This window comes from Spermophilus citellus (genome assembly GCF_964194105.1).
Source record: "Spermophilus citellus genome assembly, chromosome: 2".
Classification (NCBI taxonomy): Eukaryota; Metazoa; Chordata; class Mammalia; order Rodentia; family Sciuridae; genus Spermophilus; species Spermophilus citellus.
In genome coordinates this window covers 139,152,632-139,296,810 of record NC_138183.1, presented here as the reverse complement: position 1 = coordinate 139,296,810, position 144,179 = coordinate 139,152,632, and the positions used below count along the sequence as shown (strand labels likewise).

General features: G+C 51.3%; 1 protein-coding gene and 1 long non-coding RNA gene across 2 annotated transcripts; both read right to left on the bottom strand.

The window, feature by feature from the left end:
• Positions 1 to 42,327: 42,327 nt before the first annotated feature.
• Positions 42,328 to 125,283, bottom strand: LOC308641597 (signal-induced proliferation-associated 1-like protein 2; the record flags this gene model as incomplete). Its single annotated transcript, XM_081280265.1, has 7 exons — positions 125,098 to 125,283; positions 62,626 to 63,987; positions 62,296 to 62,506; positions 48,441 to 48,574; positions 47,355 to 47,543; positions 43,218 to 43,392; positions 42,328 to 42,353 (listed from the first exon to the last, which is right to left on the bottom strand). Exons 2-7 carry the CDS (start codon positions 63,739 to 63,741, stop codon positions 42,328 to 42,330), a joined length of 1,851 nt encoding a protein of 616 aa, XP_081136391.1. The 5' UTR covers positions 63,742 to 63,987; positions 125,098 to 125,283.
• A 1,980-nt stretch (positions 125,284 to 127,263) lies between these two features.
• Positions 127,264 to 130,280, bottom strand: LOC308642655. The gene is made up of 3 exons (XR_014020600.1): positions 130,153 to 130,280; positions 128,366 to 128,652; positions 127,264 to 127,371 (listed from the first exon to the last, which is right to left on the bottom strand). It is a non-coding gene; the product is annotated as an uncharacterized lncRNA (long non-coding RNA).
• Between the last annotated feature and the right edge of the window lie 13,899 nt (positions 130,281 to 144,179).

The following is a 144,179-nucleotide window of genomic DNA, read 5'->3' as shown; positions in this document are numbered from 1 at the left end:
ACAGACAAGGTCCAGGGCACTTCCCTTCCAAGGGGGAGACCCCTCCAACCTGGTGCCTGGGTGAGCTCTACACTTCACCTCAGCCAGGGCCAAAGAAACTTTCTCCTCCATGGGGGAGACCCTTTCCAACCTGGGTTCCCAGGGGAGCTCTCCAAGTCACTGCACCCAGGGTCAAGGGCACTAATCCCTCCAGGGTCCAGACTCCTCCCCACACTGGAGAGAAGCTCCTTACTCCACCCAGCCAGGGTTGAGGACACTCCCTCCTCCAGAGGCCAGACCCATCCATCCTGGGTGCCAGGGGGAGCTCCTCACACTGCTGCACCCAGGCTCAAGGGGACTCCCCCCTCCTCCGGGCGCGAGATCACTCCACCCTGAATGCCAGGGGGAACTCCATATGCTGCTGCAGCAAGGGTACAGGGCACACCCTTCTCCAGGGGCAGGATGCCTCCAACTTCCATGCAATCTGGAGTTCTGCACACTGCAGGAGGCAGACTGCAGGGGACTTCCATTACCAGGGGAGAGATCCCTCCACCCTCTGTGCCGGGGGTGGGGGGAGCTCCTCACCCCACTGCAGCCAGGTTTGAGGGGAATCCCCCCTCCAGGGGCGAGACCACTCCACCTCATGCCACTGCAGCCAGGATCAAGGGCACTCCCCACTCCAGGTGCAAGACCCCTCCATCCTGGGTGCCAGGGGATCTCCACACACCACTGCACCCAGACTCCAGAGGACTCCCTCCTCAAGGAGCCAGACCCCACTACCCAGAGTGCTTGGGGTCGCACCTCAGCTGCTGCAGCCAGGGTCGAGGGGACTCCTCCTCCAGTGGCAGGACCCATCCACCCTAGGTGCTAGGGGGAGCTCTGCATGGCACCGCAGCCAGACTAGAGGGGACTCCATTCTCCAGGAATGGGACCCTGCCACCCTGAGTGCCAGGAAATGGGACCCTGCCACCCTGAGTGCCAGGGATTGGGACCCTGCAACCCTGAGTGCCAGGGGGAGCTCCACAGGATGTTTTACCCAGGCTCCAGGACACTCCCCAGTCCGGGGCGAGACCCCTCCACCCTGGGAGCTTGGGAAAGCTCTGCATGCTGCTGCAGCCAGGATCCAGGGCACTCCCACCTCCAGGGGCAAGACCCCTCCATCCTGGATGCCTGGGGGAGCTCCGAATGCCACAGCACCCAGGCTCCAAAGGCCTCCCCCCTCCAAGGGCGAAACCCCTCCACCTTGGTGCTGGGTGTACCTCAGCATGATGTTTTACCCAGGCTCAAGGGGACTCCACCCTCCAGGGCGAAAACCCTCCAACCTGGTATCCAGGGGGAACTCAGCATGCCTGCAGCCAGGGTGGAGACCCCTCCAACCTAGTTACCAGGGGGAGCTCCCCACGACCAGCAGCCAGGGTCGAGGGCACTCCCCCCTCCAGGGGCAAGACCCCTCCACCCTGGGTACTTGGGGGAGCATGGAGCTCAGTGATGTGTGGACATCACTGAAGCCCAGGTCAAAGGGACTGCCCCCTCTAGGGGCGAGACTCCTCCACACTGGGTGCCAGGAGGAGCTCCATACTTTACACCAACCCGGGTTGAGGGCACTCCCTCCTCCAGGGGCGAGACCGCTCCACCCTGGGAGGTGGGAGAAGCTTCTTACTTGGCCCCAGCCAAGGTAGAGGGCACTTTCTCCTTTAGGGATGGGACCCCTCCCCCCTGAGTGCCAGGGAGAGCTCTGCATGCCACCAGACCCAGGCTAGAGGGGACTTCCTTTTCCAGGAACAGGAACCCGCCACCCTGGGTGCCGGGAGAGCCCACAGGATGCTTCACCCAGGCTCCAGGGGACTCCTCACTCCATGGGTGAGATCCCTCCACTCTGGGTGCCATTGGTAGCTCAGCACACCTCAGCAGCCATGGTCCAGGGCACTCCCCCCTCCAGGGGCGAGACCCCTCCACCCTGGGTGCCTGGGGGAGCTCCACACACCACTGAAGCCAGGGTCAAGGGGACTGCCCTTCTAGGGGCCCCTCCACACTGGATGGCAGGAGGAGCTCCATACTCCACCCCAGCCATGGTCCAGGGAGACCTCTCCACCCTGGGTGCCAGGGGTAGCTCCGCACACCACTGCAGACAGGGTTGAGGGGACTTCCCCTTCCAGGGGCAAGACCTCTCCACCCTGGGTGTCAGGAGGAGTTCCTTACTCTGCCCCAGCCAATGTCAAGGGCACTCCCTTCACCAAGTGCAAGACTCCTCCACCCTGGGTGCCTGGGGGAGCTCCAAACACCACTGCAGCCAGGATCAAGGGGATTGCCTCCTCCAAGGGTGAGACCCTTCCACCCTGAAAGCCACCACAGCCAGGGTCGAGGGGAATCCCCCTTTCAGGGGCCGGACCCCTCCACTCTAGGTGCCAGGGGAAGTTCTGCATGACTCTGGAGTCAGGTCCAGGGGACTCCCCCCTCCAGGGGCGATACCCCTCCACATTGGGTGCCTTGAGGAGCTCCTTACTCTGCCCCAGCCAGGGTTGAGGGCACTCTGCCATCCAAGAGCGAGATCCCTCCACCCTGGGTCCTGGAGATTGCTCCTCAAGCTGCTGCAGCCAGGGTCCAGCGGACTCTCCTCTCTAGGGGTGGGACCTCTCCACCCTAGGTGCCAGAAAGCTCTGCAAGCCGCCATACCCAGGCTTGAGGGGACTTGCCCTCCAGGCGCGAGACCCCTCCACTCTGGCAGCCAAAGGAGCTCTGTATGCTGCTGCAGCCAGGGTGGAGGGCACTGCCCCCTCCAGGGGCGAGAACCCTCTCCACCCTGGGTGCTGGGGGTGGCTCCACACACCGCTGCAGCCAGGGTCGAGGGGACGCCCCACTCCATGGGTTGGACCCCTCCAACCTAGGTGCCAGGGCAAGCTCTACAAGCTGCTACAACCAGGCTCCAGGGCACTCCCCCCTCCAGGCTTGAGACCCCTCCACCCTGAGTGTGGGGGGGAGGGGGGGAGCTCTGCAGGCCTCATCATCCAGGCTCTAGGATACTCCCCCCTCAAGGGGCAAAACCCCTCCACCGTGGGTGCCAGGGGGAGCTCTGTTCGCAGCCCCAGCCAGGTTGGAGTGCATTTTCTCCTCCAGGGGCGGTACCCCTCCACTCTAGGGGCCGGGGGAGCTCTGAAAGCTGCTGCAGCAAGATTCCAGGGGACTCCCTTCTCCAGGGGCGGGACCCCTCCACCTTGGGTGCCTGAAGGAGCTCTGCACACCACTGCAGCCAGGGTTGAGGGCACTGTTCCCTCCAGGTAGACCTCTCCACCCTGGGTGTCTGGGAGCTCCTCATGCAGCTGCAGGCTTGGTTGAAGGTACTCCTCCCTCCAGGGGCCAGACACCTCCACCCTAGGTGCAGGGGGGAGCTCTGCATGCTGCTGCAGCCAGACTCAAGAAGATACCCTTTTCTAGGGACAGGACCCCTCCACCTTGGGTGCAGGAAGGAGCTCTGCATGCTGCTGCAGCCAGGGTCCAGGGCACTCCGCCCTCAAAGGGAGAGGCCTCTCCAACGTGGGTGCCAAGGGGAGCTCCGCACACCACAGCAGTCAGGGTCGAGGAGATTCCCCCCTCCAGGGGCAAGACCCCTCCACCCTTGCTGCCAAAGGGAGCTACGCAAGCCCCTGCAGCCAGGGTTGAGGGGACTCGCCCCTCCAGGGGCTATACCCCTTCATACTGAGTGCTTGGAGGAGCTCCTTACTTCACCTCAGCCAGGGTCGAGGGCACTCCCTTCTCCATTGGCGAGACCCCTCCATGTTTGGTGCCAGGGGGTGCTCTGCAAGCCTCCACAGCCAAGGTCCAGTGCACTCCTCCCTCCAGGGGGAAGACCCCTTTACCCTGGGTGACAGGGGGAGCTCCACAGGTAGCCTCAGCTAGAGTTGAGTGGACTCCCCTCTCCAGGGGCAAGACTTTTCCACCCTAGGTGCTGGGGGCTGCTCCACAGGCCACTGCAGCCAGGGTCAAGGGGACTTCCCCCTACAGGGGCTAGATCCCTCCACCCTAGAAGCCATGGGGAGCACCGCAAGCCACTGCAGCCAGGGTCGAGGGCACTCAACCCTCCAGGGGCAAGACCTTTCCACCTTGGGTGCCAGGGTGAGCTCTACACGCCGCTGAAGCCAGGGTTGAGGGGACTCCACCCTCCAGGTACAAGACTCCTCCACCATGGGTGCCAGGGGTAGCTCTGCACACAGCTGCAGCCATGGTAAGTCAAGGGGACTTTCCCTTCCAGGGGCGAGACCCTTCCACCCTGAGTGCCAGGAGGAGCTCCTTACTCCGCTCCAGCCAGGGTCCAGGGCACTCCCTTCTCCAGTTGGGGAGACCCCTCCACCCTTGGTACCCTGGAGCTCTCAGCACATGCCTCCACAGCCAGGGTCTGGTGCACTCCCCCCTCCACAGGGGAGACCCCTCCATCCTGGGTGACAGAGGGAGCTCCACATGTAGCCTCAGCTAGGGTCCTAGGGTCGAGGGGACTCCCCCCTCCAGGGGCGAGACCTTTCCTCCTTGGGTGCAGGGGGTCGCTCCGCACGCCACTGCAGCCAGAGTCAAGAGGACTTCTCCATACGGAGGAGAGACCCCTCCACCCTAGACGCTGTTGGGAGCACCTCACGCCAATGCAGCCAGGGTCCAGGGCACTCCCCGCTCCATGTTCCAGACCTCTGCACCTGGGTTCCAGGAGGATCTCCTCAAGCTGCTGCAGCCAGGGTTGAGGGTACTCTACCCTCCAGGGGCGAGACCCCTCCACCCTGGGTGCCAGGGTGAGCTCTGCACGCCACTGAAGCCAGGGTTGAGGGGACTCCCCAACTCCAGAGACCAGACCCCTCCACCCTGGTTACCTGGGGGAGTTCCCCATGCCACTGCAGCCAGGGTCGAGGGGACTCCTTCCTCCAGGTGCAAGAGCCCTCCACCATGGTGCCAGGGGTAGCTCCACACACCGCTGCAGCCAGGGTCGAGGGGACTCCCCACTCCAGGGGCGAGACCCCTCCACCCGGGTGCTGGTGGTCGCTCTGCATGCCACTTCAGCCAGGGTCGAGGGGACTTCCCCCTCCAGGGCAGGACGCCATCCAACCCAGGTGCCAGCACAAGCTCTGCAAGGGCACTCCCCCCTCCAGGCTTGAGACCCCTCCACCCTGAGTGCCTGGGGTCGCTCAGCAGCCATTTCAGCAGGGTCGAGGGGACTCCCTTCTCCAGGGGCAGACCTCTCCACCCTGGGTGCCAAGGGGGTGCTCCACAGGCCAAGGCACCCAAGCTAGAGGAGACTCCTCCCTCAAGGGGGGAAAGCCCTCCATCCTTGCTGGGGGAGGCTCCCTTCCTCGCCCCAGCCAGGGTGGAAGACACTTTCTCCTCCAGGGGTGGGACCCTTCCTCTCTAGGTGCAGGGGGGAGCTCTGCAGGACCCCTCTACCCTGGTTGCCTGAAGGAGCTCCACATGCTGCTGCAGCCAAGATAGAGGGCACTCCCCGGTGTAGGGGGGAGAACCCTCCAACCTGGGTACCAGGGTGAGCTCCACACCACTGCAGCCAGGATTGAGGGCACTTTACCCTTCAGGGGTTAGAGCCCTGCACCCTGGGTGTTGGGGGGAGCTCTGTATGCAGCCGCACCCAAGCTCCAAGGGACTCTCCCCTTTAGGGAGAAGACCCCTCCAACCTGGGTGTCAGGGGGAGCTCTGCACGCTGCTGCAGCCAGGTTCAAAGGGACTCTCCCATCCAGGGCCTGACACCCCCATGCTGGGTTCCAGGAGGAGCCCCTTACTCTGCCCAAGCCAGATTTCAGGGTACTCCCTGCCCCTGCCCTGAGACTGCTCCACCTTGGGTGCCAGGGGTAGCTCTGCACACTGCACACCGCACACCACTGTAGCCAGGGTGGAGGGGACTCCCCCACCTAGGTGCAAGACCCCTCCACCCTGCATGCTGAGGGGAGCTCCTTACTCTGCCTTAGCCAGGGTCAAGGGCACTCCCCAATCCAGGAGTGAGACCCCTCCCCTGGGTGCCTGGGGTCGCTTGGCACCTGCTCAACCAGGATCCAGTGGACTCCCCCTTCTTGGGGCGGTACCCCTCCACTCTAGGTGCCCTGGGAAGTTCTGCATGTTGCCATAGCCAGACTCCAGGGGACTTCCTTCTAGAGGTGTGGGACCCCACCACCCTGGGTGCCAGGGGGAGTTCCGCAGGCCGCAGCACCCAGGCGCAAGGAGACTCCCGCCTAAAGGGGGGAGATACCTCCACCCTGGGTGCAGGGGAGGAGCCCCTTACTCTGCCCAAGCCATGTTCAAGGGTATTACCCGCTCCAGAGGCGACACTCCTCCACCTTGGGTGCCTTGGGGAGATCCGCATGCCGCCCCAGCCAAGCTTGATGGGACTCCGCCCTCCAGAAGCGAGACCCCTCCAACCTGGGTGCCAGGATGAGATCCACAGGGTGCTGCACCCAGGCTCGAGGAGATTCCCCCCTCAAGGGGCTAGAACCCTCCACCCTGGGTGCCAGGGGAGCTCCTCACGCTGCTGTAGCCAGGGTTGAGGAGACTTTCCCCTCCTGGGGCAAGACCCCTCTAACCTGGGTTGCGGGGGAGCTCAGCATGCCTGCAGCCATGGTGGATAGGACTCCTGCATCCAGGGTGGAGACCTCTCCAACCTCGGTGGTGCTGGAAGGAGCTCTGCAAGCTGTTGCAGCCAGGGTCCAGGGCACTCCCTTCTCCAGGAGCGAGACGCCTCCAACCTGGGTACCTGAGGAGCCTCATAAGCCACTGCAGCAAGGGTCGAGTGGTCTTCCCCCTCCATGGGTGAGAACCCTCCACCCTGGGTGTCGAGGGAGCTCAGCACACAGCTGCAGCCAGGGCTGAGGTAACTCACCCCTCCAGGGGCGAGACCCCTCCATCCTGGGTGCCTGGGGTTGCTCCACATGACACTGCAGCCAGGGTCGAGTGGAATCCCCCCATCAAGGGCGAAATCCCTCCACTAGGTGCCTGGAGGAGCTCCCCACGCCGCTGCACCACCCAGACTCGAGGGAACACCCCCCTCAGGCGTGAGACCCCTCTACCCTGGGTGCCTGAGGTCACTCCGCATGCCACTGCAGCCAGGGTCAAGGGGAATAGCAGCTCCAGCGGCAGGACCTCTCCACCCTAGATACCTGGGGGAGCTCCTCATGCTGTCGCACCCAGGTTCCAAAGAATTCCCCCTTCCAGGCGTGAGACCCCTCCATCTAGGGTGCTGGGTGGGGGTGGAGGGAGCTCCGCATGCCACTGCACCTAGGCTTGACTGGACTCCACCCTCCAGGGGTGAGGCCCCTCCACCCTGGCTGCCTGGGATTGCTTCTCAGCTGCTCAACCACTTTCCAGTGGACTCCCCTGTCTAGGGGGGCGGGGTACCCCTCCACCCTAGGTGCCCTGGGGAGCTTTGCATCCAAACTCGAGGGGACTCTCTTCTAGAGGTGCGGGACCCCACCACCCTGGGTGCTAGGGGGAGCTCTGCAGGCCTTTGCTTCCAGGATCAAAGAGACTCACTACTCCAGGGTCGAGACCCCTCCACTTTGGGTGTTAGGGGGAGCTTCCCACATTGCTGCAGCCAGGATCGAGGGGACTCCCCACTCCAGGGGTGAGACCCCTCTTCCCTGGGTGCCAGGGGTAGCTCTGCATACCTCTGAAACCCGACTCCAGGGGACTCCCATCTTCAGGGGCGGGACCCCTCCACCCTGGGTGCCCAGAGGAGCTTCTTACTCTGCCCCAGCCAGGGTCGAGGGCAATCCCCCCTCCAGAGGCAAGACCCCCGCCATACTGGGTGCCAGGGGGATCTCCGCACGCAGCTGCAGCCAGGGTCCAGGGGACTCCCTCCTCCAGGTGCGGGACCCCTCCACCCTGGGTGCCAGAGGGGAGATCCACAGGCCGCTGCTCCCAGGCTCAAGGAGACTCCCCTCTCAAGGGCCGAGTCCCCTCCATCCTGGGTGTCAGGGTGATCTCTGCATGACACTGCAGCCAGGCTTTAGGAAACTCCTGCCTCCAGAGGCGAGAGCCCTGGATCCTGAGTGCCAGGGGGAGCTCCTTATGCCGCCCCAGCAAGGGTGGAAGGCACTTTCTCCTCCAGGTGTGAGACCCCTCCACCCTGGGTTTTAGGGATAGCACCATCCAGTGCAGGACCCCTTCACCCTAGGTGTGGAGGGGAGCTCTGCACAATGCTGAGGGGGGTGTTCCGCAGGCCGTGGCACCCAGGCTCTATGAGACTCCCCTCTCAAGGTGCGAAATCCCTCCACCCTGGGTGCGGCGGGGAGGGGGGAGAGCTCCACACGCAGACGCAGCCAGGGTCAAGGGGTCTCAATCCTTCAATGGGAGGATCCCTCCAACCTGGGTGCCAGGGGGAAGTCAGCACGCTGCTGTAGTCAGGGTGGAGGGTACTCCCCCTCCAGGGGCGAGACCCTTCCACGCTAGGTGCCCAAGGAAGCTCTGCAAGCTGCTACAGCCAGACTGGAGGAGAATCCTTTCTCCAGGGGCAGGACCCCTCCACCCTGGCTGCAGGGGGGAGCTACTCAAGATGCTGCACCCAGGCTCAAGTGGACTCCACCCTCCAGGGACGTGACCCCTCCACACTAGGTTACTGGGGAAGCTCCGCAGGATGCAATACCCATGCTCCAGGAGACTTCCCCACTCCAGGATGAGGCCCTTATACCTTGGGTGCTAGGGCAAGCTCCGCATGCTGCTGCAGGTAGGCTTGAAGAGACTCCCCCCTCCAGGGACAAGACCCCTCCACCCTAGGTGCGGCGGGGGGGGGGGGAGCTCTTCACGAAGTCTCAGCCAGACTTGAGGGGACTCCCATCTCCAGGGGCGGGACCCCTTCACCCTGGGTTCTGTGAGTAATTCCGCACAACCCTGAAGCCAGGGTCGAGGGGACTCCCGCCTCCAGGGGTAATACCCCTCCACCCTGGGTGCCAGGAGGAGTTCCTTATTCTGCCCTAGCCAGGGGCAAGACTCCTACACCCTGCATGCCAGAGGGAGCTCCTCACACTGCTGCAGCCAGGGTCATGGGGATTCCCCCTCCAATGACAGGGCCCCTCCACCCTAGGTGCAGGGGGAAGCTCTGCAGGCTGCTGCATCCAGACTCCAGGGAACTCCCTTCTCTAGGGGCAGGACCCCTCCACCCTGGGAGACAGCAGGAGCTCAGCACACTGCTGCCGCCAGGGTCAAGGGCACTAACCCCTCCATGGAGGAGACCCCTCCATCCTGGGAGCCAGGAGGAGCTCAACCCCGCTGCTGCAGCCAGGGTTGAGGGCACTCCCCTCCTCCAGAGAAGAGAGAGCTCCAACCTGGTTTCCTGTGGGAGCTCCACAAGCCACTGCAGCCAGGGTTGAGGGCACTTCCCCCTCCGGGCAGGACACCCTTCCAACCTAGGTGCCAGGGGAGCTCCACAAGCTGCTGCAACCAGGGTATACAGGACTCCACCCTCAAGGGGCAAGACCCCTCCACCCTTGGTGTCTGAGGGAGCTCAGCAAGCAGCCACAGGCAGGGTTATGGAGACTTTCACCTCCAGGCTGGAGACCCCTCCACCATGGGTGCTGGGAAAGCTCTACAAGCCACTGCAGCCAGGATCCAGAGCAGTCCCCTTTCCAGAGGGGAGACCTGTTTAACCTGGAAGCCAGGGGTGGGGGGAGATCTCCATGCTGCTGCAGCCAGGCTGGAGGGGACTCCCCCCTCCAGGGGCAAGACTCCTCCCCATTTTGTGCCTGAGGGAGCTTTGCACACAAAGGCAGCCAGGGCCGAGTGCACTCCCTTCTCCATGGGCAAGACCCCTCCAATCTAGGTGACAGAAGCAGCTCTGCAAGCTCCCAAGCCAGGGTCCAGGGCACATCCCCCTCCAGAAGCGAGACCCCTTCAACCTGGGTGCCAGAGGGAGCTTCAAACGCTGCAGCAGCCAGGCTTGAGGGCACTCCCCACTCCAAGTAGGAGATCCCTCCAACCTGGATGGGAGGGGGGTGCTCCGCAGGACAATGCACCCAGGCTTCAGAGGACTACCCCTCCAGAGGTGAGACTTCTCCACCCTGGGTCCCAGGAAAGCCCCTCACGCTGCTGCAGCCAGAGTCCTGCTGACTCCTTTCTCCAGGGGCGAGAACCCTCCACCCTGGGTGCAAGGGGGTGCTTCATATGCCGCCCCAGCAAGGACCCAGGTCACTACCCCCCTAGGGACTAGACACTTCACCCTGGGAGCCTGCTGGAGCTCTGCATGCTGCTGCAGCCAGGGTCAAGGGCACTCCCCACTTTAGGGGCCAAACACCTCCATCCTGGGAGCCAGGAGGAGCTCAACACACTGCTGCAGCCAGGGTCAAGGGCAAGCCCTGCTCCATGGGGGAGACCTTTCCACCCTAGGTGCCTGGGGTAGCTCAGCATGCCACTGCAGCCAGGGTAGAGGGTACTTACCTCTCCAAGGGCGAGACCCCTCTGCCATGGTAGCCAGGGGAGCTCTGCATGCTGCAGCCAGGGTCAAGGGCACTCCACCCCCGCCAGGGGCAGAACCCCTACACCCTAGGGGCAGGGGGGAACTCAGCATGCTGCTGCAGCCAGTCTCCAGAAGACTCCCTTTTCCACAGGCGGGACCCATCCACCCTGGGTTCCAGAAGGAGCTGCACACTCTGCTGCAGTCAGGGTTGAGTGCACTTTTCCCTCCAGGGAAGGGACCCCTCTAACCTGGGCGCCTGGGGGAGCTCCTAAACCGCTGCACCCAGTGTCTAGACCCCTTCATGAGTGCCAGGCGGAGCTCTGAACTCTGCTGCAGACAGAGTCTAGGGTACTCTTCCATCCAAGGGCAGGACCCCTCCACCCTAGGTGCAGGAGGGAGCGCTATATGCTGCTTTATCTAGACTCCACAAGACTCCCTTCTCTAAGGGCAAGATCCCTTCACCCTGGGTGCCAGGGGGAGCTCTGCACTCTGCTGCACCCAGGTTTGAGGGGACTCCCCCGCTCCATGGGCGAAACCTCTCCATCCTGGGTGCTGGGGGGAGCTCTGCATGCTGCTGCAGCCAGACTCCAGGGTATGCCCTTCTTCAGGGGAGGGACTCCTCCACCTGGGTTCCAGGGGGAGCTCAGCAGGCTGCTGAAGCCAGGGTCGAGGGCACTCCCTTCTCCAGGGCGAGACCCCTCCAACCTGGGTCCCAGGGGGAGATCCACAAGCCACAGAAGCCAGGTTCCAGGGTACTCCTCTCTCCAGGGGCGTCCCCTCCAGCCTGGGTGCAGCAAGGAGCTCCACAGGCTACAGCATCCAGGGTCAAGGGACTCCCCACTCCAGGTGAGATACCCCTCCAAACTGGGTGTCTGGGAGAGCTCCTCATGCCACTGCCCCCAGGCTCAAGGGGACTCCCTCTTCCAGGGGCTAGACCTCTCCACCCTGTGTGCCTGAGGGAGCACTCTGCCAAGGTGGAGTGCACTCTCCCCTCCAGGGGGTGAGACCCCTACACCCTGAATACCAGGTGAGGAACTGCAGGCTGCTACACCCAGGGTCGAGGGCACTCCCCATATCCAGGGGCGAGACCCCTGGACCCTGGGTGCCAGGGGTAGCTCAGCACTCTGCTGCAGCCAGGGCCAAAGGGACTTCCCCCTCAAGGGGTGATATCCCTTCATCCTAGGTGCCGGGGGAGCTCTGCATGCTGCTGCAGCCAGAATCCAGGAGATTCCCTTCTACAGGGGCGGGACCTCTCCACCCTGGGTGCCAGGGGGAGCTCATCAGGAAGTGGCACACAGGCTCAAGGAGATACCTCCCTCAAGGGGCGAGATCCCTTCACCCTGGGTGTCAGGGGAAGCTCCAAACTCCTGTGCAGCCAGAGTTGAGTGGACTCCTGCCTCCAGGGGCGAGACCCCTCCAACCTGGGTGCCAGGGGGAGATCCACATGCCCCTGCAGCCAAGGGCGAGGGGACTTCACCCTCCAAGCGTGGTACCCCTTCAACCTAAGTGTCCAGGGAATCTGTGCATGCTGCCCTAGCCAGACTGGAGGAGACTCCCTTCTCCAGGGGTGTAACCCTTCCACCCTGGGTGAGTGGGGGAGCTTCTAGGACACTGCACCCAGCCTCCAGGAGACTTCCCTACTCCAGGGGCAAGGCCCCTATACCCTGGATGCCAGGGCGAGCTCCGCATGCTGCTGCAGACAGGCTCAAGGGGACTTTTTCCTCCAGGGGCAGACCCCTCCACCCTGGGTGCCAGGCAGAGCTCTACAGGCTGCTGCAGTCCTGGTCTAGGGAACTTCTCCAACAAGGGGCAGGACTCCTCCACCCTAGGTGCAGGGAGGAGCTCTGTATGCTGCTGCAGCAGCCAGACTCCAGGGGACTCCCTTCTCAAGGGGCTGGACCCTGCCACCCTGCCAGAAGGAGCTCTGCAACAAGCTGCTGCAGCCAGGATCTAGGGCATTCCCCCATCCAGGGGGGGAGACCCCTTAAGCCTAGGTGCCAGGGGGAGCTCCACATGCCACTGCAGGCATGGTTGAATGCACTTTCCCCTCCAGGGGGAGACACCCCCACCCTGGGTGTAGGGGGTGCTCCGCACTCAGCCAGGATCGATCAAGAGGACTCCCCCCTCCAGGGGCAAGACCCCTCCACCATCCTGGGTGGTGGGGGAGCCCTGCACGCCACAGCAGCCAGGCTGGAGGGCACTTCCTACTCCAGGAGCCAGAACCCTTCACCCTGGTGCCAGGGGGATCTCCGCAAGCCGCTGCACCCAGGTTCGACTGGACTCCCACCTCCATGGGCAAAACCTCTTGATCTTGGGTGCTGTGGAAAGCTCTACATGCTGCTGCAGCCAGACTCCAGGGGACGCCCTTCTCCAGGAATGAGGCTCCTCTACCTGGGTGCCCGGGAGAGCTCAGGAAGCTGCTGAAGCCAGGGTCAGGTCGAGGGCACCCCCTTCTCCAGGGGCGAGACCCCCTCAACCTGGATCCCAGGAGGAGTTCCACAAGCCACAGAAGCCAGGGTCGAGGGTATTCCTCTCTCCAGGGGCGGATCCCCTCTACTCTAGGTGCAGGAAGGAGCTCCACATGCTGCAGCAGCCAGGGTCAAGGGGACTCCCCCGTCCAGGTGAGATAACCCTCCAACCTGGGTGCCAGGGAGAGCTCCACATGCCACTGCATCCAGGCACGAGGGGATTCCCTCTTTTAGGGGCAAGACCCCTCCACCCTGAGTGCCTGAGGGAGCTTCTTATGCCGCCCCAGCCAGGGTGGAGTGCACTCCCCTCTCCAGGAGCTAGACCCCTCCATCCTGAATGCCAGGTGAGGTCTGCAGGCTGATGCAGCCAGTGTCCAGGTCACTCCCCCCTCCAGGGGCAAGGCCCCTCCACCATGGGTGCCAGGGGGAGCTCAGCATGCTGCCTCAGCCAGGGTGGAAGGGACTTCCCCTCCAGGGGCAGACCCCTTCACCCTAGGTGCCCTGGGGAACTCTGCATGCTGCAGCAGCCAGACTCCAGGAGACTACCTTCTACAGGGGTGGGACCTCTCCACCCTGGGTGGCAGGGGGAGTTCCTCAGGTTGTGGCACACAGGCTCGAGGAGACTCCTCCCTCAAGGGGCGAGATCCCTTCACCCTGTGTGTCGGGGGATGCTCCAAATGCCACTGCAGCCAGGGTTGAGGAGACTCCTGCCTCTAGGAGTGAGACCCCTCCAACCTATGTGCCAGAGGGGGCTCTGCACACTGCTGCAGCCAGGTAGAGGGGACATCCTCCTCCAGGTGTGGGACCCCTCCAACATAAGTGCCTAGGGAATCTCTCCATGCTGCCCTAACCAGACTGGAGGAGACTCTGTCCTTCAGGGACAGGACCCCTCCACCCTGGGTGCCAGGGGAGAGTTCTGCATGATTCTGCACCCTGGCTCAGTGGACTCCCCCTTCCACGGATGACAGCCCTCACCCTGGGTGACTGAGGGAGCTCCACAGGCCACTGCACCCAGCCTCCAGGAGACTTTCCCACTCCAGGCGCGAGTCCCCTATACCCTGGGTGCCAGGGCGAGCTCCTCATGCTGCTGCAGCTAGACTCCATGGGACGCCTTTCTCCACGGGCAGGACTCCTCCACCCTGAGTATCAGGGGGAGCTCAGCACACTGCTGAAGCCAGGGTCGAGGGCACTCCCTTCTTCAGGGGCGAGACCCCTCCAACCTGGGTCCCAGGGAGAGTTCCACAGGCCACAGAATCCAGGGTCGAGGGTACTCCTCCCTCCAGGGTCGGGTCCTCTCCACCCTGGGTGCATCAGGGTCGATGGCACTTCCTCCTCCAGTGGCGAGACCCCATTCACCCTGAATGCCAGGTGAGGTCTGCATGCTGCTGCACCCAGGGTCGAGGGCAATCCACCCTCCATGGGTGAAACCCGTACATGCCCAGAAAATCTGTGCATGCTGGGGTAGCCAGACTGGAGGAGACTCCCTTCTCCAGGGGCTAGACCCCTCCATCCTGGGTGCCGGAGGATGGGGGGAGTTATGCATGATTCTGCACCCAGGCTCAGTGGACTCCCCCCTCCAGGGATGAGACCCCTCCATCCTGGGTGATTGGGGGAGCTCCGCAGGCCACTGCACCCAGCCTCCAGGAGACTTCCCCACTCCAGGAGGGAGGCCCCTAAACCCTGGGTGCCAGGGCAAGCTCTGCTTGCTGCTTCAGACAGGCTCCAGGGGCGAGAGGTTGCCAGAGCCAGGTCCGCATGCTGCTTCAGCATGTTTCAAGGGGACTCCCCTCTCCAGGTGGGAGGCCTCTCCACCCTGGGTTTCAGGGGTAGCTCCCTCCAGGGTGGGACCCCTCTACCCTAGGTGCGGGGGTGAGGGAGCTCCACTTGCTGCCACAGCCAAGGTCTAGGGGACTCCCCCTTCAATGGCAGGACGCCCTCCAACCTGGGTGCCAGGGGAAGCTCAGCATGCTGCTGCAGCCAGACTCCAGGGGACTGTCTTTTCCAGAGGTAGGATCCCTCCACGCTGGGTGCCAGGGGTAGCACACCAAGCTGCCACAGCCAGGCTCAAGGGTACTCCCTTCTCAGTGGTGAGACTCTCCCTATCTGGGTGACCAGGGGAGCTCTACACGCAGCTAAAGCCAGGGCCAAGTATACTCCACCCTCTAGGAGAGTGACACCTCATCCTGGGTTCCAGAGGGAGCTCCCCACGCCACTGCAGCCACGCTCAGTGCCCTACTCCCTCCAAAATGGAGACCCCTCCAACCTGGGTGCCAGGGTGTGCTCCATAGGCCACCTCCACCTCACCCAGGCTCGAGGGGACTCCCCCCTCCAGGGGGAGACCCCTCCACCCAGGGTCCCGGTGGGAGCTCCGCAAACCACTGCAGCCAATGTCGAGGTGATTCCTTCCTCCCGGGGCGAGACCCCTCCACCCTGGGTGCCAGGGGGAGCTCCTCATGCTGCTGCAGCCAGGGTTGAGTGGACTCCCCATACAGGGGTGGGACTCCTTTACCCTGTGTACCTGGGGAGCTCTGCACGCCACACCGCAGGCAGGGTTGAGGGGTCTCCTCCCTCCAGGGGTCAGACCCCTCCACCCTGGGTACCTGGGGAGCTCTGCACACCACTGCAGCCAGGGTCAAGGGGACTCCCTCCTCCAGGGCAACCCCTCCACCCTGGGTGCTCACCCTGCTGCAGCCAAGGTCGAGAGGACTCCCCCCTCCAGGGCGGGAAGCCTCCATCCTGGTTGCCAGGAAGAGGTCCATATGCCGCCCCAGGCAGGGTCAAGGATACTCCCTCTCCAGGGGAGAGATCCCTCCAACCTGTGTGTCTGAGGGAGCTCTACACACCTCCTCACAAGGATGGAGGGGATTCCTCCCTACAGTCGCAAGCCCCCCACCCCCGGCACCTTGGGTGCCAGTGGGAACTCCGCACACCCTAACACCGCTGCAACCACCAACCTGGGTGCCAGGGGGAGTTCAACACACCTCTTCAGCCAGGGTTGATCTGAGCTCCCTTCTCCAGGGGCAATACCCCTCTAACCTGGGTGCCTGAGGCAACTCTGCAAGCCGCCTCAGCCAGGGTTCAGGGCACTCCCCCTCCCAGTGGGGAGACTCCTCCAACCTGGGTGCCAGGGGAGCTCCACACATGGCTTCACGCAGACTCCAGGAAACTCCTTCCTCCAGGGAGGAGACCCATCAACACTGGGTGCCAGGGGGAACTCCACACGCCGCTGTAGCCAGTGTGGAGGGCAATTCCCACGCCAGGGGGGAGACCGCTCCAACCTGGGTGCCTGAGGGAGCTCCACAAGCCACCGCAGCCAGGGTGAAGGGCACTCTCCCATCCAGGGGTGACCCCTGCAACCTGGGTGCAGGTGGGAGCTCTGCACACCACCACAGCCAAAGTCGAGGGTACTCCCCCCTGCAGGGGGGAGACTCCCCCAACCTGGGTGCCCATGGGATCTCCGTAAGCCTCCACAGCCAGGGTGTAGGAGACTCCCTGCTCCAGGGTTGGGACCCCTCGAGTTTGGGTGCCAGGAGGAGCTCCTTATGCCACCCCAGCCAGGATTGAGGGCATTCTCCCCTCAAGGGGAGAGACCCCTCCACCCTGGGTGCCAGGGAGAGCTACATACACCTCCGCAGCCCGGTGGAGGACGCTCCCTTCTCCAGGAGGGAGACCCCTAAAACCTGGTGCCAGGGGCAGCTCTGCACACACCCACCCCACGCAACCAGGGTCAAGAGGGCTCCTTTCTCCAGGGGCGGGCCTCTCCACCCTGGGTGCTGTTGGGGGAGCTCCAGAAGAAGATGCATTTAGGCTCCAGGGGACTCCCGCCTCCAGGGGTGAAACCTCTGCACCTTGGGTGACTGGGAGAGCTCCAATGCTGCTGCAGCCAGGGTCCAGAGGACTCCCCCCTCCAGGGGCGGGACTCCTCCACCCTGGGTGCAGGGGGAGAGCTCAGCACACCACTGCAGCCAGGGTGGATTGGCACTCCATTCTCCAGGGGCAAGACCTCTCCAACCTGGGTGCCTGGGACAGCTCTGCAAGCTGCCTCAGCAGGGTCAAGGGCACTCCCCACTCCGTGGTTGAGATCCCTTTAACCTGGGTGCCAGGGGGGTGCTCTGCAAGCCTCTGCAGCCAGGGTCAAGGGGACTCCATCCTCCAGGGGTGAGACCCCTCCAACCTGGGTGCCAGGGGCGGGCGGGGGGAGCTCCACCCACCACCGCAGCCAGGGTGGAAGGCACTCCCCCATTCAGGGTAGAGAACCCTCCAACCTGGATGCCAGGTGGAGCTCCATGCGAAGATGCACCCTTGCTCCAGGGGACTCCCGCCTCCAGGGGTGAAACCTCTAAACCCTGGGTGACTGGGAGAGCTCCAATGCTGCTGCAGCCAGGGTCCAGGGGACTCCCCTCTCCAGGGTCAAGACTTCTCCATCCTGGGTGTGTGTGTGGGGGGTGCTCCGCACACCGCTTCAGCCAGGGTTGAGGGCACTCCCTTCTCCAGGGACTATCCCTTTAACCTGGGCGCCTTGAGCAGCTCCATATTCCACAGCAGCCAGAGTCAAGGGCACACCTCCTCCAGGAGGGAGACCACTCCAAACCAGGTGCCAGGGGGAGCTCCACAAGCTGCTTCAGCCAGGGTTGAGTGCACTCCCCCTTCCAGAGACCAGTACCCTCCACCCTGTGTGCTGGGAGGAGCTCCTTATGCCGCCCCAGCCAGGGTCCAGGACATTACCCCCTCCAGCAGCAAGACTCCTTTAACCTGTGTGCGGTGGGGGGAGGGGGGCCGGGGGTTGGGGGGACAGGGGTGGGGTGCGGTGGGGGAGCTCCGCATGCCGCTGCAGCCAGGGGGAAGCCCCCTCCAACCTGAGCACTAGGGGAGCTCGACACTCCACGTCAGCCAGTTGGAGGGCACTCCACCATCCTGGGTGGGAAACCCTTCCAACCTGGGTGCCATGGGGAGCTCAGCAAGCAGTGCAGCCAGGGTCCAGTGCACTCCCCCTCCAGGGGGGGAGAACCTTCCAACCTGGGCTCCTGGGAAATATCCACAGGCCACAGCAGCCAAGGTGGAGGGCACTCCCTTCTCCAAGGGGGCACTCCCCTCCACAGGGGCGAAACCCCTTCAACCTGGGTGCCAGGGTTGAGGGCACTCCAGGGCAGAGACGGCTCTACCCTGGGAACCAGGGGAGCTTGCAAGCCTATGCACACAGGCTCCAGGAAACTTCTTCTTCCAGGGAAGAGATCCCTCAACCCTGGGTGCCAAGAGAAGCTCTGAACACCTCAGCAACCAGGGTCCAGGGGACTTCCCCTTCAGGGGCGAGACCCCACCACCCTGGGTGCCTGTGGGAGCTCCGCCTGCAGCTGCACCCAAGCTCGTGGAGACTCCCCCCCCCAAGGGGTGAGACCCCTCCACCCTGGGTGCCAGGGGGAGCTCTGCACGCCACCGCAGCCAGGCTCCAGGGGTCTCCCCCTTCCAGGGGCGAGACCCCTCCACCCTGGGTGCGAATGCTGCTGCAGCCAGGTTCCAGAGAACTCCCCGCTCCAGGGCGGGAACCTTCCACCCTGGGTGCCAAAGGGAGGTCCATATACCACCCCAGGCAAGGGTCGAGGACACACCCTCTCCAGGGGAGAGATCCCTCCAACCTGGGTGCCTGAGGGAGCTCTGCACACCTCCTCACAAGGATGGAGGGGACTTCTCCCTACAGGCGAGAGCCCCCTCCACCTTGGGTGCCAGTGGAAGCTCTGCACACCTCCTCACAAGGATGGAGGGGACTCCTCCCTATAGGCGAGAGGCCCCTCCACGTTGGGTGCCAGTGGGAGCTCCTCAAACCACTGCAAACACTTTCCAAGGGATTCCCCCCTCCAAGGGCAAGAAGCCTCCACCCTGGGTGGAGCTCAGCACACCTCTTCAGCCAGGGTCAATCTGCACTCCCTTTTTCTGGGTCAAGACCCCTCCAACCTGGGTGCCTGAGGCAGCTTTGCAAGCAACCTCCGCCAGGGTGGAGGGCACTCCCCACTCCATGGGCCAGATCCCTTTAACCTGGGTGCCAGGGGGGAACTCCGCATGCCTCCCCAGCCAGGGTTGAGGGCACTCCCCACTCCAGGGCAGAGACCCCCCGCCCGCCCCCCCCCCCCCCCCCCGTGCTGGGGGAGCTCTGCACATCACTGCACTCAAGCTCTAGGAAACTCCTTCCTCCAGGGAGGAGACCATCCAGGGGAGAGACCCCTCCAACCTGGGTGCTGGTGGGAGCTCTGCACAGCACTGCAGCCAGGGTCGAGAGCACTCCCCCCTTCAGGGGCGAGACCCCTTCACCCTGGGTGCCAGGGGGAGCTCCACAAGCTGCTGCAGCCAGGGTTCAGGGGATTCCCCACTACAGGGCGATTGCCTCCAACCTGAGTTCTGGAGGGAGCTCAACACCCCTGCAGCCAGGGTGGAGGGCACTACCCCCTCCAGGGTGGAAATCCTTTCAACTTGGGTGCTGGGTGGGGAGCTCTGCACTCCATTGCAGCCAGACTCGAGGGGACTCCCCCCCTCTAGGGGTGAGACCCCTCCAATCTTGTTTCCAGGGGAGCTCAGGATGCCTGCAGCCAGGGTGGAGGGCACTCCTCCCTCCAGGGTGGAAACTTCCTAACCTGGGGTGGGGGGGCGGGGTGGTCCCCAAGCCTTTGCAGCCAGGGTCAAGGGCAATTTCCCCTCCAAGGAGGAGACCCCTCCACCCTGGATGCCCCCTCCACCCTGGATGCCAGGGGCAGGGGGAGCTCCTCATGCTGCTGCAGCCAGGGTCAAGGGCACACCCTTCTCCAGGGGCCAGAAGCCTCCAACCTGGGTGCCAGGGGGAGATCCGATCCGCATGCCACTGCAGCCAGACTCCAGGGGACTCCCATCTCCAGGGGTGAGACCCCTTCACCCTGGGTGCCAGGGGCAGCTCCGCACACTGCAGCCACAGTCTAGGGGAATCCCTTCTCCAGGGTCGAAACCCCTCCACCCTGGGTGCTGGGGAGATCTCTGCATGCCACAGAAGCCAGGGTTGGGGGATTCACCCCTCCAGGGATGAGACCCCTGAACCTAGTTGCCAGGGGTAACTGTGCAAGCCGCTGAAGACGGGGTGACGGGACTCTCCACTCCAGTGGACAGACCCCTCTAACCTGGTGCCAGGTGAGCTTCTCATGCCACCACAGTTGGGCTCCAGGTGACGGCCCCCTACAGGGGCGAGACCCCTCCACCCTGGGTTTCGGGGGAGCCCTGGAAGCTGCTGCAGCAAGGGTCCAGGGGACTCACCCCCTCCAGGGGCGAGACCCCTCCACCCTAGGTGCCAGGGGAGCTCTGCATGCCTCCTCAGCCAGGTTAGAGGTCACTTCCTTCTCCAGTGGCAAGACCCCTCCAACCTGGGTGCCTGGGGCAGCTCAGCAAACAGCTGTAGCCAGGGTCAAGAGTACTTCCCCCTTCAGCGGGGACACCCCTCCACCTGGGAACCAGGGAGAGCTCCACAAGCCGCTAAGCTCAGGTTCAGGGGGACTCCCCCTTCCAGGGGCCAGACCCCTCCACCCTGGGTGTCAGGGGGAATTCCACAGGCCATGGCACCCAGGGTGAAGGAGAGTCTCCCCCAAGGGGTGAGACCCCTCCATCCTGTGTGACAGGAGGAGCTCTGCATGCCACTGCAGCCAGGGTGGAGGGGACTCCCCACTCCAGTGTTAGACCCCCTCCATCCTGGGTGCTGGGAGCAGCTCCTCATGCCACCTGTCTTTTCAGGGGCAGGACCCCTCCAACCTGGGTGCATGGGGGAGCTTCGTATGCTGTTGCAGCCAGGGTCGAGGGCACTCCCCTCTCCAGGGGGTGAACCCTCCAACCTTGGTGCTGGAGGGAGCTCCACTCTCTGTAGTAGCCAGGGTCTAGAGGACTCCCCCTCTAGATGCTATACCCCTCCACCCTGGATGCTGGGAGGAGCTCCTTACTCTGCCCCAGCCAGGATCCAGATCACTTCCCCTTAGGGGGGGAGGGGACCTCTCCAACCTGGGTGCAGTGAGGATCTCTGCACACCAATGCAGCCAGGGTCGAGGGCACTCCCCCCTCCATGGGCGATACCCATCCAACCTAGGTGTTGGGGGGAGCTCCAAATACCACCGCAGCAAGGCTTGAGGGGACTCACCTCTCCAGGTGCGAGACCCCTCCACCCTGGGTTCCGGGGAAAACTCTGCACACAGCTGCAGCCTGGGTGTCTGGAGGAGCTCCTTACTCTGACCCATCCAGGGGTGAGGGCACTCCCAGCTCCAGGGGCAAGACACCTCCACCCTGGGTGCAGGAGCGAGCTCTGCAAGCCCCTGAAGCCAGGCTCAGGTGGACTCCCCCCTCCAGGGGTGAGACCCCTCCACCCTAGGTGCTGGGGGGAGCTCTGCAAACTGCTGCAGCCAGGGTAAAAGACACTCCCTTCTCCAGGGGCGAGACACCTCCAACGTGGGTGCAGAAGGAGCTCCACTGCAGCCAGCTTCGTCGGTACTCCCTGCTCCAGGGGCAAAACCCCTCCACCCTGAGTGTCTTTGAAGGCATTTCAGTCTTGTTAGCTTTGGAATGATAGAAGCTAACAGGCCACAGATTACTGCACCGATTACTAACTCATTATTAACAGATTACTGCTGATTTCACAAGTTTTTCTATGAAAAAATTATTTTATATGTTTATTTGTATAATTCCTATATTCTAAAGCTTGAGTAAAAAAAAAAAAATCACATGGATGGAGAAGACAATCAAGTACTCCAAAATCTTAAGTTTAAAAGGAAAATAATGAATCATTAAATATCTGAACTTTGTAATTCTTGGTGAAATACTTATTCCTGCCAGGACCTCTCTCAGTTCAACTTGATTTTCTCTTACAAACTTCTCATTTCAACTCATTACCTACTTGATAGCTGAGGAAAATAAAATTCAATGATTTTATTAAAAGTCTAGAGATTCTTAAAATTTGATGCATCAGCAGTCTAGAATTGGCTAGAATTTGAATGAAAATGCAGATGCCTAGAGAGTCTTCTCAGACAGTGAATTTGGGGAAATTGGTATATAATCTTTGGGGGTTGGTATAGGGAGCCCATATTATTAATAAGTATCTCATAAAATCTCTAGTAACTCCCTCTGCGACCTAGGTATCAACTTAGTATTAAAAGAATGGTCAAATAATGTATTTACATTGATCATTTAAGTAATCATACTCTTTATTAATTGGTTTTCATCCTACCTTAGTAATACATTAATATTATTAAGTGCTTAGAATGTCATTTAGCACTTACCTAAATGTTGTAGAGATAAATAGAGTTTTCACAAGGCTATTAAGATATTAGTATTTCCTTATTTTGACAGATAAGGCTTAAATGTCAGTAACTTATCAAGGGCTCACAGTTACTAAGGAGCAAGGCTAGAATCTGAGCTCTAGTCTGATTTTATGGTAGAAACAGTTCTAACCTATGTTTTATAGGATTTATTACTTATGAATATAAGAAGCAAAGGCAAAAATCACTTTCCCAAACTATTTTTTAAATATCTTATGAGAAGAATCACTTCAATTTAATAAATTGATAAGCACCTAGTATATCTAGTATATCCAAGCATGATCTCCCTCAAAGAGAAACAGGAGATAAGATCTATAATTTCAATATGAGGTGGATTAGAAGTAGTTGATGGCTCTTTGTAAACAAAAAATCAGAGTGATAACCCATTCTGAAGGTGATATATGTAGAAAATCCAAATTACCAACAACAGTAAGCTAAGAAAAGAAATACTCACAGTGAGAGAACAAGGTGAGCAAAGTGTGAAATGAATAGGCAAAATCTCAAAACTATAAGAAGTAGTTTTGTGTAACACAACAATCAGTGTTTATGAATGTGCTGTGTTGGCGTTGTTTTGGATGAAGAAGATAACTACAAGTGAGGGCCAAACAGGACCATGGTGAATCCTTCAAAAAGAAAATGGAAATTAAGTCAATTGGCAATAGGGAGCTGGGAAAGGACTGGAAGATGGATGTGGGAATCCTGAGGGCTCTGCACCCAAAGTGTGCTCTGAGGACAAACAGCATTAGTATCAGTAATTCTTCTTCAAATCTCCTGTGGAGAACTTTGATGCCTTCCTGAGACCTAAGAAACAGGATCTGTATTTCAACCAGTCCCCAGGTGATGAATGTGCACAGAGATACTTGAGAAGGACTGAGCAGAGCTCTCTGCATGAGAAAGGATGCCTATGTGCTAAGCAGAGGAAACCTCAAAGAAAAAGTGTATGAATCAAAATACCCTACATATGTTGTGTAATGGGGCCTGAACTCCAGACCCATAATTTGACAACTTCACTTATGTGTGCAAATGACATTGTAAACTTAAGAGGTATAAACCCATGGATATATTCCTTCTTGCCATTTCCTCTTGTAGCATAGAGACCTGCTAATAAGATCATGGGCATCAGATGAAGCATGATTGTGACAGAGAGGGGAAGCCATGAAGGTAATATGACCAGCAACTTAAAACAATGGGGCAGAGGAGTTTCTAGAGGTGGTAGACAAAGGGAAACCAGAGCTACTTAGAGACTGGTTCCATTAAACAGTTAAATTATGTCACTGAGCAATTGACATATATACTTTGATATAATGAAAGTCAAACCTCTCCCTATCTGATGTCACTTAAAAATGTCAAAGACTGAAAATAAGACAGAGCTGTTAGATTGGAGTCAGAAATATTATTATGAGTTCATGGGTTTTTCAATGTATACACAATAACAGAAATAGCAATAGTTATACATCTATGTTCATTCATGTATTTTTATAGGAAATATCTATGTGTACATATATGTGTACCACATTTAGATGATAAAGGCTGACACCACCTGTGCAGGTTGCATTCCCAGGTGTGTTGCACTGAGAACTCAGCATTCTTTCATGCCTGAGTCACACATGCAACACTCACTGGGATGGACCATGCAGGGGGTCATCCCATTAACTGTTCCAGATTCAAAGAAGACAGGGAAAATGTGTTTCTGCAGAGGATCCTGAGCAGACAGGAAACAGAGACAGTAAGGAGCACCCTGCAAATCTGAGTAGTTCTGATTGGATGTTGGCAAAGCCATGCTTATTGATTGGGGATTGAAGATGATGGCATGTCCTCCCTGATTGGAGTTTACAGCAGGAAGTATTTGGTGTGAAAAGGGAGGATGGCAGAAAAAACTAAGGACCAACAGTGAGGGAAGGAGGGGCTGCATATAGAGCGAAATGTCACAGAGGGAAATCCAGGTGAGAAGAGTAGGATTTCAGAGCCGCGGCTTTGCTGCTCAGAGCCGCGGGCGCTTTGAGCCCATCTGCTTCCTCTTTCACTTCGCTCCCGGCAGAGAAGCTGAATGTGTAATCAGCAGTGGATTGAAAGTACTTGAGGCAAAGAAAGCTCAGTGCGCCCCGCCCCCCCCTTTTTTTTGAATATTTTCTATACAGGGAGAGTTAGTGGATTGGGATTGTTGGCTGGGCTGTGGTTTCGGGGCCAAAAATCCACTCTGTGGGGCCACCATTTGCTTTCTGCTTGCTGTCTTGATGGCTCTGTCTACATTGTACAGCAGCCGCATCTAGAGGCTGGAACTGGGCTGCGTGCCGAGCCCTGTCCTCTGAAGGCTGCACCACGGCCTCGAGTGTCTCGGTCGCCTGTTCGCCGCTGCACCTTCGGGCAGAGCCTGCTCTGGGATTGTTCGGCATCCCCCTGCGAGGGGACCCGTGCTCCAGAGGAGGGGGCCGGAGAGCCACGGGGGTAGCCGCTTGGGCCCCGGGAGCTGGGCACCGGGCCGAGGAGCGGCGGAGGCCGCAGCGGCGCTGCTAAGGTCGCGGACAAGCGCGGCGCCCGTGAGCGCAGCCCAGAGGTGGAGGCGACGGCAGCAGGGTTTCATTTCTAGAAAACTGGAGTGGAAACAGAAGCAGCAGTTTGTATAATCCCAACATCTTGCTTATGCCAGGAAGCTGTAAGGGTAACATGAATATCATTGAGGAGGTCTAACATGACGGCAGGCACGGAGAGATCAAGTCTCTGACCTCTTCAACTGCGTGGGCATAGAGAGCTGTTAATTATCTAAAGGCTGTTTGCTCAGGATCACTAGGCAATGCTGAGCTGATGTGGATCTGGGGCGTACGGTCTGGGCCCCTCAGAAAACACACACTGAGCACGGATCAGCTACATTCAAGCTCCGGTTCGCCTGCTTCTCGTGACTCAGCACTAACAATCCCACTGAAATAACTGGTCGGCCCTTCTGAACTTAGAGGTAAAAGCCAACTGAGCCTTCATAGGCAGTGGCCACAGGACTGAAACGGGGATTGGGAGAGATAGTCAGGACCCACCCGTTGCATTGGTCACCTGGCATAGGGAACGAACTGTCACTATTTGCATGGGATACCACCTTGGAAGAGAACTGACGTCATGGGCGGAGGAGATAACTGCATTGAAACCAGCGAGACAGGTGTGTAATCCCCTAGTCATCTCCCTCCACACAGCGGGGGAAACCTTAAGGGCCCCTCCCAGCTCTCCCATTAGCGCGACAGCCAGACCGAGGGAATCAGGAGTGGTGTGGGACTCGCGGCGTGAAACTCCCGGCTACCGCTCCCACCAGTGCTGACAGCTGAGGTCTCTTGCACCAGCTACCGGGGGCGTGGCTACCGGAGGGCAAGCAAATTCGCTGGGGGTTCTCAGCCACAAGCTCTACAAACTTAGGGTCTGAGGGAGGCAAATAGGGAGAGAGAGCCCAGGTGTTCATGAAAACAGGGCTCCCAGGAACAGCAGACCTGGTGTGTAGCCAGTATTGTGGTGAGCGTCACAGGTGAGCACGGCCTGGATTGAGGAACCACAAAAGAAGGCCCTAGGCACTCAGGATTGGAGACCCGCCCAGTCTGGGAGGAAGAGCTGCTGCACAGCAATCGGTTTCCACCTATTGAGAGAAGAAGCTTGACACAGTGGGCACAGCTCCACCTACTGGAAGAGAAGTTAATCAAACTCTTGGACTACATTTATTATTATTATTATTATCATTTTTTCTCTTTTTCTCTTTTTTCCTATTTCTTTCATTTTCAATTTTTGTTGTTGTTGTTCTTTAATTTTTTTAATGTTTTTAATTTTTTTGTTTAAAATTTTTTTTAATTTTATTATTATTATTTTTTAATTTTAATTTTCATTTTTTTTATTTTCATTATTATTTTTGTAAAAAAATTTTATTCTTTTCTTTCTTTCTTTCTTTTCTAATTTTTGTTTGTTTGTTTGTTTTTGTTTCTTTTGTGTTTTCATTTCTTTTCAATTTTCTTATTCCCCCCTCCTTGAATTCTACCTGCCTACTCTCATTCTCTTTAGTGACTTCTTCCCTGCCCTTCTAATATCCTTCCTCCCAAGCATCAAATAAATTTATAAGAGTAAATAGTAACTCAGCACTCAAACAGAACAAGAAGTAACATGACCAGCATAAAAAAAGCAAGGAAGAAAAGGACTACAAACAATGAAGGACAGCCTAAATATTCAGGAGGACCTAGAGTCAGCAGAAAAATGGTCACATAAAGAACTGAAAAAATACTTTAGACAGATGGAATGGAAACTGAAAGAGGATACAAGACAGCAAATCCAAACAGTGAAAGAACACATTGAAAATGAATTACATAAACAGATAAAAGAAGAAGTTAAGCATCTTTATCAGGAGATAGAGATTATACAAAAAATCAAACAATAATTCTAGAAATGAAGGAAACGATAAACCAAATTAAAAACTCAATCGAGAGTATCACTAACAGAATGGAGCAAGTAGAAACCAGAATGTCAGATAATGAAGACAAAATATATCATATTGAAAAGAGCCTAGCCAACTCAGAAAGGCTGGTTAAAAATCACGAGAAAAACATCCAAGAGATATGGGATAACATAAGAAAGCCAAATCTACGAGTCATCGGGATAGAGGAAGGTACAGAGATTCAAACCAGGGGAATGAGTAACCTGCTGAATGAAATAATTACAGAAAACTTTCCAGAAATAAAAAAGGAAACAGATATACAAATTGAAGATGCATACAGGACACCGAGCACACAAAATCACAGTAGACCAATGCCAAGACACATTGTTATGAAGATATCCAATATACAGAACAAAGAGAAAATATTAAAAGCTACAAGAGAAAGAAGGCAGATCACATTCAGGGGTAAACCAATAAGGTTAACAACGGATTTTTCATCACAGACGCTGAAAGCGAGAAGATCCTGGAACAACGTATTTCAAACACTGAAAGACAATGGATGCCAACCAAGAATTCTGTATCCAGCAAAATTAAGCTTCAGGTACGACAACAGAATAAAAATCTTTCATGATAAACAAAAGCTGAAAGAATTTGCAGCCAGAAAACCAGCATTGCAAAGCATCTTGAGCAAAACATTACACGAGGAAGAAATGAAAAACAATAACCAAAACCATCAGTGGGAAGTGCCTCTATAAAGTCAGGGGGCAGGGGGAAAGCTAACCTTGGAGAAACAAACTAAAAGAAGATAAATAATCAAACATGGCTGGAAGTACAAACCATACATCAATAGTAACTCTAAACATTAATGGCTTAAACTCTCCAATAAAGCGACATAGGCTGGTAACATGGATTAAAAAAACAAATCCAACAATATGCTGCCTCCAGGAGACACATCTGATTGGAAAAGACATACACAGGCTGAAGGTGAAAGGTTGGGAAAAAATATACCATGCACACGGTCCTCGTAAGCAAGCAGGGGTGGCCATCCTCATATCGAATAAAATCGACTTCAAGACTAAATTAATCAAAAGGGATAAGGAACGACATTATATACTGTTAAAAGGAACCATTCACCAACAAGACATAACAATTATCAATATTTATGCACCAAATAATGGTGCTGCGATGTTCATAAAAGAAATTCTCCTCAAGTTCAAGAATCAAATAGACCACAACACAATAATTATGGGTGACTTCAACACACCTCTCTCACCATTGGACAGATCTTCCAAACAAAAGTTGAATAAAGAAACTATAGAACTCAATATCACAATCAACAACCTAGACTTAACTGACATATATAGAATATATCAACCAACATCAAGTGGCTATACATTTTTCTCAGCAGCACATGGATCGTTCTCAAAAATAGACCATATATTATGCCATAGGGCATCCCTCAGTAAATGTACAAGGGTGGAGATAATACCATGCATTTTATCTGATCATAATGGAATGAAAATGGAAATCAATGATAAAAGAAGGAAGGAAAAATCCTACATTACATGGAAAATGAACAATATGTTACTGAATGATCAATGGGTTACAGAAGACATAAAGGAGGAAATCAAAAAATTCTTAGAGATAAATGAAAATACAGACACAACATATCGGAATCTATGGGACACAATGAAAGCAGTTTCAAGAGGGAAATTCATCACCTGGAGGTCATTCCTCAAAAAAAAGGAAAAACCAACAAATAAATGAGCTCAAACTTCATCTCAAAGCCCTAGAAAAGGAAGAGCAAAACAACAGCAAATGTAGCAGAAGGCAAGACATAATTAAAATCAGAGCGGAAATCAATGAAATTGAAACAAAAGAAACTATTGAAAAAATTAACAAAACTAAAAGTTGGTTCTTTGAAAAAATAAATAAGATCGACAGACCCCTAGCCATGCTAACGAAGAGAAGAAGAGAGAGAACTCAAATTACTAACATACGGGATGAAAAAGGCAATATCACAACAGACGCTACAGAAATACAGAAGACACATAGAAATTATTTTGAAAACCTATATTCCAATAAAATAGAAGATAGTGAAGACATCGATAAATTCCTTAAGTCATATGATTTGCCCAGACTGAGTCAGGAGGATACTCACAACTTAAACAGACCAATATCAATAGATGAAATAGAAGAAGCAATCAAAAGACTTCCAACCAAGAAAAGCCCAGTACCGGATGGGTATACAGAGGAGTGTTACAAAACCTTTAAAGAAAAATTAATACCAATACTTTTCAAGTTATTTCAGGAAATAGAAAAAGAGGGAGCTCTGCCAAATTCATTCTATGAGGCCAACATCACCCTGATTCCGAAACCAGACAAAGACACCTCAAAGAAAGAAAACTACAGAACAATATCTCTGATGAACCTAGATGCAAAAATCCTCAATAAAATTCTGGTGAATCGGATACAAAGGCACATCAAAAAAATTGTACACCATGATCAAGTAGGATTCATCCCTGGGATGCAAGGATGGTTCAATATACGGAAATCAATAAATGTTATTCACCACATCAATAGACTTAAAGATAACAACCATATGATCATCTCAATAGATGCAGAGAAAGCATTCAACAAAGTACAGCATCTCTTTATGTTCAAAACACTAGAAAAACTAGGGATAACAGGAACTTACCCTGACATTGTAAAAGCTATCTATGCCAAGCCTCAGGCTAGCATCATTCTCAATGGAGAAAAATTGAAGGCATTCCCCCTAAAATCTGGAATAAGACAGGGATGCCCCCTATCACCACTTCTATTCAATATAGTTCTCGAAACACTGGCTAGAGCAATTAGACAGACGAAAGAAATTAAAGGCATAAAAATAGGAAAAGAAAAACTTAAATTATCACTATTTGCGGATGACATGATTCTATACCTAGAAGACCCAAAAGGGTCTACAAAAAAACTACTAGAACTAATAAATGAATTCAGCAAAGTGGCAGGATATAAAATCAACACGCATAAATCAAAGGCATTTCTGTATATCAGTGACAAAACTTCTGAAATGGAAATGAGGAAAAACACTCCATTCACAATATCCTCAAAAAAAATAAAATACTTGGGAATCAACCTAACAAAAGAGGTGCAAGATTTATACAACGAAAACTACAAAACCCTAAAAAGAGAAGTAGAAGAAGATCTTAGAAGATGGAAAAATATAAACTGTTCATGGATAGGCAGAACTAACATCATCAAAATGGCGATATTACCAAAAGTTCTCTATAGGTTTAATGCAATACCAATCAAAATCCCAATGGCATTTCTTGTAGAAATAGATGAACCAATCATGAAATTCATATGGAAAAATAAAAGACCCAGAATAGCAAAAGCAATTCTAAGCAGGAAGTGTGAATCAGGCAGTATAGCGATACCAGGTTTCAAACTATATTACAGAGCAATAGTAACAAAGACAGCATGGTACTGGTACCAAAACAGGCGGGTGGACCAATGGTACAGAATAGAGGACACAGAGACTAATCCACAAAGCTACAACTATCTTATATTTGATAAAGGAGCTAAAAGCATGCAATGGAGGAAGGATAGCATCTTCAACAAATGGTGCTGGGAAAACTGGAAATCCATATGCAACAAAATGAAACTGAATCCCTGTCTCTCGCCATGCACAAAAGTTAACTCAAAGTGGATCAAGGAGCTAGATATCAAATCAGAGACTCTCCGTCTGATAGAAGAAAAAGTTGGCTCCGATCTACATATTGTGGGATCGGGCTCCAAATTCCTTAATAGACACCCATAGAACAAGAGTTAATAACAAGTCTACCACGCGGCCTGCGCAGTGGTTTCATTAATGAGGTTCTAGGCGTTAAGTTAGTTAGAAGAGATCAAAATAAAACACATAAACCAGTACCTTATTTTACATTGCTAGGTCCGAGATGGCTCGCCTCCCTGGTTCCCGCCTCCAGCCGCCCAGCAGGGCAGCGAGGATTACTCTGGGCTAGCAGGAGAGAGAGAGAGCGAACACGCCTGGGAGCAGCCTTTTATTTGGGGGACAAGAGATTTAGGGGAGAATTCCATCCAATGAAGGTTGAGGGGGGGCTGCACTCCAAGGTCAGGGTCAGTGATTGGGTCTCCAGGGTCAGTGGTCACGCACACCCCCACACGGATGGGCTCTCTCATCAGGAAAGGGTCGGGTAAGCTCCGACACAGCCAGAGCGCCTCAGGCCCTTAACGGGAGTCACCCAATCACGTGTCAGAATGGCTCCCCACATATTCCCCCTTTCTATTCTTAACAATGAGGCGGCGGTTCACTCTCTGGAGTCCCCAGATTCATGATTGGAAGACTCGCCATCCTATAGTTACAATACAAAAGAGAATTAACAGCAAAGAGAATAATCCAATAATGTACCAAGCGGAGTGTTTAAGAATATTTCCAGGGTTGAATCCATTTAACTCCTTCAATATTTGGTTAGCCAAAGAAGAAGGATCTGAAAAATCAGCTCTATTATTTTGAATGTCTTGGATATGGTGATGAAGTTCCAAAATATCCAAGCTATTATTACTATTTTGCCAAACACCTAATAAATGGTTTTTAACCTTCTCCCAATCCCAGAGAGAAGCATTGTACTTGGCAGCTGTAACACATACATACTTATAGTTAGCATGGCATTTAAGCCTTTCCTTAAATTTTAAGGCTGAAAGTTCATTACCAATGTTTATAACAGTCGCCTCTAAGGCGTTTAATTTAGTCTCAATCCTTTCATCAATATTTACTTGATTACGCAGAGCCTTGGAAGTATTTTGAGCTAAATTATTAAGAAATTTTGCATGCTGAATATTCTGAGACAATGTCAGAGATGCAGAGACAGTTGAGGCAATAAATGAGACCAGTGCTAAGACACCAACAATTATGACTCCAATAGCACGTTTAGGTCTTGTTAGCTGGGCATGAATTTGCTGCAGGACTTGTAAACCAGCATCAGTATACCATGGCTCTGAAATATTAGCAGGTAATAAAACAAAAGAGGGCTGATGAAGTATCAGCACTCCTTTTCCTCCATTATACCTAGAAATACAATTGGTTAGGTTGCACTTATTACAAGTAACAAAATATCTATCATCTATCCATTTAACTTTTACATTTCCAATAATTAAAACATAAGGAGATTGGACACAGGCTCTTAAGCCATAGCAAGATCCCTCTTTACAGTTCTTGCCAACAAATTTTGGTAAAGGTTTATCTGAAAAATGTAAATACTCTGAGGCAGCAATTAAACGCCAAATATCTCTTTGAACACCTCCTTCACTATAAGTCAAAATATTACTAACAAATCCTGCAGGTGTATAGCAGAATTTCTTCGTAATTGTCTCTTATCAATTTTTGGAGACCAGTCTAAAATATACCCACTAGCTTTAGACACCTTATGTTGTACAGGAAAAGTATTTACACAATCCATCCATTTAGGAAAGGTGCCAATTTCAATTATAGAACTATTTGGACAGTGGGGTACCGGTGGAGGTTTTGCAGAAATGACTGGCTTGTTATGGGAAAGTCCCATCTTAATTACTGATCTAGTATTAGGTTTTAAGTCCCCATAAATAGAATTATTTGTCAGTCTAGGTTTACCAATCGCTGTCTTTTCTTCAAATGATACTTTCAGACAGCCAGCATGTTTATCATGTGACCAACATAAAGGCAATTGGGCACTGTAGCCAGAATAATTAAATCTAGTCACATGATTGGGAGTAATATGAGTATCTGTAAATCCTCCCATCATGAATGAGTCATTAGTAAATACTGGAATAGATTCTCCAGTCCACACAGCTGGGTGTACCAGAGGTGGATCTGGGAAATATGTCCAATAAGTGTCTACTTGATTCCCTTTTACCTGACAGCCCAGTAGGGCAATTACTGTTGCTACCATCAAGATTGGGGTCCTGTTCTTTCCTAGGCGTCGAAGTATTTGGGAAGCCTGGGTTGTCAATTTCTTCACATCTTTCCACGAAATCAGCTTCTCGGCTGGTTTAATCTGGTTTTTCTTCATCCTTTTCCGATATCTCCTCCTTCTGGGTTGTGGCTCCTCCGGGTCGATCCTCAGTCGCTTGAGTCTGGGTTCTATCTCCTCCATGTCTGATAGCACGTTCAGGCACCCAAATAGGACGGAAAGCACCTTCTGGAAAAATACAAGCATGCTCTCGGCCCCATGATATTACCGGATCCGGCCCCTTCCACTGACCAGTCTGTAAATCTTTCCACAGAACTCTGCCTAAGGGGCCTGTTACTGAGGGAGACATTTGTCTCTCAGCAGCAGTGTGACCTTCTGTGTCACAGTTTAAAAAATTTAAAACAAATAAGGCATGATTAAGGCTATTTTGGGGAGTCACAATCTTATCCCCCCTTTTTAAGTTTTGTAATTGAAGCTTAATAGATAAATGAGCTCATTCTACAATGGCTTGACCTTGGGGGTTATAAGGAATTCCTGTTTTATGATTAATTTCAAACTCTTGGCAAAATTGTTGAAAAGCAGAACTTACATAACCTGGAGCATTATCTGTTTTAATCTGCATAGGACACCCTAAAACGGAAAAGGCTGATAAGCAATGAGAAATTACATGTTGAGTATTTTCCTTAGTACGTGCTGTTGCAAAAATAAATCTAGAATAAGTGTCCACTATGACATGTACATAACCTTGCTTACCAAATTGAGGAATATGAGTTACATCCATTTGCCATATCTGATTTGGTTTTATTCCACGGGGATTTACCCCTGATGGCAGAGATGGAGTGTGAATAACACACTTAGGGCATTGGCTTACAATCTGACGAGCTTGTTCTCTGGTAATACTAAATTTTTTACGTAAGCTAGAAGCATTTTGATGATGCAAGGAATGGGAAGCTAGTGCACAGTCATATGAAGACATCTGTTGACAAAAAGCTACTAATTTATCAATTTTATCATTACCTGCAACTAGAGGTCCAGGAAGGTCAGTATGCGCACGGATGTGTCCAATGAAACATGGGTACTTTCGCATTAGCACTGTCTTTTGTAAATTATGAAATAATTCAAATAACTCCTGTGATGAAGTAAACCCAATAACTGAGGTTTCAATATTTTTGGTAACTCCGACTGCATATAAGCTGTCAGAATAGATATTAATAGGCTTATTTGAAAAATAATCTAAGGTACAAATCAGAGCTTGGAGCTCTGCCCTTTGAGCAGAAGTATAAGAAGTTTGTATTACCTCTGTGTGAACACGGCTAAAGAAACCTGCCTTACCAGAGTTGGAACCATCTGTGAACACCGATAAAGCTTCCTCTATTGGATGAGAACGTACAATCTTTGGAAAAATAAGTGATGTTAATGATGCAAATTGTACAATCTTATCACGAGGATAATGGCTATCTATCTGGCCAGGGAAATCTGCAAAAGCTATCTGCCATGAACTAGAAGTTTGAAAAAGCCAATTAGTCTGTTGAACAGAAAATGGAATAATTATGATATCAGGCTCAGATCCAATTAATTGTAAAATCCTAGTTCTACCTTTAATTACTAATTGAGCTATAGAATCATGAAAAGGAATTAATGTTTTTTGAGGAGAATGGGATAAATAAATCCATTCTATAACTCCTAATCTTTGCCATATGGCTCCTGTTGGGGTATGCTCAGTTGGAAATATTAATAAATACATTATTTCTTTAGGATCTATTCTAGTAAGCTGTGCATTTTTAATTGCAATTTCCACTTTCCTTAAGGCTGCCTTGGCCTCCAAAGTTAGTTGATGTGGAGAGGTTGAAGAAGGATTTCCTTGTAATATCTGAAATAAAGGACTTAACTCAGAAGTAGTTAACTTTAAGGATGGTCTTAGCCAGTTAATATCTCCTAATAATTTTTGAAAATCATTAAGGGTACATAACTCCTTAACTCTTATCTGAAGATTTTGAGGACGGATTGTACTCCCTTGAATTATCTGACCTAGATATTGAAAAGGAGATACCTTTTGAATTTTTTGAGGAGCTATACATAAACCCATTGCTGTAAGTGAAGTCTCTAACTGAGTAAAAATTTCTGAAAGTACTTCTGGATTAATATGAGCCAGTAATATATCGTCCATAAAATGGATAATATATGCATTAGGGAAGCTATTTCTTATGGGACCTATCGCCTGATCAACATATTTTTGGCACAGTGTAGGGCTATTACGCATTCCCTGAGGAAGTACCTTCCAACAATATCTTTTAACAGGTTCTTTAAAATTAATTGTTGGGACAGTGAAAGCAAATCTTTCACAATCTTCAGGATGTAACCTTATAGAGAAAAAACAGTCTTTTAAATCTATTACCATCAAGCTATAATCTAAAGGAATGGCTGTGGGGGAGGGAAGTCCTGGCTGTAATGATCCCATAGGCTGAATTGCCTGATTTATTGCCCTTAAATCCTGTAGTAATCTCCAATTTCCTGACTTTTTCTTAATAACAAAAATAGGTGTGTTCCAAGGACTAAGCGTTGGTTCAATATGACCAGCCTGAAGTTGTTCCTCAACTAATCTATGAATTATTTTAAGCTTTTCCCCTGAGATGGGCCACTGAGAAATCCATATAGGCTCTTCTGTGAGCCACGTGATTTTTTCAGCTGTCTCAGGGATCGGGGAAGTACTCAGGGCCCCTAGTAAAAATTTTGGTCTGGAGTATTTACTAATCCTTGTCGTGGAGACTGGCTTGTAAACAGATATTCTTCCTGAAGGGTCTCCCTATCATCTCCAGGAAAATATCTTTGATTAGCTTCCTCAACTGACCTTATAGAATTTGGGGTAACTAGTAACAGTCCCATTTTGGCTAATATATCTCTTCCCCATAGGTTAGCTGGTAAAGACTCTAACACATAAGGTTTAAATATTCCACTGTTCCCATCAGAATCTTCCCAACGGAGATAGTTGGCACTTTGAGCAGGCTGTGAAATTTGTCCTATTCCTTCTAGGTTAGCTGGTGCTGTATGTAAAGGCCATGTCCTGGGCCAAAACCGGCTGGACAATACTGAGCTATCAGTCCCTGTGTCTATGATGCCTAGGAAATTTTTATTATTAATTCTAAGTTTTAATAAAGGAAGTTCTTGTCGCACTAACTGGGACCAATATACTCTGTCCGGCGGTTTAGAAACTGAATCTACCGGCAGGTGCCTTTCTGAGACACAAGGCAATAATATTAATTGAGCAAAAATATCCTTTGGGGTGAGTCTTAGGGCATAATTGGATCTTACAGTAACATATAATTGCCCTTTAAATTCTGAATCTATCACACCAGGTATGACCTCAATGGCCCCCTTTAAATTATCACGCCCCAGAATTAAACCTACAGTATTTTTAGGAAACGGCATGAAAATCCCAGTAGGGATTTGTTTTGGTCCCGTCTCAGGATCTAATTCAACTGTCTATGAAGGTCCTAAGAAAACTGTCTGTGATCCCTGTCCCTGTCCCGGTAAAAATCGCGGACTGCCCTGGTCGGTGCTGCCAGTGACGTCACACTGTGCGACCTGTTCTGAATTTCCCCGTATTGTTCCTGGGCCCGGGGAGGGGCCGAACAGAAGTTTTTTGTCCCCTCGCTAGGAGGAAATACTTGTGGCGAGAGGGAGGGCTCATCCGCGACACCCGAATCAACCGCGTGGCGCTGAGTCCTGCAAAATCTATTATCGCCAGTAGATGGAGCCCTAAACCTAAAATTGCGCATGAGACATTCACGGGCAAAATGACTGGTTTTTCACAAACGTAACATTTACCACGGAACTTCTGAACTGAATTTTGCGGCCCCAAGGTTTCCTTTAATACTGTTGCCAAGGCCACCGTTTGCAACTGAGTGGAATCTAAGTCAGAACACAAGCGAATATACTCAGAAATTGTTCCTTTTTTACGATGGGGTCGGAGAACATCCTGACAGATTTTATTTGCGTTCTCAAAAGCCAATTGCCTAACGATAAATTCGCTAGCTCCTGGGTCCCCGATGGACCTGTTCGCAGCCTGATACAGTCGGGCTACGAAATCTGAATAAGTCTCACTGGCACCTTGTCTGATTTTGGTAAGAACTAAATTGGACTGGTCCTTGGGGACAATTTGCCTCCAGGCACGTTTTGCACAATCAGTTATTTGATTGTACACTACAAAATCATAATTTAACTGTCTTTCTAAATCAGCGAAATTTTCAGTCCCTAAAAACATCGTTACTGGCGTCTCTATGCCCTGTCTCCTGTTTCTTTCTTCCTGTTCATTACAAAAATCAGTCCAGTAAGTTTTCCAAAGCAAGTAATCTCCCCCGCTCAGACAAGATTTGGCTAAAAAAATCCAATCACTAGGAGGAAGGGGTTGTGAGCAAATATTTTCTATCAGACTCTGAACAAAAGGCGAATTTGGGCCGTACGTTTCACATGCATTTTTCAATTCCTTGATAGTTTTAAATGGAATTACAGCATGAACTCTAATTCTCTGATCTTGTTCATTAGTTTGTTCAAAAACTGGAAAGAGGTGAAAACCAGTAGTATCCTCTCCCATTTCTTGAGCCTTCCTAATACCTTGCTGAACTGGGGTAAGAAAAGTCATCTTTAATTCAGCACACCTGTTAAATTTGGTCCTTCTAGCAGGTACCGGCCGAATTTTAAAAGCTTGGGCAGGTGGTGCTAAATGCAATCTATTAAAATTTCTCTCTAAGTCCTGAGTTTTTATGTCTAATTCTTCTTCCTCAGACTGTGAGCTGCTATCAGACTCTGTACTATCGCCATTTGGAATTTGGGTTTCTAACTCACGTGGTTGAGAAGAAACCTGAGCCCCTCTAGGAGTTTCTTCTGTATTTTCCTCTCTAGGAAGATCGTTTACCTCTTCCGGAGGGCTCTCTAAGATTAGAGATGTTTCTTCTGTATCATGCTGTTCTGTACAATCTGTCTGCGGGCTAGCTTGCACAATTTTAACCTTTGTTTTGGCTCCTAGCGCTTTTGTTTTAAAACGGCTCAAGGGAAAGGAAATTAGCTTCAGGCTGATTTTCCATTTGAATAGACCTAATAGCTCTTTGAATGCCTTTCAGAAGGTCTTCTGGAGGCCACGAACTCTGGTCCATGTATTCAAAAAGACAGACTTCTAGGGCTGTCCAAGTTTTCTGTATATTTTCTATACCTCCAGGTATTTCAGTAGAAAGACAGACTCCCTGTAACTTTCTTCCTAATTTCTCCGAAGTAAGTAAATTTGGAGACTCTTGGTCACAAAACCAAGGACAATATTTACCTACAATCTTTAAGAATTGTAATAACTGAGCTTTCTTTATCTGTTTTCCTTTCTGATTAATTATACTGTCTAAAATAGTTAGATACATTTCCTTATCCGAAGAAGTAGAATTTCCCATTTTAAGTAATTTAACGTCTCTTTCCTACAATATCTCCCGGTACTTTTGTGACCCAAATGTCACCTCTTCCTATATCTTTATTTTAATTCCTTATTTTCCTCATTCTCTTTATTCCTTATCTTTTCTTTATTTTTTCCTTATCTTTTTAGCGCGCGCTCCCACTCAATCTAACTAATTCAGAATGCCCCCCTCGTGGGCGCCAATTCTACCACGCGGCCTGCGCAGTGGTTTCATTAATGAGGTTCTAGGCATTAAGTTAGTTAGAAGAGATCAAAATAAAACACACAAACCAGTACCTTATTTTACATTGCTAGGTCCGAGACGGCTCGCCTCCCTTGTTCCCGCCTCCAGCCGCCCAGCAGGGCAGCGAGGATTACTCTGGGCTAGCAGGAGAGAGAGAGAGAGCGAACACGCCTGGGAGCAGCCTTTTATTTGAGGGACAAGAGATTTAGGGGAGAATTCCATTCAATGAAGGTTGAGGGGGAGCTGCACTCCAAGGTCAGGGTCAGTGATTGGGTCTCCAGGGTCAGTGGTCACGCACACCCCCACACGGATGGGCTCTCTATCAGGAAAGGGTCGGGTAAGCTCCGACACAGCCAGAGCGCCTCAGGCCCTTAACAGGAGTCACCCAATCACGTGTCAGAATGGCTCCCCACAAACAAGAATCAACAAATGGGACTTATTTAAACTGAAAAGTTTTTTCTCAGCAAGAGAAACAATAAGAGAGGTAAATAGGGAGCCTACATCATGGGAACAAATTTTTACTCCTCACACTTCAGATAGAGCCCTAATATCCAGAGTATACAAAGAACTCAAAAAATTAGACAATAAGATAACAAATAACCAAATCAACAAATGGGCCAAGGACCTGAACAGACACTTCTCAGAGGAGGATATACAATCAATCAACAAGTACATGAAAAAATGCTCACCATCTCTAGCAGTCAGAGAAATGCAAATCAAAACCACCCTAAGATACCATCTCACTCCAGTAAGATTGGCAGTCACTATGAAGTCAAACAACAAGTGCTGGCGAGGATGTGGAGAAAAGGGTACACTTGTACATTGCTTTCTCAGGAAAGGCCCCTCTTCAGAGCTTTCCTGGCATTTGGCCATCCTCACATCAGTAGGTACCAAGAAAGACTGACTCTGTCCTTGGTAAATCCAAACAAGTGAGCCCACTGGGACTGGGACTGGGACTGGGACTGGGACTGGCTCTGGGTGCCTGGCTTCCTGGATCCCAAGTTCAGAGAGTTCCATCACCAAGGAAGCGAGGTGAGGTCACTTCCCTCAGGAACTGAATGAGGTCACTGCCTTGGCAACCACTGTGTCCTAACAGTTGCTTCCAAGGGTCCCATGAGATGGAGGCTGCCCCTCCTTCCTGTGACACTTTCACAAGTTAGAATGGGATATCAACCATAGGCACCAAGGAACAGCTCTCCACACAGGCCTGCTTTGGTCCATCTTGTCTACATTAAGAAGAGAGAGGCTCATTCAGACACATCCCTTCATCCTGACCAGGTTGTTTGCCATGGAAGATGACTTCTGCTCTCTCGGGTCCTTCGTAGCTGCCTACATCTTCTCCAGGGAACATTTCTGCATGGACCTTTGAGGTTCTCAGCAGGTGGAAGGTCCCCTACATTCCTGTGTTGTAAGACCAACTCTGTCCCTGCTCTTCTGTAAAGTTAGATTGAGGGAACAGTGTATGGTTAGGGTTAAGAACCTGTTTGATTTGGGTTAGGAATCACTCTGCTGGATCAAGAATGGTATTGGGAACCTGCGATATTCATAATAATATATAGGTGAAGTATATGTATGACAACAGAAATCTAAGTAAGATTTGAAGGCCAGAAGGGCATTGGGCCCTTGATTGGGATACTTAGCTTTGAATGACTTTCTGCACAGATGTCTCAGATAAATCGATATACAATGGCATAGGACCTTGTACCTTGGATGATTGAATGTAGAAGAGAACATCCAGTCAAAAAGGGATAGGAGGTAGGATTAGGAAGACAGTCGGTAGGTTTAGGAAGAAGAGTGAGCATAAAATTCGGACCAAAAGTTCTTTAGCAATAGGGTGTCGGTTAGAGAGTGAATGTAAACGTCAGCACATGTGAAGAAACCAAGGTTAATCACAAAAGAAGTTAGGCCACAGCAGACTGTGGGGATCGACACCCAGAAGGTCATTCCCACAAGAGATGACTCAACTACAAAACAGATGCCACACTGAACTGGTAGCACAGGCTGCCGCCCGCGCTAAGTTCCCACAACCTCCCACTGAGGCTGGCACCCGAGGGCCTCTACTTTCCCCACCCTCTCGCTACTGTGTTGGCTTCACCTGCTTCTCTTCATTCTGGACCTCAGGACCCACCCAGGGCCAGGTGCCTTGGCCTGGGTCTGTAGTGAGGGGGAAGGCATCAGGCCCTCCCAGACCCTGGTGGAGCACCTGAAAGTGACAGTTGGGCAGCCAGAAGCTGGCCACACTCTTGTGTGTGCATTTACTGTTAATTCTACATCATCTGGGGATGCATGACCTTCCAGAATACAGAAGAATGAAGTAGGGCTGACAACACTGAGATGGAAACAAAGTGTTACTTTAAAACTTTCTTTCCCTAAAGGATGTTTTCACCAGAAAACAGCAGCATGACACATCTTTTAAATGGAGAATGAGGAGAGTGGTGTCTTGCTGTATCTTTTGCCCAACACCTGAACCCTGCTGATCATGCAGAGTTTGTCAAGCACAGTGATTCTTTGCAAATTAAAAACCATCTGTGTGATCCATGAGATTGCCACAGATTGAGTCTCAGACTTTCCAATCAACTCAGTAACTCTAAAATAATTCTAGAGAGAAGTTCTGGACCACTCTGCACAGGGCCAATGAAGACAGACACTTGCGTAGGAGCAAGGCCAGCAGAATTCAGGGCCACCCCTCAGTGTCTCCTTGGCTTCTGTGACTCTTCTATTTCTTAAACAGCAGGAGATAATACTTCTAACCTGTGCGTTCCCTGCTGCACCTTCTGGGGAAACCTTTGAGCAGTCATTTTGGGTAAATCTTTTTTAGTTTAAAATCTAAAATTTTTACTTTGAAATAGGAATATATTCAACCTTCATGGACCTCCACTGCTTTCCTTCTGAGCCCTGTAGCATGACTCTCTGGTATTTACATCTGACTTGGAGACAGTCCAGACATTATCTGGAAGAAGTGCTGTGCGGTTCTCGGCTATCCTAGAAGGCACCTGCTGTCTCTGCCATCAGTAGCCAAGATGAGGGAACCGCCTGTGGACCCTCAGGAAACGCACACTGCCCTTCTTCACAGGACTTCAGGAAGCAATGATCCCCTTGAACTCTCTTGGCTCAGAGCTTGACAGTGGACCCAGCTGGGATGCGGGAGCTCAGCCACATGAGAAAGGGCAGACTCACTGACCCCCAAGCCCAGGTGGGCGGTGCGAGACAGAGCAGCCAATGCAGCCAGCACAGCAGTCGCTCCTGGACCTGAGGCCCCACCTCACATCAGAGAAGCACAGCCAACAGTGAGAGCCCGGGGGAGCAGTGCTCCTGGGGTTGTGATATAACCAGCCTGGCCCAGCAGCACCCAGAGGCCACGCCAAGTGAGTGCCATGAAGTTTTACCCCAGACACCAGCACGCAATGGAAAGAGGAAACCAACAAGGCTCGCTCAGGGGCTGGCAGCAGAGAACAAGGGGGTGTTGCCCTGACTTGGTCACTCCTGCCCAGTGACGAGGGTGTCTCAGTGGTCAGCCCCATTCCTACTCCATTCTTCTTGGGCCCAGACTTGAATCAAGTCCTACAGAGTGTTAATGTGGTACCCGATTCCCTAAATTGCAGAAAGAAAATCTTTGAGCTTACTGCACTGGGGACATTGCTGAGATCACAAGGCTGCTGTCAACTCTACACGAGGGAAGACATAGTGCCACATACTTCACGGACCACACATTCTAAAAGGGATTTCTCAGTGCCTCCCACTGAAGAGAGAGGATGCCCCCCCCCACTGGCAACAGGAGCCATATCCACAGTGGCTGTCCACAAGGAGGTCCCCAGGGCACCACAGTGGCCTCTAGCAGCTGGGCTATGGTTTTTAGCAAAGGGGAGTTAGACAAGAAAATCAAGAAAGGTCACGTGGATCCTTCTGAATGCATGTGGGTATTCATATGTGGGGTGTCGTGGGTCACTTCCCTGCCTTTACATACCTGGGGCACGAGCAGTGGACATGCACTGGGGAAATGCTCCAGCCTGGCACACATGGAGGACATGGGGCCCACATGAGACAACACCATTCAAATTTAGAAACACATCAAAACCCAAGATTGACTCAGGTACCACCCTCATCTGGACAGAGCATCAGGCCGAGCAGGCACTGGGCAGGGCTGGACACAGAAAAGAAGGGCAGGCAGGCTCACATATGGCCAGCTCTGCTCCAGGGCTGGCCATACCATGGCACCCACAGGGACAGCTCCTGCTTCACCCTCCCACTAGCTCTCAGATCCCAGACTTATCATCTACTTATCCCCTTTCAGTGAAAGAGCAGGAATTCCACATAATTTTAAATATTTGGGGGAATAAGAATTCCCCCAAATATTTAAAATTATGTTGCCTGGTATTTCAAGTGCTGGTAGCAATCTAATAATAGCAGGAAGATGAAATACACGGAGCTTCTGAGGACATCTGGAAGATACTGGACAACTCACATACCCCCGGGGGCAGAAAGCCCATATTTGAATCAGGTAGTCAATCTGGCCCTTGAGAGCTGATGTGTGTCCCACTCCAAGCAACCTGACTCAGGTCCCTGGAAAGCAGGACACCTGGCTTCCTCCTCACTGCTTCAACTCCACTGCTCAGCTCATGAATCTAGAAATGAATGAGCCCAATAACATACACCAACCAATGTGCCAATGCTCTGTCTCAGCAATGAACACAGTGCTGGTCCATGATGTGACGACACAAGGGTGTCACAGAGGTGGGTGTGCAAAAGGGGAGGACCACACTGAGATTCTTTGGGAAACATGGGGAATCTCTGCTAGTGTCACAAAGCACTAGCTGTCAGGCATGCAACATTTGACACACACCCACTGAGAAATGAGCCCCTGCTTTCCTGAGGACAGTGAGCTCCCTGCTCACCTGAGGATATCCATACTGACCCAAGAAGCTCGGTGGGCTGCTCCTGGGGCCAAGAGCAGGCGTGCACAGGACCCCACTCAGTAGACCTGAGCTCACGCAGGCATGGAGCTTACTTTTATTGTCCAGCTGGGCGCGGTATTTAGTGAATCCTTTCAGCTGCACTCTCTGGCCCAGAAGGTCCAGGAATTCCTCAAAAGCTGGTCCCGCTGTCTCATTGTTGTACATTTCTTCCTCCGTGCTCTGTCCTGCTTTGCAATAGAGGATCCCAATCTTGTGCTGAAAACTCAGCTGAAATGGGGAGGAAATGTCATTACTTGCAAAGAGTACCAGATGAGCTAACTCCAGTGAAAACGAGAATAACAGAAGCCTGGAGCTCTGTCCTCAGGAAACACAGGATGATTTTCACAAGCAAAGGAGCAAAAAAGAAGGCACAATCTCTGTATGAGGTGCTACAAAGAAGTAACAACCAGGAAACCCCAAACACAGCTGGAAAAGTGTTGGAATCCCCAGGAGATCCAACAAATGGCCAATCGTGTGGGATTTGCTGGGGTTCCAAAAGGACAGGCAGTCAGGTTTGTGCTCTCGGTAAACAGGCCAGGGGGCAAATACTTGATCTCAGGCCTGCAGAGGCAGGAGAAAGGCCAAGAACTTTAGCAAGATTCCCCCTGTGGTTCTAATGCCATTTCCTTCTTTAATGTATTTGAACATTCATGGAAACATATAAGACAGGAAAGAAAAAAAAGGTCTGCTAAGGAAAGATCCCAGTGGGACCTGCGATGGATGTGCATTAACAGAGAGCTGTTTGTTTCCACAGGAGTAACTCTGGTTGAATAACACGGCCACTTCTCACATCTTTCCCTGTCTGCTAAAGATGCACTGTGCCAGGAAGAGCTCCAGCCACGCTGGGCGGGCTTTTGCCCAACTGCTCCCTGTCCCCACCAGGGCGCTAGAAGCGGGGCTCGCCCTCCACGGCAGGGCACAACTGTGTCTGTTCTCACAGCCTCCATTTTCCTCCAAGGAGAGCTTCCCAGTCGGGCCATCAGAGCCCCTCTCACCAGCACCTGAGCCTCAGAAAGGGACAGACAGTCATACATGGGTCTGTCACTGTGCATATTTATCACCAAGATGTGAAGCAGAACCTTGGATCCAAACCCACAACTGCCTGTCACGTAAAACACGGCACGGTGCCCTCACTTCCAGGGCAGCACAGGTGCAGCACCTTGTCTGTACTGCCTCCCAATGACCACAAACACTGCTTGCAGTGACCTCCCTGGGTGGCAGGAACGTCCTCTGCTCATGGCCAGGCAAGTCAGTGACATGCAGTGACGGACGCCATAGCAGTGAAAGCACCAGGCCCTGGCTGGGCACCACTCAGCCACAAGTTCCCCATCGCACAGTGCAGACCAGGGTCCCAACCTCCGTGTGGGCGGGAGACGATGTGCAGAAGCTACCAAGTCAATAAAGAACTGGTTCTTTAGCAGGGTCAAGAAAAGAAATTTCCCCCAAAAATGAACAAATAAATACATAATGTTATAATAGAAATGCCTATGGCATTTCATGATAAATGTCAGGAGATCTGCCAAGATCTTACCTTAGGGACACTCTTGTGATTCACAACTGTCATACAAGCACTGATGAGTGAGTGACTGTGGAATCAGGATACTTAGTGGTAGGGTTTGGATCAGAAGTGTCCCCCTAAAAGCTCATAGATTGAAAGCAGGTCCCCAATGCAGCAAGGTTCTGAATGGGGCTTTTCAGCAATGACTGAACCATGAAGGTTGTAACCTCATCAGGATTAATCCATTTAGTGATTAATAACTTGAATGAACTCCTGGTGGTGACTGTAAGCAGATGGGTGTGGTTGGAGGAAGTGGGTCACTGCAGGCGTGGCCGTGGGAGCTGCATCTGTCCTCTGGACTCTCTTCTCTTGCTCTCCGTTTGCTGGCTGCCCTGGAAGGAGCAGGCTTCCAGTTCTGCCTGCCTGCCCTGTTTCTACCATGCAGTTCTGTACCATGATCTGAGGCCTCTGAAACTGAGAGCCAGAATAAGTCTCACCTCCCCTCAGTTGCTCTCCTCAGATGCTCTGGTCACAGCACATGCGGCATCAAGGCCCCAAATAGCAGCTGCAGGACATAATGTTGCTAGCTGGGCTTCTCACGCACTGCTCTGAGGGTCTCACCTTTGCTGCTTGACCTTTGCTTTATTGAGCATACACCATTCTACAGGTTCTACAACTCTCCCTGCAGATACCAGCCCTAGGTGAGAGGAGGCTGCCCCTGGGCACTGCTGCAGACAAAAACACTCACTGTCACAACCTCTATGGTGTCAGGGTCCTAAATGAACGGACACACGGATGGCAGAAGAACCAGCATGTGTCCCTGTCCTTTCTGCACAGGATCACAATTGGCTTCTGTAACCCAAGGCTAGAAGTATTGTGATCATTGACAAAAAAACAAGGTGATAAAAACAAAGCCTCAGATTTGTCTTGAAACTAGTCTGAATACCTAGTGGCTCAGTCCTCATATAGAGCACGCAGCCTCAGAGTGGCCCAGCTCCCCTCCAAGCAGAGCCTTTCACTGTGGCCAGGTCCCCTCCACGCATAGCCCTAACGGTGGTCCAGCTCCTCTCTGAGCACAGCCCTCACTGTGGCCCTATACCCCCTCGAGCACACTCTCACTGTGGCCCAGGTCCCTTCCACACACAGCCCTCACTGTGGCCTTGCACCCCCTTGAGCACAGCCCTCATGGTGGTCCAGCTCCTCTCTGAGCAGAGCCCTCACTGTGGCCCTGCACCTCCTCGAGCACAGGCCTCACTAAGGCAGAATGAAGTCTGTTCCTGAGCAATCTGCCATGTAGGTAAATAGGTGGACAGGCTGAGAGGCCATGAAGGGGAAGAGGGGTTGACCATAAGGAGAAACAGTCTTGCCCAGATGGCCTAGCTGGAGTACAACTCTTGTGGAGCCTGTGCTGACTGAGGGAAGGACAGCCCTGAGACACCCTCTCTACCCCTCCACAATCCATTTCCAAGACTGCTTCTAGGACATTTCCTATTCCCCACGTTCTACTAGCCACGATCAGGGTCACCATATTCTGCGCATCCTGCCACTTGAAAGGCTGACTACTCAAGTGTTCTGACATGCCAGCTTTTGCTCTTGAGACAGTAAGATCTCAGGAGTATTTGATATGAGTGTTACCATACCAGCTTCTCATTTCCAGTGTGGTGTTACCTTACCTAGAAAGACTCATATCATAGTCCTCCTAAAACATGCAAAATATTTTCCTTGGGAAATTCTGGAAGTACACGTGACTACCACCTTTTAAAAATTTTAATCCTGGATTTAAAAACTAATTCACTCACTAAAATAAATCATCTGCACTCAGACACCTGCCGCTCAGTTTCCCCTACAAGTAATTTTGCATATGAAATATGAAAGACTCCTTTCCACCCACCATGCCACCATCTCAGCCTGTGTAGCACTGGTGGGCTCCTGAGCAGTGTCTATGAACATGATGGGCTCCACGTCATCCCTGCTCCTTCTTCCTCAGCCTGTGACCTCTTCTTCAGCACAACCTGCTCCGCACATAGCTCCTGTTACCCTGAGCTGTCCCAGAGGAAAACCTTCACACAAGACCCTGCCCAGCATTCCAGGGCTCTACACTCTGCTTCGCCTTAGCATTACTGCCCCCATCTCGCAAGCTTCCTTCTTTGTAAAGAAACTGGAATGGTCAGGGTTCTCGAGCAGCGGCTGCCCGTGTAGCACCCATGAACTCTACCCAAAGAGGGCTCAGCAAAAGGCCATCTCCTCTAGATTTGTACAGGTGCTCACTGCACTTCCATGTCTCCAAGTTCTCTTCCTTATTCTGCCTGGGGAAGCCCTGGTGGTCTTGGCCTCGCTGCCCCCATGGGAGAGGGACAAAGTCCCATCAGTCTTGGTCTTCCTCATGAAGTCTGGGACACTCACCTGTCAGCACTGTCCTCAGAACAGACAAGGATAAGCATAAGGGCCACCAGGCTTGCACATCATCTACTCTCAGACGAGGGATGTGCTCCTGCTCGCTGGCACACACCAACAATGCAGGCAAGACGGCCGCCGCGCAGCAGCAGGTTTCTGAACTGGAGGAAGGTGTGCTGGGGAAATTGCAGAGCAGAGCTCCAAGTGTTTACAGGAAGTGGTCTTCAAAGCCGATGACAAGGACACTCAAAGTCTCATAAATAAGACACAGACTCACACACCCTCGTGCCATACTCACCCCTTGCTCGTCCAGTTTGAGCAGCTGCTCTGGGACCTTGGGGGAGCTGGAGGCCTGCCGCAGGCACTGTGTGTTCAGCTCCGGGACCACGTACTCCAGCACCTCCTTGAGTGGCAGTCCCCGTGCGGTGCCGTGCCGGGCAGTGGAGGGCACAGCATCTTCCAAGATGGCGCCCCTCAGGGTTGTGAGCTGTAGGAACAGCCACCAGAGCGCAGTTAGTGCTTATTCTTGGTTATCTATATAGGGCAACACTCCACCAGGTCACCGAGAGGGACTTCATCTCATGTGTATATATCTAGCATGGATCCTAGGTCACCAGAATAGCTGCATACCCCAGGCAATGACACAGGGCCACACGTGTCCACATAAGCTGCAGGACTGGACAGGGCTCTCTCCTCCCAGATGGGTAAGTGTCCATCAAAACACACATTCCAGACAGTTAACAAGCAGACACCCCTCTGAATCCAACAGGCTAGGGACCAAAACCACAGTGCAGATGAGCTCTGACTCTGTACTACCAGTGAAGCTGCCCACTGAGCCACCACCCTGCACCAGGTGGCCATGGCAGTCTTGTAAGTGCACATTCACCACACAGTGGCTTCCGGTGTCACATTCACATGGCCATACAAAGTATGTTTGGAAATGACCAATATCAATCTTCATTAAAAAGAGTCAGGCCGGAAATTAACCTGGGTCTGCAGTGCACTGAGTGTGGGTACACAGCGCCCCTAAACTAGTGTGAGCACCAGAGAACACTCACCCATCTCAGGCCACCCAGTTTTATGTTGGATTTTAAACTAATTTTTGGTTCTGACATGCATTATAGCCTTTGTCCTCTGTGTCCAGCCCTTTATAGGTCTTTATCCTGTTACCCATTCTACCTTGTAAGGTGGCAGCAAAATCATTGCCATTGAATATATGAGTCAGGTTTCCAAAGTTTTCACTTAGAATAACATCCTGCAACCCTTCTTCAATTACCTTAAATGTATGGTCATACACTAAATAATGCCCTCCAGGCCCCGTCTGGCTAAAGCAGTGGTGCTCTGGAGACAGCCTGGACAGCTGCAGGGCAGGGCAGCCTGTTACCTCGCTAGTCCTGAAAGCCACCCTGTAGTTGAACTGGGACCCTTCCTTCTCTTTGGGGTCTTCCACCTTCTCCCTCCGGATGCTGACAGCCACAGGGCCGAGGTTTTCGTCTATTCCAAAGTAGTTCTGGTGCTCTACAATGCAAGAGAGAGGTGGCATCAGGAGAGAGGACACAGGCAGCGAGGGCCCTCAGTGGCCCCTCCAATTCATGTGACAAAGGACTCCATCTCACGTCACTTCCTTTTTATCTTCCTCATCTCATTCTGCTTTTGCTAGATCAGAGCAGAAGACTCTCGGCCCAAAGCTGTGGAGGGCATGGCCGCAGAGAGTGCACCGCCCCTCCTGGCTGCTGCCCAAAGCTGGTCCCTGCTCCTCGCAGAAGCCAGACAGCACAGCACAGCCCCTTCCACCTGGGAGGAACCTTCTTGGACTGAATGAGGGCTCCTGGGGGCACCTAACAAACCATCCAGGCTGGCCAGAGTGACCCTGGCCATCAGTGAAGGAGCGAGGTCACCTTTCATTACACTGCTACTAAAACCTCTCATGTCCAGGTCAAAATCTAGCAACAGGAAATACATAAGAGGTCATGAGGTTGCTATGGTCACACCACATCTACGAATCCAATCTCTTACTAGACTCGCTTGTCAGTCATTTCTTTCCCATAAACTGCTGGTCCTTGAAGGGACCTAGAATCATACAATCCATGGCAGAAAGGAACCTGGTGCTGTCCTGCCCATCTAGCACAGGACCCTCAGGCACCAGCTTCCTGGAGGATGACTGTGACAATGACCATGTGGCCAGTCATTGGTCAGCAGTGGTAGCAAAGAATATTCTGGGAAGCAATTCTGACTCCTGAAATGGACCAGAGATGTCCATGATGGGAGCTCACCGCTCTGTGGACAGTTCTCCTGAACCCCTGGACAAGGGCTCCCGTCAGCGAGCTCTGCTGAAGGCGTTACTGTGCTTCATGCACCTGCCACACTTTATGAGGACTTCCACGGAAACAGCCAATTCTCAACACCACACAGAGGTACAGCGCAACTGCGCCAACAGGGAGCAATTACCCACGTTTATTAATGCTGCTCAAACACGTGCCTATTTTTAGCAGCCGCTCTACTCGTTCACGTGGAGCAGGTGGCAGACGCAGACCCTCAGGTGCTTTTTGTTCACGTCTTAATGAACTGTGGAGAGCTGGTTCTCCAGGGCGCATGCTCACACAACTGACTTTTCTGCCCTCTTTGCGAACACCAGTTAACCCTTCTGAATGTCACCTTACTAGCTTTGGCTAATCTTGCCTGACTTACGTTTTTAGCTACAAAAAAACCTAACAGTGAACACCAGGTACTTAGAGGAAACCCATGGTTCCCTAAAGGCTTCAGCTATGCTAACATTGCCTGCCACAAGAATTCTGGGGAGAACGTGCTACTGAGAAAGCAGAAGCAGGACGACTCCCAGTCTCACACAGAGCAACGGCCACCAGGGCACAATGTGAACGGTCCTGGGAGGCAAGTTCCACCTGGGCTGCCTAGAAACCAGCCCAGGGACTGCCGACACCATCTTCTTACAGAGCGGGTTGGCTGGAGCAGTGGACACCATGTAAGGGGCTGGAAGATGCATTACTGACTGAGCCATTAGATCTTTTTAAGGGGGACATTTCCTTCAGGTGTAGTGTATCCTCTTAAGGGCCAGGTAACTATTCTAACAAAATCCATTGAAAGCAACATTCATTAAAAAAGGCCGGGTCGGAGGCAAACTGAGCCAGGAGCAGTCATCTGCAACTTCAGTAGAAACAGTCACAGGAACAGACCACCAACACCAACATGGGCCATCTCCTGAATCTAGGTGAGTGGGGGGACCCACAGCATCACACTGTCCGTGAGAGTGCACACTGAGGCAGCCTAGGGCCTGCTCTGCTGCCACAAACTATCCTGATGACTTCTGTGTCCCTTTGGAGACGTGTTGAGAATATTCCAAAAGCAAATGACAACACAGCCAGGCACCAGGGCGCCACTGCCCCCAGGACACCACCCAGGGAGGTGGTTGCAGAATGTGCCAGGCGCCAGGCTCCAGGTTTGGTAACGCCCAAAAGACGAACCTAGAGTTTCAAAATATTTTAGGGAGAAAGAGTGAATACATAAAACCCCTTTTCATGGCAAAATTGAGAGCCCAGATCACCTGGGCAGGTCATTGCTCCTGATGCCTAACAAGTAAGAGCAGCATGCTCAGCGGAAGCCAGGGGGACAGCCGACAGACCTGCACTGCCTTCAGGGTGAGAAGCACACCTCCCTTTTACAACTGGGGTCGGGAGGTCCAGGGGAAAAGGCCTTCTATTCAGAGACAAGGCACCCCATCGAGGGCCCCCACTGCCTGTCAGCGAAGATAGCGCCTATTCCCCATGTCCCCACTCACCCTCCTTTCCCAGCCTCCAACCACCTCTCCACCCAACACCGCTGCTCCACACTAGCACTCTGCCCGAGGTCTCCGTGGCACCCCGTGCCAGTCTAAGTCCCACCTTCCAGGCCAGGCCTCCCCAGGCCTGTCGCTGCGCACTCTGGACTCTCTTGCCAGGGCACCCATCTCCTTCAGAGCATCTCCCTGATCAGGTGGGGCCCCTCCTCGGGCCTCTCCTAACTTGACCACTCCATTCAACAGCCTCACTGGTCCTTTCTGATTCTGAATTTACACCCTCTGAATGAACGTCTATCATCCCACCTAAGGATTTTTAAATTTCTATATGTTGAATAACCTAAAACAGGACAATGATGCATCCCTCCCTTTATTTAAGAATTCAATTGCTCCTGACAGTGTCTTATAGCTTTCTGTCCTGTTCTTCATATCTCTGTTTAGATACAGGCCAGGGCCCAGTGGCTGGTACAGGTGAGTGCTTCCCAGAGCTAATGTCCTGGAGAAGGGTCATCCGTTTAGTTTGGAGGTATTCAGCCCAAATAAGGGAGTGTGGTAGGCTTACTGTGTGCTGAGCTCCACTGTGGCTTCACTGTGGGAGGAGAAAGAGCCCTGTCCTTGGGCCTACTGCTAGGTGTCCTCCTGAGGGAGGGAACTCTAGTGCACCTGGCTACCAGCTTGTGCCTCCGGGCTTGGCTTCCTACCACCCACCTACTCTTGGCTTAGCTCCGTGACCTTCTTTAACCTCAGCACCACCTCTTAAAATGCACATGTAATACACAATCCCTGCTGTCCTGCAAGCTGAAAGCAGAGGTACTCCTGACAGAAAAGCCAAACCAGAACAAAAAGCGATTCTATCACCAGCAGTCCTTCAGGGGTCTGGAACCAACACGAAGGAGACTCACTGTCAATCCCAAATGCTGCCTGTCCAGCAGCCACCTCCACTTGCTCCTGCCATGGGTCCTGTGTGTGCGTTAGTGGTTCTGAAGTTACTATTAAACCAAACAAGTAATCATTTCACTAAGTCTATCAGAAATTATATGTAAAAAATAATTGGGAAGCCCAAAATTTGTGTATTACTTCTAATTGTTTTCCCCCTATATGTAATCTAATTCCTTTCTCTTGTGACTCTTAAAATATCTCCTTATTCTGTATTTTAGGCATTTTCATTATAACGTGCCTTGGTGTGGATCTGTTGTGATTTTGTACATTGGGTGTCCTATAAGCCTCATTTTAAAATTTGTTCTTAATGTTTGGAAATTTTTCTGATATTATTTCATTGAATACATTGTTCATTCTTTTGGTTTGGAACTCTATGCCTTCCTGTATCCCAATAACTCCTAAATTTGGTCTTTTCATGCTATCCCACATTTCAAAATGAAAAGAAAATGGATGCCAACCAAAAATCTTATATCCAGCAAAATTAAGCTTTATATTTGATGACAAAATAAAAACCTTCCATGATAAACAAAAAAGAATTTACAACTAAAAAGCCTGCACTACAGACATCCTTGGCAAAATATTCCATGAGGAGGAAATGAAAAACAATGATGAAAATCAGCAGAGGGAGGGATTACACTAAAGGAAAAAAATCAATCAAAGGAGAAACCAAATCAAGTTAGATACCAAAAATAAACAAAAATAGCTGAAAATAAAAATTATGTCTCAATAATAACCCTGAATGTTAATGGCCTAAATTCACCAATCAAGGCACAAACTGGCACACTGGATTTTAAAAAGACCCAACAATATGCTGCCTCCAAGAGACTCATCTCATAGGAAAAGACATCCACAGACTGAAGGTGAAAGGTTAGGAAAAAACATACCATTCACATGGACCACGGAAACAACAGGGGTCTCCATCCTCATATCAGATAAAGTAGACTTCAAGCCTAAGTTAATCAAAATGGATAAAGAGAACATTTCATACTGCTTAAAGGAACCATAAACCAACAAGACTTAACAATTATAAATATATATGCCCCAAATAATGAAGCATCTATGTTTATCCAACAAACTTCTCAAGTTCAAAAGGGTCAAACAGACCACAACACAATAATTCTGGGTGACTTTAACACACCTCTCTCACCACTGGACAGATCTTCCAAACAAAAGCTAAACAAGAAACTACAGAATTCAATAATATAGTCAATAACTTAGATTTAATTGACATATATAGAATATTACATCCATCAACCAGTGAATACACTTTCTTCTCAGCAGCACATGGATTCTTCTCTAAAAATCATATACTATGCCACCAAGCAACTCTTAGCAAATACAAAAAAAGTAGAGATAACTATTCAGCATTCTATCAGATCACGATAAAATGAAATTAGAAATCAATGATAAAATAAAAAATAAAAGCTACTCCAACACCTGGAGACTAAATAATATGCTATTGAATGAATAATGGGTTATAAAAGACATCAAAGAAGAGATTAAAAAATACTTAAAGATAAATGAGAACACTGATACAACACTAAAATCTCTAGGACACTATGAAGGAAGTACTAAGAGGAAAGTTCACTGCATGGAGTTCATTCCTTAAAAGAAAAAAAAGGCAACATATAAATGACCTAACCTTACATCTCAAAGCCCTACAAAAAGAACACATCAACACCAAATGCAGTAGAAGACAGGAAATAATTAAAATTAGAGCTGAAATCAATAAAATTGAAACAAAAGAAACAATTGAAAAAATTGACAAAACAAAAAGTTCTTTGAAAAAATAAATAAAATTGATAAACCCTTAGCCATGCAACAAAGAGAAGGAGAGAGAAAACTCAAATTACTAACATCCATGCTGAAAAAGGAAATATCACAACAGACACCACAGAAATACAGAAGATAATTAGAAATTATTTTGAAAACTTGTACTCCAAAAAAATAGAAAATATCAAAGGCATCAACAAATTTCCAGAGTCATATGATTTACCCAAGCTGAACCAGGATGATACATACAATTCAAACAGATCAATTTCAAGCAATGAAATAAAAGATGCCATCAGAAGCCTACCAACCAAGAAAAGTCCAGGACCTGATGGATGCACAGCCGAGTTCTACAAGTTCTTCAAAGAAGAACTAATACCAATACTCCTCAAATTATTTCATGAAATAGAAAAAGAAGAAACACTTCCAAACTCATTCTATGAGGCCAATATCACCTTAATTCCAAAACCAGGCAAAGGCACATCAAAGAAAGAAAACTTCAGACCAATATCTCTAATGAACATAGATTCAAAAATTCTCAATAAAATTCTGGCAAATGGAATACAAAACATATCAAAAAAATCATGCACCACAATCAAGTGGGATTCATCCCAGGGATGCAAGGTTGGTTCAACATATGGAAATCAATAAATGTAATTCATCACATCAACAGACTTAAAGATAAGAATCATATGATCATCTCAATAGATGCAAAAAAAGCATGACAAAATACAGTACCCCTTCATGTTCAAAACACTAGAAAAACTAGGGATGACAGGAATATATCTCAACATTGTGAAAGCTATCTATGCTAAGGCCCAGGCCAACACCATTCTAAATGGAGAAAAATCGAAAGCATTCCCTCTAAAAAGTGGAACAAGACAGGGATGCCCTCTTTCACCACTTCTATTTAACAAAGTCCTTGAAACTCTATACAGAGCAATTAGACAGATGAAAGAAATTAAAGGGATATGGATAGGAAAAGAAGAATTCAAAACTATTACTATTTGCAGACGATATGATTCTATACCTAGAAAATTTAAAAACATCCTAAAACTTCTAGAACTAATAGATGAAATCAGTAAAGTAGCTGGATATAAAATCAACACCTATAAGTCAAAGGCATTTCTGTACATAAGTGACAAATGCTCTCAAAGAGAAACTAGGAAAACTACCCCATTTACAATAGCCTCAAAAAGTAAATAAAAATACCTGGAAATCAGTGAAAGACCTCTACAATGAAAACAACAAAATACTAAAGAAAGAAATTAAAGAAAACCTTAGAAGATGAAAAGATCTCCCTTGTTCTTGGATAGGCAGAATTAATATTGTCAAAATGACCATACTACCAAAAGCACTATACAGATTTAAGCAATTCTAACCAAAATCCCAATGATATTCCTCATAGAAAATAGAAAAAGCAGTCATGAAATTCACTTGGAAAAATAAGAGACCCAAAATAGCTAAAGCAATCCTTAGTAAGAAGAGTGAAGCAGGAGGCATCACTATACCAGATCTTAAACTATACTACAGAGAAATAGTAACAAAAATGGCATGGTATTGGCACCAAAATAGACATGTAGACCAACGGTACAGAATAGAGGACACAGAGACTAACCCACATAAATACAGTTATCTTATATTAGACAAAGTCACCAAAAACATGTAGGAGAAAAGATAACCTCTTCAACAAATGGTGCTAGGAAAATTGGAAATCCATAGGCAGCAGAATGAAATTAAGTCCCTATTTCACACCATGCACAAAATTCAAATCAAAGTGGATCAAGGACCTAGGAGTTAAACCAGAGACCCTGTGCCTAACAGGAGAAAAAGTAGGCCCAAATCTTCCTCATGTCAGATTAGGCCCCAACTTTCTTAATAAGACTCCTATAGTGCAAGAAATAAAATCAAGAATCAATAAATGGGATGGATTCTAACTAAAAAGCTTCTTTTCAGCAAAAGAAACAATCAGTGAGGTAAACAGAGAGCCTACAGAATGGGAGCAAATTTTTGCCACACTAACATCAGATAGATGTTAGTAAATATATAAAGAAATCAAAAATCTTAATACCAAAAAAAACCTCAATTAATAAATGGGCCAAGACACTTCTCAGAAGAAGATATACAATCAATCAACAAATATATGAAAAAATGTTCAGGGCTGGGGATGTGGCTCAAGCAGTAGCGTGCTTGCCTGGCATGTGCACGGTGCTGGGTTCGATCCTCAGCACCACATACAAATAAAATAAAGATGTTGTGTCCACTGAAAAACTAAAAAATAAATATTAAAAAGAAATTCTCTTAAAAAAAAAAAGAAAAAATGTTCAACATCTCTGGCAATTAGAGAAATGCAAATCAAAACTACTCTAAGATTTCATCTCACTCCACTCAGAATGGCAGCTATTAAGAATACAAATAATAAGAACAGTTGATGAGGATGCAGGGAGAAAGGAACACTCATACAGAGCTGGTGAGATTGCAAATTAGTGTAGCCAGTACGGAAAGCATACAGAGATTCCTTGGAAAACTTGGAATGGAACCACCATTTAACCCAGCTATCCCACTTCTCAGTTTATACCCAAAGGACTTAAAAACAGCATACTAAGGCACACAGCCACATCAATGTTTATAGCAGCACAATTCATAATAGCTAAACTGTGGAACCAACCTCGATGCCCTTCATCAAATGAATGGATAAAGAAAATGTGGTATACATATATACACAATGGAATATTACTCAGCATTAAAAAGATAATAGAATCATGGCATTTGCAGGTAAATGAATGGAGTTGGAGAATATAATGCTAAGTGAAGTTAGCAAAACCAAAGGCCAAATGTCTTCTCTGATATGTGGACGCTGATACATAATGGGGGTGGGTGGGGAGCATGGGAGGATTAGATGAACTCTAGATAGGGCAGAGGTGAAGGAGAAAAAAAGGAGCAGGCAGTGGGGTAGGAAAGGCGATGGAATGCGATGGACATCGTTACCCTAAGTGCATGTAGGAGACATGAATGGCATGACTCTTCTTTGTGTACAACCAGGGACACAAAAACTTGCGCTCTATATGTGTACCATGAATTGAAATGCATTCTGCTGTCATGTATAACAAATTAGAATAAATAAGTAAATAAAAGAAAATCTGCGGCATTACAGAAAAATTAAAAAATGGTTAAAATATTAAGCATTTTTTACATAAGGCAACTTACTTCCTTCTGACCAACCAGGTGACACAGCTAAGTCCCCGTGTTACGAACAGGACAGGGCTGAGAGGTGAAGCAACTTGGTCAAGGTTCCCATCTGGGGTGACTGCTGCCCACGGTCAGCCTGGTTCTAGCTGCTCTCATGAAGCAGCCCCGGGGGAGAGGCTCACTTGCAGGGCTTGGCTGCATTCATGAATGCAGGCAAGGGGGCACTGCTGGGATGAGCTTCCTGGAAGCTGGGGACGGTATCCTGCAAGAGGCCACTTTAAGGAAATTGAGAACAGTAGAGACTGGAGAGGGAGGTGGCCTTCACTGGGTTTCCTCAGGGGCCCATGTCTCTACAGCCTCTGCTCAGGAGGAAGAAGGAAAACTGGGAAGATGTGGGAAGGGGAAGGCCCTGGAAGCCCACCCATGGCTTCCTGCACCCCAGGGGCTGGGGCCAAGTAAGTGCCTGTGCACACAGGGTGGGTTTACTAGGCTTGTGGTGCTGAGATCTGCGCTCAGAAGAACCCCGGCCAGGCTCCAGCACCAGTTCCCCCTGCTCCAGGACTAGCTGAGGACTTTCAGGCCAGGTCAACAGGCCTGGTGGTGCTTGGCCCTTCATGGGGTCCTACATGCTGTAGTGGATACACAGCCAGGCCCCAACTGCACCCTGCAGGAGAAGGCACAGCGTTTCTATATCACCCGCATGGCCCACAGGGATGAGTCCCACGTGCAGCTGGGCAGTCACCTGGCTAGGAGCCCCCAGGACTCAATGGGACCTCTGTTTGTGACGGCAATACTGGCTGGGAGAGAAGCTAAGCGTGGAGGCGATTATGTCCTCTGAGGGAAGATTTTATTTCTCAGAATAGTCCCATTGTTAGATGGCACTCCGTTCAACCGTGTGAATTTAATAGTGTCCAACTCCCTATTAATTTTTGTCAGTGACTGTATAAAACAGGAAGAAAGAAGCCACCAGGCATGAAATTCAAAGCATGCGCCAGTCAGCAGTAAGACCCAACTGTATGTAAAGGTGTGCTCCGTCCTGCAGCTGCCATCTCAGGGACACAGGAGGGACTGTGCTTGGAAAGGGTGGCTGCACCATCGGATTTGTTCTCCGGCCACCCCACGTACTGCTCTGCTTCTCCCCATCTCTAAACCATTCAAACAAATGGCCACCCTTTGAAGCCTGCACCAGTGGGTGGGCAGTGGTCTCTTCCCAGGGAGAACCATTACCTGTTAGAGAAACCCTGCGGCAAACTGTGTAGCAGGCAGACGCCAGCCCGAGTTCAAGGACTCTCCCAAAAGCTTCTGGGATTGAATCCAGGTGCACATGCCACCCTGAGTGGTACCTGAGTACCAAGGACGCCCCCCAGGCCTCTGATTCCCAGGAGTGTGGACCTCCAACTAAAAGTTATAACAGACACTTGTGTCTAATGGCAAAAGATAATCCCAGCCACAAAACAGAAGCTGGCGCCACAAAGGCAAGAGGGCCGCTCCCCAGTTCCAGGGGAGCCTTCTGTTCTCAGTGGCTCCTGGAGCAGATTGGTGGGCACTGTCCTGCAGTGAGGGGCTAACACGGCGAAGGCTAGTGCTGAAGAAGAGGGGTCAAGAGAAGCCATGTGAGGACGCAGGGCTGGGAACAGCAGAGCTGAAGCGCTCCCAGAAAGGAAGCCTAGAAAGACCCAGCACCCTCATAGACCCCCCAAAGGGACCTACTCACAGTGAGGTGGGGCCCCAGAGCATAAGGGCTCGCACCCTGGGGCAGAAAGGGACCCAAGAGGGCTGGGCCTGCATACTGTGGAACGACAGGGCTGCGGCTCCTGTGGGGCCTCATTGCACTGGGCAGCAGCTAGAAACGTTTTTCTGGAAGGTTCTTGCAAAAAGAATCCTGAGCTGCCCTGGGCCCAGAAGTCCAGGGAAGCCACTAAGGCACAGGTAGATGAAGGAGGTCCTCTGGGACACACTGTTTTGTAGCCAACACAGAAACACAATCTCAGCTTCAAATCTGGGTACACAGGAGCCCTGGCAAGCTCCCGTAAGGGACCCTGTGAGAGCTGCAGACCAGGCCTGTTTCTTCTCATGGACTTGTTAGGGGAAATCCCCAGAATGAATCTGGCAGAAAGGCTGACTTCAGAGTCATTCAGGGAGCTTGGAACCTGTTCACACAGGACACCCTAAACCATGTCCCCAGCTGTGCTACCTCCTCATGCAGGTCTCACCGAGGCTCAGGAGGAATGGTGGCAGAGCGTGCTCAGTAAAGCTGACATGAAAAGTAAATGCTGCCCTCACCTCCTGCACCCCACAGTGAGCCTGCGGTGCAGTGCAGGAAGGAGCCACAACTGCTGTCCTAGGCCTCCCCTGTCTGAAGCCACAGTGGAGGGGAGCTTGTGGGAACCCTAAGGTGGTTCAACAAAGCCATCACCAAAGGCCCAACTGCAGGGAAAAGGCCAGGGCAGCGGGTACAATGGGCTTTCCCCTAGAGCTTGTCCCATGTGGCAGCGCTAGCGCACCAAGGCTCAGGAGGAAGCATGAGGGCCTTGACACCTCGCACCTTGACACGCACGATGTCCAGCTGTCCTGCACAACAGGCCCAGCACATGACCCTGCCGCCCAATTCTGGGCATGTGGATGCTCGAGGTCTGATCTACTTGCCACCCTCTGTACCACAAGGCATAGCTCAGAGCAGAGAGGACCACATCTTCACCAGGGGCTCCCTTAGAAGAACAGCAGGGCAGCAAATGGCCACTGACAGCAGAGGAAGGGACGGGACCTATTGCAGCTCTGCTCCCCAAGCCCTTTCACTGAAGGCTACAGGGGTACCTGCCTGGACAAGCCACAATGCATGCAGCTCACAGTGGCAAGCCATGGCCCCCACAAATCCCTAGGGAGCCCCGAGGATGCCCTGCCACAGATAGCAGCCCTTCCACACCACAGGCCTCTAAGGAGCAGCTGCCTTATTGAAGTTCACACCTTAAACATCTCCCAGAGATCGGGAGCCATATCATACTTTTGAAATGTAGTTACACAGAGAACACAGGACAAATAAAACGTGTTCAGAAGGAATCAAAAGACCTCCGGAAGCCAGTTTCTGAAGAGAGGCACTCAGTGCTGGGAAGGGACAAAGCACAGCAGGAGGCATCTGCCACACAGCAGCAGGACCAGTCTGGGCCAGGCGTCCCAAGACTCCAGAGCCTGCAGACAGAAGAGCCCCACCAGCTGCATGACATGGCTGGGAACAGGGTGAGGCCACCATGGGCTGCTGCTCTGGAGGTGGCCTCGGCCTAGGCACCTGACTAATTGGGAACCAGGAACCACATAGAGACCAGACGAAGCAGGAGACCTTCAATCACACTGGGCACACGGCTGCACTGGAGCATGGGTCGTGGGTCCCTCCTGGCCCAGTACAGAGCCACAGAACCCTGCAGACAAGCATTCCCCACTCCTGCAGGCCTCACAGAGGAGGCCCGGGTTGGGGCCTCAGCCAAGCCCTGGCCCAGAGAGGATCACCTCGGCCCTGGACGTCTGTGTCTACCTGTCCTGAGTCATAGGCATCTCCACAGATTCTTCTTTGAAGCTTATTAATTTTTTATTTCACATTCCAATCTAACAAGTCTGATGTCATTTCCAATGCCCTCAAAAATTATAAGTAAATCAGAAAAAGCAAAAGAAATGTCACTCGCAGAGGAAGAGTCATCAGGAAGTCATAGATCACCCTCAATAAGTACAACTAAAATGCACCAACTAAAAAATGTGGAAAAAGTATGTTGACTTTAAAAAAATTTTTAAAAGGTGATAGATCAGAATTTAAAAGAATAATGACAAAGAGCAATCACAGGAGCAGGGAGAGCACCTAGCAACCAGAGACCCCTGGAGCATTCCTGAGGACACAATCAACCCAAAGGAGGTGACCCGGTCAACATCAGCTCCTTGTTCCAAATGCACTTTGGGACGTGAGAAAGAGTCACTGGCACCAAGCATGTGCAGAATGTCGACGCACGCAGAACTGGCATGTTCTGACATCAGCCACCTGGGGATCTTGAGCATGAGAAGCCTAGAAGCCTCGACCTCACAGTCAGCACTGGAAGCCACAGTTCGTCAACAAAAGCAGCCTTCACAAGAAACCCACTGCTCCAGGGCCTCCCTTTCTGGAAGCGACCGACTTCCCCCAGAGACCAGCCTTGAGTCACACCTGGGCTGCCCGTGTCATGGCTCATTACTGCACAGGCCGAGGACAGGCCAAAGGTTCCTGGGCTCCGCCACTGGAACACAGCACAACAGTGAGCACCGCCGCAGAAGGGCCACAGTGAGACCAAGACTGTGGCAGCACACCACTTCTGGGCACAGTGACCACTGTGTCACAGGGTGAATGTCAGCTTGCTCAGCTTTGCTGCTCACCCAGCTTCGTGACCGTTTCTGACCTACGTGACCTAGCGAAAGCGTGGTGATAGGCGACATCAATACGCAGAAGGGGGAAACAATGTTATAACTGCAACTTATCTGGCAAATGACTTCTCCCACTCTGGTCATCCCTGGGGAAAGGGTCCATGTGACTGCAGGGCTGTAAGGGGCCCAAGGCCCTCCTGAGGTCTGAGTGACACTAACCCCTAGCAAGGGAAGCCCCCAGAGTCCAAAACTGCAAGTACTCAGAACAGAGCATTGCTAGGGACGAGGGCTCTGCCAGGCGGCACCTGTGGGCAGAGGGGTGGCAGGTGGAGACCAACAGACAAGTAGAACCCCGAGAAAGAAGGAAGGGGCTGAGGGGCCCACTGCACCAAGCAGGAGGACATGGGAAACCCACGTGCTACTGCCAGGTGCTCTGCCACCCGTGGAACCCAATAATCAAGGACACTAGTGGAAGGCCAAAGACTCTACATCCCTCTGCAGGAAGTACCCTTCCAGCCTAAAGATGCAAACAAAAGCAAAATAATTCATTTTACCTGGGACTGACGAGTTTTAAAAACAATACCACCAGGGAATTGTTTCTTACTATATGAAACCAATCATAGAACTACAAAGAAACTCCACCTGTCTATCATGCTAACCCACATGTCCTTTCAACAGGGTCTGGCATGTTCAGTACATAAAGCAACATGGTGGAAGCAAAATACAGGGAAGACAGGAGTGGGGAAAGCCACAGAACTGTCCACACACAGAACCTGTCAGGGAAGGCTTATTAAAAGGGTGAGGAGTAAGTTCAGTTTGACAGATGTGATGCGCACAGACGGGAAGGGACAGGCAGGGCGAGACAGAGATGGAGTGAGACAGAGAGGCCGAGATAAGACAGAGCAAGACACAGAGCAACAGTCACACAGAGTGACAGAGACAGAGTTACAGAGAGAGAGACAAGGGACAGAGAAAGAAGGCACTTCCACACTGGGGATCGTTAATCAGCGAAGGCAGAGCTGGGTTTCCAAAGCAGCAACAAGGACTGAGGCAAGGACGAGCCCAGGCCCAGTGGGCCGGTCTTCCGAACCCTGAGGGACCTGCTCCAATGCAAAGCAGGCCACACTGGCCTAAGGACTCACCCCGAGCACACCGAAGCCAGCCAGGCTCCTACCTTTCCCATAGAAGAACTTGCGGTAATAGTAGGCCCCGAGGTCGACATGCTCTATGATGTAGCGCTTGACCTTCTCCCTGTGGACGGGCTGGTTTTCCCGTGGCACCTCCAAGACGGAGACGCCTGCATTGGTGCAGTGGGAACTCAGGGAGGACTCAAAGGAGCAGCTTTCACTGGAGCCCAGAGAGGCTGAGCTGGCTCGAGACAGTTTCTGAAGTAAGGGCAGCTGAGAACCAGGTCATTGCTCTTCCCATCCCCCTCGTCAGCATCCAGGTTCTCCTTCGAGTTGAGGTCCTCCTTGCTGCCCAGAGGGGACTCGCAGCCTCCCGCCTGGCCTGCAGGCGCCTGGGTCTGCGAGGCGGCCGAGGCCCCCGTGGTAGTGTTCTTCCGTCTCCCCACGTTGGCCCTGGTAGCCATGGCTTCATTGATGTTGAACAGGACACTCTGCACGTCATAATGTGCGAAGCACCGCTGGCAGTTCCAAGGGTGGACAACCCTGTCCAGGCGGCCATCTTCCAGGTCAGACACAAACTTGAAGATCTCATGCTCACTCTTGACGGTCCGCAGCTTCCGAAAGAGGGAGGTTTCCACCGACTCTGATTTCAACCTGCGCTTGAAAGGCTTGTCCCTGTCCCTCCCCACCAGGAGCGCACTGTCCACATAGTCCAATCCTGAGATGCGGACAAATTCTCCCCGAGAAATCTGAGCTGCTGCTTGCAGGCTGGGGGAGATTGCAGAGTCACAGGGAAAAAACTCAGGAAACCCAAGTGGGACCATTGCTTTGGGGTCATAGTTGTCCATGCGATAGCCTCGCAGCATAGCAAAGAAGCTTTCTCCAGAGAGGCCCTGCCTGTCGATGGACGATGTGCTTCCATACTCCCTGTGCAGGGCCGCCCCAGTGTTGGGGTTGACCGCACGCTGGTCCAAGACATCCTCGGCATCGATGTCACTAATGGTGACATCACTGTTGCTTCTCTGCCTTATGGGGTGCAGCCCTCTTTGGGGAGAATGAACAAAGATGTCTCCAATGGTGTACTTGGCCTCCACCAAGCCCAGGTCAAGCTGCTCCCCCTGCTGCCCCTCGCTCTGGTCACTCTGCCCATTCTGCAGAATGGATGTCACACTCTCGTGGCTGCTCTGAGACCGGCTGTCCCATAGTGTCTTGCAGGGTGGCTCCTTGGGGCAGTCCTTTTTAGGTGGCCACTCAGACACTCTGGCTCTAACGCCCATTTTGGGCATGGCTGGGGTACTGCTGGCTGGTCCACCACCACTCTCACTGGAACTCGAGGCATTCAAGGAAGCAGCAGGTCCCATGTTGCCATTAATGGCTTTAAATTTCCGAGCAAAATAATCATCTGACTGCATGATTCTAGGAGGGCCCGTGAACTGGGAAGAGGCTCTGCCAAGCTTGGGCTTCTCTGCTGGTGGCTGTCTTGGGTCACTCATGTCCAACCTGGTGAGAAGCTGAGCGTCACCAGTAAGACTGCTGTAAACCTACATCCACTGCCATTTGCAACTCTAGAATACAGGCACATAAAGGCCTGGACTATTTTCTCTTCGTCACCAAAAGCAATCAACGTCCTTTGAGTCTAGTTTCTCCAAGCCAACCCACTTCTCGGCTGTTGACAACTCGGTTGCCTCTACTTTTCAACAGCATTCCTCCAGACAGCTGACCAGGGGTATTCTCTTCACCTACGTCAAGATAGGAAACAGACATTAGCATTGATGAAGCTCAGGGTCAACAGGTTCTGTGGTCTGGCTTCTTTCCTTCTGCTTCTGCCCACATCAATTCCCCTGAACTGTCAAAACCTCAGGTCTCCACAGAGCTACTGCCACCTCTCCTCTCTGGAGCACTGTTCCCTGAGAGGGTGGCCAGAAGCCACACACAGAGCCTTCCATGCACTCAAAGGCCTTCCTAGGATGCCTGCAGTCACACGTTCTGGGGCAGACCTAGCATGAATATGAGAACCAGGCTGTGTAGACACACAGCCCACACTCCACGGTCCTGCAGTACCTGTCAATCCAACAGTGTTCCCCTCTCCCACCACGGCTGACCCACACTCCAGGCCAGCAGCCTTCCCCTCAGCCCCAGCCATGGTGACATCACACAGCCCAGCCTAACGGCGGCCACCCTGACAGGCTGCGTCAGCTGCGAGAGCAACAGCAGTCATGGGTGCAACATTCCGTGTGGGCCAACACCAGGCACTGGCAAGGCCTTTTCCTACCCACCACTCATGGTCAAATCGCATCTCAGATACCCCCAAGAGTGGGAGGGGTCCTTAGGGATTTGGCATTTCAGAGTAAGTTTCGTATGTCCCACAATCGTTTTGTCAAACGTGCTGGATAAAACAAAAGACACCTGCAAGTCGTTAACTCTGTGGCTGACCTGGCAGAAACAATGTGATCAACTCTTCTTTGAAAATGTTTTTCTTCTCATTTATTCTGTCTCTGATGAGACAAAATATTGATAGGTATTTTATATTTTCCCAGCACACGTATGACGGTCTAATTCAGAAGAGAAACTCTACCTCTTCTGAAAACAGCAACGCTAAGAAAGACGTGATCAAACCCATTTCCCTTGCCTCTCCAAGTGTGAGGAACGCTGCAGTTCAGCTGGAAGCCGAGACCCCCGACGCCCAGTGGTGGGTGGACCAGGACAGTAGCCCTCCCCTCGGTAGGAAAGTGTCAGTGTGGGCATGACCCATGCGGTTTCACAGCAGGGGCCTGGAATCGTGTAGACACACAGCCCACACTCCCATGCGGAGCATCCAGGCCAACGCAGGGTGACGGAATTTCCTACACAGTGCAGCCATTATGAGATGCATCCCTGGAAATGGAGACAGTGACAACAGAAGAACAAGAGAACAGCCCTCCGTCTTCTGGAGCATGTCTGATTCACTGGGCTCGGATTCCACAGAGCCTACCAACTCTGCTGCCCAACTCTGCTGCCCAACTCAAGGTGGACCACAGACCTAGCATGAACGTGAGAACCAGGAACTCCAAGAGAACACTCTAGGACCCTGGACTTGGCTGTGGTGCCACAAGCACAGGCAACAGCAAGAAGCAACTGTAACTGGACTTCATAAAAATCAAACCTTGGCGGTCAGCAGAGCTGAGTGAGAAGGCAGGAGGGGGTGGCACTGGTGAGCCGTGTGAAGCTAAGGCCTCAGCAGGAGCCATACCGCGTGCCCCCACGCTCATACCAGGCCCTGCTGGCACCCGCAGAGCAGCCCTGTGGTGCTGGACACCGGGAAGGCTGCCTGGGTGGTCACATCTGGCCATGTAGCCCATCGACACACCCCCAACACAGCTCCCCTTGACCTCAAGACTCTCCCCACCTCTGAACTATAGCACGGAGCATGCAGGCTGTGACTCATGGAACGAATCTATCCTAACAGGGAGTGCCACACACAAATTCTACAACTGTGATTTATACCCATGAACACACGAGGCATGATGGGTAGCCTCCGATACACGGTCCCACAGCGGTGTATGCCCAGACCCACACCCCGCAGCCAGACCCATGCGGCACACCTTGGGCCCTCTGGTCCCAGGCAGAAGAAAGAGTTCCCCAAAGGGTTCAAAGGGCCCCAAGCCAGGCGCCAATGGAAAGCACACCAGCACCTGGGAACACAGGGATAGGAGCCTCCAAAGCTGCCATGTAGTGTCTGTGAGCCTCTCCGCTTAACCCAGTCTCCCTCCTGAGTGTCTGGCTTCAGCTCAAACTACATCAACATTTCCATTATAAATCTGTTTTCACATTTTCCTGGTTTGATTGAAAAACATGTTAGTATGAAACACAAGCATAAGTTTGAATTTTAATGCTTTTTATCGGCAAAACGGTTTTTCTACAAAATCAAAACGTCAGGAAGCAAGTCTGAGAAAAACAAAGCTTCTGTAGAAAATTCTTCAGATATACATTTTATATCCTCGGTTCTCAAGCACAATTTGTTCTCTATTTAGGTCAGTTACTGTCCACCTGAAGGACTGGCATTCACCTTGCACCTCGGTCCCACATCACTGCAGGGTCTTCTCCAGGTTTTCGTCCACGCATTACGCCTCACAGAGAGGAACTCTGAGTGAGCCTTCCTCCAGCAAGTTCCTCATGATGCGTGCATTATAAATGTTGAAAAGCAGCAAAGAATTCCTACCAGTAACTAGGGCTGCTGATTTTATATACATTGAACAGAACCTTGAGATGCTCCACAGAAAAGAGATTCAATGTCCCATCAAAATTACAAACGTTGACATTTCAAGGGACTTTCTCCTGAGGGGCAGGTTCTGCAGCCAGGCAGGACAGAATTCGCAGAAGCAAAGGGCCACACTGGGGACTAACCTGGTGAGACAACCTCCAGCCCCTCGGTTGGTCAAGGAGAGCAGGGAAGCTGCTCCAAGAGAGTTAGGGCCAAGATAAGCCAGCGTTGCCTACAAAGCCGTGCCCCTGTGACCTAAGACTGCCCTGCACTTCCCCAAGTCTCTCTCCATCACCACACAGCTTCTTCTCTGTGGCCACCAGGCAAAACATTCTTCCCAACATCTCATATGCTGATGTTGCTCAGATATAAAACACGGTGAGGAAAGCTGGAGAGAATCTAACTTAACCCAGGAGCTCAGGGACAACCTTGGCCACACTCTCGCTCCAAGGGCGAAATGACAGCTCCCAGGCTCTTGGACTACTGCCATGGGTGCTGCTTTCCTCTCACCTCTTCAGACATCAATCACAGAGCCTAGGAACTGAAAGCAGGCTTGGGGCAAACAGGCCCAGAAACTGCTCAGAGCGCCATCATACGTCTCCAAGAGGACCAGTTGGGGGTGGCTGCGCCAAGTCAGTGTTGTTTATGCACTGACTGGAGATGTCTTGAGCTCAGAACTGCACCTCCAGGAGTGATCCCACTCCAGAGGCAGGGAGCAGAAGCCCCCTGCCTGGAAACTCACTACAAATGCCACTGACATCAAAAGCCTATTCATGTCCAAATACTTAACAATACTGATGGCTCAAGTTCAAGGCCAGCCTCAGTAACTCAGTGACAACTTTGTGTCAAAATAAAAAAGGCTAGAGCGGTAGTTCCATGGTAAAAGCATCTCTGGATTCAATTTCCAGTAACCCCCACCCCCCCAAAAAAAGGCTTAAAGAATATGCTTTAAACTGGGCGCTGTGGTGCAAGGCTGTAATCCCGGTGGCTCAGGAGGCTGAGGCAGGAGGATTCTGAGTTCAAAGCAGCCTCAGCAACTTAGTGAGGTCCTAAGAAACTGTCTCTAAGTAAAATACACAAAAGGGCCGAGGATGTGGCTCAGTGGTTAAGTGACCCTGGGTTCAATTCCGAGTATCCAAAAAAAAAAAAAAGTGCTTTAATTTGGATGGTTCCACTATGCTGTTCTATCCTGTACCAGTACTATCTTATAACTCCATTGCGTGTGCAGTTAGCTGTGCCAAGCACTCAGTAATGAAGATCGGCTCATTTCTCAGAACAGAGCCCATTCTGAACAAGAGAATTAAGAAATATTCACATTCACACACGTACGTAGCTCACCAACGGCACAAGAGAAGAACGTCAGAGCAACCCAAGGACTGCTGTGGATGGTCAGTCTTCCATCTGTACATTAAACACATGCTGGAACTCACAAACTATGATGTGACTGGGCACTTCATGAAGCAGGCACACCTTGATTTTCTTAGTGAAAAGCCCCCCGAAAGCCTGACCTCGTGCCCATCATTCAGCAGGAATGAAAGAGTCACAATGGCTGATGGCCCAGGTGGGCAGTACAGTCAGGCACAAGGTTGGACCACAGCTGCACTAAGTGACCCTGTGATGTGGCCTGATGGCTTGACCTGGGTCTCTGTCCTCTCTGCAAACTAGAGATCATCATGGGACCCACCTGTCAGGCCACAGGGCCCAGTGAGATGGCATCTGGGAGCACCCTCTGGGAACTGTGCCTGCCTCCAGCTGAGACATTGGAGCCCACCTGTTGTTTACTCACTGACTGGAGATGTCTTCAATGTCAAGAGCAGGTAGGTATGGCCCTACTGGCAAAATATCACTGTTCCGAGTCTCCCAGAAAAGTTCTCGACCCTACGGTAACCTCTTGAGCCAAGTGACCTCAGGCAGCAGCAGTCGCAACCACGCCCACCTGAACACTGGCCAGACTGCAAGGCACAGACGGGGTCCTCCACAGAAACCTGCCACAAGATACTGGTCTCAAGGCCATGGAAAAGGAGGACCCAGGCATGCGGGTGTGGGGGAGGGCCAAGACCAAGTGCAGAGGACTCTTTACCCTGCCAACACACACTTCCTTCTCAACATGGCGGGGCAGTAACGGACTTGGAAAGGACAACATGGCAATGTCTGCTCCTGTAAAAGTGTCTTTCTACCTAGGCACTGAGCATACCACCCTGCTGGGCACCCACTCCCCTCCCAGGGGCTCATGTCACCATCATGTTCTCCTGCCTGCCCCAGTTCCCAAAAGCAGAGAGTGGAAGTGAGGACCCCATCTTCTGGTTTCAAATCCTCCAAGAGAAGCCACATGGGACCCTCGCCACCCAGGAGCTGTGACTGTGGGGACTCCTGCTGTGCACAGCCTGAAGCCCCACGGGCTTCCCGTCCCAGTACAGACACACATAACCTAGAGGACAGGCGGCTTTCAGCAACTCTGGGGCCTCAAGAGAATGTGTTTTGAGTCGAGTGCACCAATTCTCCTAACTTAGAGGACAGGCTGGGAACTATTTCTCGGAAATGTTTGGGACAGACTCATTTATGTGCTCTACACACAGCACTGCAGTCTGGACCCTGACTGCCTCGAGGCCCTCACGCTCATGGCGCGATCCCTAGTGAGACATGACTGGGAGGCGGGCCTGCTGGACAGCTGCCACTCACTGGGGCATGCCCTCGCCTCCTGGGGCCTACCGGGCAGTGACCCAAGTGGTTCTGCTCTACCACATGCTCCCCCAAAGCAGCAGAGCCAACCGACCACAGATGGAACCTCTAAACACGGGACCCAAGATAAGCATCTTTTCTTCACAAGTTGATTACTGCAGGCATGTATAATAGGAACTGTAAGCTGACCAACCAACCTTAGAAACTAAAGTCACCCAATAGAACCTTCCACCTACAAGCAGAGCTGCATCTATGCCAAGGCGTGATGACCACCTCTCAAGAACTACTCAAGGAGATACAATCATATGATATGCTGCATAGAAAACACTTATTTGCAGAAGTTCTCAAATATTTGGTGCATAATCATCACAGACTGGCCTTCACACTTGCACATCTGATCCTCCTGGGTCCTTTCAACCCTTCCCACCTCTTCCATTTCCCTCTACCACAGAAGAGAATGCAAACTCCTCAGCCCAGCAAGCAGGGCCCTGCAATGCCTGACCCCAGCCTTTCCCACTGTCCAAGAAACCAGGCCCTGAGCTAAAGGAAGTGAGTTAGGCAAACAGAAAGTGTCTGCCTCATGTGTGCTGCAGCGACGTCCTTGGTCCTAGCAGTCTCTGTCTTCATCCTTGGGCCCAGCTGAGCCCACCAGGACCTTGTGTCCCCTCCATTCTAGGTGTTCCTCCCTAACCGTCTGCTGAGGCTATGAATGGACGGTGCCTGGTTTGTATACATTGTTAGTTGCACATGACAAAAATCAGGCTTTGCTGCCTAGTAATTCCCTGACTCAGAAAATCAGCTAAGTATTTCAAGAATCTGCAAGAAGCTATTTCCGGTAAACTTTGTCAGCATGTGCTCCTCCACAGCCTCAGGCTGCGCTAGCAGAGGTGCTCTGAGCATCTCCGTCCCCTCCGAACATCCCTGCCTTTTAAAGGACAGCCTGTGCCCATGCTGACCAGTGAAAGCCTCTGAGCTCACATTTCACCTGGCTCAGCCCCGCTGGCAAGAGGACCGTGAGTCTGCCCAGGCGCACAGCATTTCAGTGACTCTCCAGAAGGCCTGCTGTGTGACGCGGCAGAATCAGCACTGTAGAGGACTGCATCCCGACGACGTGCACAGCCCGGTCTCCACAGGCAAAAGGAAAGCAAGCCCAGAATGCCTGGGGCCTCCTCGCTCTGCTCCACCTCAATCACAGCACTCTGAAGTGGGTGGTACAGGCCACCTGCCCACAGACAAGCACCAAGAGGCCCCAGACACCTGTGAACAGGAAGCCTGTAACACACTGCAGCTTCATCTCCACACCTCTCCAGGAGAGAGGCCATAAAGCAGGTGGACAGCCACAGGCAGCAAAGCAGCCGTCCAGGCTGGAGCAGATCCCAGAGCACATCCCCATCTCCAGAGGCCTCAGGCCCACTGGCCTTTACCAGACGGCTCAGCACCTCCGCAGGCAGAGTCTCAGGGGTGCCTTGCAGGACATGCAGGATGCAGCATACACAGGGACAGTGGCTGCGAGCTAACTCCTGGCTTCTTACTGCATACACTTTGTATTTGCTCTCACCATCTGAGGCCAGACTCTGGACTAAAGTACATGACAGGAACATCATGGGGCTCCATGAGTCTACATCCCCCAAAGCTGCAGCAGCTTGGTTTGCTGGCTAAACCAGTGGTCCACGCATGCAGCACAGCGGTGAGCAGGATGAACTGCATGCAACCAGATGGCACTCCAGCCCCAGGAGCCAGCGTCCGTCCTTCCTCCCAGGCAAAAAGACCAGGGAACAGAGAGGCTCTCCTTAACTGTCATCTGCAGCTGGATACACACAGCATCCAGTTTCCCAGCCCAAACGTAATCACCTCGCTGTCTGGAGCTGAGCAGCAGTGGGGTTACACTGCTGTGATTTTCAGTCACTGTATTGGTGGCTTCCTTCCCTGCCAATATGTAAAGATTTTCTGTTCAAATAAGTCACAGCTTTCTCTGGGTGCTGCAGAGCTGCTGGACACAGACTGAGGCGTGGTTCTGTCCCTCCCTTCTCCAGTGTCACTGAGGTATGCACCATCAACAACTGAGCTGCAGTGACTCTGAGGCTAGGGATGCACCCATCACAAAACAGAAAGCCATTTCCTGCTCTCAGAAGCAACCACAGAGCACAACCAGGCATTGGGGCATTCATAGCTGGGCAGCAGGGGCACCCGCCAGTCCAGGGGACTCACTTCTCACCTGTTTACCCCAACCCCACAAGCAGAACTTCACAATGCAGTCGTTTTCAAAGACATTAGTGAACTTCAGAGCACACAAATTAGACAAGGAGTGACAAGATGTTGCCTGTATGCTCACAGCCTGTCTCTGAAAGGACACGAGACACAAGCCACACCACAGGGCAGGGGTGGGAGAACTGTTCCCTGAGCAACCTCTGGACAATGGGAACACATTTCTCTAAGTGAAGAGAACTCTTTTCTTCTCCCCACCAAATCACACCAGAATTTTATATGCGGAACACACAGCTAAATTACACAACAGTCGGAGAGAGATGTGTCCCCCGGTCACTTCTGGGAGAGCTCACCCGTTAGTCTATTTTCTGTTACCATAATGCAATACCTGAGGCTGGGTCAGTGATTAAGAAAAATGACCACCACCGGCCTCAGAAAGCACACAGCCTCCAGGCCACACGTCCCTCGGATCAGACTGGTCCTCCATGAGCCTGGGGAAAGGGTGCTAGGCCAAGAGATGCCTCCAATGTACTTGCGATGCAGCTGAGTGATGAAGGCAGGCACACTTCAGTGATGGCAGGAGCTCCCTTTTCTGGGACATGAACAGAGGCAGGTGCTGCCTGAAACTCCGGGGGCTGAGGCACAAACCCGAGGAGAACCTGGGCCTTCTAAGTCACACAGGAACAACAAGCAGCGCTAGGCTGCTTCTCCCTTGCCTGTACCTGGTCCCTACGTGTCCCCACCACCTCTGTGTGTGACAGTCCTGTGCAGGGAGGAAGAACAGGTTCTCACGTAGAGTGTCCCAAAGGAGGCAGCTATGCCAGGAATGTCCTCTTCCTCCCTGTGCAGAAGTGGAGACCCATGTTGGGATGGCTGAAAGGGGCCAGGCGCATAGTTACCTACAAGATGGAGCGCAGAATCTACCTCAACTCCAGCTGTCCACACCCACCTGGGTATTTTTGTTGTTGCTGCATGAAATATGTATTAATAATGCCACTTCATCAGTTTACCAAATGGCATCTTGCTGTATTTAAAGGAGAGTGTTCATTACTCAAAGGACCATCTGTCTAAGAGCTCGACAGACGATTCAAGGAGCCGCCATCTATTGGAGGGTGCATGGCTGCATTCTATCATGTCGAAATTTACACCTCTAAGTGTTTTAAATATGCACTTTCTTATCCAGCCACCCACTATAAGCTAGACTTGATTACTGTGCCTTTTTTGGTATTTTTATCTTCTTTTTCGTCAAATCAGTATAGAAATTTCAATATGAGGGTGGCTTAACCCATGCACAGAGGACTGCCAACCTCAAGGGCCAGTGGCCACTGCCCCTCTCACAGGAAACAAGCCTGGTAGCAGCAGTGCCATCAACCAGGAAAGTAGCCAGATGGATCACACAGAGCAGGAAGCATTTGAAAAGCAGTGCATCTGCCTTTCTGAGCATCAGTCACCGCTGTGGCTGCCACGGTCAGGGCAGCAGCAGCACCTTGCTGTGTGTCACCCGACCACTGTACTGGGCAGAGCACAGACCAGCAGCCACCTCTGCTGGGGAGGAGACAACCCAAGAAGACCCAGCAGATGCACAGCTTGAGCAGAAACACTAAGACCTCTTTCCAAGCGGTCATTTAAAAGATTCAAGAAGCTTTTAAGGTGGACAAGGTTGGACAATGCGCTCAGGGTGACGCTGGGCAACTCATCAGGAGTGGCGCGTAGAGCAAGCTCAGGGGAGGGTCATCTAGAGGCAGTGGCTGAGTGAGGAGCCTGCAGGACTGGCAGGAAGGTGAAGATGACAGGATTCAGGTCCAGGACTAACAGGCACTCCAGAGACACTCCAGCCACAGCATGCAGGCCCATCTGTGCTCTTATACCCCCCAGGGGGAGCAGATCCAGGGCAGGGGGCACCACACACATCTGAGCAATAGGAGCTGAGGAGCAAGCAGCACCCGCACAAACCGGTGGGAACTGCAGGGTCGAGAGAAGGCCAGAGGAGAGAAAGAAGATGGGTGTGGCTGAGTCCCCTGCTCCAGTGACCAGAAAGAGTCTCGCTGCGAAGGTAATTGTCCATCAAGGAGCTAGGCCGTAAGGGCCAGGCACAGGGACTCTGCCTTCACCTTGAGAGTGCCAGTCACAGCCCAGAGCCTGACGGGGTGAGCCCCGACTAGATGTGGCTTTCGCTGACAGCGGCAGACAGGCCCACCCACTGCCCTATCAGGCAGCCCATGCTTTCTCGACTATGACGTGTAAAGCTGAAACCGAGACAGGGGCCCTGGCCGAGGTGCTCAGGGTGAGCACTCTGCATTTGCCGAATCACAGGTGCCAGAGCCAGGGAGGGATCAGAGCAGATAGCATGAGGGCACGGGATAGGACCAGGGCATGGGACGGGACCAGGGCACCGTAGCCGGCTGCGCCCTGTCTCTTGCTACCTGTGTGACTGCCCAGACTGCCCGAGGGTACAGGCAGCCAGGGCTAGGGCGCAGCTTACGTGCTCCCTCTCCTCGCACGATGTCCCAGCAGACCTGCCAGGTCCCTGTCCACTGTGAAGCCCACGCAGGAAGTGCCTTCAAGTCTGTGGGCCTGCCTTCCTTTTAGTCAGACAATGCGTTCAAGTCACCATGCACTAGGGAGACCACTGAGTGACTGTCCAATTTCCTAAATGACACAGAACTTTTAAATGAATCATTATTCCACATTATACCTGATTAAGAGGGACAGAACCCAGGCTCTGACAGCCCCGCTCAGGCCTTCCTAAAGCCCACAGGCAACCAGCAGCAAGGGGAGGAAGAGGCGGCACACGCTGCTTCCCATTCCATCTGCAGGAGTTTCCTCCAAAATTAAGAACAAAAATGGATAAATTCAATTTTAAACTTCTACCTTGACTTCTGGTCTGTCCCTGCGAAAGACATGTGATAGGCACTTGTGCCACTCAAGTGCAGCCACCAGTGGAGGCCAGGAAAGGACTGAGGGGGAGGAACGTGCAGTCAGCACCCCACCCAGGGAAGTGAGGCCCAAACCCCAGGCCCTGGACAAACGCCCCAGCGCCACAGTGAGTGGTCACACAGGCACCGCGCCAGAGGGGCACTGAGGAACAAAACACTTGGAGGTCTATTTTTAACAACACTTTATCCAGCCTATCAAATACCAGAGCCTTCAAAAAGAGAACTCTTTCCACAACACGTCCCTCAAAACAGCACCCTTTGTTCCTTCTCAGGACGCTACAGATTTCCTTCCAATAGCTTCTGCAAGAGCCGCCACAGGCGCCAGACTAGGGAGGGAGGCATAGGCCATCCTCCCAGAGGTGGCCTTCTGCATTGCACGCACCCCGTGCCACCAGACATGGGTGGCGCTTCTTCTAGGAGCTGGTCTGTAGCAGCCGCTGGGTGAGCACCCATTTTCACAGCTGCTGGCGCTGGCCACTTGGGTGGGCTCAAAAAGGTCAATTATTTTTATTAAAATAACAACAAGGAAATGCTTTCCAGGAGTGAGTTTCCAAGTGAAGGAGTCTGCACACCAAGCACCTGTGTCTGTAGTTAGCAGAATTCAACCTGCTTCTCTCTGTGAAGCATTTGGCTTGCTTCCTGATAATAAGTGTCCATGGAATAGAAGTAAAACCAGAAGCCAAGTCAGCTAAATATGGACATTACTCGTTCAGTTCTAGAAGAGGCTTACACTTAAATATAGTTACAACCCAAACACCTGGAAGGCTCATCTTGGCAGGGGACACCTTGAGGACAAGGGACACCTCCACCAAACAAGCCCCCAGCACGTCTGTCTCTCACAGCGTCACTCCCACGCCCAGGAGAAAAGAGAAAACTGTTCCAGACTCACCACCCCCTCCCTGGTAAGCTGAGGCCAGGGAAGAAAGGCCAAGTCTGCCCTCTTTGCCATGCTTGTCCTCCCTGAGGCCAGCCTGGAGCGGGAACCCCACGGTGATGGCATCGGCTCCCACTGCAGCCCACGGCCTAGTACTTATCAGCAGTGCCCAAGACAGACCTTGAACAGACAGGAACAGAGCCTAAACCACTCTGCCACACGCAGGCACTCACCAAAATGCCAGGAGTAGCCAGAAAAGCAGACAGTGGGTCAGAATTCACCTTTCCAGTCCCTGACAAAGCCTGACAGCCTGATATCACCTGGCAGTCAGCATGCATCACAGCAAAGACCTGGTCTCCAGAGCCACTCCACAGAAACACCAGCCGAGTACAAAGAGAGCCCACTCAGTGCAGCTGAGGACAAGGGCAGGAATACAGGGTTCTGGGAAGTGCCCAGAACCACTCCTGCACAAAGCCAGCTTGCACCCTGTCCATCACAGGAAGCCACGCCGAGGGCAAGAAGGATCCATCACAGGCCTTCACCACCACGCTGGCCCCAGGTCCTCAGATGGCATCCCGAAGTAAGGACGGCCACCTTTACAGAAGACAACCCACAGCTAAGGACCACGGCAGCCTGGTCAGGATTGCCCTGGGAAGATCCCAGCAGGTCATCAGTGGGTGTGGCCAGAGGCACCCCACGGCCAACCCAGGAAAACCAGGAAGCACTCAAGACACCTCTCCTCTTGGCATGCCAGTTTTCCGGTGGCCACTGCTGCTAAAGGTAAAGGGAACCAGATCATCACCACATGCACATTTTTAAAGAAAGGCTTCAAAAAACCCTTCTTCTTACCCCACTTCAGTGACAAGATGGTCAAGTGCATTTCTGCAGCCCAGGTACCACATGTGCAGATGTGCTCCTTCCTGCGCTACGAACATGAGGGACAGCACCCCATAGCTCAGAACCACCAGTCAGGTCGGCCTGTTGTCCAGGAGGAGCCAAGCTGCTTCCAACAGCAGGACAGTCTTTCAACCTGTGCCTTGAAAAAGTAGGCATCTTCTCTCGCCACAGATGAAAACCCAAACCAGGTCATCAAGCCCTGGGGCAGACTTCACCTTGGACAAGAAGTCAGGACAGCTCACCCAAAGTTACAGAATAGGACTCTTGAAAACTCACTTCATTTCCCTCAAACTTTTAGACCTAGATACTATGTCTCACTGAGCACAGGACCGAGGAAACCAGTGGGCCAAGAGACCGAAGTCCACTGAAGAGCCCCTGGGCGGCAGTTAGAGTGAAGAGAAGGGAGGCAGCAGAGATCCCGCAACCAGCATGGGCAATGCACCTGCACCCCATCCGCAGGGGACTCACAAGCATTCATGAGGGCAGAGCAGCCACACTGCAGCTGCTACCGCAGGTGCCAGCAAATCCCCTCTGGTGAAGGAGGGAGCATCTGCGAGGCTGGCCTCATGTCCACCACCAGACACGGGAGGTAAGGTGTGCAAGGTAGTGGCAGGACAGAGAGAGCACCACATGCCTTTCCCGGGTGAGCACCCCTGAGGCTCTTTCTACCAGCACATGGCTGCAGCATCCTGACTGGCCAGAGGCCAAGGCTCCAAGCGCCTGAAGTCACGTCACATCCAGCTGGGGCAGGTACTCAGCATGTCTCAGTGTCTCCCATGCGTTTCCTTCTACCCTATCATATCACTCTCTCTCCTACCCAGCACACCAGGCCCTACCACTCCATTCCCACCCCACTGAACCATGGCCAGGCACTAACTCCCGTTCCCCAAGAGCACCTGCCATCCAGTGGTATCCTCCACGATCTCGCAGATTCAGGAAGCTGCAGTCGCCTTTTGTGTTCTGGCAGACCCCACCCAACATTACACTTACAACATGGCATCTGTCCTACCTGTCCTGCAGGGCTGAGGGTCTAGGGATCAGGTACGCCTCCTCCATGCTCTGCCCTCTCACTCTAACAGGGAACCTGGCCCATGAAGACACAACACCCTGCCAGCAAGCCAGACGCCCCGTGCCAGTCCAAGACATAGTCAGATCGGCAGGAGACAGAAACATCGTAAATCTAAATGACACAGAACTTTTAAATGAATCATTATTCCACATCAGCAAAGCAGTGTTGGTACAGAGAAGCAGCCCAAACAAAGAATCCACGTTCCTGGAAACAGTAGCAAGCCCCTGCCCGCTTGACAGAACCCCACCCAGGACGCCAGCTGCCATGAGCCTTCATCTGCGGCAAACTCCCCAGGGGACTGGGAAATAGAGAAAAGGATCCTCTGGCCCCTGGACTTCAACTCCAAAGAGCAAGAATTCCCAGGCCTGAGAGCTACTACCTGATCAGCCACCGCATGACTAGGGAAGGAGCGTGGGACAGGCAGTAGGCACACTGGCCACATGGAAAAAGAACCCAAGTGGATTGGAGTCTGTCCTCCAGAGGGGAGGGATCCTTGGCCACTGCATGGGCAGTGCAGGCCTGAGTCCAACTGCTCCATTTCTCTCTTCCTTGCTTTGATGGCAGACCTCGCCTGACCTTCAGGGAGACAATGTGGGGCTGAGAGGAGGTCAGATCTCAGATCATGGTGGCCACGTCCATTGTTGTAAATTACTACCTGTTAGTAGTTGGGTCAATGAGCGTGGTTAACTTGAGAGGGTTGAGATGGACCCATCCTCAGAGCACTGAGAAGAAAACCATCTTTTCCCAAACACCAAACAAGGACTCTCACCAGGAAGTCTTAGGAAGAGGCGGTGTCTGCGGGCTGACCACCTCCTGGATGGTCATCCCTGGGTGCACTTCTTCACACCCATGGGGGTCAGGTCTTATGATGGCAGTTACCTTTGATCAATGGTGGTTTCCACCAAACAGAAGAACAGTCGATTCAACAAGACTCTTCATCCCAGTCAAACCACCTCTTACCTCTCAGGGTGGAACTGCTGCAGAAACAGCTTGGTTTCCAGCCTAAACTAATGCTACTTTTGTAAGGCTGAGGCTAATTCCTGAAAAATTTAATTTGCAAAAACCAAACCAAGGCTACCATGATATAAAATTCATTTGATGTGTTAATTTCACACTCTAGAGTCCTCATCCACTGGCGGGTGGGTGATCACAATTATGCGAAGCAGAAGAGTATCTGGATTTACCCAAGCAGCCCAGACTCAACCCCAGCAGCCTGAGCCAACAGTTTGACTCTGCAGAACTCAGCCACAAGGCACTAGCGAATCTTTCCTTCCACATCTTCATACAGAAGGGAAGCTCAATGTGGGTAAATACTAGCAAAAATGTCCGCATTCCTAGCTAGACCTAGTAAACCTGGAGTGCTCAGGGCTCCAGAGCAGACACCAAACCTGGGAGCATCGAGGGCAACCCTCTTGCACCCAGGTCCGTTCTTGACAAGAACGCTGTCGGCTTCTGTAAAACAAAAAAGCCGCATGTTCTAACACAGAGAATGCTGTTGACGAAGAACATGGACTACTGAGTTGCACCAGGCTGGAGTTCCTCAGGAGCACACACCTACATACACACAAAGCACAGTGGTGACTTTGTAATCCATGCACAGGGACACAGGAGAGGTGAGGAGGACGTTCCCAGTGCTGTCCTCCTCCTGAGTGCTGGCAGTGGCAGTGACTGCTTCCTTTCCACTCAAATGCTACACACGCAAGGCGCACTCATTCTCACGGGTTCACGCAGCAGCAGCTGGCCACACACTAGGTGAAGCTCTGTGTCCACACTGACCAGTTGCCTGCTCCACTGCTGCCGGGGCTCCACAGGCCAGTCAGTGCGGACACAGGGGACCAGGAATGCCTGTCAGGGAAACCAGAGCCACAGTTCAGGAGAGCAACCCCCACGCCTCAGTGGGAAACTTCTGGAAAACTCCCCCCTGCTGGCCGAGCTGTCTGTTCTTGATTTCTACTCCCTAATTTGTCAGCTCTACTACACACAATTGTAGGACTTTAGGGGCCCAAAAAAGTCCACAAGTGTATGGACCCAGGGCATATACAGCCGTTGGCCACATCTTCCTTGACAGCAAAGAAATTTAGTTCACGTTCAAAAAAAAAAAAATAAGTTCTGTCCAAGACACTGGTGGCAGCCTGGTGGCCAGGCCCATATTTCTGTCCTCAGACTGTCACACACATCCAAACTCCCAGCTCCCAGCCCCATAGCAGGAATTAGTCAGAGATCCTCAACCTGGCTATTAGCAGCTTCTTTAATCAAATAATACCTTGCAAAGAAGCGGCTCCACCCTGGAGATCGAATACACCACGGCTCTTAATAAAGCCCCTGGGACAGGGCTGGGGATGTGGCTCAAGTGGTAGCGCGCTCGCCTGGCATGCATGCGGCCCGGGTTCGATCCTCAGCACCACATACCAACAAAGATGTTGTGTCCGCCGAGAACTAAAAAATAAATATTAAAAAAAAAAAATCTCTCTCTCCTCTCTCTTTAAAAAAAAAAAAAAAAAAGCCCCTGGGACACACAGTTTAACCCAGTCCTCATCTTTGTACCATGGTTCTCCAAGTTGTTATTCATCACTGATCTCTTTAAAAAGGCTGACCTCCATAGACATACTGTTCAATCTTCTGGGGAAGGAAGGAGCGGCCTATTGGCCATCTTGAAAGGCAGGAGAATGTCCACTGTCACCTGTTTCTACCAGCCCTGGGATGGGGCCAGAAGCCTCGTCTTCAGGAGACTCTGTCAAGACAAGCAACACAGTGACCCAGCCCTGAGTCATGTCAGCAACACCTGTGTGGATGAACTGCTCACAGGGGACCAGGACCATGGCAGGTACCACTGATGCATAAGCACCAAGAAGTAAAACCTGCGGAACAAAGAAACAAAGCTACCCCATTAGAGATAATGGATTCGACAGTCTAGATTTTTATAAAGAAAAAAGTAAACAAAAAAACTACAGGGCCTTAAGCTAGAATACAGACAGACATAAAAGAGCCTTTTTGAAAGCAGGACACATTAATCAAGTACCTTCCACGTCCCCAACAGACTGTGACTCCATTCACTGGTTCACTAGGAGGAAGGCCACCACCTCTGAAGTGACGGGGAGGGTTCCAGGACCACCATGTCCCTCCTGATTCTCTTCCCAACCCCATCAGCATCTATCCTGGCAGAACATAGATAAATCCAGGAAGCCAGCCTTCAATTATCTAAACAATCTACCCACATCTATGGTCACTATGCTATCAGCAGAGGCACTCAGACGGACCAGCTGTTCTGATATGGGCCTGTGCCTCTGAGGAGACACACTCACACCCCGCCAGCTCACAGGGCTAACCACAACACCCACAGACAGCAGCACACGACCAACACACAGAAGCCCAACCTAGAGGCCAAACCGCCTTTTAACTGGGAGTGGGATGAGTGAACACAGACCACGGTTTCCTCCTGCCACTGTCACAGGGAGACACATAGCTCCCTTGGGATGATGGTCTAGCCCACACCTTACCCCTGCCAAATCAACATTTGGTCAGAAGAGGGGACCCGAGGAAGGTATGGGGAGGGCTCGGGAGACTGACTTCTGACACACGGGCTGGAAGCCACTAACCCTCTCCATGGCAGGCCAAGAAGCCCACAACCCACAGCACCCACTGCACTAGCTTCTCTGAGGGGGCCTGAGAGGCATAACAGACTAGCTGGTGTCCAGGCAGAGCAGTAAACTCACAGAGCCAGAAGGTAAAGGGCAGTGGAGACATCATGAGGAGAAATGGGAAGCTTTCCTGACCCAAACGCAGTCAGGAAAAGCTCAAGATTCCCGGACTGTCCTCACTGAGGGGCACCAGGACATGCTCAGGAAAGACCAGCAGGAGGAGGAGTTACAGACCTTAGGGGTCCATCCCACAGCAGTGGCTTGGACCCACCAAGCATTGCTACAGAGAAGCTTTGCCTGGCTATTGGCCCAGAGAGAAATCAGTATGGGAGTTATTTGCATGAGGACACATAATTTCGAGGTCAAAGCCCCACAGCACTGACCCTAATACACTGCTTACTACAGCACCCTAATGAGGGAAGTGCCTGAATGGGAGAGAGGATCATGGACAATAGCCACTTGCTCCATGGACACCAGAGAGGAATTTCCCAGGGCAATCATGGGAACACCACATGCCTTCACCCTGAAGGACTGGCACAAGTTTCTGAGAAGGGATTAGACCAGCAAGATCTGCCTGCCTTCTGAAACAAACAAATTAACAGTGCTGGCATTCTCTGTCCACCATCAGACCCAAGCGAGGAGATCCCATGTGCAGAGACCCTGCCAGTGAGAGGCAGGGGGGATCCAGGGTGCAGAGACCCTGCCAGGCACAAGGCAGAGGGGATCCTGGGTGCAGAGGCCCTACCAGGCGGGAGACAGAGGGGATCCCCAGTGCAGAGACCCTGCCAGGCGGGAGGCAGACTGAGACAGGACAGCACTTCACAGGCTCACTTTCTGGGAAGCACCACCAACTACGCATGTTTTAGCACATTCTAAAAGGAAAAGGAGAAGAAACAAGATTTGCAACTTAATAAACACCTGCAAAGGGTGCTGGAGGAGAGCTGTGCAGACACCTGGCATTGCCTGTCAGGCTGCCAAACTTCTGCATGTTAAAGCCATTCAGGTGCTTTCTAAAGAAGAACAATTCCTACACGCCTGAACTGTGAGGGGAGTGCCTGCCTCTGAGTCAGCCCTTGTCAGACAGGACAGTGGCTTCAGAGGGCCCAGCAGCCTCTCCACAAGCCTACCTATGGCAGCGCCTACTAACAGGGCCTAGGGCAGGGGTCACAGGGAGGAGTGCGCCTGCGTGGAGGAGGAAGAGGAAAGGGGCCAGGCCTGCTCTCAGATGGAGCGCCACTCCTGGGCTTCCCCACTGGCCCCCTAGATGCATCCTTCCCCTGGACACACAGCGAGCCATGTTGGCCCTTACAGGAAAATGGGGAGCCAATGCACACTCCACATGCCCAGGGCCAGTGGTAAGAGACCCTCCTCCTTGAACAGAGTGATAACTGAACCATAAGTACCCAGCTTGGCCTCTGGTGCCATCACTGATGCCAGATTCACTGGAGGCATAGGAAATGCAGGTATCAGAAGCTCCACTTTTAGTTCAGTTTGTAAATCTCAGGCATTGGTATTTTCAAAAGCTTCCTGGGTGTACAGCTGGGGCTGAAAACTGCCTAAAAGATCAAAGGCCTTCGAGCAACTCAGATGGACTGCCCAGGCCAGGGAAGCAGAAGAACAAAGCCAGCAGGGAGTGGGTCAGCATAGGCGTGGCCCGCCTGCTGGGCTGCCAGGAGGCCCAAGGTCCCCCTGGCCACTGAGCCTTCTGAGTGGCCCAACTCAGTCCCACAAGGCTGAGCTGATCGGCTCCTCACTTCAGAAACCAAGCTGCACAGAACCACCAAGTCATGATAGGCAGCCCGAGACACAGGCCACCCAGGGAACTAGAGAATGAAAGCTGAACTGTAAACTCCTACACCCCTAATTCTAATTTAGCATTCACCTTTTCTCTTCTCAATATATTTATTTTAAAAACAGAGAGAGAGAGAATCTTGCCTTGAGTTTTTATTGAGGAGACAGGTCAAAAAGCCAAGATGGGAGAATAAATACTCATAAGATCTGATGCAGTTCAGTGGATTCTTCAGATAAAACAAGGAGGCCAGAGGACTGCAAAAGCATCACCTCAGGAAGCATGTGGCAGGTCGGGTGATTGCCCACAGCACCAAGGCTGGCAACAGGAAGACCTGGGTGGCAAACCCACTGCCACCCAACTTTGGGCTCCTCCATGAAATCGCACCCCATCCCCTAGCCCACCTGCCAGAGCTGTAGGGACATAGGAGCTGGCGCAGGGGGGCGAAGCACCGGAGGCTCGGATCTACTTCCTCAGCCACAGATACAGCCTAGCACACCTCTGCAACCTGGACAGCCCTCCATGTCTGGTGGCTCAAGTGCCCTGCATCCCCCAGCAGGGAAACAGCAGAAGAGCACCTTTAGATGGAAGGAAGGTCACCTGAGATGTGGCCCAGAAAGCCGGTGAGCTAGTGTCATCGCTGTTCAGCGTGAAGACCCAAAGACTCTCATCAGAGGACAGCCAAGACAGGACCCTGCCATGCTGCACATGTAGACTCTTTACTCCCCTCCAAATAAATGGTCCTTCAAATGGGCAAAGGTCAGGCCTTTGTTTTACTGTGCCTCCAGGTGTGCAGGGGACCAAATCACCCATGATCCCACAACCCAGGGGCAGGAGAAGCGTACGGATCCCTCCTCTCAGCCTGCACTAGACATGCCCCTAACTACCTTGGAGGAGAGCTCTGGGGGAAGCCAAAGCCCCTGTCTAACTAGTGAATCAAAGTCTCAATGCTACAGAGCTGCTGCTCACCAACACCTCCTCTGTGAAACCTCCGGCTGACACTTCCTCCAGACAGAGATGTTTAATACAGACAATTGACTCAAAGAAAGCAACTTGCAGAAGCACCGTCTGTCTGTGCACCAGCCTGCTGATCAGGCTGGGGCGCTCAGGGCAGTGCGGCTGGAACTGTGCAACCTCCAACACCAGCACCATGAAGACCTGTGTGAAGTTTCAGAGGTTTCAGGGTTAGTAACGAGAAGCCAGATGCTGCAACTGTCACGTCAGCCCCACATTCCTCTCAGCAATCATGCAGAGCCACCGAAGCAGGAGGGAGCTGAGCCGGGAAGTCGTAGCATCCAACACTCAGGACAAGTATGCTGAGAAGCCGGGTGTTCCAAGCAGTCCTAGGAATGACAAATGCATGAATAGCTGCCTGTGAGAACAGAGTAGGCGCCCATGTCAGTACAGCGTGTGCCCGAGTCCTTGAGCACATGCAGGTCTACATGCCCGGGCACACTTCTCCCCAAGGACAATGTGTGGGGCTGGGCAGCATGAGTCCAACTGTATACAGCCTTCTCTTTGGTCCTCCCCAAAGCTGCCTGCAGGAAGCCCACCCAGTCCTAAGACACCTGTAGAACAATCCTAAGTGCGTGACTTGGCACCGGGTGGAGCCCGAGCCCGAGCCCCTGCCCCTGCCTCCATGTCACTTCTAAGTCTCTCTTAAGAGGACTCAGTCCTGACCTCACCAGTGGGAACCAGAACCAAATGGCAGTAACCCCATCCAGGGCAATGCCACCAGCCAGCAAGCCACATCACCTCCTTGGCAAAGACCTCCACAGAGCTTACAGATTCCAGGCAATGCACTGTCCACGCATGAGTTCATGGGATGGAGGGACTGCGGAGGAGAAAACAGAACCCTGGCAGCCAAACTCCACCTGCACATTTCAACAATAGCCATCTCTGGGGCTGGGAACGACTGTCAAACAGCTTTAGAGAAGGTTTTGGCATAGAGGAAAGGGGGTCTGTTCAGAGCAGCTGGGTGCACACGGCATGGGCCCCCACCTTTGCTAGGAAGGCTTTCTGCACTTCACATCACTCGCTATGAGAATCAAGTTGGATTTAAAAACAACAGAGAGCCTGGGCTTGACTGGCTGACTGGAAAGGGTGCAGACTGGACCTCACCAGATACAGAGGCAAGATGATCCACACACATTAACGTCAAGACGGGGACAGGAGTGCCACAATCCCAAGTGGGGAGGTTTTCCCAGCCCAGCAATCAGGCTGGAAGTTGTACAACAGTTGAACGCAAGGAAAACTGATGTATTTGCTAAGTAGAGACAAAACTACTGCGGGACCTTAAAGCTAAAAGGCAAACAGAGGTGGCAAAAATATTTGTTTATGACAGGTGACGGAGGACTAACATCCAAACTCAAGAGACAAAAACATCAGTACATGTAGTGATCCAAAAGGCAAATGAGCAAAAGAAAACAGGTGAACATACCTAACCACAGGATTTTTTTTAGAACATAAAAATTAAAATGACGATATATTTTTAATATTAAAATCAGAAAATTAAAATGTTGAGGTTACTTGCTTGATGGAGACCATGGGCTCACTGTAAGCTGCCAAGAGACGCTCAATGAACACCACACTTGAATGGGACCTGGCCATGACACGCAGAATTCTAACCGTGCACTTTCCCCTGTGGGAAGTCCCTTCCTGGGGACCCAGCTCAAGGAGGTGGTTGTGAGAATTTCATTAACATAGCCAAATGTTTACAAGCACTTCAGGAGCCGTTTTCTGACTTCGCTGCAACCCAGGGCACAGAAAAGGCCAGAGAGTCATCAGCTCTGTCCAGGTAGCACCAGTTATCCCTAACTGACCAGTCAGCTGGTACAGAGTGAATTTACACCCAAGAAAGTGGGGGCAAGAGTAGCCTTACAGGGTGAGAGTTTTTCCATCCAGCACACCCAGGTAACACCGCCTGCTTCCTGTGCTGAGATGACAATGGCCTCCCTGAGTTTTACGTCCGCATCGGAATTCACTTGGCTGCTCAGGTGACACTTGAGCCCAGTCCCATCAGAGAAGCACCCCCTCTGCAGTCCCATGAGGCTGGCCCCACTCCATTCACTCACCCGCGTGCAGGTGTAACCGCAGTAAGGGAACACTGATGGCAGCTGGCCCACCGTGCCATGCATCCTGACGCCTGCTCAGATGCACGCTCCCAGTCACCTCACCTACCAAAGACCAAATTTGGAGTTCAGGGAGGAGAAGCACCTGCCCAGCATGGGCAAGGGCCTGGGTTCTATCCCCCAAACTATTAAAAAAAAAAAAAAAAAAAAAGGACTGGGCACTAGACGGATCCTGTATGCAGGGGGAGGGTGTGTCAAATGACAGGCCTGGAATACAAACAATAGATGGGGACAAATAATGAATCAACAGTAAACTGCTCAAAAACAGAACTGCTGTGAACAAACCATCTTTCTTAGGAAAGATGCCAAAGTACTCTGGGGTGAAAGTTCAAAGAAAACCATGTGTGTGTGCATGTGTGCACATGAGAAAGCAGAACGCACATGTGCCGACAAAGGAGGACAGGGGTCCAGTGCTGACCGGCCAAGGGCCTGGGCCTGCCGGGCCACTCCTGACAGGGCTCCTCTGCAGACCTATACTACTCCTGCTATTCCAGGAACAGCAGTGCCTACGAACCCTCACAGGTAAGGGCAGTCCTGCCCCGGCTCTAAGGATGGGTGAAGGGGACAGTCTCTGGGGTGCACACACCCTTCCCAGTAGGCTGGCCACAGGCACCATCACCACCAGCATGCTCAAGCTCTACCGCTAACCTGAGGGACACTCTTGAGATCAGTGCAAGCATCGCCTCTAAACACAGGCATGAACTCATGGGTGACCCTAAGCCCCCAGCCGCCGCATTTCCAGAGCTCAAACGAGCTCCCAAAGCCTGCTCGCCCCTGCTCGCTGTGTGCTGCAGAGAAGTGAAACAAATCCACATGTCGGCTGTAGAAACAGTCTTTAAAAACAACATTAAGAATCACAGGAGTCCAGTTCAAAAACCAAAGGCATAACTGGCCTGTCTTAGGAAGCCTACCTTTTTAAATCTGTCTCCATCTTTATGAAGCATAGAACAGTCGACAAGAAGTTACTCTAGACTCTCGACTACAGCTGAACTTGACTTCGTGCAGGGAAAGAAATTCTCACTGACCACTTTAAAGCCAAGTGTACCCAATTCTGAGGTTAAAATACTAAAGGACAGTATAGTGGGATCCTTGGGTTGGGGGGGTCAAACAGTGCTACTGTGAGGTCCAGCTGCCTCAGGCTCCCAGAGTCCATTACAGGGACAGAAAGTGCACCAGTGCTACCAGGACTGGGGAGGGGCTGGGGAGCCACCTGCCACCACAGAATGTCCGTTCTACAAGGATGGTGTGGCACACTCACCACCGTGTCAACAGAAACAGCATAGCAGTGTTCATCTGGGAGTCCCCAACACTGCCACCTACTGCAATCCAGAAAGGATGTAGCCCTGGATATCCACGTCCTGGCCCCAACCTCCCTTCCTGTCGCCACTCAGGCAGCACATGCCTCTAGTGGCCATCCACCCAGCGAGGGCTCACTGTCTGTTTCCTGGACTTCAGCTGCCAGGACAGAGGCACCATGTGCACATGACAGTCCCTGCCCAAGGACAGGCCAGGGCACCAGGCACTGCAAGACAGGAGCTGCCTGGGCAGCCTCAGGAGAGAGGCAACCAAGCTGGGCCTGCCAGTCATTAAAAGAGAACCACCATGGTCCTCAAAGCACGAGGACTCAGCTCCAAGTCCCTGCTTCTCCCCAAGAGAAGCTTCTGTCCTCCCTACTTCACACACTGGCATACCCCAAACCCTCCTGTGAGTCCCAAGTCAGTCCTGAGCACTCTCCCTCCTGCGCAGTGGGTCTGCTGACTGCTGTCTGACGTGGTGCTCCATGGATGGACCTGCTGCAAAGTCCCTCTATGATGGACAAGTTCTGTGAAGCCACTGTTCCTGCCTGCCATACGGCAAACGTCCTGCAAATAACCCGGCCCACCCAACAACTGGCTGCTCTTGTCTGCTGGTAGGAGAGGAAGGCTCGGTTCTCCAGCAGCAGCAGGCCCTGGAGCTTGGCTTCACTTCTTCCTGGGCAGGTGGTGCCCCAAGGCTCTGGCTGTTGCACTTTACAGTGCTTGCCTTAAGAGAGGGAAAGCAAGTTTTAGCAAAGTCTTCTCAAACAATCTCCCCTGTGCATGAAATGAGAGGCACACCTGGGGGCAGGAGGTCCCCATCCTGGGTCTGCACTGCAGCAGCTCTTCACACCTCAAGGAAGCTCCTTGAGGAAACCAGGTGTGCACACAGGTCTGGCCCACCTCCATTCCAACAAGTTCTCAGCTGCTTTCCAAGTGGAGGCAGCTCTGGGAAAGTGCAGGGGACACCGTCTTCCCTCTAAGAGGAACGAAAACATCCCCACTAGCTGCTCCTTCCTCAATTGGTGAGCTGGGCTTCCTGGTATTCAGGGCAAGCAGCACCAATGGAAGGCTCTATCTGTTTGGAGGTTTTTGTTTGTTTGTTGGTACCAGGGATTAAACTCAGGAGCACTCGGCCACTGAGCCACATCCCCAGCTCTATTTTGTATTTTATTTAGATATAGCGTCTCACTGAGCTGCTAAGTACCTTGCTGTTGCTCACGCTGGCTTTGAACTTGTGATTCTCCTATCTCAGCCTCCCACGCTGCTGGGATTACAGGTGTGCGCCACTGTGCCCGGCTGTGTATATTTTTTATTTTATAAATTTCAAAATAGTGAGATTCCCAAGAGTGAAGTCAGAAGTACTGATTCATTCCTTGTTCCTGTTTGTGGCCCTGTGAACTGTGGCAAACCCCACCCCATCCTGACGGACAGCTGAAGCCAGAGGTAGCAGCAGAGCCCAGGCATCTTCTCCAGGCCCACAGCTGGATGCCACCACGGGCCCAGGGCCCCCGGAGACACTCCAGAATATGAAGGAACCTTCCTTACTGGAGTTGAGGTTCATACCCGGGAGGAACTTATTGGGTCCTGGGGAGTTGGGAGACCAAGTCAGACTATGCCATTCACTCCCAGAAATGCACTCTGGATGCCAGGGCATTGTCAAGGGCACAACATTCAACACACTGACCACTCACCCCACAGTCACCAACAGCTGCAGACACTCAGCACAAACCAGGGTCTCTGATGCTATGGGCTACTTCAAGGGCCTCTTTCCCATAGCACAGGCGGTCACCAACCAAGGCCCAGGCCTCTGCAAGCCTCTCCTTCGTGGCACTCCCCTCTGTGCACCCTACCCCTCTCTGCCCAAGTGGCCGCGGGACCTGGCCTAGGTCTGAGGTCCAACCGGGCGTCACCGTGCTCAGTTCTCAGGAAGACCTGACACAGGTTTCCGAAGGAGTGTGGTGGGGAGAAGGGGCATGAGGGCTGGTTCCTGAGCAGGACAGGGTAGGGCATGAGGGCTAGTCAGGAAGGAAGACAGGGCGAGGGCTGGTTCCCAGGGACAGAATCCGAGAAGGACAGGGAGCACAGTCAGCCTCCTCTGCTGCCAGCGCCAGGCATTGCCTCCAGGAGGGACCAGATGGCTGAAGCACAGGGAACTGCCAACCCCCTGCCTGTGTGTCCAGAGGCCAGGCACAGTGCACTCCCACAGAGCCCAAGCCCCTCCAGCCTCCACTTACTTCACCCCCCCTCTGGCCACAGCTTACCAGGTGAAGTCGCAGGGCACTCCTGCCAGCAGTGAAGGGAACACACCTGCAGGGGCTCCTGCTTGCCCGTCCCCACCTCCTGCTCCTTGTACTCGGGAGGGACTTCTGAGTCCTGGGGGGTTGGGAGACCAAGATTACACCAGGAGCTCCCAGAACCCCAGATGCCGGCATCCCTCCCGGCCTCACCGGCCCTCACCACCTGCCAAGCCTCCTCCAACACCCAGGGAGAGCCCGTAAAGAGATTCTGGGATGAGATGGCCCACTCTCCACTGCCTCCAGAACACTGCCAACCTCTCCCTCCCCACCTCTGTAGCACTGTTCTAATGTGTGTCTGCAGGTGTGACTGAGGTCATGGTGGACCAGGCCCTCGAGGGCAGTGGATGGCATGCAGGTGAGCTCCTGCATACACCTTCACCTTCCTCCAGAAACTCATTGCAGCAGCTCTCCTCTGAATTTTTAGGAGTAAATAACTAAATCGTCATCCTCCTGGGATGGCCTAGATGCTCCCTGAACTTGTGAGAGTATCTGGCTCTTTCAGTGTTTCCCACAAACAAGACAGATACAGAAGCCTGTGGGAGAACTGATGTGTTCCTGCTCCACTCCAGCTGATGAGCTCTGCCTTTCAGTGTCTGCAGAGCCCGTACTTCCAGGCACAACAACCAAGGTGCGTGCCCTCTCCAGCCCTCTGCAACTCTGCCTCGCTCTGTCCCGCTCTCTTGTTCTCACGCTGGCTGAGGCAGGGGTGGAGCAGCCAGGGCCTGGACATGCGTGGTGAACACTCCTCCTTCCACCCGATGGTGAAACATTACAAATACTGGCACCATCTAGCAATGGGAAGCAGGAACAATCTCCCTAGCTAAAGATGTCCATCATGAAGTAAGATGTCTATCATGAAGTTCTGTTGAGAACCTCAACCAGAAAAAAAGAGGGACATTATGTTGCATGCATAGCTAATGCCCCATGACTTTCCATCATAGTCTGCTAGTGCCCTCATCCCCTGCTTCCAGACAAGCAAAACACTAAAGAGAAGCAAGGATCACTTATTAACAGAGTGCTGACCTGCAACCCTCGGGCTGCCCCAATCAAATGGAGCACAAGGAGAACCTGGTGTCCTGCAGGCTCCACAGGGGCGGAGCCAAGTTCCAACTTAGAACGTTTCTCCTGGGGATCCTGCAGTATGAACCCAAGCATGCTCAGTATGTCACTGAGGGAAGACAACACTAGTGAAATGCCAGTCCCTTCTCCATTTCCAGGATAGGTTAATAGAATCCACAGTAAACCAAGAAAGGCCAATTCAAGTGACTGTAGGAGCTTGTCAAAGGTACAGATGCCTCCACCTGGAACTTTCTTAGAGTGCTGCTTTTTGACACCAAATGGGAGGGAGTTTCTTACTCGTGCTTCACTGCCTATTTATACAGACCCATGAGCAGCCATGAGAACCAGGTAGTCACGAGAAAGGAAAACGAATCAGTGTAGACCAGTCCCTTGCAGGCTGGCTACTGGTAGAAGAGAACAAGGAATGGTGAGTACCCCTCTGATGCACATGGAGTGCCCCCTAGAGGAAGGGCAGGTCTCACAAGCATTTACTCTCTGGGGTCAAGATGCAGGCTTCACATCCATCAAAGTGGAAAATGAGGCTGACTTCTGAAACCAATGTGCAATTTGAGGGAAAAAACACAGAATCCACTGACCCACTGAAGTGTCATGAAAGCACAATCGCCCCCACCCACACGAGTTTCCACTGCAGTCAGGAGGCACAGCTCTGCCACATCCTCACCAACACCAGACCCATGGAGGACTGTCCACCAACACCATCTGCTGAGTCCACTCTGCTACTGAGGAAAGGGAAGGGAACCGACTGAAGAAAAATTTCCTTCTACTGTCCTCCTCCTCCCCCCTCCAAAACTTCTTCCCAATCCAAAAAGGGATACAAGGGCCCAACACCCAAAGCTCTGTGATTGCAGAGTGAGAGACAGGTGACCACTGCAGGGTGCAAGGAGGGAGGCTGGTGGCAGGCTCACCTGGCAGCAGGCCATAGTCCTGAGGGGCAGGAGGGAGCGTGCCAGCTGGGGTAATCTGCATGGCACAGGCCAGCCCTCTACAAAAGCAGGGGACCATAGTACACCTTCACAACCCGGAGAATTAGCCCCAGGACAGGCAAGACTGGAAAGAGCTGTCTCCAATCTGTAGAAATAATGTCAACTCGCAGAACTCCAGGCAGGACAATGGCACTGGAGTACTTCAAAACCACAGGAGGTGCCGGGCACGGTGCCGCACCCCTGTAATCCCAGGGGCTGAGGCGGCTGAGGTGGAGGATCACAAGCTCAAAGCCAGTCTCAGCAAAAGTGAGGCTGCTAAACAACTCAATGAGACCCTGTCTCTAAATAAAATACAAAAAAGGCTGGGTATGTGGTTCAGTGGTCGAGTGCCCCTGGGTTTAATACTCAAAACCAAAAAGAAAAATAAAAAAAACCCACAGGAGGCATCAAGGACTTGATGGCTTCACCAGCCAGCCCAGCAACACCTCAGGGGAGCTAGACTCCAGGCTGGGGACCTGCTGCAGACCTACAGTCAGCCTGCATCTCTGCACAATGTGCCACAGGGCACAGCTCCCGCTGCTTTCCTGCCACAGAGCTCAGACATCCTTCCCCTGGACATGCGGGCCACAGTGGCACGTCAGCGACCAAGGGACAGCTCACTTCAATACCCAGACAAGCCTATTGCTGCCACCACTCCCAGGACAGAAATTCCTATGAAAGGGCAGCACAGGGCTTATATCTATCTCCTCCACCTAGGTATCCCCTCCTGCAGTCACTCAGGAAATGCAACAGGAAACACAGCAGGGGACGTCAACTCTGTGACAACTCTCTGCAAACAGCCATCCTGAAAGTCTTAAGATAGAACTGGACACAAAGATAAAGTCACAGCCCTCACATCCACCAGAGGCTTCTCTTGAGGAAAAGCAGAGAGGAATCCCTCCAGGCAGCCCTTCTCCAACCACCCCAGACAGGACACACAGGAGGCAGCGCTCTGCACCAGCCAACAGCCAGGCAGGTCCTGGACTCTGGGTGCTGCAGCCACACAGGCACCGCCAACTGCCCTGACCTGCACAGCTCCAGTGGCAGCCGTGGTCCTGGAGAATGACCATACAGCTGGTACCAACCTCTGGGTACAAGAACACAGACACAGGACTGGGAATCTGGCAAGGACAGCAGGTCCCAGGAGCGGGATGGGAGGGCTGGTCCCACGTTTCCCAGTGTATCATGTTTATAATACCAGAAGAGTTGACCCTGAGTCTGCCTATTCATAACATGAAGCCAGCTCTTAAGAAGTACTGCCTTTCTGCCTGCTGCCCACTAACCACTGAGGTGGCTCATGACTTACTGCTTCAGGTATGCAGGGCACAGGCGGGCATTCCAACGGGCTCCACGCTCGGTGACATTCACACCCATCTCACACTCACTCTGTGCTGCGTGCTATGACAGAATGCCATAGACCCTGTAATCTAAAAACAGAGGGTTGTCTGTCTCTTGGTTCTGGAGGCTGGGAACCCAAGGTTGAAGAAGGCATCTGGCTAGGGCCTGTATGCTCTGTGCATTATGGCCGGACTTGCTAACCATGAAGCCACCCACGCACCTGTGGCCTTCCTTCCTCAGCCACGGGGGGGCCTGAGCACCCGAGCCTTGGCAGTGAAGGCCTGAAGGCCGTGGAGACCTACAGCACACACCCAGGCCCTGAACCCACTTCTGGGATGCTGGACTAACCCCGGGCCCATCTGGTTCACTGGGCACCTTTCCTATGCACCGCACAGCAATGGCCCTTGAAAGGCATGAACCATGGACCCTCGGGTCCTCAAGGCTCATGGACTGGATCTGTGGTCAAACTCATTTCACAATAACTCAAACGGGCTAAAGAAACAGCAGGTAAAAACGCCAGCACCCCAGCATAAAGTGGGCAGTGACAGAGGACAAGGAGCCCTTCCAAGCAGGACAGTGTGCCTGCCAACCTGAAGGCCTCACTCCACACTGCTACAAATGAAGACAACAAAGGCCATCTCACTGCCTGGCCTGGGTAGACAGCCTTGGCCCTGGAACATCACAAGGGCCACCCAGTGAGCCCTGGTGTGGCACACCGATGCCGTCCCAAGGGGCTGCTCCTCACGGAAAACCACCTTCCACCTGAAGAATGATACCCACCTGTCTTTGTACTCAGAGGAACCAGTGGGCCTGTTTTCACGGAAAACAAGATCCATGCTTTCATGCAAAAGTCAGACTTCCCAAACACCTGTATTAACCACTGAGACCTTCAAGATGTCCCTGAACTTAAGGCTTTTCTGATTGGCAATATATTGCCAGTAAATATATTGATATATGGTAGATTTTCCACATGGCCAATGCCTGATTTTCAAAATAACACATAGAACATGGTTAAATAGCTTTAAAAGCTCACAGAGGGACTGGGGATGGAGCTCAGGGGTAGATGCCTCGCACAGATGAGGCCCTAAGTTCTGTCCCCAGCACTGCCAAAAACAAGGAGTGATAGATGCATTTCAGGACCTGCACCTGACCCCCTCTCAGAGAGCTGCCCCTTTTCAGGGGCTTTCAAGAAGACCCAAGTACCTGAAAAGAAGTTAAAACCTCCCTCCTTTCCCATTATAGATCAGGCAAGGCAGGGTTCTCTTGGACAGGATGGCAACCAAGACCACACACCAGAGTCAGACACAGAGGCACAGCCCAGCACCCAGCTGCTTCTAGGAGCCAGGCATGAGGGATCTGCACCCAATACAGCAAACCTCTCAAGTGCTTCTGCTTGGGCCCACGCAAATATTCATTAATACCTAACGAGCATATTACTTTCACTTTAAAATTAAGTTGAGTAATGATTTCTAAAATCACTAGCTTTTCAATTCTAACATGATCTGACAGAATTCACATAAAACAACTCTTTGGTGTTCCCAGTAGTTTTTAAGGGTTCAAAACAGGCTTGGGACCGAAACATCTCAGACACCACTGAAGGGAACACTTTGATGGCAACTCCCAGGAGCAATGAGGAGGAGGAGTATGGAGAGGCACTTGTAGGATCAAGGACGTAGGTGAGCAGATGTGTTGTGACGCCAGGCAGCAGGTGAGCCAAGTCACCTTCTCCCCACTGGGCGAGACACACTCACTGAGGTCTCAGGGGAAACGGTGAGCTGCTGGGACGCCTGTGTCTCCATCAGTCTCCTAGAGATGGCCAAAACTGACCGCATGACCCTGCAGTCATGCAGTGTCACCTCCCCAGCCAACTCACTACACTGCTCCCCTCCTGCCTCTGGAGCATGCCCATGCTTCGCCATGCAGGCTGAGACTTCTCGATGAATCACCAGCTTCTGCCAGTCACTCATCCAGGGAGACCCGCTGGCCTCTGCCTCACAGGAGCTGTCTTTCTGTAGTCTCTTCGCTCGTGCCTGTGGAGTCAGCCAGGGAAACAAAATAGCTGGAGAGCGGAGGGTGGGACCCTGAGCTCTAAAATGTGCTCAGCACAGTGAGGAGCAGAGACGGGCATGCCACTGGATTCCTGGCTCGGTGCTTTCCACTGAGGTCTTTCCCTCGGTTCCATCGAGGACTACATTTATCATGTGCATCTTGGGATCCATGTTTTGGGGGCTGGCCATGTAGCTCCGTGGCAAGCACTTGCCTGGCCAAGGCCCTAGGCTCCAGACCCAGCACTGAAAAGAAATTCTGAGTAGTGATGTACAGTTCGGTGTGAGCTCCTGTTGGTGAAGTGGCATGCTTGCAGCACTAGGGCTGAGAGAAGCAAATCTCCACACCTGTGGCCATGCACCTCTCCTCTCCAACCACGCCTCCTGCCCAGCCTGCACGTCCACTCTCCTGTCCTCCACACCACTCAGGCAACAAGATCCCTGGACACCTGAGGGGCACACAGTAGACATGCCCAGCCCCCCTCACCCTGAGGCCTCCCAGGCAGCCACCTTGCAGTCTATCTCAAGAACTCCTCTAACAATGGCTCCATGTGTCCAGAAGGCATGTGTCACCAACAGACAGTGATGGTCAATAAAACTCAACTTAGTTCATAAACCACTTGAGTTTGGAGAAAACAACAAATCAAACCTTCAAAAGGTAAGGAGAAAGGGGGAATTGGAACTCAGCAAGACAGACTGCTGAAGCTTGCGGGGAGAAAGGCAGTCGGACTCTGCGCACACTGTCTTCTGGAAAAGGAGGGGACAGAGCAAAGACACGGTGGTGTAGACATCAAATGCAATTTCAGCCCCACTGTCCCACTCAGAGGAGGACCCTGGCCTGCAGACACACACCACCTGGGCCTAGCCCACAGCAGGGCCACACATTGACAGTGCCTCCTGGCATTCCTCCTCAGTCTGCCCCACCACCAAGAAGGTGCAGTCTTCAATGAGCAGGAACATCTCCAGCCCGTAGCCCCCAGCTAGTCGCCACATCCAACTGTGACTTCACCCACATGCACTGGACAAAGGAAGCCGGCTGGACAGGGCACCCTAGAAGAGAGCTGAAACCCACCCACAGAGAGCACAGAAGACAGCGAGCAGGAGGGCTGTGCCTGGCCAGTCCTTGCACTGTCCACAAAAGGTGTTCAGCCTTGGCCAGTGAAGCTCTGGCAGGGGGAGGCCAGAGAGCCACACTCCGTTCTTCATCTCCAGTGGGTGCTTCTAGAAGGCCATCCACACAGGAGGACTGCAGGGTGCTCAGCCCACCTGAGGGCATCTGCCCAGACAGCATGAGGAAACAAGAAAAGCGTGTGAATGGAAAGACTTAAAATCAGCAACAGCCTGGTATAAACATCTCAGTGTGATTCTCCACCTACCCACCAAACTGAACACCACCTACCTGTCTGCACTTCTGAGCAGAGGTTTACTTACATACACACACACACACACACACACACATACACATACACACTCACACACACACGCACGCACACACCCAGGTCGGCTAGGGCTGAAGTCTACCCCATGGGGTTGGCTACTCACCAGGGATGTGCTCTCTTCCCACAATGGCTCTCTACCACATGGCCAACGCTGCCCTGGTCTACCCCAGTGGGCAGTGGGGCTCCCAGACCAGCTGCCCCATTCAGCAGCCTCCACCTGACCTCTGGCCTCAAATGGCATGGCCATGGAGCCCCTTGGCCTGTACTGTGTGGCCTTGGAACTCCCTCCTCGGGTCTCCTGACAGGCATGGCTCTCTTAGGTCTCTGGGTCCCCTGCTAGGGCCAGAGCAAAACAATCTAAGAGAGCCAAAGATACCTGGCAGCTAGTCACAGGAGGGAAATGCACCTCAGCCCTCCTGCTAACAAACACCCAACCCCTGCTGGCCAGAGAAGGGTGTCAGCCACTTCACCACCCACCCACCTGGCCCACAAAGAACTAAAGGCACTTCTGAGTTCTAATCTTTAATTCACTAAGATACAATATGACTCTTGCTTAAGGAAACAAAACCACAGTTAAGACTGCAGCAGCCCCAGCCCCCAAGGGCCATTGGAGCGGGCCACTCCCAGACTGCTCCTAGCAAGCCTCTGCCCCATCACTGCTGAAAGACCAGCTCCCACTGACTTCCTGCTGAACATGAACCACTGCGGAGGGGAGGGGAGAGGAGGGGAGAGGAGGGGAGGGAAGGGAAGGGAAGGGAAGGGGAGGGGAGGGGAAGTGAGGGGAGGGGAAGTGAGGGGAGGGGAGGGGAGGGGAAGTGAGGGGAGGGGAGGGGAGGGGAGGGGAGGGGAAGGGAGGGGAGGGGAGGGGAGGGGAGGGGAGGGGAAGGGAGGGGAGGGGAGGGGAGAGGAGGGGAGGGAAGGGGAGGGGAGGGGAAGGGAGGGGAGGGGAGGGGAGGGGAAGGAAGGGGAGGGGAGGGGAGGGGAGAAAATCACCAGCTCTGACAGCAGGCATACTTGAGGCCCTCTACAAGCCGGAGGAATATTTAGCAGACATTGGCAGACGCTTACTGTCAGAATTAAAACGGGAAGCTACACAGATAGCAGTCACCGAGTCACGAGCAGTGCTCTCTCCAACACAGTGGCTCTCGCTGTCTCCAGAGGTGAACAAGTATGAGCTGGTGCAGCCAGTAGGCCACCTGCCACTCGCGTTCCAAGGGTTCTTGACTTGGGCCCACAACTGTGGATGCCTAAAATGCTCACTTCTTTAAAAAGAGTGTTCCACTGTACACTGTCTGCTGGCTTTAAATAAACATGGCTGGTGGATAGATGAAAGCAAGAGCTGACTGACAGGCAGTCTGAACCCTTACCCTAGGGCTAGAGGACTAAGGAAAACCTAAAGTCAAAGAAAAGGATGTGGACAGTGCACAGTTACCCAGAACTCAATGGACTGGTAAGTTTCCTAGAACTAAACAAAAAACAAAAAACACTGTTGTCGGGAGGGAATGGGAGAAGGGGAATTGCACGGAAAATGGAAGGAGATCCTCATTGTTATACAAAATTACATATAAGATGGTATGAGGGGTAAGAAAAAAAAAGAGAGAAATGTGTTAAGTAGATGGGGTAGAGAGAGGTAATGGGAAGGGAGGGGAGGGGAGGGGAGGGGGGTTAGGAAGGGCAGCAGAATACAACAGACTCTAGTATGGCAGTATGTATAAACATGGCTGTATAACCAATGTGATCCTGCAATCTGTACACGTGGAAAAATAAGAATTCATACCCCATTTGAATCAAATGTATGATATGTCAAGATCATTGTAATGTTTTGAGCAACTAATAAAAAAATAAATTAAAAAAAATTGTTGTCAGAACCTTTCCAACCTCCCTTAAAGAGCCCTGAGAAACTAAACACAAGACCAGGCGTAAACAAGGACCAGCACCAACTCTTCAAGGTTTCGGAGCACTTTGTCCCCATGTTCATGGGAGGAAAACAATGGAAACACTTTGCTCTGCTGTGTGACTCAACAATGCGGAGTGAGAAAGCCACTCCTGGCCTGGTCCAGCAAGGAGAGAGCCACCGCACCAGCCTTCACCAGACTCCATAGCACTGAGGACAGCAAGGAGGTGCCCTTTCAAGTCCAAAGTCAAACACTTGCCCAACTGGGAGAGCGCCTTGAGAGCACCTGCCTGCCTGCCAGGATACCAGCTGGACACCACTGGGGAGACGCCACGGGGATCCCTGCAGGTGAGCTCCCTTCAAGGCTGTACCTGGAAACTACACCTCACCAAGAAGTGAGCCTTCTACAGCAAAAGAGCCTCGGGGTCCATCCTAGAGTCACTGTCTCCAGGACACTCTACCTGAGATGGTTTATTACAGCTTCATTCAAACGATGGGACATACACTGCACAGACTATAGTATACCGCTAGGCACCTCGGAAGTTCAGCAGAGTGACAAGGACTTCCCAACATGCCACTGGACCAGATGGGAAGATAAAAATTCTCTGCAATGAGTAAGACAAAATGAAGACACCCACTTAAAACATTGTGTCAAGCAAGCAAAATCCTCAGAGCAGGTCCTGGGGGCTACCCTCTGGTCATACACCTGGCCTCACACAGGGCCTTCTGGTCTGGAGCATACCATGGGCAGACTCCTCTGGATGGAACCAGCACCAACCAGGCTTCACACCCACAGGGCAGGTGGGGCCTCAGCCCACTCCCACAGGGCAGCCAGAGCAGCCTCCAGAACAGCCTCTCCAGCCACCCCCTTTCCCCCACCATGGCCTTCCTATGACCTCACTCCTTCGGCCCCACCCCCTAGAGGGGACCTGCCTAGCAGGACCCTGCCACTTGGCTGATAACACAGAAAGGAGAAGGCAGGGCTAAGAGCTGGGTGTTTGCTGTGCTGGAAAGCGGCTGAGGAGTAGGGGGGCTGGGGGACTCGGGGAGCTTTCACCAGGGTGCTCCTGCCGAGGGCCGTGGTGAGCACAGGCCCGCCACACATCCTGAGCTATGCACCTGTCCTCGTCCTCAGTTCAGTGGTCTTCCAGGCCCATCCCCTCACCTCCCCGGCTCTCCAGCAAGCAGCAGGACCCCCTTCCCAACACCACCACTCAGAGGACTCTAGCCTCCTGAAGTGAACACACTCTTCCTTGGGCCCAGTCTGGCCTCTGAGTCACCTGAAGCCACCTAACCACCTTTAAATTCTGTTCCCTGAATTCACTGCACTGGGGAGAGAAAGCGTAAAGCTCCCGGTTCCTGACGGCCACTGAAGACCCAGCAAGAAGAGATGGCCTTCCTGGGTGCCTCCATAAGGCAGAACCCGGAAGCCCAGGTTCTCTGTGCCAGTGCCCTGCTGCTAAGGCTTCGGCTCCACCTTCCTTCTGTCTGCAGTGTCCCCAGACTAACTCTGCGTGGCTCCCTGCTCCAGGAGGGAGCATCAGGCCAGCCAAGGACACCACCATCTGCACAGGACTGCACGCCAACTTCAGATAGGGTGCCACCTTACGGCCGAAGCCTTGGCACCGTGCAGAGAATGACAGTTGTCTTCAACGTTCAATATAAAGGGAAGGTCTGACTCTGGACAGTATGTGAAGATTAAGCTTTTATTCCCTTAAAATTTCAAAGGAAAACAAAAAAAAAAATAGTTTCATTAAGAACAGATGGAAATCATCATTGAAATGCTAGCATAGAGGTTCAGACGGGACCAGTACACCAAACATCAGCCCATTTTTTCCCATTGTCCAGATGTGAAAAGTGCACAAATTAAATACAGGCTATAGGACATAATTGCATAATATGTACCACAATTATGTAACAATGTGAATACAATTTCAGCACTAATACCAATCAAAACAACATCACCTCTAGTGCACCTGGGTCGAGTTCATTGAAAAAGAGTCACAGAATTGAAAACCTGGACTGAATGGGCTAACCAGACCAGAATCAATCAGAACACTGCAGGGCACAATGGCTGCATCCCTGGGGGTTCCACTGTTGGGAAAGCCTGTGGCTCCCCTGGCCACTCCCAAGCTATTCCCATTCACTAGGGTGCCTTCCTGGCTGTCCTTGCAGAGGTCAAGGCATGTTTAAGCCAAGGGTGAGGATGGCAGACACAAAAGAAGGTGCAGAAAGGCAGGAAAACTAGGTCTAGAACTCACAGGACAGGAGCAAGGGGCTGGCCAGGAGTGGTTCTGCACTTCCCAGAACACCTTGTGGATTCTGAGCTCACCATCACCTCAGGAAACAGCGCCAGACACCAAGAACACAGCCCTGGAGGAGTCCTCCAACACCACGTGGCCAGGAGAACAGCCCTGCTGTATCCCACAGGTGAGAAGACACTGAAGGAATGCCCAGTGTTAGGAAGGATCCTAACACAATGCTCTGGCAAGCCACACACTGGTCACCATATTCTCAAGCATCAATGTCTGCATGGAGGCAGAGGCTGGTGAGCCGGCAGCAGCAGCCCTGCTGCTGGCACAGACCCAGACTCCAGCCAAAGGAAGCAAGAACACTCGATCTGGGGGTCGCAGGGGGATGAGGGTGCCAGGCCACTGCTACCATGACCCAGGCCAGGGAGGGCAACGCTGGAGCAAAGTCAGCACTGGAACCCCAAACAAATCCCTGCGCCCCAGGCTGACCCCAGGCACTAGAAAGAACACTTTCACAAGACAGGAGCCTTGGCTGCCTCCACATCCCCACCTTCTTAAAGCAAGGCACCACCTATGAACTGCAGCCTTCACCTGACCCTCACACAGCCTGCCAGGACCCATGCCCTCACCCTGGCCTGCTCTCAGGCCACCAGAGCCTGGCTCCCAAGGACAAACACGCTCTGCACCATCAGCATTCCTTTAAAAAAGAGCTTGCAGACACTTCTCAGAAGAAGATATATACGTAATCAACAAATATATAAAAAAAATTTCAACATTTTTAGTAATTAGAGAAATGCAAATCAAACCTACTCTTAGATTTCATCTCACCCTAGTGAGAATGGCAATCATCAAGAATACAAGCCATAAATGCTGGCGAGGATGTGGGGGAAAGGTACACTCATACATTGCTGGTGGGACGGCAAATTGGTGTAACCACTTTGGAAAGCAGTATGGAGATTCCTTAGAAAACTTGGAATAAAACCACCATTTGACCCAGCTACCCCACTCAATCTATACCCAAAGGACTTAAAATCAGCATACTATAGTGATGCAGCTACAGTAGTGTTTATAGTAGCTCAACTCACAATAACTAAACTGTGGAACCAACCTAGGGGCCCATCAATAGATGAATGGATAAAGAAACATTGGTATATATACACAGTGGAATATTATTCAGCATTAAAAAAGAATAAGATTATGGCGTTTTCAGGTAAATGGATGGAGGTAGAGAATACTGTGCTAAGCGAAGTAAGCCAATCCCCCAAAACTAAAGGCCGAATGTTTTCTCTGATTAGTGGATGGTGATCTATGATGGGGGCGGGGGGAGCATGAGAAGAATGGAGGAAGTTTGGATTGGGCAAAGGGGAGGGTGGGAGGGGCTAGGGGATAGGAAAGGTGATGGAATAAGATGGACTTCATTCATTACCCTAGGTACATGTATGATTGCACGAATGGTGCATCACATCATATACAACCAGAGAATTGAAATGTGTGCTCTGTTTGTGTACAACTAAGTACAATAAATTTTTAAAAAACAAAAATTTGGGGGGGCTGGGGATGTGGCTCAAGTGGTAGCGCGCTTGCCTGGCATGTGTGTGGCCCGGGTGCGATCCTCAGCACCACATACAAACAAAGATGTTGTGTCCTCCGAAAACTAAAAAATAAATATTAAAAAAATAATTAAAATAAAAAAATAAAAATTTTTAATTAAAATAAAGGTTGATCAACAATTTTTTAAAAAATTTTTAAATAAAGAGCTTGCACGAGCATGGTGGCACACGCCTGTAATCCCAGCAACTCCAGAGACTGAGGCAGGAGGGTTACAAGTTCAAAGCCAGCCTCAGCAACTTAGTGAGGCCCTAAGCAACTTAGTGAGAACCTGTCTCTAAATAAAAAAATAAAATGTGGTGGGGATGTAGCTCAGTGCTTAAGCACCACTGGGTTCATTCCCCAGTACAAGGAAAAAAAAAAAAAGTTTGGCAGCAAACTCAACAATACCTGTTGTCCTTTGATTAACCCGTAAGGTGTGGGGAAATACATAGCTATAATAGGCAGTGTCTCAGTCCTCCAGTGCCTTAGCAAAGTAACAAACTGGGCTCCCTACAAACAAGAAGTTTCTCTCTCAAAGTTCTGGAGACAAGTCCAAGATCAAGGCGCTGGAAGATTCCATGCCTGGCTCACAGAAGATATGTTCTCACCAATCCTTCACACGCTGGTAGGGCCTCTTGGGGCACTGATCACCCCCATGATCCAGTCCCCTCCCAAGGGCCCCACCAGCACCATGGGGGAGAGGAGCCAGCACAGGAATCTAGGGACACGTATAGACTGAAGAGCCAGACTGACAAACGAAAATAGGCCACAGGTGCAGGTGGACTCCACAACCTGGCCTGGCCATGGTGAGTCGGCAGTCGAGGAGGGCCTCCCACAAAACCACCCTATTACTTGACTAGAAGCCAGTCCCCCAAATAAAACTTCCAAACTCTAGGGATTTTATCCTGTCCATTTCATCATAATTCCAGGCCCTTTAGTGTACAATCTCCTTGATGACCCAAGTCCATCAGCCCCAAAGACTCTATTTCCCTTGGTAAGAGTGAGTATATGCTAGGTAGCAGCACCTGGCATATGCTTTACTCTTTGGAACGTAACAGAACAGGTTCCAGATTCATTACACATTTTAAAGTTAGCAGGGGCTGCTGGTCACGTGCAGTACAGCAGCTTCTAGGACTACCTTCCACCTTGCCTGGGTCATCAACAGTTAATATTGAGTTTGGCCATGAGGCCTAATCCAACAGCTTGCTCCACCACTGTCTTCCCCAAGGCCATCAAGGGCAGGGGGGCCAGGGCAGCAAAGTGCTGATAGCTGACCAGCCCCAGCAGCAGACACGGTGACCAGGGGCAAATTCCTACCTGTTGCTGGAAGCTGCATCATGTTCTGCACCCTTAAGTCAAAATATGGGAAACTGTGGGGGAAGCCACAGGCCCATGCAGCTGCATGCTGGGGCAGAACTCCCCTTGAAAGCAGAGGCCAGCTTCCCCTGGGTCCATGCTGCAGCCCTGGGCAGGGCTGTGAAAATCCATCTGTGCTAGCAGCCCTGAGCCAAGGCCTGAGCCTCCCCATAGGAGGCCACTCAGCACCAGCAGGAGGACTACTACTGCCAATCTTGGTCAGCTCTGCAGGAACACTTGCCCAAGAGCATCCAACAAACCAGTCACTTGTCTGCTTTGCATCTCTCCATCCCAGACAAGAAATACCTTTCTCAAAGTGCTATTCAGACTAATGCACCCACCATCAGAAAGCAAACCTTGGGCTCTGTGTGCACGCACACAGAGTCCAGCTGGCCATTGGCACCGGCCCATGCCAGAGTGATTGTCCTCCTTGAGAGGTCCCTGGGCCCTCTGAGAATTGGAAAGTCCAGTGCTCAATTTTCAGCCTATAGCTTGCAGTGTAAAATTACTGGGGATGTAAAAAGAAAATGCCAAAGGGAAATGGAACAAATAGTCACCACAGTTAACACCTGCATATGGCGGTCACAGACCCTTGACAAACAGGAGCAAGGGAAGCTCAAGCAGGCCGGCTGACCTGACCAACCAGTGTACTCACCCCAACAAGGCCTCCTGCCACCAGAGGTCAAAGGGAGATGGGGACAGCTAAAGGCACATTTCTTTAAGTAACCGAGCAGGGGACAGCAGTAACACCAGGGGATATCTGAGAGGACTGTGTCCCTACAGTGCTCAGCCAGTGAGGAAAGGAGAGGGCCCTGTGCATGGTGGTGGTGGGGGGAACGCTGGTTGTAACTGCTCTGGGTGCACCTGTCCCCAGAAACCCTATCTTGCAGGACCTCCAGTGAAAGCCTGGCTCCATGCTGCCTCCTGCCTCAGGCTATTCTCTGGGTCTTGATGGATGAGCTTGTCTCTCACAGGCTTGAACCACTCTGCAGGCTTTGCCTCCTGGGAACATCTGAGAACCGGGTGCTCAGCATAGAAGGGGCTATACACACAGTGGCCACTGAGGGTTTCCCAAGAAGGGGCAGCGTTTAGAGTGACAAACGTACATTTCTGTGCTCTATTAAGCAGCATCTGAAAACAAGAAATCAGCTTTCTTCCAGTTACCTTCCCTAGTAAGCTATAGCCCAGATCAACACTGTCCAATCAGTCTTTCTAACTTCCACCATGGTCTGGATCCAGAAGGTCCCCCGAGGGCTCGTAAGTGGGAGGCAGTGTCCACAGCGGGGCCCTGGGAGGTGACTGATGGTGAGAGTACGACCTGGCTGATGGCTTGCTGACTTATGGCACTACTGGGAGGCGAGGAAACTGGAGACACAGGGCCTTGGGGTTCTGTCTCTGGAGACTGTCTTGCCCCTGCCCCTCCCTCTCTCTGCTCCTGGCTGTCATGCAGTGAGCAGCTTCCCTCTGCCACCTCCTTCCCCCAGATTCTTGCCCTAGGGCTAGCTGACAGTGGACAGTGGACTGAAACCTGAAACATGAGCCAGGACAATTCTTTCCTCCAAGTTGTTATTTTCCAGGTTTTTGTCACAACAACAAAATCTGACTCACACATCCTCACTATTTTGAGCTTCCATGTGAGAGAGCAGGCCTCATCTCAGCAAGCCTCACGGCCTGCGAAGTGTGTTCAAGCGAGCAGAGATGAGGAACCACGTCTCGGGGTGACCAAGAACCTATCTGTTGTCAGAAAGAAGCTTCTCGTTTTGGCGTTTGCCTAGGAGTGCCTGTGTATAATTTCCTAACACAGGTGGCGATCCACACAAAGGAGCCTGCATGTAGAGACAGCATGGTCTCCCTGACAGGCAGTGAATGACTCACCATGGCTCCGCTCTGCAGGGGGCAGGAGGCTAGCAGAGATGGCAGCCACTCCAGGAGGACACGGATGTGACACCAGACAGCCACCAGGTCAGACAGCCTTCATCGCATCCTACACAACGGCCAACACCACACAGGCCTCCGTAAACACAGTCACTGGGCATTGTGACACAAGTACTTCCACTGCTCCCAAAGGCACAGCTTAAGACTCTGACACAACTCACAGGGAGAGCAGCTCCAGAGCGATTCCCTGGACACTGCAAAGGGACAGCAGGTGCCACTGAGGGACCTGTGTGACAGAGACCACCCTGTCCTTCAGGCTGCATGTAAGGGACGGAAGCCCCAGGGTCCATGCACACAGCTCAAGGAATCAGTGTCCAGACCCTCACTCTCCACTTGCCACTCTTCAAAAACTGGCCCAGCAGCCCTGTCTTGCCCATGGTTCCGTTCTCCCCAGCTCCTACCTCCCTGCAGCATTCCAGTCCTAACCCTCCAGTCACTGGCCCAGGACAATTGAGAACGCCAAGCATCAAGAAGTCCATCAGGACCCACCTGGCCTCTGGAATCCAGCTCTGAGTGTCAAAGGCAATCCCTGGGAAACTCAGCCCATGTGGGGATTCTGGATTCAGGACACAAGAAGTCAATGGGCTGCCATATTAGTGACTGTTGTATTCTGCTACCTTTCCTATCCTCTACTATCCCCCCTCCCCTCCCCTCCCATCTTCTCTCTCTACCCCATCTACTGTAATTCATTTCCCTCCATGTTTGTTATCCCATTCCCCTCAACCGATGTGATTCTGCAATCTGTATTTGGGGTAAAAATGGGAGTTCATAACCCGCTTGATTCTAATGTATGAAATATAATATGTCAAGAGCTTTGTAATGTTGTGAACAACCAATAAAAAAAAAAAAAAAAGAAGTCAATGGGTTGATGACGGAGTGTTCCTAAACACACCTGGCAGTCTTGCCACCGTGCTGGGGCTACCCAGCCACAACCTCATTTACATCCTCCACAAGCACATTTCCAATCAGCCATTACAATCAGTTCTCTGGACTCACGGAAAGACAGACTCCAACCAGGCCAAGCCTCATATCTGCTACTGTCTACCTCTAGTAACAAAAACAGACAGCTTAAATGTGAGATGTGTGACATGTCCCCAGAAATGTGCAGAGTATGTGACATTTAAGATGTTATTTCAGAGTGCAAAGGACAAACATCTGAGACCACGCCTGCAGAGAAGGCATCCTCTGGGGAGGCCAGCCAGGATGCAGACGTCTCAGGGCCTGAGAATGTGTCACCAGAGGACCAAGCGCAGGTGCACCTGAAGAAGCAGTGGCCCGCAGACATGCTGAGCAGGGGATGGGTGCAGAGGTGGTGGGCTCAAGGTTCCTGTTTGCTCAGCAGTGGGGCAGCTCTGAGCAGGGAGGGCAGAGCTGGACTTGCCCAGAAAGCATGTGTGTAGCAATGTGCAGGATGAAGCTGTCAAAGAGATAAGCCGAGCATGGATGTCAGCCGTGCGGGGTATCCACACAGAGCCCTGTGCCACCAGAAAAACCTCCCCATTTGCTGTCCATGTGGCAGCCACCAGCATCACAGGTCTGAGCACACAGGACATAGCTGTTGAGACCAAGGAATTGCACAACCTGAATGCAAGCGGTCACAGGTGCCACCCTCGCACACACCAGGCTAGAAAGCTACTTCCATTCCAAGAAGGACAGCAAGATAGTCCCAGTGTCCCAACAGGGGGAGGCCGGGAGGTGAGCAGGCAGAGCTGCGGTGGAGGAGGAACAGCGCAGGGGGACAAGGGCTCCAATTAGGCATGCCAGGCTGGCCATGACAGCACAACTGTAGGAGCAGGGCGCAGACGTCTGCAGAGGTAGGTAGGCAGCAGACCCAGGGTGAACTCAGCTCCTGAAACCAACATCACCTGAGAGGCAATGAGAAGGTCGCCCAAGTGAAGATTTCGAGGTCACCACCTCAGAGACAGCAAAAGAAGCCCCTTAGGAAGACATGTTCATCCAGAGGGAAAGACGACCATGGAACCCAGCAGAGCCAGAAATGAGCAGGTGCAGGATGAGACCCAGTGAGAGAAGTGCCACCAAAGCCAAGACTGGGGTGTTAAAACAGAGGCTACATGAGGGTCAGAGGAGCAGAAGGCCAGGAGGGCGGGTGTACAGGCAAGCCACAGCCCTACAGAGTCGGGAAGGGTCACAGAGGGGTCTGTGCCCAGGAAGTGAGCTGGCAGCACAGGGGCTGGAGGGGTGCTGGGAGCACAGTGGCAAGGTTAAGGGCCAGCCCTCCCTTGGCAGATGCCAACCACCCCAGGGGACAGCAGATCCACAGGGGGTCCTTAGGCCCCGGCAGCAGCTGCATGGCTGCACCACATCTTCATCAAGAGTTTCTTCTTTTGGGCTCCAGTTGCAACCCCCAGAAGAGTCCAGGTGACCCTTTTCTGACCACCTGTTAAGTAAAGGTATTCAACAGAAAGAGGCATTCAACATACAGACGGGAAGTGAGCAGGCAGCAAGACGGGAGCCCACTAATCAGAGTCCTCAGCCGGCCCTCTAGCCACCTGTCAGCTACAGCAGCTCCCTCCCAGCCCCGATCAAGCAGAAGACCCAATTCCAGTGCAGGGATCAAGTGCAGTCAGAGGAAAGGCACATGGCATCTGCAGACCTTGCTCCTCACCCTCCATAGGCTGCACAGCAAGAGGGAACGTCCCAGCCATGCCTCTCCAACCTGCACTCTGGCTCGAATCACCGAGAGGAACAGCACTCCTTGAACACAATTCTTCTGACTTTAAAACGTTCACCAAAATTTGCTCAGCTTTTCTAGGTGGTCACAGTTGTGCCCTCCTGGCCACCTGCTCCCAGGTCCAGCCTGAGCCTGCGGGCTCTTGGGAACACACCAGGCGCTCAGTGGCACACAAAAGGAGCACCTCGGCACAGCTGCTCTGCCGAGCACCAGAAAAGCACCTTTGTGAGCATGGCCCAGAACCTCCCGGCTGCCTTTCCCAGCACACATTCTAGCTCCAGGCAGCAGTGTGGAAACTGGGGTCTGCTGGCCCAAGAGGGTACCCAGCTCAATAATTCCTGGGTCATCATTGTACCTAAACCATGGTAGGTGTCCAAAGACCTGACAGAACACGGTATTCCAAACCCTGCGCCCATTTCACTGAGATTATACTGACTCCAGGGATGCAGCTGTTTAAATTATAAAGATAAGAAGAGACTTCTGAGTCTCCAACAGCACAGTGCTACTTCTCACACATGTCACCAGCATCTGCCCGTGTGTGCCCACAGACGGGTGCCCCTACTGCTTGCTGCCTGAGACAGTGCTGGGCCAGATACAGTTATCTCAGCTGCCCGACAGCACTGAGCCACACAGTACCCCAGGTTCACACCACTGCAAACACGTCAATACTGTGTGTATGCACAGGTGTCCTTGGCAACGACAAGAGAATGGACTTCAACATCCACTAAAGCTTTCTGTCCTAAACCATTGCACTCTGATGCTAAGAATTGACTTCAGAGTATTCAAACACGGTTCTTAAATCACGCTTCCATATGTCACACAGGCTAATTCACAGAGAGACAATTAGCCTTTGACACTGCATTTAATTTAATAAGCCATTTCAGAATTTTAATAGAAGCATTAACAGGCGTGAAAGAGTAATGAACTACTTTTGAGACCTTATAACTTACAAATTAGCTAATTTTTATTTTTAATGTAAATGTCAAAAAGCATAGTATCAAAGGGCTGGCAATTTTTCTGCTAAAAAGACATGAAAATGATCTGAGTCAAGGTATGTCTGCTTCCAATGATAAGCAGAGAGATTCTATGGTATTTTTAAAGCAAATGCCAAGAATCTCTTGCCGCTTGGTGGCAACACGGAACTACTTCCCCTTGCCCGTGATCTTCACAGGCCCCATCAGAGGAATGGAACTGTGAGGGTTAAATGACGTTGCTGTGGTAATTCCTTCAGTGCCTCACCAATAAACTGTGACATTACTCCTTAGTACTAAAAAATACCCTGGAATTAATCTCAATGCTTTTAAATTATACATTTTGGACTGGGGTTGTGACTCAATGATAGAGAGCTCACCTAGCACGTGCTAGGTGCTGGGTTCAATCCTCAGCACCACATAAAAAATAGAAAAATAAAATAAAAGTATTGTGCCCAACTATAACTTATAAAAATATTTTTTAAAAATTATACATGTGTATATGTTCTTTCTCATGTAGCGAGTTTAAAGAAATAAGTTAGAAGGTGGAAAAGCACGATGCTTAAGGTCCAACATTCAAGACCAGCAAATGACTTTCAAAGGAGATCTACCTATGTGAGACTCAACAGACTACAGATACTCTCGTGGTGAAGAACAGGTACTGAGAACATTCAGGAGTAGAAGGCTAGTCAATATTTACTAATTACGTTCCTTAAAAACTTCTGTTATATACACTCAAAAGAATAGCACAAGGGAGACTGCATAATACAAGAAAATCAACCCAACTTATATTGAACCAGGAAACTATAATGAGATAGATTAATCATTTTTAAAGAAATATAAAAGTCATTCAAATAATTTAATAGCATGCTTCTTCTTTTGCAAAATTAGTATGTTCATTTTAGAAAAACTGGAAAACAAGTGCAAAAGGACAAAGATAATTATACACATGTAACACAACATAAAATGTAAGTAATACCACAAATTTTTAATGTATCTTTGTCTGAACAATACATATGCATTGTTGATTTTCCTGGGAAGCTGAGATATATACTACTCTGTAAGAAAATTTTTTCACTTACTATTCTACAAACATTTTTCCACGTTATTAAATAGCCTTATAAGATATGTAATGGATTTAAATTACTTGATTACATACAACATCAGAAGTCCATTTTACTGCCAATATTTTTCACACTAGAACCTACACTAAGCTGAGTATCCTTATGTGGTTTCACTGGGGTAAACAAACCCACATACAACTAGAGCTCTACCTAGAAGATGCAGAAGCCATACCTGAAGCAGGGAGCACTGGGAAGCAGTATTGACCCTTCTCCTCTGATCTCTCGGCCTGTCCTGGAAGGGCCTTCAGGCACAGGTGCAGGGACCTGGCAATCGCACACGTCTTGCTGGGAACACAGAATATTTAGACAGAGCTTCTTGCAAGGAGGCCAATGTCCAGTGGGGGCTTGCTGCAGAGGACAGGCCACTTGCATGTGGCAATGACTCCAAAACAACAGAAGACAAATTAACAGACTGGAACACAAGGCCCATGCCCCATTTCAACACACTCCCTCCCTCCACCCTCCTGGCATGGGTTTAGCCAAGCATGTGGTCCTCTCCCTCAAAGACAGCTTACTTAGCATTTTGGTGTCAGCAGGTAACTCAAGTTAATAAAGGCTTTCCTCTGTGTGCTCATCCTGCATATTCCACAAACTTGAGGCGCTCCATGTGCACCCAGAACAGACCAGCATGCCCAGAAAAGGAAAGGCGTGGGTCAGACATCCATGCCAATGAAGAGCAGACAGCAGTCACCCAGGCAGGCTCACATGGGAAGAGGGGTCACTAGGCAGAGGGGCTCCAAAATACCATGACTACATTCTAAATCACAGCCCCCAAATAAATCCTCCCAGGAACTCCTGGCCCACTGTCTGCAATAGGCCAGTCTTCACAAGGTCAACACATGATCTGACAGCAACCCACACCCTTCCCTTTTAAAAAGGGGCAGCTGGTTTTTAAAAGTAACCTCTTTTAGTAGTTTGTGCCCCAAAATTTTATCCTGATCCTCTGAAAGGTAATTTTCATACACAAACTACCCACAGACCAGACCAGATGTGGCAGAACTTGAGTGATGAGCACGTGACTGAAACCATGAGGATGGCATCATGATGGTGACATTTTACAACTAGCTGTCAACTATAACGCAGAAGAGTGCAACACCCAGACTCCACCATGCTCAAAGGACAGAGGAACTTGGCCGACAGAATAGGGTAAGTTAAGGAATGCAACATTGTTTGTCTTCCAGATAAAAGTTTAAATGAAGAATGAACTTGCTGGAACTGTTTCAGAATCTCTTTCAGTTCCCATGGACACTTCTAGGAGAGGGTCTATCACAGGTGCCTGCTGAGATATGCATTCCCCCACAAAGCTGTGCGTCAACCAAGCCTGACTGGCTACCAAGCAAGAAGCCACTTCCCACACTGAAACCTTCCAATACCAACCTGCTTAATGGCTGCCTGGTGAGAGCACTTCACGTGGGGACTGAGCTCCTACCAGCATGAATCTAGTTACAACTGCAGAGCAACTGAGAGTCACAGGAGCTGCTGTCCCCAAGTTCATTTCTCTCGAGCAGACTTTCAGGAACAAAGCTATAAGTGTGTCTTATTTCCATCTTGTGATGAAATGTGTCCAATCACTTGTATCTATTTAATAATTAGCCCTCACTATGTTCTCAGAAGGACCCACCTGCACAGGATTGCAATTGGAGAAAGAGAAGCTCCCTAGGTCCTTTCCACAGAGAAGTTCTGTAGCCTGCATTGACCTAGAGGAGCTTTCTGTGCAGGCAGGAGGGCAGCAGGGGCTGGACATAGCAGGCTTCCAGGGCTCAAGCAGCAGCAAGACTCAGGCCAGGGCCACAGAGGACAAGAGCAGGAAGATCCACCTCAGTGATTTCTGTCGTTTTATTCAAATGGAAGATGTAAGGAATTCAGAGAGAACTCTATACACAGCTAAACACCTGTATGTTAGCCAGTGTCTGCCTCCGAGTTCTAAAAACAAGAGAATAAGCAAGCACACAAACAACCCCTGGCCCTGCACACATGCAGGGCAGCAACCGTCACCCCACACCAGCCACAGGAGGCACCACACCCACATCCATCCCCAGCAGTTGGGTCGCATCAGGGCCCAGGGAAGGGGCCTGAACACAGGCACAGGATGGGCACAACACCCAGGCAGACAGCTCAGCAGCTTCAACCCTCACTTCTAACTGATGCTGTGATCTCAGCTAAGGCCTCAATCAGATGAGGAGCCTTGACATTATAGGACCTTTAGAGGACACTGAAGCAAACCCTGAGGGGAACAGTGGCAAAGCTGCAGAAGCTCACACAAGGAGCAGGAGCATCATGGCAGGCACCCCACAAAGCACTATATTCCCCATGGGGTCCAGAGGACCTTCCCCAAGCTAAGAGTGTACCATGTAGCCTCTCGAGGTGTCAAATGCAGAACTGTGTCCAGACAATTCCACAAGTCACCAAGAATTTAAACTTGAAGAACAGAGCAAGGATTTAAAAATGTGAAACAGAAATACTACTATAAAGCAAGATTAGAAGGATCAGGCTGTTGGAAACTTCCAATTAAGTTATAATTCAATAATGTTGATTAATGCCAAAAATGTTGATGAGTGAGTTAGCTCATCTCAGCTTAGGAAGCACAAAATATGATATTTCAGATGCTATGTGCTTTTTAAACTCATGAAATGCACCCCATCTCTAAGCTGCAAGCAGCCAGGCAGGCTCTGAATGCAAAAACCTACAGATCCCCACAGGACCAGAGGCACGGCCAGCAGGCCTCTGTTCTGAGTCTAACAGTGACAGCACTGAGCAGAAAGGCGCTGGGCAGAGTACCTCATTTAGAATCACCAGTGCACTGGCAGCTTTCCTGCACCTCCCACTCCCATGGACACAGACTGAGAAACCTGGCCCGGTGCAGGACTCCTGTCCACCCCCATCCAGCTACATACCAATCAACACCACCAACCCTGTGCCCACAATGCCTGTGGAAGCAGAAAAAGATAAAAGCTCCAACAGAGGGAGCAGCGCTACCAGGGCAGAGGTGGGTGTGAGTAGGACCCTTACAGGAGAATCTAGCGCCTGGCTCCAGCGGGCACGTGGTTTCATCACTCCCTACACCACAGGCCAGTCCCACTCACCCATGAGTTTCACATTCCAGCTGAGACAGTCACAGCCCTCAGAGTCCACACACACGGTCAAGGGCCACAGCTCTTGTTGCCCACAAGTCATGTGAGAAACTCCCAACTGCCTTAGAGAGTCAGAAACACCCCCTCTGCAGCTGCTTACCCACAGCCACTGCCACCAAATCAAAGGAGGCTCAAGACCGTGCCTCTGCTCAGCCATCCTGAGCAGCTGTGCTCCCCTCAAGCGGGAGGTTCCCCGGACCCACCCGTGCTTAAGTCCCTGGCAAAAATTAGCAAGATCGGCATCCCCCACCTGCCAGCAGTGCACCCCAGCAGACAGCAGCAACAGAAGGGGGATGGACACCTTATGCAGGCTCTCCAAACACAAGCACTCCCGTGACAGAGCCCGTTCACCTTTCCACCTCAGAAAAATTTAAATGTCATGTTTCAAACAAGAGTTCAAAACAAATTTTTAGTGGGAAGTGACAAATGCAGCCCTATCACCAAGTATTCTTTTGTGCATCATCATTCCAGAACATGAACACTCCAACCATCAGAATAAAAGTTTCAGGGCAAAGCTGGACACAACTTCTCAGCCTGGAGCACAGGAGCAAAGCCTGCTCTCTCCAGCACCCAGGAAAAAGACCTGACCTTCTAGAAGGGATGCTTTGGTCTGGCAGCTCCACACATCCTTGTGAAGCCACAGAGTAACCTAGGACTCAATGCAGGACCAGCACAGTGGCCCCACCCCATTGCCACACCCTGACACCTAGGGTCACTGGCCACATGTTGCTGTCCTGGAACCCAGCACAGGATGTGCTATACGTGGCCCTCAAAGTGGCCACATCAATGGGTTAGAACTGGCTTCAAGGGTCCCTCAAAGTGCTAGCCAGTGAGCTTCCTTTCAGGTGGAAGCAGTGTGGTATGAGCTCATCACAGGCCAAGTGCTTCCCAGACCCCAGCTCCTAACAGTGCCTGGCCCCAGGCACCCAAGCAGCATGCAAGCCAGAGGGTTCTGCTCCCCAGGCCCCTGTGAGACCTGTAAGCAAGCACTGTGACTCCACTCAGCAAGTGACTCTGACCAGGAACGAGGTGCTCGATGATGCCCACCCACGCCCCAGTGACATTGCTCCCAAGTTCTGGCACCTGTCTGCAACCTCAGTCTCCTTAGCCAGAACTAAACCACACCACAGTCTAGAGCAGAGGGTGGCACCACTGCCTCCAACAGCAAAAAAAAAAAAAAAAAAAAAAAAAAAAAAAAAAAAAAGACACAAAACAAAAAATAGCTAAAACCAATTTAGAGAAATATCACACAACCTGCTCCATCCAGAATCACCAGACAGCAACATCTCGTCTAGCCCCACAGCCCAAGGCCCCAGAACCGCACCTGCTCCAAGAGAAAGTAAGTGCACACACCTGAGTGCCCAGCAGACAGGTGCCCCACCCAGCTGACCCTCTTCAGGACACCACAGGGTCGGTCAATGGCTGCCCGTTCACAGGTGTAGAAACTGAGGCTCCTGAAGAGGAAGCAAGAGGCCTCCGGATACCCATGGAGCATCCCTGTGATCCTCTCAGAATGCATCTATGCCTTGGCATCAGAGGACGGAAGCCAGGGTCTCCACGTCACAAGGAATTTCATCCTACCACAGAAGCAGGTGCCAGCGAAGCCCCAAATACCAGCACCAGCATCAAATGAGGCATCGCCAGACACCAGGCGGGGCAGAACCGAAAGACACTATGCTACTCCATAGGCCCAGGCCCAGGGCTGGCAGCTGCAAGGCATTCCCTAGCAACTAGAGGTGACATGTCATCCCTAGGAGAAAGAGCAGAAGTGAAGTATATCCAGGGAACCAAACCTTCAACTGACCCATTTCCTGGGCCCACCACTGCAGACTACTCAGTGTGCTGGAATGAAGCTCTGGGACAGAGACAGATGGTGGATGGAAGGACCTGGGTTGAAAGCATCAAACCAGAGAGAAGTGCCCACACGCCAGACCTCAGGTTGTCACTCACGACAGACAGCTTCTTAGCCAGGAGCAGTGACACACACCTAAAATCCCAGCAACTTGGGAGTTTGAGATAGGAAGATCACCAAGTTCAAGGCTAGCCTGGGCAATTTAGTGAGACCCCATTTCAAAATTTTAATAAATAAGTAAATGGGCTGGGGCATGACTCAGGGGTAAAGTACCCCTGGGTTCAATCCCCACAATCCCAAGTATCACCAAAAAACAAAAAACAAACAAACAAAAAAAGAAAGCCTGCCTCTGTCCTGTCTGACACTACATTCAGAAGTGTCCCTGGAGCAGGGAGGATGATCACCCTATCAATCCAGCCCCTCAAGAATCTTTCCATGCTGACAGCACAAGGCACACGCAGAACCACCATCAGCCAGGACAGCTGACGAAAACCAGTTTGCTTAAGGGCACCAGAGGCTCAGCAGCATAGGGCTCAAGGGGCAGCTATGAGGCCCTGAAACCTACAAGTCAACCAGATTCTATCTTGCCAGGCAACACCCCCTCGGTGCAGACTTTAAAATCTGGTTCTTCAGGTCTAGTTGGCTAATCTCCTCATATCATAAAACTGAACTCAGGAAACCTTTGTTTTAATAACTGCTACATTTGAGCTACAAAGGATCCATCAGCTCTGCAGAAACACAGGTATATTTTTTTCACCTTGACTCTCAAGCAGCCCTCACAATTAAGCAGCTCCTGTGGCAGGGCTCATCTCCAAAAGCAAAGTCTGCCCAGGACAGTGAGCCTGCAGTACATATCAGCAATCCCACAGTGGGCACTTCCAACCCCAAGCTCAGTGGGAAGGACCCCATGGGCAAATGACCAGACCAGATGGGATACCACATCCCTGCAGGAAAAGGGAAGCAGAAATGCACCAAGACATATGCAAAATCATCTGACAACCAACACAGCCTTCGAAAAGGGCAAGCAATCAGTGGAGGGCAAAGCAAACCTGGTGGGTAAAAGGGCACGAACTGCGGGATCCCACTTAGGTTGATCTTCATTCACCGGGTCAACTCTTAGCTATGGCAGAAAAAGAAGCAGTCATTTCCTGGCATGGGGGTAGTAAAGTGACTGGGAAGAAGCAGGAGAGAATTTTATGCAGTGGTATCAACATTTCATATTCTGGCAAAAGTATGGATTACATGGGTGTATGGATTTATCAACATTCCCAAACTGATACTAAGTATTTGTGAATTTCATTCCATAAATTTCACCTCAAATAATGCAAGTATTGAATCCACTGGCCACCTGTGTGCCAAAGTGCTTTGTAATGAGCTGATCTGATGTGGTGTGCGCAACTTAGGAGGAGATTCAGCTAAAGGAGGAGAGGGCCCCGGGGTGAATGGGAGATGGAGATGGGCAGACACAAGAGAGTCCAGTGTCAGCCACAGAGGGGCTGGGTGGCGGGTGTGGGTCCCCACACCACAAGATACTTTCAACTCTCTTACAGAGAGATTAGAAATCTCTGTGCAAGATGTCCAGGGAAAGCATGTGTGGCTATGTCCTATTCTGGATTTCAAATGAGGATGCAAATCTCTCCAGCACTTCCTTCCTGGGACACAGAAGTAGACGTGAACCAAGGGACAGCATGGGCAGCTGGAGGACAGCCCACAGAGCCCACCAACAGGTGGGATGCAGTGACACTGCCACTTTCCACAGCTGTCTTTTCTAAGTGCCAGTTTAAAACTGATTGATGGCATAACTCTAAAATATATGGCTTCTGGGAATCAACTATATATTGCAAATGCCTCACTATAAAATCTCAAAACACGACCCTGAATTACAAATATTATACTGTATGTAGATTCTCTGGACAAACAAGTGAAACAGACTCAGTTATTTCATACCAAAGTACTGCTTATCTCTCAGGTGCATCCAGAGTAACTTTTCTTGTAGGTTTATGACACACTCTATAACATTTTACAAATTGTAAGAAAAAAATCAGACTGCCCATCTTCCATGAAAGAGCAGACCGTCAGCTCTTGGGAGACACTGCCCCTTGCTTCTCCTGACTGCTGCTTTTGTCAATAAAGTCCTTTTCTGGAGCCTTGAAACTAACCAGACAAAAGAAGAGTCTGGTTTTGAGCAGGCAAGATCGAGTGAGAGTCCCAGGATTAAATGGGCAACTGAGACCCCTGCATGCACTTGCTGGTCCCCACAGAACCAGGAGAGGACAGGAAGACCCCAGAAAGCACTCAAGACCTAACTATTTCCCGAGCTCAACCCAAGTCCCACTGCGACCCTCAAATGACCCCTGACCACACCCACCCACCGTTCTTAGCTCCCAGAATGTCCAACAGAAGAAGTGTGGTGCCATCTGTCCTCAGTTCTCATTTATACAGGAACCTGTTCCTGATACACAAGACACTCACAGCTGAGTGGGCACTAGCTACTCACCTATTAAGGAGCCCTTCCACGGGCGACAGCCCTCACAGTTACAGATTCTCTTCTCCAAGTGCGCAACATGGGGAGATTCATTACAGGAGAACCCACAGGTCCCTTTGAGGCCTGAAGTCCTTAGGTGTTGGTTGATTTGCTGACTGTGTCCCACTCTGCCCAGGGCTGGAGACAGCGATGGAGCAATGTCTCTGCCCTCAGGGCAGCACACCCTAGGATGCCATGACAATCTACACACAGTATAATATTTTCAATTCAAGGTCGTGTTTTGAGATTTTATAGTGAGGCATTTGCAACACATAGTTGATTCCTAGAAGCCATGGCAGAATGCCAGAGGGTAAAATGACCTGGAGACTGTGGGGACCCCATCCTCATTTTAAAAGTGGACTACCCTTGCTGTCCAGGAAACTCAGCAAATTAGACAAGGCCACCAAGCAGCCCTCACCCACCTCCGTCCTCTGCAACAGCATGAAATTCTAGTTCACTTCTCTATGATGCTCCACAAAGCTTGAAGGGAAGAGGCCTGTTTGTATGTTTAATTATCATCCTTCTCCTTCATTTTACCTTCTCCAGAAAAGCAGGTTAAGGTTCAGTTTTAACAAACTAATCGTGGCAGGAACAGCAAGGGAAACCGGAGATATCCCTGCTCCAAGAAAGCAGGAAGCCCAGAAAAGTCTCTTCCACGGTGAGACTGAGGACTGGCCTGGCACCTCCCAGCACTCACACACAGCCCAGCTGGTCCACATCCCCTGGCTCCACAGCTCACTTCCCCGAGAACCCAGGCTGTGGTGCCAAGCAGAGGGATGAATTTAGAAAGCCTGACAGAACCACACACACTGCGACAGCGCCAACAGACATCCCAGATTTAACTGCCCTAAAATCATCCGTGGGAGCGCAGCAGTGATTGCGTCAGAGCCACGCCGGCTGGCAAAACGCCAGTTTTAAACAAACTGTCCTGTTTCCTACCAGGGGAACAATGTTTTGGCACAGTGCCAACTAAGCATTTCAGTGAGTGTTCAAATCCAGCTTCGATATTAATGTTTTATAATTCAATGACAAGGTGAACAAAGTCTATATGGGCTGCATCTGCAAGGGTGTTATTTTCTTTGTTGAAAGCATTTATTCTTTGGGTGAGTAAAGTACTGTAGATGAATCCTTTTAAATATTTAAATGCCTGAAATTTATTTAGGGATTCACATTCAATTGGTTTAAACAAAGATTATGCAAATCTAGCCAAGTATAAATGCAAAATAAAAACTGTTTTCCTCTTATACTTCCTTTAATCTTGGCAAAGACTGGGAGGCTAAAGAAATGTTCTTTGCATGACCACAGAAGAGCCCACCAGCTTCCCAATAAAGGCACTGCCTGGTTCGGTCCACCAAACACAGCGTTCCCCGCTGATAACAGCGCACTGGCTTACAGACCAGGCATTCTGTACACAGAACCTGCAGCTCACAGGCAGCCCCGCCAACCCCAGGGATAGTGAGTGGGCCCCTACACTGCACATGTGCACTCCTGCTCTACTCCTTGCCCTCCTGTTTCCCCTCCCACAGAAATTAACTGAGGGCCCCCTTCTTGCAGGCAGCTGCAGGGCAGAGTGGGGAGCTCTGGATGTGCTATCAAGAGGCCTGGGTTTGAAAGAACTAATAAGGTTCAGAGGGCCACTTTCCCCTTTAAAGTGCAGCCTCTGCACCTGTAAAGGGGAAGCCCTGCCAGACAGAAGGGAGAGCAGGCGCCACCCAGCCTGTGGTCCTCAGGCTGCAGAGCCAGAACACCAGTCTCCTCACACTTGGCCTTCAGAACTGTTGAATGGGTGGAGAGACCCAATATTCCAAGCAAATGACTTAGAATGACCTTCGAATAACAAAACTGCCTGATGAAGTAGATGCTCCTCTCATTCATGAGGGCACAACTGCAGCACTCTACAGCTCTGGTCACGGCAAGGAGGTAGCACCACGACATCATTCTCCTCCAAATCAAAGCCCAAACCATGTAAACCACAACAGTTCTGGGGAAATACAGGCCAATGTCAGAAAGGCCCTTAGGAAAAATAATGAATGCGAATCACAGGGCCATGAGGAGTGGAGCTTCCCCTGAGAGGCTGTAGGCACCTAGAAACTCTTCAAACACAGGAAGGAGCTCCACAGGCAGAGTGGTGGAGCAGCGGCTCCAAGTGAGGGCACAGATTTCAAGAGATGACAAATGAACACTGAGGTTCATAGAAGGCACCTCCGCTGCTACTCATTCTTCATGAGATATACACTGTCTTGTGCAAGATGTCTCGGCATGGCAAAAGGTACATATATGCACACATGTATATCACACATGTGCACATTCAAGGTTGTACATGTATATGCCCACATGTATAGACATCTGGGAGTTGGCTGTGCAGCTAGGATGCACAGAGGAAGAAACTTCAGGAACCTACTTCCAAGCAACCATTGTTCCTTGGATTGAGGCATTAAACAGCTGAAACAGTAGCATTTCCTCTGCAGGAAGGATCAAACTGTAATTCCTAACATCACTATTAGAACCTTCAGTACAAACAGGAACCACATCCCAGAGCTACTCCTGGGCCACCGGAATCCCACTGTTGCTTGCACAAGGAACCATCAAGACACCTGGGGACACAGTGAGAATAGTGCTGTGCTGGGGACACGGATTACCAGAGCCAACAGTCAAAAGTTTCTCAGCCCACACAGCAGTTTGGCCTGCCCAACATTCCCATTTCTCAAAGAAACAATTTTTAACTGCTCAGATGGTTTATTCAGATTTTTTGACTTAGTGGGTAACTTAAGAGTAACTGAAGACACATACAGCAGTCTTTGGACTGCTGGTCTCCTGCCACGTTCTCAGGAAAGGCAGCAACAGCAAGGGTGAAAGTAGAGCACCCACATGGCAGAGCTTCAGGTGCCCTACGGCTGAAGCAGATTTACCTGGGAAATGGGAAAAAGTGTATAAACTAAAGCACCAAGAAAACAGGACAAGACTGTGGCTCCCATCCCCCCTGTCGGGAAGCAACTCAAAATACTACCGTAACCACACTGAGAAGCAAACTTTCCCATTAAGTCCCAAGGATTCTATTCTGTAGATGTTGCAACAAAATTAATTCAGGTGTATTAAAATAGGTTGGAGATCACTACCAAGGACTTATCTATGTGACTGTTTTAATTTATGTTATGTTATAATTTTCGTTATTAATCATATATATTTTTACTACATTTAAGTTTTATACATGTTACATGACTAGGATGATATGACAAATGGGCTGAGAAAGTTCAAGACTTCTTCATTTTTCCTATGTCCTTTCTGGTACCCCCAAGGTCTTCAGAAGTCATGGGGCCCCCTAGTTTCTAGTCACTCAGTCATGAAACATGTATTATTTCCTAATCACCAACTATATGCAAAACAGGGCTTGACTTACCAAGGACACATTAAGAATGACTCGCTTCTTCCTCATAGCAACCTGGTAGGCAGAACCAGCAAAGCAGCTGAGAACACGCTTTCACAACCCTGTGCGGGAAGGCGGAAGGTGGCCATCATGAGCAATGGAGCAGCACTTCCCCCAGCCGTGACCCTGGTAAGCCTGGAAGGAGCCCTGTGGCTAATGGGACACAGCTGCTAGTGCTCAGCCAGCTCACCAGGCTCATCAGGACACAGCCCAAGGGACAATACTGAGCTAAGGCATGCACCATGTTTCTTTGGGAGGACAGGCAAAGGTGTTAAGTGACAGGATCAAATTCCCAAAGCACCCTGGGAGGAACCAGCCAAAATAAAGCCCAATAAAGTCTGGCACACCATGGCAGGAGTAGGGAACAAAGAGCATAGGGCTGGTGGCCAGAAAGCCACCAAGTCAGAGAAGCCCAGAAGCGAATGCAAACTCAGAGCACAGCAGCACAGTAGCACAGCAGCAGGTGGCCAAAAAGGATGTTCCTGCTCTACTCTGAAAGGTCAGGGGCAGGTGGGGTACTGGATCCTAGGCCCAGCTCCTACAGGGACTGTTCCATAACTAAACTACCTCTATAAAAGGATGTGTTCTAAAGGCCACCAAGACAGTAAAATGTGGATAAACAGGTAGAATTAGGTCAATCCCATTAAGTCAAAAACCTTTCTAGTTCTAAAGGCCATCTAAAAGGTAGCACTCCCACCCCTTACTGGCCATGCCTGGGTACTGCCAGAAGACCACCTCAGAGAATTCGGGCATTGAGGAAGGCTGGGCCGGGCTGTCCATGACTTCCACATCCTGGTCCTCTGGGGACATTCTCAGTGCTCCATACAACAGGAGAACGGATGGGCACATGGGCGTGCAGGTAGCTGGGTACAGATGTTCTCTCCAGATGGGAAGAGCCCCCTGCAGTCTGACAGCATATACAACCTTTGGTTGTATCAATACATCTTGATGAAATGCTTAGATGATGAGAGTAACTGCTATTATTAATTTCAATATACTTCTATAACAATGTTAAATGCAGACAAATATGCCCATCCCTAAAATTTGTGGGTTTTTTTTTTAAATTTTACAGGAGGATGGAAATAGAAAGTGTAAAATAAGGAAAAGATAACCTTTAAGGTCCTTTCTGACCCAGAGATGCTAAGACAATGACACTCACTGCATACCCTCTTCCTTCCCAACACTCAGGTTGCCATGCAAGGTCGAACAGGGATAAATACAGCAAGGAGCCAATCACACTAAACACGACATCTTATAGGAAAGAGGGCCCATACAGCTGGTCAGACCTGGCCCCATCCCAGGATTTCTGCTCTTCAGAACAAAGCTTATGAATCAAGTTCAGAAAGGATCAAAATAAATTATCCCTGAACTTGTGAGGCATTTAAATTCTTACCAGACAGATACCTCTCCTTAAAAGGGGTCACAGGTAAATGCAACTGGAATAGAAAAGTTCTGAATCATTGACTTCAAGGTAAACCAAGCAGCTAATACCCAAAACAGGTTTCAAACACAAACGTGCAAGACCAAGAAAGACACAATCAGGAAAACATAAACTATCCCAGCCTGACATTTGCATTACTGATAATTTTAAACAATAAAGCAACCTAAACTTCTGGTACTGAAGGAGACTGTGGAAATAACTAATCCCAACTCGTCTGTGACAAGCAGTAGAGAGGAAGCTTGCTCCCCCGGCACCCCTCCACCACCCTGCCTGGTGCCTTCTGCCCACCCTGAAAGGGAGGCAGCTGTGTTGACAGAAGCAGCAGAGCCACAGTCCTGGGTTCTTTAGAGCTCTGCTTCCTACTTTACTCAGGCTTAAAACAGAGAAGAAGAGCTAAGCTTTTCAGTTAACAGTAACAGCCTAACTTTTCTTCCAACCTAGTATGTCTTTGGAAGCTTATAACCCTAAAGCACCATTGCAAGAAGGTCAGCTCTTCAAACACTAAATGACTCCTCAGTTCCAAAAGGTAACCAGGGCATTGACCCCTTGGGACTGGGGAGCAGGGGCTGCACACAGGTGAACTTGCAGTTCTTCTCCATGATGCAGTCAAGGATTCTGATGTCCAAAGTTTTAATTACCAAACCATCACTCCTTCAAGATACCTGCTACTATTTCCTCACTTTCAGAAATGGACAGATTTTCAAAATTAATAACCCACTTCTCCCCTTGCCTCAGATAAATAGATTCCAAGATGGACAGCTGTTGACTGAGCTCAGGTATCAGGGAACCCCAGCCTCAAGGGAAAAAAATAAGAAACTTCCAAATCCCATGTTATACAGCTTTAACTACCATACTGTCACAGATGCCAAGTCATGACAATCTGATCATTTCACTATTAGCTAAAAGTTACAAACAATAAAATTTAAGCTCTTTAAGAAAGCCTAACACTTAAAAACATAGAAAGCATTTTACGAAAAAAGCCATCTGGGGGAAATCCCAGGCCCTGCTCCAAAGCCAGAAGCTCCACCCCACATGTGTATCCCTCTCTTTATTTTCTGGACCAAATGCTTGCACTGCGTCTTGCCCAAACTCCCCTCACCCCATCTATAGGCAGCAGGTGGGTACTGATAAAAAGCTATTCCTCATTTCACTTCACTCCCTACTTCCCAGATGTTTGCTCAGTAGCTTTTATTTTTTCCTTCAGCTACTTATGAATACACTCTAATTTAGAACAAACAAATTCAATGTGTCATAGTTTACGCTGAGCAAGGCACACAATAAATGACAGCTATAAAGATAACTTCAAGATATTTCTCCTGCTTATAAATAAGTCTGCCTACCAAGGCAGGATTTAAACAGGCTGCTGCATTCTTGCTTTAGAATCAAGTATTTAACAGCATAACTGGGAGACGGCTGCCGCCAAACCGGTCAACTACAGGCAATTGTACCTGTCACAAAAGGTTTGTGCTCAGAAATGAAGATGCAACATCATCTGGGGAGAGGAAATGAAGCTGCCCGACACAATCCCTGGTATGAATCATGCAGACACACTCCAACTGCACCTCTTCCCAAATGCATCAGCTGGTCTCCAGGAACAATCCCTGCAGTGTATGCTCACAGCTCAAGAAAGACTGCCCTTTCCCGCGAATTATCAGAGAGACATATGAAACGCAAGATCATATAAGAGGAAACATTATCTAAACAGAATTACAAAGCCCACCCAATAACTGAATTCCCCCATAAATAAATCAAAACACGAAAGACATTCCTAAATATGTAATCACGGTAATCAAGTTCTCCTTTGAAATTCACCTTTGGGAATGCCAGAAATGAAAGGACAGTTTTCCAAGCCTGCAAAATATTGGTTTGTATACCTCTTATAGGGAAGAGAATATTAAAATAAAGAAAAGTCAACAACCCTGGAAATTTTCTTCCTTTCATTACTACTTGTAAGACTATAAAAATCACAATCTAGATTGCAGATAGGCAACTCAAATGCGCAGTTTACCAAAGGCTTGTCATAAGAAAGCCATCTAGTGTTAAAGTTTAGAAATGAAAACTGCAGACAAAAGAGGCAAAGAAAAGAAAAATTTGTGAGACTATTTTGAACTTACTGAGCAAACCCATGAAAATCGCCAAGGTTTTTGTTTGTTCGTTTTCCTTTCTAAGCCAGCCCTGTCCACACCAAGGCGAACTCTCAAACTCAAAGCAAAGCCCCCCAGGTCTACAGTGCCGTTTTGTCCTGGGAGCACAGTTCCCCGCCCGGCGCGCCCGCCGTTTCCCACACTCGGGCTGGAGTCACCCCCGGGCTGAATTATCTCGGCGAAGCAGGTTAATGATGACAAATACCTCCCGGGGGGCAACGCCAACTTGTTCCAGGCTCTCGCTCGGGAGGATAAGCCGCAATTGATTCCTGGGTTGCGGCGCAGCTGAGATTGATCTGAGGGCGCGCGCGGGGACATCCCTCACGCAGTGGGGCGCGGGCCGGCCGGCGCGGGAGGGCGCGGGTCCGCGCTCACAAAGGGCCCGCGGGCCCCGGGACCCACCCCGCAAGGTGGCCGGCCCGCACGCCCAGCCTCGCCGCCGCATCCGCCCCGGCCCGCGCGCGGCGATGGGCACGACCCTTCGCCGGTCGCCCGGCGCTCTGGAGACCCGCGGCCCCCGGCTCCCAGCACAGCGCCGGCTCGCGCGCGCCCGCCGCCCAGCCGGCGGCTCCCCCGGGACGGTCCCCGCGCCCGCCACGCACCTCAGAGCCGCAGTCCCCGGACCCGCTACGGCCCGCGCGCGCAGGACGCGCCGCCACCTCGCCGCCCGCCGCCGACCCGCGCGGCCCATCGGCCCGGACTCCGCGCTGCGCTCAGGCGGAGGCGGCGCACCGCGGAGGCAGGAGCTCTGGCTACGCGGGCGGCGGCGCTGCGTCCTCCTGCCCGGCTCCGGCTCCGGCTCCGGCTCCGGCTCCTGCTCCGTCTCCTCGCCGGCTCCCGCCGCCGCCCGCCGCCCGGCACCGCCCCCGCACCGCCCGCCGCCTCCCATTGGCCGGCGTCCGGGAATGCCGCCTCCTATTGGTCGCGGCTGGGACCTAGCCCCGCCTCCGCGGGTGCGCGCGCCGCCCTTCCGTCCGCGGCTCGCACGGCGGTGCGCGGTTCCCAGGCGGGCGGCGGGAGGGGCCGCCCGAGGCCGCGGTCCGCTCCGCCCTCGCAGGGACAGGGCCGGCCGGGACCGGCCGTGCTCACCCTCTTGCCCAAGTTGCGACGAACGCCCACCGGCGTTCGGATCGTGCGCCCGGGGCCTGAGCGTCGCCGGCCGGGGCGAAAGCAGTCGGGGGCCCTGCGCGGCACCCGCCCGGGACGGCTGGGGGGTCGCAGCGACCCGCGGTGCAGAAGCCAGCGCCGGCCCCCTTGCCGAGGCGGCGCCGCCGCCCGGGGCTGGGAGGAGCGAGGCGGAAGCACTGCGTTGCAGGCGCCAGCGGCGAGTCGCGGCGCGGGGACCTGTCGGCTGGGAAGGCGCGGCCCCGGGAGAGCGGGAGAGGCGCGGGTCTTCGCCTAGCGGCGGGGAAATAACTTTCCGTTTTCTACTTTCCCAGGAGACGCGCATCACCTGCGAGGAAGCCTCGCCGGAACCATGAGTGTGCATCGCTGGATCCCGACCTGGGCGCTGGAAGTTTGGCGGCCTCGGGGGAGTCTTCCGAACTGGCTGGAGGTGACGCCGCCCGCAGGGTGCCGTGGGAGTCATTGCCCGCAGGAAGCCGAGGCGGCAGATGCGGGTCTCCGCTGACCTGCCCCCAACCACCGAGGCCTGTCCGAGCGGGCTTCGCCGCAACCGAGCCAGGGGCTGTGCCCAGCCTGGGTCGGGCGTCCAGTTGAGGAGGCAGAATTCTTCCCGAGAGGTGTTCTCTCTGCTCGCCGCTCAGGCACTTCCAGGACACAGCCCTGGTAAAGTTAAACAGGGCCTCCCGCGCCGTATTTCTCTGTGAACACACCGTACAGTCCTTTGTATCTTATTTTTAAATGGGCATGATGTATGGCAACGGGTGTAATAAAACACGTCGGGCAGCGATCCTGTGTCAAGATAAAATTCCTGAGTTCTCCGAGTTTGGGGGCTTCCTGTCACCTCATAATCAGCATTTGAAAGACCGTCGTGTATTCATTCCACTAACATTTAAGGATACGCTAAAAGACCTGCTGCTCGCGTCCTCGCTGAAAGGTCTTCTTCCCAGCAGCCCCTCGCTGGCTTTCCAGGAAGGGAACGCAGCCTTGACCCTAGGGCGGAGACTGCAGGAGCTCAGCACCTGTACAGATACCTGCACAGCGCTTCGCTGCCTCGGGCTTCCTGAAAGAGTGCCTTTTCTAGGAAAGCTGTAGGTTTTGCGTAAATTTTAAAGAAAAATATCAGATACGAAGTATGAAATTGGGGTTACCTAAAAGCTCACGTGAGCGTATCTTCAGTCTTTCACCTTCCCTAAAACCGAAAGCGGCTCCATTCGCTGCTTAACCCCCACTTGCCGCCCCTCAAATGCCTCCTTCCTCTTGGAAATTTCACCATGATCCAGGGCAGCCTAAAGAAACACTATAGGGATGACTTATCTAGAATTATGCCTCGGTACGTGGACTCCTACTGAAGTAATTCCAGCGGCAGGCAGTGGTCATGGTCCACACTGGAGATCACAGCATGCCAGCTGTGGAGCTGCAGAATAACAGCCCCTATGCAGACCTGTCAGCAGGAGGGCTTGGTTGGAAGCTGGCCAGTGTGTCAGGGATGGAAGCACTGAGATGAAGCACTGTTGCTGCTTTCCTGTGTCCTGCCATAGCCAACTTAAAGTTGATGACTTAACCCTCCACGTGACATGTTGCCAGTTGGGATGCACTTCTCTGGAGCCAGTGTTCTCTGGGTTCCCCTGTTCATAAACACTAAGTCAGCATGTTCATTGAATGGATCTAGAGCAGCTGCTCCCTGTCCACTAGGTGGCGTCTGTCAACAGGAAGTTTCCAAAGCACCACAGGTATGCTGCCAGGTGACCATTCTAAGGAAATAAATAACAGAAAAGGTGTGTGTCCATCTAACACATATTCACTTTCTACATGTTATTTATTTTTAATGGTATCTATGAACCTAGAGCTGTGTTTAATTTGGCAAACCATTTTTCTAATTTTAACAATCTTCTATAACATTTTAAAAGTTATTAAGTAAACTCTAAGCAACCTCAATGTGCAAGACATTTCATAGTACCTGGTGATGCCTGTCACTGATTGATTTATTTGGGAGCACGCCTTCATGCCCCCATCTCTGCATAACAGGAGATGGCTCTTATTCAACATTACTGACTAAAATTCAGTGTGGCAGCAGGGCACCAGCCAGTGCCTCTGATTTTATTACAGCATGACCCGACAGAGAGCTCGTACCTAGATGCAGCAAGTCCTGCTCACGGCACAGACACATTGGTCCCATTGCCCTGTGGGTGGTGGCAGAGGCAACCATAGAGCCCATAAGCAGACCAAGGTGGTGAGGCAGAGGCTCTGGGAGGCAGTGGTGTCCTACAGAGACAACTGGACTGATGTTGCACGGTGTGCCCAGGGCACACTGCAGAGATACCAGCAGATTCAATCCCGTGTGTAGAAACTCATCCCCTGAGGATGTCAGGAAAAGAAAGGTGATGTTTTTGTGGAGAATTGGAATTCTGTATTAGCAGATAGGGCACAAGCCTGGAAAGACAAATGGTAGCTCTGGACATGGCCCTTTTGCAGCTGAAGCTGGTCTTAGGGGTCTCCAGTGGCACAGATGTCTACTGCCCATGTTCCCAGGTTGTACAGAGACCTTCTTGAGCTCTTGGTTATTGTCTCACTGACCAAGGCTGACAGTGAGGGAGTTGATCCCATGGGCACCTCTGCCACTGTGCAGAAAGCATGAGGACAGCCAGCTGGTGGGATTGTTGAGACTGTGGCTCAGATGGAGGCCTCACTCCTCAGCTTTGGCCTCCTGAGAGTGGAAAACCTATAAAATGCAATCGGAGCTTTTACCTCCACCATGCAGAGCCAGAACCCCAGCTTCGCGGTGATCTCACTGTGCTGGCCTAGTCATCTCTCCTTCCCTTCCTGTCTCCTTCATCAGCCCAGAGGAAATGAGGAAGCTGGGTGTGGGTGAGTGTTGCAGGTACTTATGGGTGAGTAATCGTGACAGAGTGGCCTCTCCGGCTACTCTCATAGTGCAAAGCCATTGCAGGAGGGTCACCCATCACATTCACTAGCCACAGCTTCTCTCCGTGCAGTAGCCGGAGTCATCAATAATGGAGTATGATCGCTCCCTCCTAGAAGGTGAAATACAACACAAAGCCATGTCATCTCAGATGGAATTTCTTATGTTAGTGTGTAGTTCAAGACTGTTTCTGATTGCCCAGAAATTGCTCACCAAGGACAGGCTCTGCTGGCTGTGTCCCCAAAGCAGGAGTGGTACCTGAAGTTCTGTAGCACCATGTTCTTCCACAGACACAGACATAGTAGTCAGCCAAGGACCCAAACCGTGGAGCAGGTCACCAGCCCCAATTGGCTCATTGACTATGCTCACCATACTCCCTGAGCCAAACTGCCCAAGAAAAAATATGGACCTGTATGCCCATGTCACCCATCTCCATACAAACCAGTGGGGCCTTGCACACAGCAGTGCCTGGGAGTGCCAAGCACACACCACACTGCACTCCATTGGCTGCTGTTCTGATCCTTTTGTGTCAGTGGTTTACCACCAGGGAACCACTAGAGGGGACGCATCCAGACAAGACAACGTTCAATTATTATCTTCAGGGTTCCCACTTGGAAAATTGGCTAGCATTCATGTGGAGCAGTAAAATCAAATTTGCTGGCACTTTAACCTTGAGTTTACTTTGAACCAAATCTGGTGAAATGTTTTCCAGTTTAGAGATAATGTGATTATAATGTGAAAAAGAATTATTTTGCTCTTAAAATGGAATCTCCAGAACCTAAGCAGCTACTTACTAACCTGAAATTGTTGCTTTGCTAACGTGGCTTTTTTTTTTTTAATCAGTTAATCCACGTTTACCTTCTGACTGCAAAAGTAAGCACGAAATATCAAGTGTAACTGAAGGATAGGAAATGTAAAAGTCTGAGTTTCTGAGCCCTGAGTCAGCCCCTCTTCCCAGCAAGGGCACAATTGCCATCTTTCCTTAAATTCAGATGCCATGAGACCACCAGTAATTTCCACCAGGATGATGTGTGTGTGTAGACTCAGACCTTAGCCTAGCCTTCTGTTCTTGAAAACTGCAGTCAGCATTTGCCTGAAAGTTATTGAACCTTAGAGGGAAATTCCTTCTAACTGGAGAGAATATAGATTTTATTTCTATTTCTGTATATAGGTTCTGCTATCGAATCGTTCTACAGAGGCATAACAGGCTTTTCTTACCTCCTTCAGAACCTGAAACTCAGCTAGCTCAGCCCTTTAACTCTTTCCAAAGGAAACAAGCACAGAACCCAAGCAAGGTGCTGTATCCCTATTGTAGCTGCTGTGAGGAAAGTTAATCCTCTTGATGTGGGTAATAGATATGCTCATTAAAAGGATAACAAAGGGCACAAGGACAGGGCTGGATAGACTTCCTCTTGGGACTATTCTGAACTGCACAGACAGTGGGACGGTGTGATCCCTCTTTGCTGTGACTCATCATGACAGTGTTGTCACTCCTGTCATCCCCGCTACCCTGACAGAACACTGACAGTTCAGGTAAGACAGGTCCTGCCACCACGGTTGACAATCGAGACCCTCCTACATGGAGCCTAACCTGCCCTTTAGTCTGACTTACCAGTGATTATTTTCTGGGTAAAGCATGCTTCTCTCTTTGAACTGGAGCCAGGGTGTTCGAGGCCTAGCCTTGATCTGCCATGAACCAGCCAGGGGAAGCAGGACTGCTCTCCATCCCTGAGCTTCTCCATCTGTTAACCTACCAACCATGGAAAGGAGATGAGAACCCTCTAAGACCCCCCCGGCTCCTGGACAGGAAATGATGCAAACCTCCAAGGTCAGCAGAGGCCACTGCTCTGTTACAGAAAAGGAAATCTCTGGCCCTTCCCATGAGACCACTTTCTAAGTATGGCTTGTTGTTCATTTGTTCTGGGAAAAGCATATTTTAGACAGAATATTTCTTCTAAATTTCTAAACCCCAAAGAGCTGTCTGACTCTTTGCTGTTAGAGCTAGAACATGTTACGATCTTTATTTCATTTAAAGGTTGGTTGTGTGGAGTGGAATCTGTCACTGAGCAATGGAGTCACAGACTATGAAAACTGAGCTTCCTGGTCTCCAGGCTTCGTCTAAGACCAACTGGAACCTTTGCTGTTCTTGTCCTTGTTTTAAAGGACTTTAAATTTTTATTTTCCTTCCAGACTTTCAATGTGGTGGCAGTGTGTCTTATCACTACTTCTTGTTGGTGTTTGTCCGCTCTGTTTCTGACTGCCCGGTGCCTGAGCAGGACTCTTCTCTCTGAAGTCACTGCTCTTAGCAATCTCAGATCTTCCCACCTCGCCTGTGAGAATGATGGCCATCACACGGGGGTTCTTCCTGGAGACTTCTGTTTTTCTCCAGAGGCAGAACTGACTTTCTTAGCTACCAACCTTTCCCCGAAGGGAAGTGACTCCTAGGACTAAGCCCTGGTTAATGACCAGCTGGAAATGTATTGACCGGCTTCTCTGAACAAAGGCCAGGCAGCTTAGCCATTTGAGGAAGATGACTGGCCTGTGAGTTTACCCACTACCACAAAGCGGAGCCCGGTGGTCTTTGGTCTTTATGTGCTTCCTTCTAAGACTGACCCAATGAAAACAGAAATTGCAAGTCTTAGGGACAAGAGGAAATTAAAAAGTCATAGGCCTTTGGCACATGGCAACAGAATACTTAGCTGTTTGGTCTAAGTAAAATACTGTCTTCACTGAATTAAAGGTATGCTTTGGGGCTTTTAGAGGTTTCAGTCTGCAAAATGTCCGAATTAGAGACAGACCCATGTTTGTGGAAATGAGGTCTAAAAAGTTTGAGCGCTGCCTTTAAGAAGCGGGTTTTTAATGGTAAATACACTTGGGATAGGCAGTGTCCCTTGTCGCAGCACCATGCCTTACCCGTGTCTGGTGCTGGACACGGTAGGGCACTCATGACATTTTGGTCCCGACTCTGGCCTTTACCTTCCAGCCTCTGACTCTCACAGTGTGAGTGATGGCCTCAAGGACACAGAGAGCCTGGTGGACTTGGCAGCCATGAGCTGTTGCTGTCAGTCAGGCATCGTGCAGACATGGGCACCACTGGAGTGGGAAGGGCCTGGTGATGGTAAGTGGATGGTGGGGTGTGGAGACCCCACAGGGTCAACGGGGCCACACAGCACTTACCACAGCAGGTAGCCCCCAAGGCTGAGTGACCACAACGACACCCAGCCCATCAGACCCTACTCGCTACTTAAGAGGGAGGAGATGCTGGAGGGACAGCTGCCCAGGTGCATCCCGTGGCTGGGCTTTTCCCAGCACTGTGCACCACCTCAGCGTCTGTGGTGTGGGTTCCAGGTGTGGCTCACCAGGGTTCTGTTCCATGGCCCTGGAGGCTCTGGCCAGGAAGCTGGCCAGGGCTGTGGTCACCTGAAGGTCCCAGTGGGGGTGGAGCTATTCACACAGGCCATTGTTGGAAGGCCTTGGCTCCTCCCAGGCAGCTGGCCAGAGGCCTCATGCTTCAGGCCACTCAATGGCCCCTGCTGCATGGGAGCGAGTGGTGGGAACAGGAGGGAGGGTGTGAGCAAGACAGAAGCCGTGGTCCTCCCCCAGGCCTGGAAGTGGCCACCCATCATGCTTGCCATACTCTCCTCATCAGCCTATGTCTGGTTCCCACCACAGGGAAAGGGTCCCCAGGGGTGTGGACAGCAGGGAAGTAGGGCCTCAGAGCCGTGCTGAAGCTGCCTGTCCCACGACAAGACTCAGACTCCACCAAGGACAGTGGAGAAAGCAGAGAGTAGAGAGGGAGCCTGGCTCTTCATTCTCTGGCACCCATGGCCTTCCCTAGGCCCCCAGAGGCAGGGTGCTGGGGATGCAGAGCAGGGATGGGACCCAGAGCAGCCTGGCTGCAACCCCGGCATCCTGTCCCTTTAGATGTTCTGACATAATGGACAAACACACCGAGACTCTATCCAAAGAGAAGTATTTCCTGGCAATTGTGCCCCTAGGATTGACGGATACTATTCTAGTCTCCTGTGAGGTGGCACTGTGCCATATGCCAACCTTCCTTTCCACCAAAGAGCCTAACACCGTGCACACGCTTGACCATGCTTCATAGCAGAGCTTTCTTGCTTGCTCAGGAACAGGAGAAACATACCTGCATCTGTGCTCAGGAGGAGGACTTTACCTGCCTGATCGATGGTCAGGACAAGGGTTGGGATCCCCCTTCATACCACATGGGAGGCAGGAGACCCCAGTGTCCACTGTGACTCCTCTATCTGAAAACCGTGACAGGGTTTCTGCAATCAGCCGGGGATCTGGTGTTGGTTTATTCCCCTTTTTGCAAACGACCACACCCATCTCTGAAGCAGGGCAGCAGAAGCCCTAGGGGCCATGAAGCCTCTCATCAGCAGAGGGCCCAGGAGCAGTGAGGCCTCCAGGGGGTCTGCATCTTCCAGGAGGCTACAGCCCCTTCTCCACACACTGTGGACTCCCACGTCTGCTCCCCTGGAACTTGGGTGGGTGTCATGCCCCTCTCCACTGACAGCCGTGGGGGCAGCCAGCCACGAAGGTGCTAAGGCTGGGTCAGAATGATGCCACCAATGTGCCCCTGTTCCCTTTCTGCTCTTGCTCTTGGAAGGCAACCTGCACATTGCGAGGCAGCCCAGGCAACTGCGAGAGAACCACACAGGCAGGAACAGAGGCCTCTGCCCCAAGCCCTGATTTTGCCAGTAGACAACCTGAAAGTGTTTGCAAGTGCCCTGTCCTGCTTAGTTAGCTGGTGCCACTTGGAAGAGAGGAACCACCCCCACTGAGCCCTGTTGCGATCGTGGATTTGTGAGCAAAACAAGTGGTTGATGTGCTTTGGGCCACCGTGTGATTTATTACAGCAGCAGGAAAGTAGAGCCTACCCCTGGAAACCCCCAGAGAGGCAGAGCACCTGAATTAGTTCTGTGTCTGGCTGGCCACAGGAGATCTGCCTTGCAGGGGTCAGCACACACAGCGGAGCGGAAGGCCTCTGGCATCGGCACAGAGGCTATGTCTGCCAAGGCCATTGCCTTTATGTTCTCTGGGCCCTTCTCATATGTTTGTGGCTTTAGTGTGGAAGGGCGGCAATGCTGTGTGCCAGGAGGGATGAAGGGAAAAGGGAAGAGGCCAGTTCTCCTGAAAGCCTCTCCCCGTTCCCTGCCTCGGCTAGCAGGCGCTCTCCAGCTGGAGTGGAAGCAGGAATGGTGAGCACATGCCTTCATGCCAAAGAGAAGGCTGGGTATGGTCCAGAACCCCACGCTACAGGGGAGGCCTGAGTCAGCAGTAGCTGGCTGAGGAAGCCTGGGTCAGGAGCAGAAGAAGCTGGTCAGTCATGTCTGCGAGAAAACGATAGGGACTTTACTTCTGTGGCAGCATGTTTAATATTTCCAGAAATTGTCAGAACTCCATGTCTATCTGACTAACCAGTGTTTTCTCCAATTCTCCAAATACCTTTTTGCAGATATACCTCCAGAGGCCCCTCCTAAAATTCCAGTCCCAAATTGTTGATCAGAGGTCAGACACTCCTTGACCTCCAAGCCAGGTCCTGCAGCCTACACTGCTGTGCGAACCCTGAGCTGGCTTCCTGCGCTCTAGGCTTACGCGCTTTCTCCCTCACCCCCTGGGTGAGGCATCTGGCTTCTGCTGCCTTCCACTTCCTCTGTAGCCAACCAGCTTGGGCTTGGATGGCTTTTCTCTGAAGCTACTGTAGAGCTAGCTCCTTCCGCTTTCCTTCCACGCTCCTCTCCTTCCCATCACTGTGAGTGCAGGGAGGAAAGGCTCTTCATGGCTTGGTGTCATCGTGTAACTTTTTATGTGGCTCCAGGAGCGGTCTCCCCAGAAACATCACCTGCCCTTTTGTGAATATGCATGTCATTTACTCATGGGAGGGTCTTGGGCCTTTAAGACCTCAAGACACAGGACACAGAAAGGCAACCTCAGTGTTACCAGAGATACACCTCCCACCTTCCCAGGCTGGCACAGTAGGATGGCCTCACGTAAAGTCGGGATTCTTGTGCACGAACGTGACCCTAGCTGTCTCCATCACATTAGTGGGAGCCTTGCTCAGAGGCACAGGTCCCGTGAGCCTTATGCTGTCTCGAGTCTGAGCACCTGGAACCCTTGCTCTCCTCATCCCTGCAGCCTTGTCTGAGTGAACCTCAGTAATTCGTCCCTGGGCACAATTTTGTCAGAGTAAGCTTGCCTGTAGGTCCAATCTTGCAACTTCTCTGCTCAAAAATCCCTAGTGGTTCCTCCTTCCCTCCAGCTTCCTTTTCACTCTCCTCCATGATGGGCCAAGGTCCAGCCTTGCACGTCCATCTCTCCCTGGGGTCCATGTCCTCTGGACCCCAGCCCAGCAACCTGTGCTTTTGTGCCTTTACCGTTGGCTTTGTCTGTCACGGGTGTACCCCTCTATGCTTCCCCTTGCGATCCAGCCAGAGGCCTTGAGGGCACGGGAGGTAGATGCATTTGCCTAGGCCCAGGGCTTCATCTTCCTTGCCTGAGCGCTACCTCAGCCTTGTGTGGGAATTTGGAACTTGGTGATTGTCTGTTGAAAAGTGAACTGAGGGCCCTTCACCTCTAGCCCAACAGGCCGAACACACAAGATGCTTGAATGATCGCCCTGTGAACTGTCCTCATCAGTCTGATGTGGCCACCTGCCCCTTTGCATCCTGCACCTGTCCTGCAAGAACATCACAAAGATGGCGCTGCCCACAAGGACTGCTGGCCACCTCTGGTCCCTATGCTGCTCTTTTTCTGCTGTTACCGCTGCACTCTGCAATAAGGGACCCAGATCAGTACCTCCCACAGTGCTGTCCTGACCCCCATGGAGAGTGAGAGGCTGAATGCCAGAGTCAGAGGAGGAGAAAGTGTCTTGGAGGCCTCCATCCTGCCCGCGGCACACTGGCCTCCTTTGAGGCCCGGCTGGTGTGGACAGGCTCAGTGCTGAGGAAGTTACAAAAAGTGGGTGCGCGAAAGGTGACATCTGTGTATTTACCTCACTTTCACCCAGGGAGGACAGAGGCCTCGACTTGGGCCTGTTTGTGGTTCTGAGATACAGAAGATGCCCGTGTCTACCCCGTCTGCAGTTCCTCTGCCTTCATCTGCAACTGACCCTAAGCTCCCGTCTCTCCCGGTTTCAAAGTACAAGTTTCCATCTGCACAGCTTTCAAAATCTCCAAGGAATCCTCTATTTCTAAATCCACTTGCAAATCTGCAAGGCCCCAGGCTCCACCCCTCCTCTGCCCGTGTCCCTGTAGTGCTGTCCCTACCCATCCCTGCCCATTCCTGCACCACCCCTGTCAGGCACCTGCACTGCCCCGGTCCTCAAAAACAGCTCAGCAGCATGAACTGGAAGAATGCCTGCTGCTGACAGAATCCTGGCCACCTTGCTTTGCCTCTGCTCCTTTCCGGGACGGGAGGATATGGCAGCTGCTGCCCCACTGGGCTTGCTGCAGATCTCCATGTCGACTTCAGTTGCATCTTTGAGTCTTTCTTTTCAGTGTGTACTACAAGCTATCAGAACTGATCAGCACATAATTTAGTCTCTGTGAAACTTCCAGTTAATTCTTGGAATGTATTTCGTATTTTCCCTTGGGGTTTGACTAATAATTTTTCTACTTTCTTCTTATATCCTAGGTTGGGAGAATTACTAAAACTCAGAAATTAAAAGACATGAGTCAGGAATACTATTGTTAACTTTAAAGATTTTTGCAATTGATTTTACAAAGATATCTTTTTGGCTTTTTCCTGCTATTCTGAGGATGGAACCTAGGGCCTTACACATGTTAGAAGAGCATTCTGCTACTGAGTTATATACCCAGCCCCCACCACCATGCTTTTTAAATTTTATTTGGAAACAGGGTCTCCCTGAATTGCTGAGGGTAGTCTCAAGCTTGCAGTTCTGCCTAAGCCTCCTGACTAGCTAGGATTACAGATGTGCACCACTGTAACAGACATCTTTTATATTCAGACATCATACAAATAACTTATGTTTGGCTTTTATGCCTATTTTGTTAATACAACCTCATTCCTAAGTCTATATTATTTGGGGAGGGGAGTGGCACCAGGGATTGAACCCAGGAATGCTTTACCACTGAACCACATCCCCAGCCCTTTTTATTTTTTATTTTGAGACAGGGTCTCACTGAGTTGCTTAGGGCCTCACTAAGTTACTAAGACTGGTCTTGAACTTGGGATACTCCTGCTTCAGCCTCCAGAGTTTCTGGGATTACAGGCATGTGCCACTGTGCCTGGCTCCAAGCCTATATTTATTTAATCTGATACCCAGGGCTCTTTAGCTACTATTTTTCTTAGTAGTACTCTGCTTGGCTGCATGAAAGTCTGATGCCTCAAAGGAACCCAGTCATGAGTTGTCAAATTGGGAAAAGAGCGAAGGGAAGAATGAACACAAAATCTAGGGTCTGCGTGTCTGTGTATAATTTCTGTCATAGGGATCCTAACATCAGGGCACATGAAGCATGTTGTCCAGTCTGATGATAGCTGGGCAGTGATGACCAGCTGCCAAAGCCCACTCAGAGGATGCAGGAGTGAAGTCCAGCACACAGATATGCCTGGACCTCAAAGGCAGAGAATTGAGCATGCTCCCACAATCAGAATGTGCCTGAGTTACAGACACTGAGACCCTGGGACATGATACCATTTCTCCAAGGCACGCGGTTTGCAAGGTCACTGGACATGGGCTCTGGCCTTCCCTAGTCATCCCCTGCCTGAACAGCTATTTCCACAGCCAGCTGATCTGCTGAGGCCGGGCATTGCATGGGTATGGGATCCAGTTTCTCAGAGCAGTCGTTCAAAAGTCAACTGCATGGAAGCACAAGAGAAAGAGAACTCTCGTTTTCCAGGCAGCTGGAAACTTTCACTTGGAACTCATTTTTAACATCTCGTGTGTGCTCAGGAGCAGCCATAGCAACACAGGCTTCACCTCCACAGGGAAGCGATGACAAGTTGGACACATCCTGTCGCCTAGAAAGCCATGGCCAAAGCATAACCTGGGCTCAGCAATAAGTCACTGGTGAGGTCATCACTGTAAACCTCCTTTCCCTGCCCTCCTCTCTGCACCAAGGCAGCTCGTAAATAAAGCTGAACAAGCTATCCCCACTTTGAGGTCTGATGGCATCCTGTTTTGTTTACCACAGTCTCTGTGAAACTGCAAAACCACAGAGCCACAGGGAGGGCCCAGGACTCAGGCTGCCCTTTGGAGATGGCTTCAAAGGCCTTTGGTGTTCTTTCCCATCTGAGCAGACGCACAATCCAAAACTCCCCAGCTTTTCCTCAAAAGACAGGTGAGAGCGCAACTGGGGACATGAGTCTGCTCTGGAGAAAGCATCAGCCAGGCCACGCCAGCTACAAAAGACCCTGCGCCTCATGACCAAAGTGAGCTCAGGCTCACCTGCCACCAGTGTGCTCTGCAGATGGTCTCCCCCAGGGGAAGGGACCCCAGCTGGGGTGAAGGACCCAGAGTCCCTCAGGAAGCTCTTCAGTTTCTGGGTTTTTCTGTCCTGCTCTCTGGCACTGGCAGACCCGGCTGGCCACTTCTGCAAGGTCACGTGTGATCTTAGCTTTCGGACCTTCACATAGGTCCCACCACTTCATCCTTCCTTTTGCCACATTCTAAAACTCATCCCTCTACCTTATGCTGCTTGGCAAAAAACCTCCGTGAAATGTGACCAGCGTGACAGCCTGTGAGAAAGCTCCGCCTTGGTCAGGGAGCATTCCTGCCTGGGCGCTTCCTCATCATGATCTTAGAAAATGGAGAATGTTTCTAATTAAATTTGGTTAATTTTCAAAGGATAGGAAGACACGTATTTCCCTGAGTTTGTGGTTCAAGCTAACATGATAGTGATTGATAAAATGTTTCCCTCGGACGAATCTTCTATAATTGTAAACACATTTCAATAAACCCCAAAGATTCAAGCGATATCATTACACAGATTGGGGCCCATATGAATTCCTCTTATTTGATCACATTTAAGCTCTGGGATAGTATTTCTCACAAGCAGGTATTTAATAAATAATAAATAGAGCAGGGGAAGAGAGCCATCCTTATGGTCATGTGGCTGGAAAGACCCTATTGATCTTCACTTCTCCACAAAACCACATAAATGTATAATGTGGTATTGAGCTGGCTCCCACCCCACAAAGGAACAATGGCTTCTATAAGAGATATGCATGTTTTTATGGAGCAAAATCCTAAAGATAAAATAGATGACAGTCTCTATCCTACCCAGACTGAGAGAGACTGGGGGAGGAGATATCTACATGAATTTTTTCCTCCTTTCTGTCCCTAAAACAATCTATGAGGCATCATCACAGGTTCTCAGTGTTGGAAGAAATCCCCAAAGGAATAATTTATTGCTTCCCCCGCCCCCAATAAGCTTCCATCCCCAATGCACAGACCAACCCGCATCACTTTGAGAGAAGTCAATCTGCCATTTAGTTACTAGGTTCTGGGAACTTCTCAAAGGCCACACCCAGATGCAGAACAAAGAATGGTCCTGGGAGAAAACACAGTTCAGAGGAGCCTGCTTCTGTGGTCACTCCCAGGCCAGCTATACTCCCTCAGCCTCCCAGGTGTGGAGAGGGACAGCAGGCAGCAGGGCAGCAGAGAGGCACCAGCACCAGGAGGCTCTAAGTCCCTCAGAGGGAGCAGGACAGGCTTCAGGAAGGCAGCCTAGTGTGCACCACAGATGCCAGGACAGCATCATGTTCTGGAGCAAGCTGCAGGTGGACCCAGGCCCCTCGTACCTGCTGGCAGGGAATGTCCAGCACACAGTCCCTCCAGGAACATGATGAGCCTGCATTTCAAGTTTTCTCACTCTCTCTGCCAAAAATGAGATCCTTTTAATTGATTTTTTTTTTATCAGAATAGATAATAGACAACTTTAAGTTCTACATAAAGTAATTCTGGAGACAACTGAAGAAAAACTTTTGCAATATCCTCAGATCACTTCCCGAGTGAACAAGCAGAAATGCTGGGGTTCACACAGCCATGTGACAAGCACATGCAGCTGGACCCAGATCCGGTTCTGTAGGCTACATGCCAAGGTGGAACTGGCCTCCTTACATTTTATTTGTGCAGTGCGATAAAGAAAAACAGCCGACCAAATTGGGAGTGTGAAGATAGCGTTCCATGTCTCTCTGCAGATGTCCTCCATGGACAGAGAATGTGACTGGTTCAGGAAAACATGGTGCAGGAACTGGGAGGGTCTCCAGAGGCCAGGTCTCCTCCACCTGGGGGCTACCCACTCGCTCACATCATCGCAGCCCTGCCTGGTGGGGAGGAACCTGTGGGGACAATTACTCTCATGCATCACACCACTCTTCCTTCTTGTTTGCAAGGACTTACACAAAGAGAGACACGTTTATTTTCTCTTACCCACAGCCAGCAGGACACCACTGAAAATGTGCGAGCAGGGCCAGCTGGGGGTCCATCCCAGCAGCTAGCAGTGCAGAAGAACTACCAGTGACACCAGGCCCCCACTCGGGGCCAGGGCTTGACCTCCCATTCTGAAACACAGAGGGCAGTTGGATCTCATGCTGCAGTTTACAGTCACTTCCAAGGTAGACCCAGAAGGACCAGGACCTGGGAAGGGGGCCTGCAAAAACTGGGTCTCCCCCAACTTTGGCAGCTTTGATGGCACTCACACACCGCCCCCCTGGGAAGCCCTCTTACAGCTCATGCTGAAGTCCCCATGTGGCTAGAGAAGCACAGTCCCCACGGTCATGGCCTCTTTCCTCTAGGCAGGTAGGTTCCTTCTCAACACGAACCCCAGGTCACACATTTCCCTTGGCTCCTGGAGCCCTCTGCAGCACTGAGTGCAGGTTAGTGCTGCCCACGGAACATGCCAGGAGCCCAGCATTCACCTGAGGCACTGCCTGCAGGAGGCAGCCGTCTGTCGAGAGGCCGTTTCTGTGAAGGGACCTCTTGCTGGGTTCCCCTCACAGGTCCCACAAGATGAATGGTATTCTGGGGTCTGGCAGGGAGCTTTCTCTTTTGTAAGTGAAGGAATTGAGGTGAAAAGTGAAGCCACTCGTCTTAAATCAGCCCATTTGGTCAATGGTGAACATTTAATGTGTCTTACGTGATCGGGGTGGTAGGCCCTCCTGCTTCCTCAGGAGCAGGGTTATGTTAGAAGGTGGCAGGACCAGCATGAATACGCCACAAGAAATAGCACCATGTGGCAGGCCTCCCCGTGCCAGGGCAGGACAGGGCTGGCACCCCCCACGGCCACACTGCTGCAAGGACACAGCTACCATTGCTAATGCACCAAGCCGGGCAATATGCCAGGACCTCGAGCCAGAGACTTGACCTCGCTGAAGGAGGTGCACATCTGGCCATGTCACCTCAGTGATGATCCAAGAATGGCTCCTGAGCTTTGGCATATCTGTGTTGCCCCAAGGAAGGGCCACTTGTTGCCCTCTGGGGACTTTGCCCGACACAGCTGCTTCTGTTCCTTGTGATGAGCAGTCCTTCACATCTCTGGTGCCGTCACACTAGTGCTTGGTGAGAGAAGCAAGGACAATACCAAGATTTGAGCCGTGCCCCTGTGCAGGGATGTCCACCCTCCCAGAGCAAAAGGCAGGTGCTGGTGGCCACAGAGCCATGCCTTAGACAGGCACTGGAAGTCCAGGTGGGTGAAGCCTCCGACCCGCTGTCCAGTGCTCTCCCCTGCTCAGACTCCCAGGCTCCTGGGAAGTGCAGCTGGCATCTGATTTATGCTGAGGGCAGGGAGGTTGAGGGACAGGTCCATTAAAGAAAAGAATGACAGAGCCCAAGTACTATAAGTTTGGGGGAGATGTCAATTACGGCATTCCGTCCCTCTCTTCTGGAAGGGCCTGTAATGACCATGTGATTTATGGGCCTGGAGAGAGCCATAAAACCACAGAGCAGAGGAAGCAGATGAATCCAGCTATTAAAAAACACAAGATAGAGCATATAGATCTTTAGCCATTATTTTTGAAGCAGCTCTCAAAAACTTAAATATAGGGTAGATAAGCAATGTTGATGAATTTTAAAGATTCTTCTGTTGTTTCATGTGAATTCTACAAAGAAAACGGCTCCATTCCTCAAGTCTGCTGAATGGACTTTTCATGGTCAGTGTTTTCTCAACTGCATGCTCTGAGAGTTTAACTAACAAGCTGACACTTTTCTGGTAGCAGGGCCTGGGAAAGGCATTCACTCCACAGGCAGGAAAAGAAAAGCAGGAAGGGAAACCATCTTCCTATATCCCAGCGAGAGTGTGGAAGGCCTTCTGCACCCCACACCCCAGTTCCCAGCAGCCCATCTCCCTGCAGCAGAGTGCAGGAGCCCAGGAGCGGGCCTGGTCATGCCCAGGGAGAGGACAGGCTATCAGCTCTGGAGCAGCCCACCAGGGTGAAGCCCATGATGCATGGGCTGGGAAGGGGGAGGTTGGCACTGGGCAAAGGGTTGGAGATACCCCAAGGACTCAGGCAAGGATCCGACTCGCACAGTAAGCTGGGGAGGGCCTGCCTTATGTGGTGGTGAGTGGCTGGCTAGTGCTGTGGCATCAGGCCACCCACCTGGTGGCATCACCTCGGGGAGCTGGGCGGGTGCTCCCCCTGCAGTGCTCTGCCCAGGCATCCTGTGCCCCCCACCCAGAGCTCGGCTCCGGGAGCCTGCTCTGGGTTGGCTCTACCTAGATCTGCATTCCTCCGACCCTCCCTTTGGCCCAGATGCTCACCTCTGTCTTCTTAGCATGAAGGTGTCCAGCAGGCAGCACCTACACTTCTGTCCAACTCAAAATTGATCTGAGCTCGTGTTAGACTCGTGCTCCTGAAGACAGGCGTTCCCAGCATGAGCACTCCGGCTTTCCCTCCACTCGGTCCTGCCTTCAGCCAGAGGGGGAGATTTATAAAACTACTGCTCTAAATAAAAGTCCAGTGAGAACTAGAAGCACGTATATGCTCTTCACTCCTTGAAGCTTTCCATGTTTTTGCTCACCCTTCAGTGTTCCTCTAAGCACCAATCTGTATCGTGTACACCAAGGACTGAGTGCCTTCCTTTTCTCCTTCACAGCTCAGGGAATATTGACTCAGCTTTGGTCTGTAGGTTTCCTGTGGGTTCAGGAGTCACTGAAGTGTGGTAGGTCTTTAAGAAGCATTCAAAGTAGCATCAAATGGCCTTTCAAATAAGCAATACATATTCGTAGGGCTTAGAGGTCCAGCTCCTCAATGACATGTACATAGGATAATAATGTCCTTCATTACACTACCTTTCCCACCCCCACACCCCCTCCCCTCCCCTCACTCCCTTGGCCCAATCCAAAGTTCCTCCATTCTTCCCTAGCCCCCTCCCCCATTATGAATCAGCATCTGCTTATTAGAGAAAACATTTAGCCTTTGGTTTTTGGGGGATTGACTTAGTTTGCTTAGCATGATATTCTCCAACTCCATCCATTTACCTGCAACTGCCATAATTTCATTCTTCTTTAAGGCTGAGTAATATTCCATTGTGTATATGTACCACATTTTCTTTATCCATTTGTCTGTTGAAGAGCATCTAGGTTGGTCCCGTAGTTTAGCTATTGTGATTTGAGCTGCTGTAAACATCAATGTGGCTACATCACTCTAGTATGCTGATTTTAAGTCAGTCATTTAGTCAAGAAAATTATTGCATTTTTAAAATGCTGAAAAAATTAAGGGGAAATATATTCTCAGATAAAAATCAAGGGAATTCATGACTGGCAGATCCATGATAGAACAGAATAAACAATAAGGGAAACGATTCTGGGTGGAGCAAATGATCTTATTTGGGAACATCCAGTGTGTGTGTGAATCCAAATGGGAACAGTAATGACAGTGTCTTGTGTGGCTTTAGCCAAGGACTCCAAGTGGCCCCATGCAGACCTCAATGGCCATGTGGCCCTCACCTCCAGGTAGTGCTGAGGAGCTGTGTGCAGTGCAGTGGGGGTGACGTCGTGAGATGCTGATCAGCCAAAGGCAAGCTGGAAAAAAGAAAGTAAGAAAGATGGAAATGGTGACCACGAACACGCAGCAGCCACCAAGGCCAAACGGATTATGCTGAAACTTGGGACACGTAGACTAGCTCTGGACCGAGAGGCTGAAGGTAGAGCGTTGAGAATGACTGTGAAGACTCCCAGCAAAGGGAAGCAGGACAAACATGCTATCAAATACAGACTTGGAAGGCAAAAAGTTCACTAACAAGCAACATGGGTGTGGGAGATGCACATTCACGCCACCTAGTAATAGGCTCCGAGTATGCAAAGCAAAAATCAGCAGGGCCAAGAGAAAAAAGAACAATGCAAAATCACAGTGATTTCAAGATTTTCACAGGTCTCTCTTGGTAACTGACAGAACACATGTGCAAGAATCCCTAGGGACCTAGACAACCTGAACAAGTTTGGAATAGATCTGACCTGGTGACACATTGACAAACTGGCTGAAGAATATGCTTGCTCCTCCGTATTCAGGAAGCACTCAGCCACGCTGACTGTGCTGATACAAGGCACTCATGTCTGCTGACCACCTCGTGACATTGATCACAACTTAGAAGGTCTGTGTATTGGAAAATGGACCAATAAATTCTGAACAGCATGCTGATAAAATGAGGAATACCAC